Source organism: Carassius auratus, chromosome 32 (genome assembly GCF_003368295.1).
Source record: "Carassius auratus strain Wakin chromosome 32, ASM336829v1, whole genome shotgun sequence".
In the NCBI taxonomy this organism is placed as follows: domain Eukaryota; kingdom Metazoa; phylum Chordata; class Actinopteri; order Cypriniformes; family Cyprinidae; genus Carassius; species Carassius auratus.
Genome location: NC_039274.1, coordinates 27,427,467 through 27,571,645, shown reverse-complemented (window position 1 = coordinate 27,571,645; position 144,179 = coordinate 27,427,467). Strand labels below are relative to the sequence as shown.

The 144,179-nt window shown below is 35.7% G+C and overlaps 6 protein-coding genes, 1 long non-coding RNA gene and 1 pseudogene across 10 annotated transcripts; 4 read left to right on the top strand and 4 right to left on the bottom strand.

Moving 5' to 3' along the window:
- The window catches only part of LOC113052431 (aminopeptidase N-like), a 9,922-nt pseudogene extending 1,369 nt beyond the window's left edge, over positions 1 to 8,553 (top strand).
- Positions 8,554 to 9,774: 1,221 nt separating this feature from the next.
- Positions 9,775 to 23,003, top strand: LOC113051988 (aminopeptidase N-like). Its single transcript, XM_026216203.1, has 19 exons — positions 9,775 to 10,472; positions 11,885 to 12,027; positions 13,928 to 14,067; positions 14,230 to 14,356; positions 15,311 to 15,465; positions 15,561 to 15,674; positions 15,759 to 15,902; positions 15,980 to 16,045; positions 16,145 to 16,210; positions 16,296 to 16,471; positions 16,552 to 16,759; positions 16,941 to 16,996; positions 17,091 to 17,238; positions 17,399 to 17,490; positions 18,171 to 18,281; positions 19,394 to 19,561; positions 20,066 to 20,206; positions 20,288 to 20,369; positions 21,220 to 23,003. The coding sequence occupies exons 1-19, from the start codon at positions 9,868 to 9,870 to the stop codon at positions 21,370 to 21,372; spliced, it is 2,895 nt and encodes a 964-aa protein (XP_026071988.1). The 5' UTR covers positions 9,775 to 9,867; the 3' UTR covers positions 21,373 to 23,003.
- Positions 23,004 to 23,278: 275 nt separating this feature from the next.
- LOC113052533 (mesoderm posterior protein 2-like) lies at positions 23,279 to 24,662 on the bottom strand. The gene is made up of 2 exons (XM_026216943.1): positions 23,906 to 24,662; positions 23,279 to 23,401 (listed from the first exon to the last, which is right to left on the bottom strand). The coding sequence occupies exons 1-2, from the start codon at positions 24,518 to 24,520 to the stop codon at positions 23,315 to 23,317; spliced, it is 702 nt and encodes a 233-aa protein (XP_026072728.1). The 5' UTR covers positions 24,521 to 24,662; the 3' UTR covers positions 23,279 to 23,314.
- Positions 24,663 to 36,280: 11,618 nt separating this feature from the next.
- Positions 36,281 to 37,565, bottom strand: LOC113052531 (uncharacterized). Its single transcript, XR_003277056.1, has 3 exons — positions 37,302 to 37,565; positions 36,423 to 36,573; positions 36,281 to 36,311 (listed from the first exon to the last, which is right to left on the bottom strand). It is a non-coding gene; the product is annotated as an uncharacterized LOC113052531 (long non-coding RNA).
- A 4,894-nt stretch (positions 37,566 to 42,459) lies between these two features.
- Positions 42,460 to 45,563, top strand: LOC113052430 (E3 ubiquitin-protein ligase TRIM39-like). The gene is made up of 4 exons (XM_026216872.1): positions 42,460 to 42,502; positions 42,917 to 43,156; positions 44,220 to 44,246; positions 44,385 to 45,563. Exons 1-4 carry the CDS (start codon positions 42,460 to 42,462, stop codon positions 44,930 to 44,932), a joined length of 858 nt encoding a protein of 285 aa, XP_026072657.1. The 3' UTR covers positions 44,933 to 45,563.
- A 3,081-nt stretch (positions 45,564 to 48,644) lies between these two features.
- On the bottom strand, positions 48,645 to 50,197 carry LOC113052429 (mesoderm posterior protein 2-like). The gene is made up of 2 exons (XM_026216871.1): positions 49,491 to 50,197; positions 48,645 to 48,698 (listed from the first exon to the last, which is right to left on the bottom strand). Exons 1-2 carry the CDS (start codon positions 50,193 to 50,195, stop codon positions 48,645 to 48,647), a joined length of 759 nt encoding a protein of 252 aa, XP_026072656.1. The 5' UTR covers positions 50,196 to 50,197.
- A 4,584-nt stretch (positions 50,198 to 54,781) lies between these two features.
- LOC113051987 (synaptic vesicle glycoprotein 2B-like) lies at positions 54,782 to 67,668 on the bottom strand. Its single transcript, XM_026216202.1, has 14 exons — positions 67,566 to 67,668; positions 65,264 to 65,348; positions 64,681 to 65,162; positions 63,105 to 63,285; positions 62,651 to 62,802; positions 62,205 to 62,338; positions 61,710 to 61,799; positions 61,437 to 61,550; positions 61,147 to 61,235; positions 59,683 to 59,847; positions 58,973 to 59,106; positions 58,669 to 58,872; positions 58,433 to 58,592; positions 54,782 to 55,836 (listed from the first exon to the last, which is right to left on the bottom strand). Exons 3-14 carry the CDS (start codon positions 65,138 to 65,140, stop codon positions 55,653 to 55,655), a joined length of 2,067 nt encoding a protein of 688 aa, XP_026071987.1. The 5' UTR covers positions 65,141 to 65,162; positions 65,264 to 65,348; positions 67,566 to 67,668; the 3' UTR covers positions 54,782 to 55,652.
- Positions 67,669 to 72,249: 4,581 nt separating this feature from the next.
- LOC113051986 (A-kinase anchor protein 13-like) lies at positions 72,250 to 135,291 on the top strand. 4 transcript variants are annotated; one of them, XM_026216198.1, is made up of 38 exons: positions 72,250 to 72,399; positions 81,711 to 81,754; positions 85,064 to 85,220; positions 87,689 to 87,976; positions 89,755 to 89,938; positions 90,689 to 90,878; positions 92,018 to 93,761; positions 95,177 to 95,259; positions 104,361 to 104,424; positions 107,694 to 107,815; positions 110,178 to 110,461; positions 111,183 to 111,230; positions 112,057 to 112,116; positions 113,501 to 113,687; positions 113,818 to 113,920; positions 117,204 to 117,246; positions 117,342 to 117,450; positions 119,063 to 119,225; positions 120,331 to 120,398; positions 120,522 to 120,573; positions 120,679 to 120,823; positions 122,029 to 122,132; positions 122,568 to 122,714; positions 123,684 to 123,931; positions 125,187 to 125,312; positions 125,400 to 125,517; positions 126,808 to 127,059; positions 127,503 to 127,579; positions 128,116 to 128,297; positions 128,789 to 128,871; positions 129,437 to 129,613; positions 129,819 to 129,971; positions 130,117 to 130,178; positions 131,509 to 131,553; positions 131,840 to 131,887; positions 132,985 to 133,422; positions 134,572 to 134,866; positions 135,100 to 135,291. In XM_026216198.1, exons 2-38 carry the CDS (start codon positions 81,722 to 81,724, stop codon positions 135,156 to 135,158), a joined length of 6,741 nt encoding a protein of 2,246 aa, XP_026071983.1. In that variant the 5' UTR covers positions 72,250 to 72,399; positions 81,711 to 81,721; the 3' UTR covers positions 135,159 to 135,291. The 4 variants fall into 4 exon arrangements, with proteins under 4 accessions (XP_026071983.1, XP_026071982.1, XP_026071984.1 ...); XM_026216197.1 differs by having other exon boundaries at positions 131,837 to 131,887; XM_026216199.1 differs by lacking the exon at positions 112,057 to 112,116 and having other exon boundaries at positions 131,837 to 131,887.
- The last annotated feature ends 8,888 nt before the right edge of the window (positions 135,292 to 144,179 follow it).

The following is a 144,179-nucleotide window of genomic DNA, read 5'->3' as shown; positions in this document are numbered from 1 at the left end:
AAAATGTTTTGCCTTAAAAGTGTACGTGTGCTATATTTCTTTAAAAACAAATGCCACTTGGTTGGATATTTTAATGTGTAATGCAAATAAACAAAAAATAATTCTTTGATGTTCCTTTCAGTCTTAGAAAAAACTGTAGATCATTTAAATGTAGAAATATGACATCTCACTGACAAACAAAAAGTATTTCAATATAGTGATGAGAACAAAATATATCACTATAAATTATATGACAAATTTGACATTTGTTGAAATCAATTTATAGTTTAGAAGTTTATAGTTTATAGTTTAGTTTATATATATATATTCACTTACAATCATTGTATAAACATTAAATGTTCAATAAAAAAAATAAAAAAAATAATTTATACTCCTTCTCAGACCACAAGAGGGCCCCATAACTGTCCAACTGAGCTGTAACTACTTCCTGAGCCAGTTTTTAGTATATTAAAAAATGAAAAGAGTCTGCTTATTCCATGTATATCTAGAAATTCATCTAGAATTTCAGTTTTCTTTTATATATCATGAAAGTTATTGGGGACTGGATCTGTAAAGATCAAAAATCTAACATCCGTATGACTCCGTATGCATAGCCGTCTAAAGCCACACATTAGCTTTGTGTCACAAAAACGGTGCAAAGACACCACATTTGATCTGAAAGCTACTGCAGAGTGGACATTTTTCAGTGAATAAGGACTTTAATTTCAATTACAAAAAAAGCAGAAATTTCTCAATCAGTAAACCATGGAAGAAAGAAAGCTACCACAACATGACGGTGATGACTAATGGATTATTCCCTTAAAGTGCAAAGTTTGCATATTCATTCCCATGTCTTGTGTGGTTTTTGTGTCTGCGGGTTATGCATCACTCTGCAGCATCTGTCCTCCTGATGTTGGCATTTACTTCAGCTGAGTTTGTTTTCTGTGCAATTATTCCCTCAACTGTCATCATCTTCAAACCTAAACATGAACAAACTTTTGACAAACTCAAGTCATGTTGTAGCCTGCAGGGCCAATTTCAAGTCAAAACAGCATTTCTGTAACCCATAACTCAAACCCTGTCAAGATGTTATAAGATATGCCTCTTAAACATGCTTTTCAATTGCAGAATGGAATGCTGTGGACTGGAGGCCAGTGATAGACATGAGTTTAACGACATATTGATTTAGTCAATATATTGACTTCTAAACAGTTTTAATGACTATCTATTCTATGATTTGTCATGCCACAATACATGTAATAATGTATTTTATTATCTTAATTTAGGGACTCAGTTTTGTTAAATAGCCACAATTTAAATTATTAACTAGTAAACATTTTTGTAGCTCAAACAGTAAAGCAACACCAATGGGTTCAATTCACAAACTGACAAAATAGATCGAAAATCCTGTCATTATTTACTCAACCTCATGTTGTTGCACGCATTCTCTATGCATTTCTTATTTTTTTCTGCAGAACACATAACATTTTTTTTTAAAGAATTTTTGGTACCCAAACAGGTTTTATTCCCTTTGAGTGCCATTATATATATGTCCATATAATGAATGTTAATGAGTATCAAAACTAATTGTTTACCAACATTCTTCGAAATATCTTCTTTTGTGTTCCACAAAACAAAAAGTCATGTTTGGAACGACGTGAGGGTGAGTAAATAATGACATCCCTTTAAATGCAATATAAGTTGCTTTGAATTAATTCGAAAATGTAAATTAAAATTATTTTAAAATGAAATGTATTGCTATGATGCTAATGTTGAATTTTAATGTAAATGCTAAATTCATAAATGTAAATGTAAATAATTCTACTCAAAATCATATAATTACTTGGCAGCTAGCCTACATTTCATAAACAAATAGTTCTAATTATATATATATATATTTTTTTTTTTTTAGCTTTTCTGTTTTTTAACAGAAAATGTCATCATTGATGGAACGGCCATGACATGATATTTGGACCAACAAAGAGGATGTCAACGTATCTCATCACGTTTGTTGTCAGTGATTTTACGTACATCAATGCTAAAGACAAGAAGGTAGTTTTGGTAGCACCTCCACACCCATTTATAAATCTTAACTTAAGGAAGAGAAATATTTCATAGACATGAAGTTATTTCAAAACTTGTTTGTTTGGCTTGTCAAAGGTAAGAATATGGGCAAGAAAAAAAGCCATTGAAGACGGGCAAGGCGACTATATGCACTCAACATCACCCAGCCAAAACTGGAGTTCTCTGAGAAATATTAACAATAGCTATCCGCTTTCTTCAATTCAGGAGCCAAATAAAAAAAACTGGGGTCTTGTTGCTTACAGAGAGACCGCTCTTCTATAAGATCCACGGACATCTGCCAATGGCAACAAGCAGATGATTGTGACTGTGGTTTCTCACGAGTTGGCTCACATGGTGTGTCTAGGCCCAGTCAAGAGGACTCAGAGTACTTTTTGCTTCGCACAGTTTGCCATGCGATTTATGTCTTCCAGTGGTTTGGAAACCTTGTGACAGTGAAATGGTGGAATGATCTGTGGCTGAACGAAGGGTTCGCTTCATTCTTGGAGTATCTGGGCGCCGATTATGCTGAGCCCACCTGGAACATGGTAAGAACATCACTCAAGAACATTTTAGTGACCCCCCCTCCCCCTCTCCCGAAAGGAAGAAGAGGTCAACACACCCTCAGAAATTAGCGAAATGTTACAACACAATTTCCTACAGCAAGGTACAAAAAGGTACAAAAAATACAGGGAGCTGCGGTTCTTAAAATGCTCTCTGGATTCCTGACAGAGCCTGTGTTTGCCAAAGGACTCGGTGTAAGTTTTACTGTACTCTCATGTTTTTGAACAAGTATAAGAATTCATGCTACTTTCAAGTTGTATTTCACGACCAATTGTGTTGTTCTCTACCACTGAATCATCTGAAGCAGGAAGCTCAGTGCATTCCGATCTCGGGGAATATCTTCAAAAGGTTTAACTGCTTGAGATTTATCTGTGGTAAAGCTGGGCAGTTGCAAGTTATTAAGTTTGAATTGCATGACAAAAAAAATCGTAATTGCATGTTATAAAATCAGAATTGCAAGATATAAATTCGCAATTGTAAGAAAATTGTGTTATCCCTCAGAATTGGACTTTATAACTCACAAATGTGAGTTACATCTCGCAATTCTGACTTTTCTATCAGATTTGCATGATTAAAACTCGCAACTGCAAGAAAAAAACTCCAGAATTTCAAGATATAAACTTGCAATTGCAAGAAAAAATGTCGCGGAGAAACATACTTAACTTTTTTTCTTGCAGTGTCTTGCAATTCAGAATTGTGAGAAAAAAAGTCAGAACTGCGAGTTTATATCTTTCAATTCTGAATTTTTTTTTCCGCAATTGCAAGTTTATATCGCACGATAAAAATAAAGGTCAGAATTGCAAGATGTAAACTCACTATTGTGAGATTGTAAAAAAAAAAAAAAAAAAAATTATTCCATAAATCAGTAAAACATTCTGGAAAAAATCAAGATGTAATTTCTTTGCCATGTCGCCCAGCCCTATATGTGGTGTAGTACACGCTGTAAGACATGCTGGAGCTCTGTGTTTTGCTGGTTTTCACGTCTCAGCCAGGCAGTAGATCAAACTCCAGGCGTGAAATTGCCGTGATCAAACTCCAGGCGTGAAATTGCCGTGAAGTGTTCACGAGATCATGAACCACTTGATCCTACAGATGGTTTTCCCAGTAGTCACTACTGACACTCAAACAGGGAACGTCAGCCCAAAGCACTTTCTACTGGAACCAGAAGCAGTGGTGGATAGGAAATCTGAATTCAAGTATGTTGTCAAACATCATCATTGTGATTTAACATTTGAAAGCCCTTCTTATAAGTTATGAATGGTTTGTGCCCATCAAATGGATGAAGAAAGTTCAGGAGCTTCTACAGAAATCAGGTACGTTACAACATCTAAAGTCACTTTATACTTTAGATTTACCTCATGGTCTTGCAACAGGTCTTACTCACTCGCAGGTCACTTGTTTCTTTTAGTTATGGATCTCTGGACTCTGGCACAATAGTTATCAATAGTTATCACAAATCTTACTTGTTATTCCACAGGGAACGTTTTTCCCTCCCAGTCCGTCCCTTCCTGTTAGTGAGTGAATTGAGTTAGTGCTTTGCTATGAGTCTAAATTAGTGAATCAGAATCAAGGGGATTTTTAGAAGTGTGGATGTATCCAGTAATTAAAAACAATTGAACAGGACATAAAAAGTCATAGAAATTCACTGGTAAAAAAAAAATGTGAATAACTGTATTCATATATAACTGCATTTTTTCCAGAGCATCCATTATAAACATTACACTCGCTTTGAGAACAACTAAATATCTCATGCATGCGCAGGAATACATTCCATGGGAGGCAGCGCTTTTTTATTTTTTCCAGTTGTTCGATCGCAGTGAAGTTTATGGTGGAATGCAGGTTGCAGGTAAATCTCATTTTTATGATCAAACCTGAAGTAAAAAAAGATGCATTACATGCAGGCTAATCTTAAGAAACAAGTCAAACCACTTTTTGAATATTTAGGGACTATCAGCTCAAACTGGACAGCAGTTCCTTCTGACCACACTGTTCAATAAGGACACATTTTTTATATGTCACGTTTCCCAGACTCAATTTGATTTATTAGATAAAATTATATTTTAAAATAAGCCGTTTTCTTTTTATCCTTAGGTTCACACAGGTTACTAGCCTGCAGTACAGGCATGGAGGGATGCAGAGAACTAACCAGGGGTTACCTTATGAAAAATAAGTTTATCCAAGTGTGCTATTAGTATACTTGTAAAACTAAAAGTTTCAAGATTCAAGTGTGCTATTAGTATACTTCTTTTAAACTAAAAATAGGAAAGTATGCTTTTAGTTTACTTTGTATGTACTTCTCAGAAGTGGGCTTTATGTACACCTCATAAATATACTTAAAATTACATTTAAGTATACTTGACTTATATTTACAAAAAGTCGAAATATATTTGAGCTATACTCCTAGAATCTGTGTTTTCAGTATTATACAGTAGAGGGCGCTAGTACACATCTTCTGCACAGAATTTCCAAAAAAACACAAGTGAGGAAAAAAAAGAAACAACAGATACTAACACATGTAACACGACATCTGACATGTTATGACAACGTTATTGAATAAAATGCCTGATGAAGAGGTAATAATTAAGTCAAGCTTTGGGGTGTTGATCGACTCCATATACGTTTTGATTATCATTCTGAATCCAATTCATTGCCTTTTTTCAGCTTTTAATAAGTAAACTATCCATAAACCTGTAAGTTCACGTTTATTATAATTGCAGTACAAACTATAAACACAAAGGTATACTAGCTGTGTACTGAAAGTTTTACTACTGTTACACTTAAAAGTATACTTTTATATATTAGAAAGCGGGCCAATTTTGTCCCAAGGAGTATTGAAATAGTACACTTACAAGTATACTACTGGAACACTGATATTTGTATATCTGGTAAATAAAGTATATTTAAAAATATACTTGAACTTTACTTAAGTATACTTAATAAAATAAACTTGAAGTACTGTACTGTATATTACTTTTTGGTAAGGGTTGGTTAAAAAAAATGGATGCAATATCCTCCTAACAAAGTGTGAGTGCAAACCTCAGAGGACATTACCTCGTTTCCTTTGAGCATGATTGCATGTCATGTCCTAGAAGCAATTTAGACATCTTAGACCACCAGTTCTTCAAAGTGGTGTATTGTACAATATGTGTTGTGTTTTTGTGAAGTTTCAAGCGCTTGACATTCAAAATCAGTGGAGGAAATTAAACTTAGTTTTACACAGTAAACTAAAAATTTCATTATTACCTGATTTTAAAGAAAAGTTTATAATTTCAGAGTGTGCTAAGGTTCATCTCATCTCACAACTCTTTTACTTCCATAGTGTGATGCTGCATAATGAAACAAGATATTCAATGAGAAAACATGTGATTGGTGAGTGTAAAAAGTGAGTGTTACATACCAGAACGGAGGAAGGCGATTGGAAGAGAGGGGTTGAAAAGTGCAATTCATAACATCATCTTAAAGCAAAGTACTTTCATACTTATAGCAAATTATTACATTTTGATAAAAGTTTACAAAAGTAAACATTTTAATATAGTGCACCATTATTGTGAACAATTAGAATAAACACCTTTAATATTCTGATACACCTCTCTGATGCAAAATGAAAATATTACAAATTGAAAATATGCATTTTGCACATTGCATGTACTTTACAGTAGAAAAGTTTTGGTTTAGTAATATTTAAAAAAGAATAATCATTTATTCAGAAGCGATCCATTAAAAAGACCAAAAGTGACACTAAAAACACACATAAAAAGATTTATATTTCAAATAAACACTGTTCTTTCAAACTTTCTATTCATCAAAAAATGTATAAGTAAAATAAATAAATCATAAAAATAAATAAGAATCACTTCAAATAAGTGTGTTCCTTTTTAAACTTCCTATACATCAAAATATTCCATAAAAATAAATAAATAAGAATCATTTCAAATAAATGTTTATTTTTAAACTTTCTATGAATCCAAAAATTCAATGTTTTCAACATTGATAATAACAAGAAATGTTTCTTTTGCAGCAAAACATATTAGAATGATTTCTGAAGGATCATGTGACACTGAAGACTGCAGGGTTTGACATCACAGAAATAAATTATATTAAAAAAAGAAAAAATAAATACAATTTAATAGTAAATAGTACAATATTTCACACTTTTGGAGCTCAGGAAACATTTTTACTGTATTTTTGATCAAATAAATGAATAATGAAAGTCAACTGTGTTCAGGATTCATCCTAACCTGAGGCTGACGGTGTACTGTGACGCCATCGCTGCAGGCGGAGCAGAAGAGAGGAACTTCAGCTGACAGATGTTCCAGAAGGACACAGTCACAGCTGAAGCTCTCAATCTGAGATCGGCTGTGCCCTGGTTACTGAACAGGTAGCTCTGGGAAAGCATGAGGTGCAAACACGTATTGTCTGGAATGAAGGAATGTAAAAATGTCAGCTTTTGAATGACAAACACATTTTTGGGAGTTATACCTAATAAACCTGAACAGAACTTGTCACGTCATGTTCTGATATTTTTAAGCATCCTACAGCATCTGATTGTCACTGAATGTAATTTCCAGTTTTATAATATAATAACACAAATATTTTAACACTTTTTTTTTCAAATAGTAATACTGCTTAATATTCATATGTTTATTATGCAATATGCTTTTATATGTATTACAATAAAAGATTATGGAAAAAAAATGTTATGGACTTTTTAAAATTATACTTTTTAAGAGAATACATTTTTTACTTTAAGCCCCACTAAACAAATATCAAAATTCATTTTAATTCAGAAATTAGAAACATGTTTATTATATAAAACTCGGTGTACAAGTCATCTGTCGGAAATGCATTTCTAATAAGTCTGTGCACATGCATTTTAGTACTTTAGGAACTGTGAATTATAACTTAAACTGTTTCATGCTTTAAAAAGGTACCTGGAATATACTATGAACCTAGAAAAGATACGCAAACAGGACACCTCTTCTACCATTGGGTACATTGGCAGTAATATTATAGGCCAACCTTTGACGTGGGACTTTGTCAGGACAAACTGGGACTATTTCTTCAAACTGTAAGTATGCCAGACACCATAAAGAGAAATACTTTTAGAGATAATACTAGAGATAATACTTTTGGTATTATTCAGCAGGTACGGTACTGGACCATTCACTTTCTCCGGATTGATTCAAGACGTGCTCTGCACACCATTTGAACTCAGTCAGGTACATGACCTTTGACCTCAGAACCACTCTGCAAACTATTGCATGCACTGTGAGAGGCTTATGAGACATAACTTGACTTAAGTGTCATATCCTTGCTGTCTTTGTTCAGTCTAAACATTTTCAAAAGGACAACGCTGAGACCAGATTCGAATCAGGAACTCAAGCGTTGCAGCAGGCCAAGATTACATGAACAAGGAGGCGGTTCTGCAGTGGTTTCTCTCAGGATCAGCGTAAAACTCACATCTCTGTGAGTAATTCAGTCATTTTAACTGGAAGTTCAAAAACAATCATTCTGTCACCACTTACTCACCCTCAAGTCATTCAAATCCAGATGATTTTCTTACTTCTGATGCTTCTTCCAGCCTCATGTGAATTCATTATCCTGTAACCTGATAAATGGATGCTAACAGTATTTTGTCAGGTTGTTTTTACCCAAGGTGCATTCGTAACAAAAGGACAGCCCTCCTGGAGAAACCTGAGAAATGTATTACTCAAGGACACATCAGTGCTCTGATATTTACATAAAAGACTTTACTAAATACACTGACAGTGGATCCCTCAGCACTGAATAAACAGGGAACCCGTTTCAGAACTTGTGTATAATTAGTGGTCAAGCATCACTATTATTATCATTATCGCTCATATTCAGTGCTCATATTCAGTAATTTGCTCTTATTGAATGCATCCTGCAATTTTGATAATATGTAAAAGTATAAGCATACACAACCATTCAAATATTTGGGGTCAGTATTTTTAATTGAATGAGTGAATTTAATTGATCACAAGTTACAGTGAAGACATTTATACTGTAAATTCACATATCTACTGTTCTTCTGAACTTTCTATTCAGTGAAGAACCTTTAAAAAAAATGTCTCCACAAAAATATTAAGCAGGACGATTTCAACATTGATAATAATAAGAAATGTTACCTGAGCCGCTAAAAATTCAGCTTTTCCATCACTGGAATAAATAACATTTTAAAATATATTTGTTACGTTCATGAACTTTCTGTTCCCTTATTTGGTCACCTTCCTCCTTGTTTTGGTTAATTGATTATTCCCCACCTGTCTCTAGTCCCCTCATTACCTTCTGTGTGCTTAAATACACTGTCTGTTTAGTTCTTCTTCGTCCGTGATTGAATGTGCATCTGAATGTCAATGTATCTGTGAATGTCTATGTTAATGCTGAATGTAATATAGTATATTGTCTGTTAGTCTCCTTCGTCATCCAGTAAACTCCTCATTTTGATCACTATCCTCCTCTAGCACTTTGTCTTTCGTTTAGCACTACCTCACTTGTAACAATATTATAATAGAAAATAGCTTAAAAAAAAAAATTGCGATAGTATTTCACAATATTACTGTTTTTCCGATCAAATTAATGTAGCCTCCGTGAGCATAAGAGACTTTTTACTGACCACAAACGTTTCAATGGTTTTTAAGGCCATTTTTGATATTTCGAAATCATAATTTCGAGCTGTGTAGTTTGGTCAGCATATTTTTAGTGTGCATCTTCCTCTTTTCTGAAAGAGCTTATACAATTGCAATAAAGACACCTAACTTCAAAATATGTTAAAGGATGCTGCTTGACATCCGCTGAGTCTTTTTCCTTTGATAACCACTGTCTTAACCACATGAAAGCAAGGTGGCTGTTTCATAGCATTTAAAATATTAACTTGGAATGGGCATAAAGCGATTTCAAGACTCAAGAATAATGTACTGTAATTACTCTGAAACGATCACAAATAAGCCCTTTGACCAAGTTTAACTTGGCAAACAAAAAGTCTCATGCAAAGTCAAATTCAAAAGTAAAATCTAAAGACATACAGTATTTGCCATTGTTTTGTTGATTTGAAAATGAGAACTATGCAAACATTTAGGGCTTGAGTAACGGTTTTCTGCAGAAGTGGCACGGACACAACCACAGCATGATTCATCACAGTCACCACTATTTAATCACACGCACTTCATGACTGTCTGCACAGACTTGATCCTGTCCTGGCCCCATCATTAACTCCTGGGACTTCATTTCAACTCTGCGGTCATGGGGAAAGGCTTTTATATCAGTAGGCCTTTAGGGTTTGTGCTATTAGGGTTGGGCGTTGTGTCCGTCCTCACCATTTTTTCTTTGTCAGTGGTCTATACTAAAGAGAAACGGAGAAACGAAGTAAAGTCCACAAATGGGACCCAAGCGGTGACGACTGCAGCTCCCTACAGCACCCCAGCTCCATCGAACGAGCCCTGGGACAAGTACAGACTGCCTGACACTCTTCTTCCTAAATACTACAACGTGACGCTTTGGCCACGGTTGGTGCCGGACGAGCATGGAATGTACATTTTCAATGGGAAATCTGGAGTTGCATTCACATGCGTCAAGGAAACCAACCTGATCATTATTCATTCCAATAAGCTGAACTTGACCTTGACCTCGGAGAAGCACCATGCCACGCTGTCGGGTTTGGGAGGGACAAGCGCTCCGGGCATTCTGAAAACCTGGTTTCAAACACAAACACAGTTCATGGTGATCCAGCTGAAAGAAAAACTACAAGTTGGAAAATCGTATTGGCTCTACATGGAATTCCATGGAGAGCTGTCAGATGATCTAGAAGGATTTTACAAAAGCCAATACACAGAAAATGGTGTAAAAAAGTAAGACGTAACTTTTATTACTGCTGACATTAATTTAATAAGAAAGGGTTGAAAAGTAAATTCTTATAATACTAACTAATTAAATGAGAAACCATAATACAAACTTAATTCATTTTATGAATGTAAAATAATACATGATACCATTTATAATTAATTATGTATTATTTAAGTGGGTAGTTTACTAACACTTTATGTACAAAATAACTTAGCTTATTTATTGTTGTATTGTTTGTACTTATGTATAGGTATTTAGATCCTGCAAACAGTTAAAAAAACTGTATGTTTTTTCCCACAAATTTGAATAATCTTTTAGATTTAAGTTCTACTGTGGTGTACAAATGTTTTATGTATCTCAATACAAAACTGAATGTATATATATATATATATATATATATATATATATATATATATATATATATATATAAAGCTTTAAAAAGTTTTGTAAGAATTATAAAAACACACCATAAGAAACTTCTGTAACATTTTATAATTATTATTATAATTTTATTTTAATTCATTCATACGTTTGTTATAATTATTGAAGATTTGATATAAGCATCTGCTAAATGCAAAATGTAAATTAATTACTAGGCATTCTGGATGGTTCCCTTTGTTCCACTGAATTTTGAACAAAACATTTATGAAACAAAAAAACATTTAGCTAGGGGGAAGTCATGGCTCGAGTATCAGTTCCGGCAAGGATTGTAGGTGGGGACCAGAGCTTTCTTCACCATCAATACCACGACTGAGGTGATACCCTTGAGTAAGGCACTGAGCTCCCAACAGCTCCCCAGTCACTGCATTGGCTGCCCACTGTTGTGGGTGTGTGTTCACGGTGTATGTGTGCACTTGAATGGGTTAAATGTAGACCACAAATTTTGATTATGGGTCACCATGCTTGGCTACCCTGGCTACACGCCTTGGCCTGGCTACACGCCTGGCTACCCTTGGCTACACCTGGTCCGGGGGAAGTCGTGGCCTAATGGTTAGAGCATCAGACTCCCAATCGAAGAGTTGTGAGTTCTAGTCTTGGGCCGGACGGAATTGTGGGTGGGGGTAGTGTATTAACAGCTCTCTCTCCACCTTCAATACCACGACTTAGGTGCCCTTGAGCAAGGCATTGAACCCCCAACTGCTCCCCGGGTGCCGCAGCATAAATGGCTGCCCACTGCTCCGGGTGTGTGCTCACAGTGTGCTCATAGTGTGTGTGTGTGTGTGTTCACTGCACTGTGTGTGTTCACTGTTCACTGTGTGTCCATTTCGGATGGGTTAAATGCAGAGCACAAATTCTGAGTATGTGCCACCATACTTGGCTGAATGTCACTTCACTTCACTTCACTCACTTATAAAGACATTTGCAAGCTAAGCTAGAAAAATGGCATGTCTAACTGAGATAACTTTAATCATGGTAGAGTTGTTGCCACAACACAAATGCAGCCCACTGCTGCCCGGAACGCTTTCCCCTGCTTTGATGAGCCGTCAATGAAGGCCGTCTTCCATCTGACTCTCCTCCACCCTCCTGGAACTGTGGCCCTTGCTAATGGCATGGAGCTGGGTGAGTACTCACATTAATGATTGATGATATTTTATATCATTAACATATTTTTTTATAAGGATGATTTGCTTGTGTTAATTGAGAAAATAATTAAGCCATTTTTTAAATTGAAATAACTTGTATATAATAAATATAATTTAAATTATGAAATAACACATATGCTTCTGGATTACAGGGGATGCATAACTTTTATTTCAAACAAACATAAAACAAAATAGTATAGTGTTAAAAACAACTACATCTACATCGTGGTCTTAACAGTAAGACACATTACATCCCCTTGGAATTATAAGGTTCTATCTGCATTCCGAGTAGTTTTGAGATATTGAGCTTTAAAATTTTTGTGTTCCATTCCACTGTGTAGTTAGAACCTTATTGGTTTTTAAATAAAAAGTCCCATAATGTACACAAACATCAAAAAATCTATCACATAATGTAAATACGTTGGCACTGAATAAGAATATGTGAATAGATCAATTTTGATATTTTATAATTTTGACCTTATAATTCCAAGGGGACGATTAGCAATCTGAGATTCTGAGCTCAAAATCCTTTTTGAAGCTGAAGACATATAACCAGTCTGAAAGAATTTGAAGTTTAGAGCTTATTAGTTATGTCAGATTGATTGATTAAAGTTGTATAATGCTATCCTTGATTGTTTGATGGTTTCTAACTTGCTCTTTAATCAGTTAAGCCACTTTCACACTGCCAATCCTGCAAATACACGGGTAAAGTGTTCCGGAAATTGTTCCCGGGTCGCTAGATTTTGCACTTTCACACTGCCAGTGATGACCCGGGATATGTGCGTGCTTTCACACACAACCTGTAAGGATCCCGTAACGACATGTGACATCAGCGTGTGATGTGTAATGTACGAGTCGAAAATGTTAGGCACATTATACTTTCACTGAAGCAAGAAAACGATCTCAGCGTCAGCGCGAAAAATGAGGAACTAACTGATCTCTGCTTCATTACAGTTTGCACATATTTTTTCATTGCGAACGTTGATCATCCTTCTGAACAGCTGGTAAAAGAGTCATCACTTCGACACGGCTTTAGATCTGGCTTTTGTTCACACATCGCTCATCCCGGGTTGAACCCGGTGTTGTGCCCAATTTCGACCCCCTGCCAAATTATTACCCTCCTCGTTCAAATCGCTACCTGATTTTCTAATCCTAACCTCACCCCCAATCCTAACCCCTCCCCCAAACCTACTCCTAAACCTGCCAAGGGTGGTAATAATTTGTCAGGGGGTCAAAATTGGGCACAACACCGGCAATGTTACTAGGTCCCCGACCCAGGTTCAATGCCGGAATCAATCCCGGGACGTGTTTGCTTTCACACAGAAGGCGACCCGGCAATGTTCCGGCAATATGCCGGGTCCGACGTGCAGTGTGAAAGGGGCTTTACTGAGGCCATATTTTCACATCAGTATTTAAAAATACAAACAGTTATTTTCAATAAGTTTATTTTTTTTCTCCAAACTATTCAAAAGCCTGGGGTCAGTAGGATTTAAATGTGTTTTTTTTAGCATTATTATTATTTTTATTTAACAATATTGCATTAAATTGATCAAAAGTGACAGTAAAGACGTTTATAATGTTTCAAAAAATCAACAAAGAACCCATCATGGTTTCCAGTTTTCAACATTGATCATAAGAAGAAATGTTACTTGATCACCAAATCAGATATCAGATCATGATTTCTGAAGGATCATGTGACACCAAAGACTAGAATAATGCATGGCTGCTGAAAATTCTGCTTTTCCATCAGGATTAAATGGCAATACACACACACACACACATATAAATCTTATAGACCCCAACTTTTGACCCTATACTTCATGGATTTATCTGTGGACATATTTTAATTCGTCCCTCATCTTCTGATTTTCCCTTAGGCACTGAACGCATCACTATAGACAGTAAAGAAGTTTTACAGACCAGATTTGAGCCAACTCAGAAAATGTCAACATATCTGCTGGCCTTTATCGTCAGCGAATTTACCAAAATACAATCCCCACTAGAGGCCAATGTTTTGGTAGACATTCAAGACCAACTATCTCTCTTGCTCCCTTCTTTCCTTTTATACATGTATTTGAAATGCAGATATAAAATTAAAAATGGTTATTAAATATACTGATTTCTATTACATAATTTCCATTATTTTTAGCAACATGCATGAATTTATTTGTCTTTTTAGATCAGAATATGGGGACGTAGAGAAGCCATTGAAAGTGGTCATGGAGATTATGCCCTCAATGTGACATTCCCTATTTTGAAGTTTTTAGAAAAATATTACAACACCACATACCCTCTATCCAAATCAGGTGAGAGTTTCAAACTTTGGGTCTCAGTTGTCAGGGTTTTGGACTGTCACTTTGTTTTATGTTTTTGTTTCCTGTGTCTAGTGTCAGCACATGGCCTTGTTAAGTTATTTTCTCGGCCATGTGCTCCTTTTGCCCCTCCTCCTTGTTTCCTCTTTACCACACCCTCTTGTTAGCCTAGTTGGTCTAATTGTGCTCACCTGTCCCTCATGTGTTTTCCTCCCTAATTATAGTGCACCTTACACTTTTGTGTTTGCTGGATCGTGGGCATTCACACCCCCTCTGTCTCGGTCTGAATATTTGTCCATGTCTCCCTGTCTGGTTGGTCTTGTGCCCTTGTTTTGTCTAGTCCTTGTAATTTCATGTTCTTGTCTTGCTCCTTGTTTTAGTAATTTGTTTGTTCTTGCCTTTTGCTTTTATTTGTAATATTTAGTTTTTCTAGTCTTGATTCTTGGCTTTGTTTGTTTTATTCTGAGTTGGTTAAATTGGTAATTTCTTACTTTGTTACTTTAACCTTTTATTAGTTCACTGGTCTATATTTTTCCTTGTCTTGAGTTTAATTTGTGTTTTTGTGGAGCTTTGTCCTGTCTAGTCTTGTGTTCGAGTTCTTGACCTGTGCCCATGTGTCCTGTCCTGGTTCTACCTGCCTGGCATTTGGTCTGTCTCAGAGTCTGTGGTCAACAAGTTCCTGAGCTCTGCTCTATGGTGCCTTGTGCGGTCTTCTCTATTAGCCTGGTCTTGCTGCCCCCTCTGTTGCCAAAGTATTCTGAAGCCTTCCCAGTGGCATTCCCTAGCTGTTCCTGTTGTGGCATCTTGTGCACTTCACCACCCTCTTGTATCAGTCTTTTGTCAATAAACCCTTGTTATATCTCACTGCAATTTGGTCCTCTTTCCTAAATCATTGACATCAATCCATTAACACTAATAGCAGTCAGACTAATACTTTCTTCTCCATAGACCAAGTTGCATTGCCTGATTTTGCTGCTGGAGCAATGGAAAACTGGGGTCTGGTCACTTACAGAGAGCAATCGCTTTTCTATGATCCTAAAGTGTCCTCTAATGAAGATAAAGAATGGGTGGTCACTGTAATCGCACATGAACTTGCACACATGGTATGTAGAACATGTGTCTATGTTTTTTTTTTTTTCTAAAAATAGTGCTATTTAACTAAATCAAATTAATTTATATGAGTTAATATATTGACTAGTGGTTTGGAAACCTCGTGACCATGAGATGGTGGAACGACCTGTGGCTCAATGAAGGTTTTGCAAGTTATGTTTCCTATCTTGGAGCTGATTATGCTGAACCCACCTGGAATATTGTAAGTTTTTTAGATATATATATATATTTTGCCACCTGCCCTCTGTCAAGGCACACAAAATGAACTGTCTTTTCTCTCCTGAAGAAAGAGCTGATGGTGCAGCAACAGGTTCAGAGAGCGTTTGCCGTCGACTCTCTTGTTTCCTCCCACCCCCTTTCTTCACGAGAAGACGAAATCATCACACCTGATCAGATCAGTCAGCTATTTGATACCATCACGTATAGCAAGGTTGTGCTAAAGACAGCTTGAAATATCACTATTAAACAGTGTCATATTTCAGCATTAATTTAATGCTGTCGTTTCAGGGGGCTGCAGTCCTGAGAATGCTTTCTGAGTTTCTGACAGAGTCTGTCTTTGCTAAAGGACTTCATGTATGTCTGAAGGGTTTGGGGATTTAAAGTTTGAGGCATTATGATGTGTTCATTCGACTGGCTTTTTCACAGTCTAACCACCGTGTATGATTTCCACAGTACTATTTGCAAGAGTATGCATTCAGCAACACTGTGTACACAGATCTTTGGAAGAAACTGCAGGAAGTAAGTTGCAAAAATAATGCAATGGAATCAATAAATATTAGTGTGAGTCTGTTTGTGTTTACAACGACAATTTTTTTTTTTTTAGGTTGTAGATGCAGATTCGGGAATCCAGCTCCCAGACTCAGTCAATGAAATCATGAATCGCTGGATTCTTCAGATGGGTTTCCCTGTCGTAACTATTGACACTCGAACAGGAAGTATCTCTCAGCAGCACTTCCTGATACACCCAGAGGCAGTAGTGTACAAGCCATCTGACTACAAGTATGTTTACGCTGACAAATGTGCCAACAGAGTCCTGTCCTTTTAAAGTATACTGAGTGTATGTTCAAAAATGATTGCAGTTATGAATGGATTGTGCCAATCAAATGGATGAAGAATGGCCAAAACATGGGCCAGCACTGGCTGCGTAATAAAACAGCTTCATACGAACCCATGAAGACTGAAACAGACTGGTTATTGGCCAACCTGAATGTCACGGGATACTACAGGGTTAATTATGATCCCCAGAACTGGGAACGTCTCCTCAAACAACTGACTACAAATCATAAAGTAAGTCGCTCATTACCTTTCATTTCATTTTAAACATTGAGCATCAAAGAAGCATACCTGAATAAAATCCCCAAAATAATCAGTTTAAAGTAAGCATCACAAATGATCCATTTAGCATCCATATATATATATATATATAATAACATAGAATAACATTTGTTATTTCCCTGTTCTCACATAGATTATTCCAGTTCTTAATAGGGGCCAGATCATAGATGATGCATTTAATTTGGCGAGGTAAGCTCTTGCTGCAAATATATTTCATCAGTGGACAAAATGAACTGGCTGTAAATAATGACATTATTGGGAATCTGAATATGATTATTCGTAGGGCACAGATAATCAGCATAACCTTGGCTCTGAGAACAACCGAGTATCTGTACGAGGAGAAGGAGTACATACCGTGGGAATCTGCAATTAGCAATTTACAGTACTTTTTCCTCATGTTTGACCGAACAGAAGTCTATGGACCTTTGCAGGTATCTTTGTTTACTTATTACAAAATATAACATATCTGTATCACACACACATATATATATATATATATATATATATATATATATATATATATATATATATATATATATATATATATATATACAGTATATATCATTTATACATTTCTTTACAACACTGCAGAGTTACCTGCGGAGAAAGGTGCAGCCTCTTTTTGACCACTTCAAAGTTATCACATCAAACTGGACTCAGAAACCTCCAAGATACATGGACCAGTAAATACACCATCACTTTGTTCACAGTTTATTCTAAATATTAGTGACACCACAATGAGCCACCACAATCACTTACAACTTAAATTCTATGAAAAGCATGAAGCTGTTATGAAGAATTTTAAAGGGGTCACATCATGAGAAATCAAATTGTTCTTGATTTTTGGAAAAAGTTAAAGTAGGCTACTGTGAAAACTTTCTCCTCATTGCTTGTTCTGTATTGACGTCAGACAGGCCACAAGAAGAAATGACCACCCACATACACACTTTAACATTACCACAGTGAAGTACTGAGGAAATGATATGCTATTCACAAACACAAGACTAATTTGGTAAATATGAATCAAGTGTAGGTTAATCTGGCAGAGCTTGTGCTAACCACAGGTAATTTTCCATGCAAAGAGGATGTTTACTTAGAAGTGATATAGGCACAACCGCAAAAACAGCTCGTTTCAGAGACGGGGGTGAAATATGGTCATGAAAGACTAAATTATAACAGTTATAACCGTTATTACTAGAGAAAAAACTAAGTGGACCTCAAAGGGGAAAAAAGCATGATATGAACCCTTTAAAAGAGAAGTTACATAACACTTCTGTTTTTGCATAAAAAAATAGTCATATAAGGGATGTTCACTATAGGGGAAATTTAACTAAAATATTGTTTGTGTGACTTCTGTTTTTAGATACAACCAAGTAAATGCAATCTTAATGGCCTGCAAAACTGGAGTGAAAGGATGTTCAGAGCTCACTAGCATGTGGTACAGACAGTGGATGAAGAACCCTGACAGTAACCCGTATGAAAACCACTTCTCTCAGTCTGAAATCTGAATTCAGTTCATACCAGTTCAGATCAGCTCTTTCTTATTCTGCTGATTCACTTGAATCTAGTTCAGTTCAGTGATTCAGTTCCACTCTGAATTCAATTCATGCCAGTTCATCTCTTTCTAGGTCCATTCATGCCATTAATCTTAGTTTAGTTCAGCTAATCGGTTTCATTCAGTGCAATTCAAATCAGTATTCAGTTTAAGTCAGTTCAATTCACTTCTTTTGAATTATTTTCAATCTCTTTATGGGAGCCAAGTTCAATTAAAGGGCTATTTCACCCAAAAATGAAATGTGAATGGGGGTTGGATTAGAGATTACGATTTATAAAGTTTTAAGTATGGAAATTTTTCTTACACAAATGCATTGCTTCGCTTCAGAAGACCTTTATAGCTTCCCACAGATCCATGTCGAGAACATTTTATGATGTACTTTTTTTGTCTTCAAATTCTCAACCCTCATTCGCTGCCATCATTTTTCAAATATAATTCTGATTGTATTCATCTGATAGATGAAAGTCATCCACACCGATGGCTTGAGGGAAGTAAATCATTGGGTGAACTATCCCTTTAATTCCCCCTTTAGCTCTTGATTTTAGTTGAATTCAGTACATTTTCTTTTAATTCAAGTCAGAATTCATTTCAAGCCATTTCAGTGCAGTTTATTCTATATCTAGGAGTTCAGTTCAGTTCCACTCTGAATTTAGTTCAGTCCAGTCCATGCCACTGATTTTAGTTTAGTTCAGTTAATAAATTTGATTCAGTTTAAGTCACAATTCAGTTCTCACTTATTTCTAGTTCTTTTTAAATCTTTTTATGGGAGTTTAGTTCAATTCAGTTCCAGTAAAGATCTTTCTAAGTCTATTGATGTCACAGATTTTAGTTTAGTTCAGCAAGTCAAATTTAATTCAGTTCAATTCAGAATTCAGTTAAAACAATCTCAGGTCTTTCTAGTTCTGTTCATCCAGATATTGTTCAGTTTAATTCAAATCAGTTCACTTCAGATCTTTCTGGTTTGGTTCAGTTCCATTCAATATTTATTTATTTATTTATTTATTTATTTATTTATTTATTTCTCTCTTAAGAATTGCCCCAAATCTGAAGACCACTGTGTACTGCACTGCCATTGCCGCTGGTGGTGTTGAAGAGTGGGATTTCGGATGGCAGATGTTCAGGAACTGTACCATTGCTGCAGAGGCGAGGAAGCTGTTATTTGGTCTGTCATGCACTAGAGAGTCCTGGCTGTTAAACAGGTGAGTCCTATATACTGCATCTTACAACATAAACCACCAAAAAAAAAAAAAGGTAATGCTTTAAATTGATCAAACGTGACAGTAAAGACATTCCATTTAAAAAAATGGTTTTCTTTTTAACTTTCTATTAATCAGAGAATCATAAAAATTATAATTCGACAATAGTTAATGCTTTTTGAGCAGCAAATCAGCGTATGGGAATTATGGGAAGATGCTGGAAATTCAGCTTTGCATCATAGGAATAAATAACATTTTTAAGATATATTCAAACATAAAACAGTTCTTTTAAATTGCAATATTTGCAATGATTTCACTGTATTTTATGATCAAAGAAATGCAGCTTTTATGAGCATAAGAGGCTAGTTTTAAAATGTCTTACTGACCCAAACTTGTGAATGGTCGTGTATACCGTAAATGCTATATGATGGAAGTCTGTTTATTTTAATGTATTTATTTTAATGGTTTAATGTAATGAATACTCATTTAATTGCCTGTTTTCTGAAGGTACCTGGAATTCACAACAGACCCAAATCTGGTCAGGAAGCAGGACGTTACCTCCGCCATTGTGTATATTTCAGGCAATGTAATAGGGCAGCCGTTGGTTTGGGACTTTATCAGAGCCAACTGGAAACGTCTAACTGAAGAGTAAGCACTGTTTTTCCTTCTTTCTTTCTCAGTGTATATTTATAACCTCTACTGATATGTTTTATCATGTGATCTCCACAGTTATGATGATGGATTCTTCTTTTTTGGAAGACTTATCCAAGGCATCACGAAAAAGTTTTCTACAAAATTTGAACTGCAACAGGTTTGAGCCATTTGAATAAGAAGTTTTATTTGCAAATGCAAAACAAATATGATTACACTTCTGTTTAAATGTCTAGGGCCGGTATGATTTTTCAAATGTTTTTGAACGCCTCATCAAAATACAGTTTATTTTATTGATAAAATAGTAAAAAATAGTAATTGCGAAACTATTACAGTAGAAAATCATTATTTTCATTTGCAATACTATTTTAAATTTGTAATTTATTCATTTGATGGCAAGGCTCGAGTAATATTTATTATTATTATTATTATTATTATTATTATTATTATTACCAATGATAAAACAGTTGTGCTTAATATTTTTTTCTGGAACCCAAGAGACATTTTTATTCTATGCTGAATGGAAAGTTCAAAAGAACAGCACTTATTTGAAATATAAATCTTTTGTGACTTTTAAATGTTTTGACTGTCACTTTTGATCACTTGAGTGTATCTTTGCTTTTATTTCAAATTATTAACTTCTAAAAAATCTTACTGACCTCAGACTTTTAAAAAGTGTATGTGTATGTATGTAATATATATATATATATATATATATATATATATATATATATATATATATATATATAATATTAGTAGTGCTGTCAAATGATTAAAAATGATTAATCGTAAATAATCACATCCAAAACATTTGATTATATAATATATGCATGTGTATATTTATTATGTAGATACACATATATGTATATATTTAAGAAATATCTTATCTTATATCTTTAAAAAAAATTATGTTTGGTAGACATAAACCATAAATAGAAAATATGAAAATGTGTGACTCATCCCTTTTTTTTTTCTTTTTTTTTTTTTTTTTTTTTTTTTACAAATCACAGTTGCAGAGATTTAAAGAGGACATCGAAGCAAGCGGTTTTAGTTTTGGTATGCACGCAATAGAGCAGGCCATTGAACAGACAAAAGCCAACGTGAAATGGGTTTCTGAAAACAAAGCAAACGTGATGAACTGGCTGACTCAACAATCAGCCTAATCAATCACTCTCATTATCAATGTTTCTGGAGAATATTTTCATACTAACATGAGTATGCCATTTATTTATGTTTTGAAAACAAATACAGACATTTTCTCATCAAGTCCGTTTATCAGCCGTTCTGTGCCTTTAATTAGTAAATAAGAGTGATTAAATATTCTGCAGTATGTTATAACGGTTGTTTATAATTATGATGTCAATTTTCCTTCGCTTAAAAAATGTTTGTATGCATTTAAATATTTAGCAATAAACATCAAATATATTTTATATTCAAAATCATCAGTTTGATAGTGTATTGTCATTTATGATGATCATTTTTTCATTAATGATTTATTGGCAATTCTTCATAGAACAAGTAGTTTTGTTGGCTTTTTTCTTTTTATGAATGTCAACCTGAAATCAAAAGCTTGTCGTTTTAATTGTTTTTGAAAAACCTATGGAGGAAATGAATGGGAAAAATACTGTTCTGCTTATGAAAGATGAACTAACGGTATCCACAGTGGAATGAACCTTCAGTAATTGTAACGGCACATTACAGGACTTCTTGTTTCTAGAATATCTAGATGAACGTGGTCAGTTCTTCTGTGTTTCTATAACTAGATGAACATGGTCGGTTCCTCTGTGTCATTATGGCCTCAACAGAGGAAGTAGACAAGACAGGACAAATGGCAGGAAGGGAGGATGAGGAAGTGATTCATTATCATGGTGTCTGAAAGCAGCTGCAGAATCGTCACCTTCAGGAATCTTACGACTTTTACCACACAGAAACGGACATCGAAGAACAGCTGTCACTCACGTCACTAATGGTGCTATTAATATCTTTAATGCAGTCCCAGCTAGATTTGTATTATTATTGTGTATATATTGTGTATTTTTCACTGTATTGCTGGCACCATGGCTTAAACTTAAAGGAATACTTCACCCAAACTGTAAAATTAGCTGGAAATGGACCGACCCTGAGGCCATCCAAGATGTAGATGAGCTTGTTTCTTCATCGGAAGAGATTTAGAGAAATGTATCATGACATCACTTGATCATCAATGGATCCTCTCCAGTGAATGGGTGCCGTCAGAATGGAGGAAGGGTTATTATTGACTTGTATTTTAGCCAGAAATTATGGTTTAAAGTTAAAATGACTTGATTATGGATTTGTTTCTTACAAACACACAGCTTTTCACTTCTTTTGTTAATTTATGGACTAGAGTTCTGTTGATTACTGGTGGATATTTGTGTTGTTTTTATCAGCTGTTTGGACTCTCATTCTGACGGCACCCATTCACTGCAGAGGATCCATTAGTGAGCAAGTGATGTAATGCTAGATTCCTCTAAATCTGTTTCAATGAACAAAGAAACACATCTGGGATGATCCAATGGAATTTTCAGCAAATTATCATTTTGGGGTGAACTTTTCCAAGTACCTCGAGAGAATTTAAGGTATCAGGAAACAAGTCAGTTTATCTTTTTGGCTTGTAAGAGGCATCAGATCTTGCATTTCAGAAGAAGAGTCCCACAGAGCTTCATTTAAGGTCTAAGGGGCATTAAAGGAGCTCAGCTGTGAGAGTTAGTTTACTTTACTTCCCACATTAATGCTCCCTCTGCAGGGCTGTTTCCTTAAATGTGTGAATTACAGCGGGATGGAGTGACCGTCACAGCTGTCTCTCATTAGGATGCTGCTTAACTGGATCTGCTTTGTGTTGTACATTGTTTAAAGAGCATAATATTGAAATCATTTGTATGTAACAATAAAAAACAAATCACAAAAGTCATGAAAAAAGTGACGTTCATTTTCCAGAAAATTCATAAATATTAATATATTTTGAAACATAGAAAAATATAAATAGCTGTACAAATATTTACAAATATAAAGTCTTTCATTTTCATTATTGTACATTAAATGCAAATTAATATCTGCATTAAGATTGTGCATTTCAGACCATTTTGATCAGCACTGTCCATGGAATGAATTGTCCTGCTCGAGAAACCAAACATCTGGAGCTGGGATTAAAAGGAAATCACCTTCGACTGGAGTCTGGAAGAATAAAATACAGATCAAATTAAGAAAGAAAACAGGAGCATTTTTTATTACTCTATTAAATTGTTAAAATACAAAGAATTGAATTATAATTATTATTATTATGGAAACATATTTTATATATATAACACATCACAATAACCAGGTTTATTATAGTAAACTAAATCTAAAACTAAACCCATACTTTTTATTTTACTTAAAATAAATGTTAAAAATAATTATTTTTTTTTATAAATTAAAAGCCTGGTGCCTATAGGAAACTAAACAACTTGAATAAATAAATAAATAAATAATAATAAAAATAATAACTATATATATCCCCAAATCTAATAAACGTAAAAAAATAGAACAACACTATAATAGTATATCAGTTTTACACACAAAAAAACCCCTAAGTATAACATTTCCTATAAAGTCTGTATTTATTTTGTATTTAAATGTAATAATAAATATTATTATCTAAAATAGTATCTAAATACTGTTGAAGTACCATGTACACACCTGAGAGCAGGTCATAGATGGGAACTGCTGAGCTGGGAAACTTCTGAAAGGATCTGAAGGGGTCGCAGTGAAGCTGTCGAAGATGGTTGATGCAGCGTTGACCTCGGCCTGAGATCCACGATGTTCCTCGTCTTCACTGAGTTCCAGCTGAGCGGACAGGCAGGAGATGTACTGGATAGTGAGCCGCAGCGTCTCGATCTTGGTCAAGGTTTTTCTGACAGGAGCCACTGATGGAGGCAGGTACGTCCTGAGGTGATGAAGAGCTTTCGTCAGATCTCTCATCCTCAGCTTCTCACGTTCACTTGCCGTTTGCCGCTTCACTCCAGGGAATTTTGACCTTGGCCGTCCGGTTCTCTTGGGGGGCTGGACCTGGCTCTTCTCCTGGGTGGTGATGCTGTCATGAGGGAAGAGCTGCAGTATGTCCTGTCCCGCTCTGCTAGGGTCAGCCGGAGGGGAGAAGCCGCAGGAATCGAGGGAAGAGGTTGGAGACAGACTGCTGCAGGCGCTGTAGTATCCCGCATCTGATACAGCGTAGCTCTGATCCAGAAGGTTCTCGCAGTCAAACTTGGAAGCGCTGCTGTCTTGGAGCTGAAGAGAAGAGCTGGAGATATCCATGGCTGCAGATTTGGGGAATTCTCTGCTGAATGAGGCTGTGGTTTCTGGAGGAGCGCGCTCCTGCTGTATATATCCTCTGTGAGGTGTGAGTTGGCACCTCAGTGGATCCCAGTCAGTACTTGAGAGGAGAAGTGACACCAGAAGTAGGGGGTCTGTGGGAAAGAGCAGCTTCCCCTGCCTCAGATGTGAGGTGTGAGGGCCAGGAAAAGAGAACAAAACTGAAAATTGCAAACAGCAACAATGTTGATTTTTGAGTGTATTTATTGTAACGATTATAATTAAAATTGATTCAGATACATGTAAACAACAATAATTGTATGTGTAAAAAAGCATATAGGTGAGTACAGTACTATTAAATAGCACTATATATAAAATAGTGTACTAAATTAGAAGAGCATCTACTATTTTTATTTTTATTATTTATACAATGTTAACATAAATCTTGATGGCCATACACTACCAGTTTACAATATATTAAAATATAAAAGCTACTATAAAACAATACTTGAATTTTGTGATCCAATAAATGCTGCATTGGTGAGCATAAGAGATAATTTAAAAATATATATAACTGATCCCAAAATTCATAAAGGTAGTATGCATATACAGTAATACACACACACACACACACACACACACACACACTTGCAGTTTGCAAATTCAAAGACCAGCTACATGTAATATTTTTAAAATGATTAAAAAATATACATTTTTAATTTATCACAACAAAAGAATAAATGAACCTTAAAGAACATATAATTTTATAAACATATAATAATGACCAACTACAGCATTTTATTAACATAATTTCCATTAATCATCTATACATTTTTAACATAAATCTTGATGCACATGTTATTTTCCACCACTAGATACAAAGCTACACATCTACACAGTATTTCTGAGGAATGCAGTAACGGCTTCGCTGCACTCCGTCTGAAGCTGAACAACCATAAAGAACTTCATGTTTGTGTTTGTGTGTGTTTTCCTCATGACCTCAGACTATCAAGGTCAATGCTAATTTACTGCTGATGACATGTTTGATTCAGGTCTGAGATGTTTGCATCTCAGATTACAAATCCAAATCATCCCCTGACTTACAAATACAGTAGTCAACAGATAAGGCTCAGTTTTGTGGCTGCCATTAAAATATGTGAGGAGCGGAGCATGAAAAAACCAGATTCACATCACACCCGCTCCTTCATGTTAACACGATTAACACTATTTTGATTACATTAATAGCTAGACATGAAGCTTTGACCTGAAAGGAACACCTTCTTAGGGCTCCTGTAGTGATGAAGCAGATGATGGTGGTGGATGAGATCAGTGCCTGCAGTTCCCACAAACAGAAGAATCGCATTTGACTCCTGCATCAACAGAGACACACATATACATAGATATCAACACATATTATATGTTGTAATTTTAAGTCAAAATGTTAATTCTAACTAAGAAGATTGTGTAGTTTCCCAATCAAAGGTGCAAAGAATGAAAATGTTTACAGAGTTGGTTCAGAAAGTTCTGATGAACTTTATCATAAAAACACTATTTTTGACAGACATGCTGGTTTTCAGTTCTATTTGAATCCACACCCGACTGTAGATTGTAGATATGAAATTGAAATTTGGTAAACCGAACTAAACTACCAGAATGAGAGGCTGTCTTATGTAACTTAAAGGAATAGTTCATTCATTTGCTCAAAATTTACTCCCCCCTCCCTTAGGCCAAAGAAGATGTAGAAGAGTTTGATTATCCATCAGAAGAGATTGGAAAAATTTTGCATTATATCACTTGCTCACCAATGCATCCTGAATGGGTGCCGTCAGAATGAGAGTCCAAACAGCTGATAGAAACATCAAAATTATCCACACGTAATCAACACAACTCCAGTCCATCAGGAAAAGTTGCAAGTTTGTAAGAAACAAATCCATAATTATGAGGTTTTAACTTCAAACTTGCTTCCAGCTACAAAGTCCTCTATCCATCATATTGCTTTCTCCAGTGAAAAAGTAATTTAATCTGAATCAGGAAGATATATGCCCAAATCAAGTGAAACAGCAAGTGAAAAACAGTTTTAAAAAAATATGTCAGTGGACTTAGACGTGAGAGAACAACTGAAGAATTACTTTTTTACCGAAAGAAGCGTTATTATGAAGCATGTACTATGGATGGATATGGATTATGGATGAAGACTATTTTGGCCAGAAGCAAAGGGTTTGATGGATTTATTTTTATGTTTATTATCAGCAGTTTGGACTCTCATTCTGACGGCACCCATTCACAGCAAGAGGATCCATTGGTGAGCCAAATCCACATCTTTGATGGGTAAATTTTCAGCAAATTTTCATTTTTAGGTGAACTCCCACTTTAATTTGGGGGCTATCCTCTAACTTTGTTTAACATCCAAGGGATTATGAGCCGATTAACATGTGATTGTGACACATTCACACATTTTAATTGTGTATTTGCCTTCCAAGATGAAAGAGCCGAATGTGTGTATTTGACATTGGGATTTGCACATCAAATATCCCTCACGAGCTGGAAAATAAACTTTGTGGACTAATTCCACAACTTACTGTAAATCACACACAACTGTTCTATGCATACAAAATGCCTCTCGCTCACATTAGGACATGAGTATTGTGAGGGGGGTCTCAACGGCTACATTTGTGGCTAGACGTTGTGGTGTGAACAGGCTTTTCACAGTCAGTTGAACTTTATTAGCAGCAATAGGCTTCATCTGTCACAGACTGAATACACATTACATCTGATGGATCAGGGCTGGATGGGTTGGATGGAATACACTACAACATACCAAGTAAATTATCTGTGATCAAAGTAGTTTCCTTTCTGGTCATTGTTTTGGTTAAATTAGCAGGAAACGGCACATTTGCTTGGTTTTTCTGATGCAGCACAATTACATGATTCACTGAATCAGAACATAACTGACAACCTCTAGTGGCAATACACTGTAAACAGGCAAAAAGATGTGGAAACAGCTAATGAGGGTGAAATATTATCCATCAAGCAGTAAAGACTTTTGGTGTATTGCCATGATATTTTTACACACTGTTCAAAGGTTTAGGGTCTGTTAGAATTTGTTATGTTTTTTAAGAAGTCTCTAGCCGCATTTCCTCTGTCTGGCCAGTGTGAACCAGGGGTTAAAACGGGTCGGGGAGCGGGGCTCATAGCTCCGGACCAGTAGCACAGAGGCCAGAGCAGCGCAGGGTGTCCACAGTCAAGCCTTAAGCTCTGCTGCGCGTCACTAAAACGCGCCTTTACCACGCCTCTCAGGAACAACGGCACACAGCCTCATCTGAGAAGTTATCAGAAAACGAAGAAATAAGTCACTGGAACATGCGTGATCACAAAACGAACATGATAAAAGCGGCTGTTTGTTTGCATGCTTTGTTATATATTCAAATTCAAAAGCATCAATGTTTTACTATAGAATAAGTGATACATTGAGCATAATTAATTAATTTATCAGGACTCAAAATTAATAACACAGAAATAAACGTATTTCTATTTTATTTATTTTTAACTCTTATGAAAATAGCCTGCTTATTTAGGCGAGTCTTTCTGTTTATTTGTAGCTACAGTGACCTATACGTCACATTTAGAATGAATGATAATATCTCTATTTTTATAAAAGCTCCCGAACATAAAACATTATTATATTTTTATGACAGGCAACGTGGAGCTAAACTCTCAGGACGAGACTTGTGACAGATCATATATGTTACTAAATAAATACACAATTGTGATAGAGAATAAGAAGCTGACGTCTGATTTCTCAAAGTGGTTGCATTTACTATTTACTATGGTAATGTTAATTTTTAGCGTGCATGTCTTTTACATCGCATATAAATATTTCTGAATTGGTTAGTGATTATAATCCACATCGGATCAAGTTATTTCAAACACTTGCTGCTAACTAAGAGTGAGTTATGAGCTCAACTTATTTTAAAACGTCTTTAATGCTGGTGTTGAAGCTTTTATCTTTCTGAAATGATCCGCGGTGCTGAAGCTCTCCAGACGCGGAGAAACTCCGCCTTTGTTCATAACCCCTCCTCTAGCCCCAGCTGGCCTGCTTTGGCCCAAGGTTTTTCGTCGGGCCAAAAAACCTTGGCCGTTGGCCCCGAGGAAGCCCCGAAGAGGCACGATTAAGCCCCGGAAGTGACAGTGGAAACATGACTGGCCCTTGCACGCACTAGCACGCTCGGTTTAAGCTCGACAGTGAAAACGCGGCTTCTGATGCTCACCAAGGCTGCATTTATTTGATCATATAGCATAAATACAGCATCACTTATAAATATTATCACAATTGAAATGAATTGTTTTCTATTTAATATATTTCAAATGTAACTTATTCGACAAAGCTGTATTTTCAGCATCATTACTCCAGTCTTCAGTGTCACATGATCCTTCAGATATCATTATGCTGATTTGGTGCTCTTCACTCTTAAAAGAGATTGAACCTTTAGAGTTCAGAAAATAACCTTTAAGTGCAAAAATGAACTTCTAGCTATCAAAAAGGTTCATAGTTGAACTTAAGATTCTATAGACGGTTTCAACGGCAACAACGTAAACGAACGTTACTGTGCATGTGCACTTTTGTGGACCTAACTTAACTTCCGGTAGATTTCCAAATAGAATCAATGACAACAGCCAAGTCCCTCTAGAGTAGATATTTATTGATAACAAACAAAATATTTTTGCTGCGTGGATCAGGCGGACTTAATGAAAATGCAAATTCATTCTTTGCCTTTATTTTGTCTGCAGATTTAACTATTCTGCGAATATCATGGTTACTAAAACACCTCAAGACCTTTCCTCAGATGTTTTATTTCAAGATGTTTGTAAAGATTTTAGCCTGCTGGTTACCAGAGCACTCATGTATTGATTATTTTCACCAACAGAGGGCACTGCGAGCTACACTGATTGCATGGTCTTGTGCTGCTCAAAAAGAGGACGGAAGCCCCCCAGGGTGGAGCAGAAGACCACCACAGCTGTGTGGTCGGGATGGAAGCCCCCCAGGGCGGAGCAGAAGACCACAAGAACCGTGTGGTTGAAACCGAAGCCCACCATGGCGGCGCCGAAGACCATCACAGTGGGATCGGACTGGCAGGAGAGCAAGTCTGGTTGGGCAAGTCTGAAACAAAGAACATGAACAAGTTAAGGGTAGCCTCCGTGGCCACGACAGGATCAGTCGGGCGCTCAAAGACTTCGACTGAGACGTGACGAGGCTCTGGAAGTTCCGCAGAGGTGAGAAAAGACTCTGGTAGATCCGCCGAGACGTGACAAGGCTCTGGAAGTTCCACAGAGACGTGGAGAGACTCTGGTAATCCAGCCGAGATGAGGAGAGGCTCCAGTAGTTCAGCAGAGACATGGAGAGGCTCTGGTAGTCCCATGGTGTTTAAAATTAATTCTAGAAGATCAATGCTGACTTGACTCTGCTCCTCAAGATCATTGGTGGCCTGACTCTGCTCATTAAGATCATTGGTGACTTGCATTTGTTCATGAAGATCATTGGTGATTTGGATTGGTTCATGAAGATTAATGGTGACTTGCCTTTGTTCATGAAGATCAATGGTGACTTGAATTCTCCCATGAAGAACCCCGGTGACTTGACTTGGTCCTTGAAGATCACCAGTGACTTGACTCTGTCCTTGAAGATCACCAGTGACTTGACTCTGTCCCTGAAGATCACCAGTGACTTGACTCTGGAAGGTCCACGGTGACTAGCCCTGACTCTGGAAGGTCCACGGTGACTAGCCCTGACTCTGGAAGGTCCACGGTGACTAGCCCTGACTCTGGAAGGTCAACGGTGACTAACCCTGACTCTGGAGGGTCCACGGGCACCTGACTTGACTCGACTCTGGAAGGTCGACCGGAACCTGACTCGACTCTGGAGGGTCAACCCGGAACCTGACTCGATTCTGGAGGGTCAACCCGGAACCTGACTCGATTCTGGAGGGTCAACCGGAACCTGACTCGACTCTGGAGGGTCAACGGGAACCTGACTCAACTCTGGAAGGTCAGCTGTGGCTGACATCCTGTGCAGAGGCGCTGGGCAAGCAGCCATCTTGTGCCATAACTCTGGACCGGCGGCCATCTTAGGCCGTGGCTCTGGACCGGTGGCCATCTTGGGCATTGGCGCTGGGCTAGCGGCCATCTTGTGCTTTGGCGCTGGGCTAGTGGCCATCCTATGATGTGGTGCTGGGCTGGCGGCCATCTTGCATCGTGGCGCTAGGCTGATGACCACCTTGTGCTGAGGTGCTTGGCTGGTGGCCATCTTGTGCCATGGCGCTGGGCTGGCGGCCATCTTGGGCTGTGGCGCTGGCTCAGCAGACGTGATATGAACAGTCTCTGGATCAGCAGACGTGACATGAACACTCCTGGGAATCTCTAGGATCTTGCTCAGCATGGAGAAATAATCCAAGAATGTCTCAGTGGCCATCTTGAGCAGTGGCGCTGGGCTGGCGTCCATCTTGCCTCGTGGCGCTGGGCTTGCGGCCATCATGGGCAGTGGTGCTGGCTCGGCTGATGTGCGCTTCTTCTCCCTTCTCCGTCCGCCATGGTGAGACGGTGGCTCTGATCCGTCCCACATGAGCCCCGGGTCGAAGGGGGGCCATGGTGGAGAGCGATGCTGAGCCTCCTCTCGACCACTCCCTCCTCAGCAACCTCCCCTGGTCCCGCGAAACCTGACCAGGTGGGTTCCCTCAAAATGATCACTTCTCACCCGCTTGGTGGCTGGGGAAGAAGCATCAAACGACATACCACTGGACCTCGCTGTGACGGAGTCCTTCTGTCACAACCGGGATACAAGAAAACACGGGGAGAGATCCAAATGCGAGTATGTCTTTTATTAGGGGTAATCCAAAACGTAAACAGTCCATGCAGGGATCAAAACCAAAGAAGCAATCCCACATAAACAGACACAAACACAAGAGTAGTGATGTGACATTTGAACCGAGGCGTCGGAGCTTGTGTCGAGAAAAAAGGGGCGTGCCAGATGAAGCTGCGATTCGAGGCTTGTGTTGTTAACATGGAAATCACGTGACTGATGACAAACGAGGCCTCGGTTTGTGTGGGCACGTCATCTGTTCGGTCTGAGTGTCGGTTCCGGATAAAGGGGGTTTGAAACTCACGCCACCTTGTGGGTGTTGTCAGGAGTAGATGAATCAGTTGTAGTAGAGTCAGCGAATCAGAGTTAGAGTTAGATAGTTGTGTCGTCATCGTTAATGTGTCATATATGTGTTAGGGATGTATATTATTAGATTATATCATGTTATATTAGTTATAGTATATTGTTATTATTAAAGTTGTTATATTATAGTATTTTTATATTAGTTAGATAAGAATTTTTGGATTTTTTTTTTTTTTTTTTTTTGATTTGGACTGGACTACTTTTTGATTTGGATTGTCTTTTTGGATTTGTTTTCTTTTTGTGACCTCTTCCTTTTTCCTTGTAATGGAGCCAGCAAGAAAGAGGAAATCCTCCCCTTTCTGGTAGTTTTTTTAAATGGTTGGTCACAATAAGGTATGTGTATTATTATTGTTTTACTGTCTTGATCTAATAATAATACTCACTATAAGGCTGTATTATATTTCATGTCTATTTGTTTATGTTTCTAGGTGAAATGCTTGCTGTGCCTAAAGGAGCTGACATACAGCAATAACACCTCCTCCATGCTCAGGCATTATCGAGCACTGCACCAGCATGCACAGACTAACAATCAAATCAATATTTATCCAAAGTGAATCTCACAAGATCTGAGGATCCACTAGTATATTGGGCTCAACATAAACATCTGTATCCTCATTTATACCAGCTGGCACTGACATTTTTATGTTCCCCTGTATTCTCTTTTCCATGCGAAAGGATCTTTTCCAAGGCTGGAGAGGTTCTGTCCAAAAGGAGGGATCGTCTAAGCTAGCACAGAAAAAATTCTGTTCCTCAATAAAAAGAATGTATGATATCCTTCCTTCACCCACCCAGTGTTGCAGTTTGTTCCTTTAAATCCATAGTCCCATAAGCACAACACTGCACTAAAACTAGTAACAGTTTAATGCACAAAACACACCAGAAACAATTCTTAACCTTTCCCACCCCACACTTTTCTGTTGCAATTTGTGTTATTACACTCCCTCCACCCTAAGAACTACAGTACACTCAACACAGTCTCACTTTTGTTGTTCCTACTGTCACTATCCAAACAATTTATGAATAATGAATGAACTGTTTGTGACAGTTGTCTCTGCACAAGTAAATTCAGACAGAGAGAGAAACATATTTTATTTGATACCCAGGCAATGGACAAATGTCTGCTCAGGTCATTGATTCAGTATTTTTTATAGGTCTGCTATTTCTTTGCACAGTAGCTAGGTGTCACTAGTGAGCAATAATGAATGAAGCTTCGAGTAATGAACCTTTTAGTGAAGCAATGGGCTGCGAGGTTTCAGTGGTTCAGGAAGCCTCATTTTGCCATCACTACACAAGAGCAAGAACAACACTAGACGTTGACGGGATAACTCTACAAGGACCCCATGCCACATACTAAGACAGACAGGTTATAAATACACAGGGAGATGACAAACGCTAATGGGGAATTGACTGAGTGCAATTATTAATGATTAGTGACAGCTGAGTGCAATGCGAAGACAGAGATAATGGGGAATGGGGTTCAGGAAGTGACAGACACCGTGGGGAAGGAGGACATCTAGTGGTTACCCAGGGAACACAAACCAGACACTGTGAAAATATTGCTTGTTTGTAGCAAAAAAAAAAACCAAAAACCTTTAGACCAGATATTTTTTCTTTGATAGGACAAAGCAAACAAGATCAAAAACAATTCAAGGTCTGTTTGATTAAATGCGCATATACATGGTAGTTTCCATGCAGTAAGTTTATCATTTTAGAAAATGATGAGGGTAAAACTTGTAGCAAAAAAAAAAAAAAAAAAAAAAAAAACCTTTAGACCAGATATTTTTTCTTTGATAGGACAAAGCAAACAAGATCAAAAACAATTCAAGGTCTGTTTGATTAAATGCGCATATACATGGTAATCTCGCGAGGGCCAGTCGCGGATAGGTGTAGAGCGCTGACTAGCCAATAGGAACGAAGGAAATTGCTGGGAGGCGGGACGAGTAAAATACACAGAATTAGAGGTTCGAATCCTGTCTCGGCCACAAATACTATAAAATGAGTTTGTATTCGTTTTTTCATCTAGATACACTTTAATTACGATTAACATATAATAAACGAACTGTAAACAGATAAAGTAAATCTTGTAATAATTGTTCTTTTGTAGGATGTACAAAATGTGCAACAATCGTAATAAACATGTACATTATAATAGGGAATACTTATTTTTAATATAGAAAAAAAAATGAATAATTGAAAATAACATTTTGATAATGTTTCAGGCCTTTATTTTTAAAGAGACATCTATTTATATTTGTATAACTGTGTACAGAAAACCCATATATATTAAATAAAACAAAAACTCACAAAAAAGTAAGTTTTTCATTTTATTTATAATAGAGTAATATACTTAAAATTGAAAAAAAAAATTAACCAAAATATATAATAGTTAAATAAATATACATAAAATAATCATAGATTATTAAACAACACCAACAAATAAAGATGTCGAGAACAGAAAAACAATAAAAATATGTTTTACATTAAATAATTATGTATGTTTAATAGTAACAGTTATAACATTCAGTGTTTACATATCTGAGCAAGTCAATAAAATGTAATATCAATAAAAAAAAGAAAATCAACAACATGTATACATGTTTTAATCAATAAAAAAAAAAAAACACACACAGTTCAATACAGTTCAAACAAGGCCAAATGCTTATAGTATTTTAATTAACAAATTGAAATACACTAACTATTTAAATGTATAGATTCAACAACAACAACAATAATAAAATCTAAAGTTGTGGAGAACACAGAAAAAAATATAACACTACCAGTTAAATGTTTTTGAACAGTAAGATTTTTAATTCTCACCAAGCCTGCCTTTATTTCATCCAAAATACAGTAAAAGCAATTATATTGTTGAAATATTTTTACTAGTTAAAATAACTGGTTTCTATTTGAATATATAGTAAAATGTATTTTATTTCTGTGATGTGCAGCTGTATTTTCAACATCATTACTCCAGTCTTCAGTGTCACATAATCTTCAGAAATCAGAATAATATGATTTACTGCTCAAGAAAAAAATCCCCCAGGGATTCTTTAAATAGAAAGATCTGCATTTATTTGAAATAAAAAGCTTTCTTAACAATATAGATTATACCATTCTTTTGGGTGGAAAGAAATGACAGAAATGAATGCCTTTTTTTTAGCAAGGATGATTTAAATTGATTAAAAGTGATGATCAAGATGAAAAATGTTGATGAAGAAAATGTAAAAAAAAAAATACATATATACACATATATATAGTATGATTTGAGTACATTTGAGCAGTAAACCATCATATTATTCTGATTTCTGAAGATCATGTGACACTGAAGACTGGGGGAATGATGCTGACCATTCAGCTGCACATCATAGAAATAAAATACAGTATATATTCAAATATATAGACTTCCTGATAATGTTCGGGATTCAGACCCACTGTCTCTGTTTAAATCTAGATTAAAAACACATCTCTTTCGCCAAGCATTCAAATAATGTATCTCTTAAATTGCGAGTGCATTATTATTCTTTATCTTGGGTTAAACTAATTAATTTTACTTTGTTGGATCAGCAGCTATGCTAATGATGTCTCTATTTGTTTCTATGTTTTGCCACGAGATTTACACAAGCTCCAGTCTGGATCCAGAAGACCTGAGAAGAGATGATGCTGACCCTCAGAGGACCTCAGATGATGCTAACCCTGAATCAACAAACAGAACTAACAATTATTGCTACAAGTGTGACTGCATCATATAATAATTATTAATTATTCATAATATTAGTAATGTTCATAGTCTGGCTGACTACGTACGACTACTTGTATTAATTTTTCTAAAAATCCTGTCAAACATGCACAAACTGACAGTCACCACTTATAAGCTACTACTAAATATTGTAAAAATATAATTTTCTGTAAAGTTGCTTTGTAACGATTGGTATTGTAAAAATTGCTATACAAATAAACTTGAATTGAATTGAAATAGAAAGCAGCTGATTTAAAATAGTAAGAATATTTAAAATGCTACTGTTTTTGCTGTACTTTGGATAAAATAAAGGCGTGCTTGGTGAGCAGAAGACACTCCTCAAAAAACATTACAAATCTTACTGCTGAAAAAACATTTGACTGGTAGAGTATTTTAAATAAAATATTTATTTACAGAGTTTAATAATAGCCGTAACTTACATTGTAAACTAACATGTTTACAAAACTGAGCAAGATAAAATAACAATACAGAGTCAATACAATTAATTAACACACTAAAGTACAGTGTAAACAAGGCCAGTACTTTTGATGTTTTATTTAACAAATGGAAATCAATTAAATAATTTAAAATTGTAGATTAAACAACAACAGCTACAATAATATTAATAATAATGCAATTTAAAGTTGTGGAAAACACAGAAGAAGAAAAAAAAAGCCTTCGACCTGTTTAAGAAGATCCTTGCTCCTACGTTGCGTTGCCAAGAGATGTTCACGGGCAATTCTCAACAGATCTGTCCATCTATGGTCCAACACGAAGACCAGCCGTTCTGAGGGGTCCAGTGTGAGCTGAACGAGGGATGCTGTTATGGCCGATGGTGTGGTGTTCTACAGAAGATTAACAGGATTACTTTATTAAAATATAATGTCTTGGTGTTGTGTGCACATATGAGAGAGACAGTTTACACACATAAGTGCCTGTATGAATTATTTATTTACCTGCATCTGGAAGAAACCCTTCTGACCTTTGATCCTCCGCTGTCAAAGTGTCTGGTGTGATGTTTTGGTGGACTGAGAGTGAGACCGTCTTTAGGGTGACCTACTCTGTGGAGGAGGGTGTCTTGACAGAGCACGCATCATCTAAACATTCCTGAAATATAGATTCCAATTAAATATATCAAATGTATTTTATAATTCATAATATATATATATATATATATATATATATATACCATTGTACTATTATATTTATATGGATATATATGCAACAGTAGAATTGCATTTTATTTGTACAATTTTAAATGTTTTTTTTTTTTACATTTGAATATATTTTCTAATCATTGTAATTTATTCCTGTTATAAAAAGCTGAATTTTCAGAATTATTACTCCAGTCTCTGAAAATAATGTGCTTTTATCATTGTAGAGACAATGATAATATCAACATTGATTACAATAAGAAATGTTTTGTGAGCAAATAATCAATGATTTCTGGATCATATGACACACTGAAGAGTATAAATGATGCATCACAGAAATAAAGTTAATTTAACATAGGAAATAGTTATTTTAAGTTGTACCACACAGTAAATGTTGACATATATACATATACATATACATATATACATACATATATATATACATACACACACACACACACACACACACACACACACACACACACATATATATATATATATATATATATATATATATATTTTTTATTTTTTTTTGCACTAAAGTCTTGAAAATCACATAACATTCAAAACAGTTGCTATAATTAATCACATAAATATGATTATATGATAATATAATAAGTAATTTATTATACGTTTTGTTTTAGTTTAGTTTTTTAAAAAGAAACACAGAATTCACTTTACCTGCTTGCTGGGAGTTTGGCAGCGTATGTTGTTCAAACAAAACAATTTCGTGAAGAAATCTCCGATCGTAAAACGCGTCTCCTCTCCTTCAGAGCGAATGATTGACAGATGAGTATCCGCTGTTTGAATTCCGCGCCACGGAAGAGGCGAAACAGCGCCGGGAAATCTACGTGTGGCCACAAATATATCGCATCCGTAGTGTTAAGCACTACCATAGAGAATGAATGGGAAAAGTTAAGAGAAGTTAAGCTTAACTATTTTCGGCTCCCGCGCGGGTAAAAAAAAAATTCTCTATTTTCAGGTATGCAAATTGAGTGGGCAGGCGTGGCCTAGTGGTTAGAGAGTTTGACTCCTTACCCCAGGGTTGTGGGTTTGAATCTTGGGCTGGCCTTGGTGTCCTTGAGCAAGGCATTGAACCCCCAACTGCATAAATGGCTGCCCACTGCTGTGTGTGTGTGAGACACTGAAAATCACTGACATTTGGACCCCAGTGATTTTCATCATATCTTATTTTGTGTTCCGCATAAGAAAAAAATGTATACTGGTTTGGAACAACATCAGGGAGAGTAAATGATGACAAAATATCCCTTTAATGGGGCCATAGACTTTTGATTACAATTTGTCATATTTATAATTATATTTTTCTCACTGATGTCAACTTATAATATAAGGGATTCTTGCATAGTTTAGTTTTTCATGACCACTTGCCACCCTCTCTATTATATTCTGTATATTATTAATATAGTTTACACTGCCCCAACTTTCTTTTCAAAGTCTCTATTACATTGTGACAGGTAAAAAAAAAGTCAAAGATTTATTATCGACTCATTTTCGGAATCTTAATTTAAATATATATATGTATATGTATATGTATATGTGTATATATATATATATATATGCGGAGTCTCTTTAAGAAATAATGATGGAAGTGGAGGAGGTCTGTGAAGTAGATGATGTGAACACAGCTCTATACTTCAACTTCAACACTGAATATGCTTCAAAGTTGAGAAACACCCTGACATTTACTGAAAATGTTTAATGTATCATACTGCCAAAACCAATATTCCACTCACAATGGCCAATTATTATTAGTTTTTTTTATTAAATTAATGTATATGTATATAAATGCATGATATTTATTGTTGTTTATGTGTGTGTTTGTTAGTTTGTTTGTAATACATTTTTATGGATGATTGTTGCTTATTTATTTGTGTTTGTTGGTTTGTTTGTAATACATATTTATGTATTAAACAGTTTATGGACAATCATGGTGTTTTGTCTTTATAGTGAAATTGGATTTGTAATAATAATAATAATAATAATAATAACAACAATATATTTCTATAGAAACATCTATATAATTTTCTATAACATCTATAACATACGATATATATTTTTTAAAACTTTCATTTTTTATCAGTTTAATTTTTTTTTTTTGCATAATAAAAGTATTAACTTTTAATAACAATGTATATATATCCATGGAAACCCAACACATGGATATAAAAAGTGTAAATATGGGAGGAGCTCTGACATCACTGTAGTTCAGTGAAAGAAAAAGTGAAACTAACTTGATGAACAATAATATTGACCCTTAAACTTTCAACGTCTTTAAACATAAGAATATTTACTGAGGCATTCAAAGACCCTTTGGACACATTTGATACCAGGTAAGTGACAGAGATTGTTTTGAGTGGGTTTCTAATGCAAGGGATATGTTAAGGTTAATGTCAAACTGTAGTAATTGGAACAGAACCAGATTGAATCATGTAAAACACTAAATCAGTTATCACAATTGTTAGCATTTCGTTGGATTGGTTGCAATTGCAAAGCAAAGTTTGGTGTCATTTTGTCGCATGACATAAAGTCTAAAGAAACAGGAAAAGAATGGCCAGCAGACTGACTGATCTTTTTCTTATCAATATAAAAATGCTTATTTAGATCACTTTAACATAATAATGTTAGAGACCGTACAGGTCACATTTACTAACAATGCAAAAAAAATCACTCTTTACACACAGTGAAACATTGGCGATGAAGATCTAGGCGTGACTATGGTGCCCCTAAGAGAACTTATTCGGTTTACTTAGTTTTGTCGTGGCCACAAAATAATAACTCGTGGGAACGTGATAATATGTCGTGGCCACGAGATCATTTTGTTGAGGAAATTACATCCTTATGTCGTGGCCACGAGATCATTTTGTTGAGGAAATTACATCCTTACGTCGTGGCCACGAGATCATTTTGTTGAGGAAATTACATCCTTACGTCGTGGCCACGAGATCATTTTGTTGAGGAAATGACATCCTTATGTCGTGGCCACGAGATCATTTTGTTGAGGAAATGACATCCTTACGTCGTGGCCACGAGATCATTTTGTTGAGGAAATTACATCCTTACGTCGTGGCCACGAGATCATTTTGTTGAGGAAATGACATCCTTATGTCGTGGCCACGAGATCATTTTGTTGAGGAAATGAGATCCTTACGTCGTGGCCACGAGATCATTTTGTTGAGGAAATGACATCCTTACGTCGTGGCCACGAGATCATTTTGTTGAGGAAATGACCAGTGTTGGGTATAGTTACTTTGGAAAGTAGTTAGTTAGGTTACAACGTTACCATCAATTAAAAGTAATCAGTTATGATACAGCGTTACCTATTCATAAAAGTAACGCGTTAAAGTACTCATGCGTTACCAAAAATTAAAAGCCGTTTGCAGCAGCTCACACATGACAGACACAGCCCCCGGCCCCTTTAAATGCACCTAGGAGTCGTGACTCCCGACAATGAATAACGTCAGTCATCCGACTAAATTAACACTGCAGGATAACAATAACAGGAAAGACAGTCAGCAATCGGCTATTCCACATGGCGTTTTATTTATTTATTATCACAGAACATATTATTAATCAAAATTCGCACCTACCCAGCCTGGGCTACTGTATATTATGAGCACCACAAGATAACTCCTGATTTTTCTTTAACTTTAAATAATGCAGTTATCAAAGTACAAGTATGCTTACTTGTAAACACAACCTTAAACAGGCTTGCAGATTTAAATCCATTTAGAAATGATGAACAACCAGCCAGATAACGATCTAACAGAAATTAACAGCTGCCTGTCAAACAAAAATGATAACAAACCGAATTAAATCCTTCATTGCCACACTGGCGAATGACAAATCGCTTAATAGCCGAACTAATTATTATTAAAGTGTCACTCACAGTCACAAGCCTAAATTCGCTTTAACACAGTCCTCTTATATTTACTCTTCAAAGTAGTGATTAAAACGTAGCGTTAAATTTGAGGTAAAATTTTTGGCGGTCGACAGAAGCTTTTCACCAAAGCAGATTGTGCATTTTACCGTTATGTTCTTTTCTTTTTCGTTGACAAATTGAAAATAATGTGCGTACTTCCATAAACCAAACTCTGTCCTCTCTGCCATCTTGCCGGGAGTTCGAAAAAAAAAAGCCCCCCACACACACAGGGTCAGGCGCAGGGCACAGACGTATCACAGCCATTGACTTTACGATCACAGAGCTTCGGCTCCGCTGATACTGTACATCCGCAGGTGGCACAGTAGACCTAGGACTACTGTCTGACAAAAAGCAGGCTGCAGTCGGGATTTTCCTTTCCTTAAAATAACGGATTACTTTTTTTTTTTTAAATAACGAAGTTACTGATTACTTACGCACGAAACTAACGCGTTAAGTTACAAATTTCAGGAAAAAAGTAATTAGAGTACTCTAACGCGTTACTTTGTAACGCGTTACCCACAACACTGGAAATGACATCCTTATGTCGTGGCCACGAGATCATTTTGTTGAGGAAATTACATCCTTACGTCGTGGCCACGAGATCGTTTTGTTGAGGAAATTACATCCTTATGTTGTGGCCACGAGATCATTTTGTTGAGGAAATGACATCCTTACGTCGTGGCCCCGAGATCATTTTGTTGAGGAAATGACATCCTTACGTCGTGGCCCCGAGATCATTTTGTTGAGGAAATGACATCCTTACGTCGTGGCCCCGAGATCATTTTGTTGAGGAAATTACATCCTTACGTCGTGGCCACGAGATCATTTTGTTGAGGAAATGACATCCTTACGTCGTGGCCCCGAGATCATTTTGTTGAGGAAATGACATCCTTACGTCGTGGCCCCGAGATCATTTTGTTGAGGAAATGACATCCTTACGTCGTGGCCACGAGATCATTTTGTTGAGGAAATGACATCCTTATGTCGTGGCCACGAGATCGTTTTGTTGAGGAAATTACATCCTTACGTCGTGGTCACGAGATCGTTTTGTTGAGGAAATTACATCCTTATGTTGTGGCCACGAGATCATTTTGTTGAGGAAATGACATCCTTACGTCGTGGCCACGAGATCGTTTTGTTGAGGAAATGACATCCTCATGTCGTGGCCACGAGATCGTTTTGTTGAGGAAATGACATCCTTACGTCGTGGCCACGAGATCATTTTGTTGAGGAAATGACATCCTTATGTCGTGGCCACAAGATCATTTTTTTTGAGGTAATGACATCCTTATGTCGTGGCCTCGAGATGCTATGTTGAGGGAACAACATCCATTTCTCATGGCCCACGACTTCTTATGTTGAGGGAACGACATGTGTTTCTCTTGGCCACGAGTTTAATGCATAAACAAACCTGCGTGACCATAGCAACCCGGGATAATCAGAGATGGATTAATTAATATTTTATTTTGAATTAAGTAATTATTATATTAACCATATGCTTTGGCTACCGGGCTGTATTACATGCGATAGTCAGCTTTCAAATGAAGTTTATCATATATAAATATTACATAAAGTGCATAATAAAATATACAAACTTTTTTTTAACAATCCTACAGTCTTGTAAGTTCATTAACTGATAGTATTGCCCATGTAATATGTGTACATTATTATTATTATTAGCCTATTATTATTGGTTATATTTTTCTATTTAGTTTATATTCATTTTTTTTTTTGCTTCAATTTCGATCTCTTTACTTAACATTCTGAATACTTTTGAAAATAATAGCGTACTGTAAATGCTCAACATTAACATAAAATGTCATAATGCATTAAATGTAAATGCATACATTGTATATGTATAAATAATATAATAATTTCTTAATTCAAAATAAAATATTAATGATTCCATCTCTGATTATCCCGGGTTGCTATGGTCACGCAGGTTTGTTTACGCATTAAACTCATGGCCACAAGAAAAACATGTCGTTCCCTCAACATAAGAAGTCGTGGCCATGAGAAATGGATGTTGTTCCCTCAACATCATCTGGAGGCCACGACATGAGGATGTCATTACCTCAACAAAATGATCTCGTGGCCACAACATAATATGATGTTCCCACGAGTTAATATGACGTCCCCACAAATTAATATCTCATGGCCATGACAAAAACTAAGTAAAACGAACAAGTCACCTTACTGGCACTGTAGATTACAGACACCTAACTGATTATCGAGGTGCTGTTTGCTTGCAACCCTGCGCAGGAACTTACATTTTAGAAAACTATAATGATAAACATAAATTCAGTCAAGTGTCCTAACTTGAGTGTAGGTGATATATCATAATTTCTCTTTCCAGATACGGCGTCCTCCGGTGCTCTTCTGGCTGAGGAGCTTCAGTGCTCTATATGTCTGGATGTGTTCACTGATCCAGTCAGCACTTCATGTGGACATAACTTCTGTAAGAGCTGCCTGAATCAGTGCTGGAACAGCAGTCAGGAGTGCAAGTGTCCATACTGTAAAGAAGTGTTCAATCAAAGACCTGATCTCAAGATTAATATGACACTACGAATGGTTGTCAATTATTTTAAAATGAAAGGTAGGTAGGCTACTGCAGAGCAGTGGTGCCATTCTGTCAAAGTTTAGTAATTTAAGAACTTAAAACATTTTCTTAAAACATACTGGAATGTTGTTTGCAATCATAAGGTGTTTTTTTTGTTTTTTAACTAAAGTCAAGAAAAAACATGATGCAACACAAATATGACATACACAGATGCATAGACTAAAAAAGCTAAAAATTGTGTATACAAATTATGTAAAGCAAAAGAATCTACAATTTGAAAGTCTTGTTTCTATGGCACATCCACATGACTTTATTTCAATATACTGGGATATATTTTTCAGCTGAAACATACTATTGAATAGTGGGTGGGGTTTTATTTTCAAGTGAAGTTTGTCTTTCAGCAAGCACAGTTTCTGAACTACCTGAAACGGCTGAGATATCTTCTGTAAACATACATGTCACAATATCCCTCATTCGACTAAATAATTCCCACCCAAGGCATACTCGTGGTTATGGCAAGGGGTGAGACATTTCTGAAACCCACTTGAAACAATTGACCAATCTAATTAAAGCATGTTGCGCTTTTTGAAAGAAGGAGAGACTGGAACTATGTAATGCGTCTCAGACAGATGGAGAAGAGAGAGAATACAACAGTATAAAACAATTTGTCAGCATGAATACCTAGTAGACTCAAAAACAAAAAGAAGGCTTAAAAAGAGCATCTAGTAGTAGAAGAACTTTATTGTCCCCGTGGGGCAATTGGATTTGCGGCGCAGTCTCAAGGCACTACATGACAACATATAACAAAAACAATGCGATGCATTACAAAACACTAAAATACATACATACAAATAAATATTTATAAATCTAATCCAGTGGATGAGCACACATAAAATATGTATTATAACTTATAATATGTTTAATATACAATATGTAATAAATCCCTAAAGCTTGCCTGTAATTACTTTCTCTCTCTCTCTCTCTCTCTCTCTATATATATATATATATATAGATAGATAGATAGATAGATAGTTATATCTATATCTATATCTATATAGATAGTTATATATAATGTAATTATTGTCATTTGTCTCTACAGAGCTGAGGAGGAGGCAGCGGTATGCAGGTACAGTGTGCTGTTTGCACTACACTGGTTTACCTGGTTTACAATTATATCCTCACAGCTTCATTGCTTCTGTACAAATTAATTATCATCATTGTCACAAATTGTTTCTGTTGTGATTCTTATTCTCTGTTTTCTCAGTGGATGTGACTCTGGATCCTGATACAGCTAATCCTGAACTCATCCTGTCTGATGATAGAAAACAAGTGAGGCATGGAGACATTAGGCAGAAACTCCCAGACAATCCAAAGAGATTTGATTACTATGTTAGTGTCCTGGGAAAGGAGGGGTTCTCCTCAGGGAGATTTTATTTTGAGGTGCAGGTGAGGGGAAAGACTGCATGGGCTTTAGGGGTGGCCAGAGAATCTACTAAGAGGAAGGGAGACATTATACTGAATCCCAGCAATGGATTTTGGACAGTGTGGCTGTTTCATTGGAATGAATATGCAGCTTGCTCCTGTCCCCCTGTCCCTCTGCCTCTCAGAGTGAAACCTCAGCGGGTCGGTGTGTTTGTGGATTATGAGGAGGGTCTGGTCTCCTTCTATGATGCAGAGTCCAGATCTCATATTTACTCATTCACTTGTCAGTCTTTCACTGGGAAACTCTATCCATATTTTAGCCCATCCTTTGGCTATAATGGGACAAACCTAACTCCACTGATCATCACACCTGTCAGTTGCGATAAATGAATAAACACTTAAAATTAAAATAATGCTTTTTGTAACAACATCTGGAAATATTAAATCAAGAATCGGAAAAACTGGTTTGTATGAAAAAACTTGAAATAACGCAAAATTGAGAAAAGTCATTGACGTCCATCATTGTTTATTCCATATTCAATACAAATACGACTTTGTTTTATTATTTGATATATTCTGTTGAATCAAAAATCATAGCAAAGTAAAATGGCATGGACAAAAATGATGGGACCTTTAACCCAATAATTAGTTGAACAACCAATAAAGGCAAATACTGCAATGGAGTGATAACAGGTAGTTTGTGCTGCACTTAATGAGCAAATAGTTCAATAGGTTTCAGATCAAAGCTCGTAGAAGACCATTCACAATAGTCCAATGTTTTGTTCATAGTAATTCTTGGGTGCTTTTAGCTTTGTGTTTTGGGTCATTATCTTGTTGAAGGAGCCATGACCTGTGACTGAGACAGAGCTTTCTGACATTGGGACACTTTTTTTTGACTTGATGTGACTTCCCATAAAGCTCCAGTTTTGTCTGATCCATCCAAATGACATTCTCACAGAAGCATTGTGACTTGTCTATATGCATTTTAGCTAATTCCGGTCTGGTTTCTTTCATTTTTCTCATAATCCACTGCTTGAAAAAAAAAAAAAAAAAAAAAAAATTCATGTATAAATAAATAAAATATAATAGATATGTATGTATGTATGTATGTCAACTTCTTATTTTCACAAGTATTTAAGGCAAGTAAGGCAAGAACGACATGAGGGTGAGTAATTAATGACAGATTTTCATTTTTGTGTTATCTACTGTATTCATCTTACTTTGACAGGTTTAATATTTATGAATCGGTAGTACATTTTGAAGCATTAAAAAACAAATGAGAATGAAAAAATATGATTCTCATCCTCTAAGGAGCAGCACATACACATAACTGTACACAAAGCCAGATTGGATTTGTCTAAAATGCATATTGACAAGTTACAATGCTTTTGAGAGAATGTCCTTTGGACGAATGAGAAGAAAGTAAAGCTTTTTGGCAAGTCACATGAGGTCTAAATGAAACTTACTATGAAACATGAAGGATTGGTTTTGTTTCAGGGCTGTTTTGTTCCAAATTATTATAGAGTTTTCAGAAGTGGCCTTGATGTGAATCTTATTGAACATCTCAGCAATGGGCAGTTAGCAGCTATTTAATTTAATGTAATTTAATGTAATTTCACACATTGCCCTATCTCGCTCATATGGTATTAATTTTATTTGCACATGTCTTAAAAAGTCTTAAACTTGATTAAAACAATTCTGCAGATACCCTGTTATATTATTGATCCATTTGGAATTACTGTTTTTTGAATAAGCAGTTTTTTTACTGTTGTGTTGAAAATGTTCTGTAGGCCACTAATCAAAAACAGGACCTCTGTACATTTGACAGAAAAATAAAAATAAAAATTATATATATATACAGGGTTCTAAATTAACTTTTTTGATCACCAGCCAATGTGGCTGGTAACTTTCTAAAGTTACCAGCCAATCAGAATTTCCACTAGCCATTTTTTTCCCCGGTAAAAATAACAAATTATGAGTGCCACTGAATGCATTTGATCATTTTATTAACATTGTTGGCATGAAAAACTTCCGTTTATAAACCGTACTCACGAATTCATAAACTGTTACCTTGGTTTAACAAATCGTGCCCACGAATTTCCAATCCGTGCGCTCAGTTTTTGTAAACCGTACCCTCGGTTTTTGAATCCGTACCCACAAATTCATAATCCGTGCGCACACTTTCGCAATCCGTTCCCACGGATCTGTAAACCGTACTCACGGATTCATGCAGCAAGCTCCTGTTAACATACAGTTTTATTGACTATTATTATGTGGAATAGGTTTAATAATAATAAAGGAATAATCTTATAATAGCAACGGATTATTGTTGTACAATAAACCTGGCATTGTGACTAACTCTGGAGTAATTTTTTCCTCTGTTGTAAATTGTTTTGGATAAAAGATTCTTATGCATAACCTGTATAATAATATATAATAATATATAAGTTATTTTTATCATTTTAATTTGTAGGCTAAATAAATGATTACAAGAAAATAATTCATGAATTGCTTTATTTTTAAATAAACTTTGACAGTTTTGTAAATGCTTGTCTACAATTCTTTCTTAACATGCATGAAGACTTATTTTTCTGATTTTATTATACTAAGCTCCATCCACCCCACCTGCCGGAGTTAGATGCATGTTTCACTGTTAATGTTATTAATAAATAATGAGGCCGAAAATAACATTGCATTCAGTTAGAGAGAAAAGGAATGAAAACATAACCGGCATATTATTTGTTTTGTATTGCTTTTTACCCTTATTTTCTTTTTCTTTTTAGCGTTTTTTTTTTTTTTTTTTTCATAAAATACAGGCGGCTGTGTCTTATCCTATTGGTGATTAATGTAATAATCACTATTAAAATAAACAGGAAAAAGAAGACTATTTGTGAATGCTGATCGTGGACTCATTGGATACTATGAAAAATAATGTTTAATAAACAGAAATGAATCTGCCGGTGGGGGCGGAGCTACAAATGCGTGTCAGTTTACAAATACAAATCCGAGGGAACGGATTGTGAAAGTGTGCGCACGGATTATGAATTCGTGGGTACAGATTCAAAAACCGAGGGTACGGTTTACAAAATCAAGGATTGGGAATTCGTGGGCACGGTTTCTTAATCCGTGGGTACAATTTGTTAAACCGAGGGAACAGTTTATGAATTTGTGAGTACGGTTTATAAACTGAGGCGAAGGATTGCAAAACCGTCGTCACGGATTGATTTTTTTTTTCTCCTACAGGTGACGTGCGGGGCTCTCCGTAATATCCTCATCCCCTTCCTCGTTCCTCTTTTTGCCCCCAGAAATCTGTCCCAACCACCGCCACATTTAGTTTAATCTAATTTTTTTTCTTTAATAGCTAACTCCCTCCTCTTTCAGTCTATGCTCCCTGCTCTGGCTCCATTCGTTCTTTTTCCATGTTTTTTCGCGCTGGTTTCACTGCAAACTGCGTGCAGACAATGAGCATATGAAACGTCATCACGTAGCATTACAGCACAGTGTTCATGGGAAATGTAGGAAGTGCTGCCAGGGGGATAAATGACCGAGAACAGAGCCTCATGTCATGCATCACCAGCCAAACTGGCTAGTAAGTTTTAATTAACACCCGCCAAAATTTTAACCCGCATTTGGCGGGTTGGCGGGTGTTAATTTAGAACCCTGTATATATATATATATATATATATATATATATATATATATATATATATATATATATATATATATATATATATATATATAGATATAGATATAGATATATATAGATATAGATATAGATATAGATATAGATATATATATATATATATATATATATATATATATATATATATATATATAGATATAAATATAACCCAATCAACATATGAAACATCAGTGTAGCAATTCTAAATAACAAAATATAAACCTTTGAATAATACGTTTTATTATAAATACATATCAAATATAGTTTTGTATTTACACAAGACATACATGGATAACATATATAACTTACACTATAAGACTAACAGTATTAACTCTGGTTCACATTTATTGATTTCACAAGATAGGAAGCCGAACAGCCACGTTCATTTACTGTAAACAGTACAGATGTCATATTCTGCTGTCAGCTCCAGTAAGCTCGAGGAACAAGATGATGGCCAAAGTTTCTGCCATAAACCTAAAGTACAGGATAGAGAATTGGTTAGGGTACAGTATATCTAAATAAATTAAATTTATTTACAGCTGTTAAACGCATGGCACTGATGGTGGAGAAAAAATCCCTTGCGTTCAATGCTCAAAACAAATATGTAAAAAGGTTATTTGAATTCAGATATTATTTTGCAATTAATAAATATATTTCAAATATATCTGATAAACATTCTATATGTAGATAGTTACATGGATATATAAAAATGTAAAACTCATTTTATTTCAATTTCAAGCTATTTATTCTTTTATTAATTTTTCTATATTTAAATGTATTTATTTATGGGTTATTTAAAGTGTTGAAAAAGTGAAAATAGTCACTAGTCACACTTGCAGTATCTAAAAATACGAACTTACACCAATGATCTTCAACCTGGTGTTTTGCGACATCTAGTGGCGCTGCTGCAAAGGGGTCTGACAATTATTGATTTATTTTTGACTTTGATTGTTTTACTGCTTCTGCACTATTCATATATATATATATATATATATATATATATATATATATATATATATATATATATATATATATATATATATATATTATATATATATATATATAATTATAATTATATTTTATATTTATTAAATATTATTTAATTTAATATGAAATATTATTTATTTAATATTAAAATAAAATACAATATATATTATAAATTATATTTAAATAAAAAATTACACACACACACACACACACACACACACACACATATATATATATATATATATAGTTATTTTATCATTCATAAAAAAAATTATTTACCTGGTATGTCTGTGTTGTTTGAGCACACTGTTGTGACTGGAGGAAGCCGTCTATATTTGCAGAGAAGATTTGCTCTGTTGAATGCTGCTGTGAGGAACCGTCATACTGATCCATGCTGATCTCATCAGATTGCCCTGTATGAGCAGAGAAACCTTCATACTGTCCTTCATAATGCCCATAACCCTGTCCTTGCGCCACAACCCAGTCTCCAGCCATAGTCCTGTACTGAAAATAACCAACGATCTCTGGAGAATATGCGCAGCTGCTGGAGTTCACGTTCCTCCTTTGGTTCAGCTCTTCTTCACTGAGACCCAGCTGAGCAGACAGAAACGAGATGTAGCGTATGGTGAGCCGTAGCGTCTCGATCTTGGTCAGCGTTTGGCCTACGGGAGCTATAGACGGCGGCAGGTAGGTCCTGAGGTGGTGGAGAGCTTTGGTCAGATCCCTCATCCTCAACTTCTCCTTCTCACTTGCGTTCTGCCGTTGCTCGCTCGGGTTCTTCAGCCTTAATCTGCGTTTCCTCTTGACGAAGCTTGCAGGTTTGACTGATTTTGAGCATGCAGGCTGGGCCTGGTGGGACGGAGAGAAGCCCCGCTCCATGGATGCATTCGGCGAAACGGTGTCTGGAGAGGAAACACTGTAAAACTCTGACTCTGAGCTTGAGCAGCTCCACTGGTTCTGCTGGCTGTGGCTTGAGCTTTCCATACTGTGAATCTGAGGGTGAATGAAGGGATGGAGGGCTGGAGGTTTATATGTTGGACTCAGAGGTGCGAGGTGACACCTCTGCAGGCTTGTGGTAGCCATCGCTGTTTCTCAGACCCCAGGACTCGGCCTGGATCTGTCTGGGAAAGACTCCGAGAGGCCACAGGAGCAGAGGTGTGAATTTTGACTCCTCTTCAAAACAACAAACTAGTGCAGCAACTCTCCCAGGAAACTCATCTCGTGCAACCCACCAAACAATGTGGTTTCTGTTTAATCAATTTTAATTTATCTAAGAAACTTACTTCTGATGATTCACAAAAAAAAAGGAAATAAATACTTTCATTCGGGAAGGAAGCATAAATAAATCAGAAGTGACAGTAAAGATATTTATAATGTTACAAAAGATGAAGTGAAGTGAAGTGACATTCAGCCAAGTATGGTGACCCATACTCAGAATTTGTGCTCTGCATTTAACCCATCCGAAATGCACACAAACAGAGCAGTGAACACACACACACACTGTGAGCACACACCCGGAGCAGTGGGCAGCCATTTATGCTGCGGCGCCCGGGGAGCAGTTGGGGGTTCGATGCCTTGCTCAAGGGCACCTAAGTAATGGTATTGAAGGTGGAGAGAGAGCTGTTCATGCACTCCCCCCACCCACAATTCCGTCCGGCCCGAGACTAGAACCCACAACCCTTCGATTGGGAGTCCAACCCTCTAACCATTAGGCCACGACTTCCCATAAGATATGTATTTAAAAACAAATGCTGTTCCGAACTTTCGATTCAACAAAGAAAAAATGCATCACGTTTTCCACAAAAATATTAAGCTGTTTTCAACTTTAATAATAATAAAAAAAAAGTTTCTCGAGCAGCAAATCAGCGTATTAGAATAATTTCTCACGGATCAAGAGACAACACCGAAGACTGGATTGATGATGAAAAAAATTTAACTTTTCATCACAGGAATAAATTACATTTTATTGAAATAAAAAACTGTTATTTAAACTTGTAAAAATAAGCTTTATTGTTTTACTGTATTTTTATTCAAATGAATGCCGTCTTGGTAAACATAAGAAACTTCTTTGAACTATCTTGACCCTAAATCTTATAATGAATATCAAATAAGCATGCTTGAATAGTACTTTTATGTCATTTAGTTTTAGGTTAAACTACAAACTAATGTAAAACAGTTGAGCTTGATCATTTGATGATTCCCACTATCAGTGGTATATATATATGATACAGTCCCAGTCCTCAGCTCAATAATTCAAAACTGCTGCTAGTTGTCTGTATGGAGTTGTATTTCAAAGAGCTAAACAGCATAATTGACCTTAATGATGTTTAATGATGCTTAAGAAACTCCATTAGCAGACTGCACTTGAGGTGTGACATTCACACACACTGGTGAGCAGGTTTGCAGTTTAGTGGTCGACTGTGGTCACTGTGGTCAGTGAAGTGGGAATTTAGAGATTCAAAGTGATAATGAGGACGAATTATATCTGATTGATTGAACAATGCATAGTTAAAATAAATTATACAGTATTGTTCAAAATAATAGCAGTACAATGTGACTAACCAGAATAATCAAGGTTTTTCGTATATTTTTTTATTGCTACATGGCAAACAAGTTACCAGTAGGTTCAGTAGATTCTCAGAAAACAAATGAGACCCAGCATTCATGATATGCACGCTCTTAAGGCTGTGCAATTGGGCAATTAGTTGAAAGGGGTGTGTTCAAAAAAATAGCAGTGTGGCATTCAATCACTGAGGTCATCAATTTTGTGAAGAAACAGGTGTGAATCAGGTGGCCCCTATTTAAGGATGAAGCCAACACTTGTTGAACATGCATTTGAAAGCTGGGGAAAATGGGTCGTTCAAGACATTGTTCAGAAGAACAGCGTACTTTGATTAAAAAGTTGATTAGAGAGGGGAAAACCTATAAAGAGGTGCAAAAAATGATAGGCTGTTCAGCTAAAATGATCTCCAATGCCTTAAAATGGAGAGCAAAACCAGAGAGACGTGGAAGAAAATGGAAGACAACCATCAAAATGGATAGAAGAATAACCAGAATGGCAAAGGCTCAGCCAATGATCACCTCCAGGATGATCAAAGACAGTCTGGAGTTACCTGTAAGTACTGTGACAGTTAGAAGACGTCTGTGTGAAGCTAATCTATTTTCAAGAATCCCCCGCAAAGTCCCTCTGTTAAAAAAAAGGCATGTGCAGAAGAGGTTACAATTTGCCAAAGAACACATCAACTGGCCTAAAGAGAAATGGAGGAACATTTTGTGGACTGATGAGAGTAAAATTGTTCTTTTTGGGTCCAAGGGCCACAGGCAGTTTGTGAGACGACCCCCAAACTCTGAATTCAAGCCACAGTACACAGTGAAGACAGTGAAGCATGGAGGTGCAAGCATCATGATATGGGCATGTTTCTCCTACTATGGTGTTGGGCCTATTTATCGCATACCAGGGATCATGGATCAGTTTGCATAAAATACTTGAGGAGGTCATGTTGCCCTATGCTGAAGAGGACATGCCCTTGAAATGGTTGTTTCAACAAGACAATGACCCAAAACACACTAGTAAACGGGCAAAGTCTTGGTTCCAAACCAACAAAATTAATGTTATGGAGTGGCCAGCCCAATCTCCAGACCTTAATCCAATTGAGAACTTGTGGGGTGATATCAAAAATGCTGTTTCTGAAGCAAAACCAAGAAATGTGAATGAATTGTGGAATGTTGTTAAAGAATCATGGAGTGGAATAACAGCTGAGAGGTGCCACAAGTTGGTTGACTCCATGCCACACAGATGTCAAGCAGTTTTAAAAAACTGTGGTCATACAACTAAATATTAGTTTAGTGATTCACAGGATTGCTAAATCCCAGAAAGAAAAAAATGTTTGTACAAAATAGTTTTGAGTTTGTACAGTCAAAGGTAGACACTGCTATTTTTTTGAACACACCCCTTTCAACTAATTGCCCAATTGCACAGCCTTAAGAGCGTGCATATCATGAATGCTGGGTCTTGTTTGTTTTCTGACAATCTACTGAACCTACTGGTAACTTGTTTGCCACGTAGCAATAAAAAATATACTAAAAACCTTGATTATTCTGGTTAGTCACATTCTACTGCTATTATTTTGAACAATACTGTATTTACATAGATGATCTAATTTTATCAGATGGAAAAATATTAATATATAGGACTAATTATATTAAATGTAACCTGAAAATATGGAGATGGAAAGACTTTTTTTATGTTTAAGTGACCGGCTGTTAAGAAACTTCTTATGCATTCCACAACCTATCAGTTTAAAGGGGTCATATGATGCAATTATTATTTTTTTCTTTCTCTTTGGAGGGTTACAAGCTCTTTGGTGCATGAAGAAGATCTGTAAAGTTGCAAAAAACTAAAGTCTCAAATCCAAGCATAATGAAGATTTGTATAATGCTTCCCAGATGTTCACGCAAAGAAAGAAGGCCTAACTTTTATTCTCATTGTAGTATTGTTGTTGCCTCCGCCGCCATGTCGTAAAGACCCTGTGTGTTTCACTGTGAAAGTGAAACTACTTTGTTTGGCCTTCCAAAAGAGGATGATATCCTCTTTGCCAGGCCTGGAGCTGATCCGTACTGGTCCGTACTGAGGAAACACATCAACTTTGCACTCCACTTACTTTAGGTGTGTGACAATGACATCACGTTGTCTTTACGCAACTGTGTATAAACACAAGCACGCCGGAACATTAAACCAGTTCCACAAAAAAAGCTTATCCATATCTGATAACCGGTGTTTCTTACAATAAAGTGATTTCCAATCATGTTATTGTGTCAGTACCACAGAGGCTTTCGAAGAATAAAAATTAGCATTTGTGTGTAGGCCTATCAATAGTTTAGACTAGTGTGCGCTCACAGTTTTAATCTAACCAGGTAACCATGAACATTTTCATTCACGATTCATTTCTTGAGAATGGATTCTCCGAGCTCGGTGACCTCCAGGCTGCCCTCTCTGTTTTCTGTGGTGTGAGAGTGAACGAGCAGCGTGCTAGATTTGGCACCTCCGTACTGCCGTAGAATGAGTGAAGCTGGCACCTGTGTGTGTCTTTCCATCAAACTCCCACAGAAACACTAGTAAAATATCTCTTCCTCATGCTTGTATTTGCAGTGGATACATACATGAATGCATTTGTACATTTGGTAAATTGCATGCTAACTGCTTTGACTTTAGCTACTGCACTTAGTTACTTTTTAACTTGGTATATTAGATTTTTGTTTCACACCTTTGCACAAGTGAGCGAGCATAACAAGAGGTGTGACTGATTCACACGTGAGCCCTGGCCTTGTTTTTACAAGCGCCTTTCCATGTGCACATACTCCGAGAAGCATGGGAACTAAATCTAAAACCAAAAATACTGTGGTTTTCTCATTTTCTTTCCCACTTTCATTATACTGTGCTGAGAAATCACTGAAAATCAAAAGTAAAATTATGTTTTAGATTTTATTTTTATACCATCACAAACCAGAACAAACAATAAATCGATCCTTGTTTAAATTGTTGAACATAAAATATAAAAAGAATATATTTTAGATTTGACATAAAGCTAGCAAGACTTACTGTGGATGCCTTTTTGTAGAGTTTAATCAGTGTTGACCTCTTAAAACAAAATACATTTGAATAACCTTTTCTGCAGTCGAAAGTGGAAAAAAGAAAGACGTAAAACAATTATTTTAGAACCATTCCTTCATAATTACTACTCACATGTTTAAAACAAAAAACAAAAAACAAAAAAAAAATCTAAATCACATAATCTACATATTTCCCTCACAGGAAATGAGCATTATACACACTGCACATAAGTCAAATTAAAAAAATGTCTATCTTCATACAAACAACGTCATTCTGATGTAGTATGATCATTTTCGAATTAAAAGGCATTAAAAACAATATTTGAAAAGACGCGAATCCACTAAGTTAAAACTAAGTAAAAATATAATTATCTAATGTGAAATAAATATACAGTATACCACAGCATTAACAAATACAACACAACAAAAACTAGCAGATGACCAAAATCTGGTGAGCAAATTGCGTTGGTGATAAAGATTTCTGTTGCAAAAAAGCAAAAACAGCTTAATTTTTACATATTAAAATTACTATTTGTTCCAATATAAAAAGGGGGTTTGATATTAGCACTCACCTCTAAATAATTTTGTGTGATTATAGCAAATATAGTTCCACGTTTGGATTCCTTATTCAAAATATAGCCACTGTGAACACTTTAAACAAACATATGCTCTACAACTCTACTTTAAAGTAATACTAGGTTACAGTGGTCCTAACATATCAGCTTGACGTGACTCAGCTCTCTCTTTTGCTGGAAGTGTTCATCTGTCCAGCATGCGGTCATCCAGTGTCCAGCTGGACCCAACGCTGAGGCCTTGAGGAGTTTGGCTTTTTCACTGAAGAATGACCTCTCGTGTCTCAGGCAACTTAAACGCTAGCAGTCCTCCGCACACCAGCGCTGAGAAGGACAGGATGATGGGGACGATCTTGGTGATGCCGATAAACTTGCCGAAGATGAAAGTGCTAATGATAGCTGCCAGTTTACATGTGCCATTCAGCACACCGAAAGCTGTGGCTCTGAGGACACAAACCATGGAGGAGTTAAACACACTTCATTGCTTTATTCAGAGTCAGCATCATGTTTCATTTGATGTACAGTTAATGAGGTTAGGAGGGATAGCGGTTCATGTTGTTTAATACGGTGCACTGTTGTCTTGCCCTGATTGTTCATATCATAGTGAAAAAATGTATTTTACAAATTTACAGACAAAAACATTGTACAAAGTAGGTGTGTAAATTTGCAAACTTAAAGACCTTACAAAATGTTCAGATAGACTACTTGACACTTCAAAAAAATGATAAACAAGAGAATTAAAGAAGAAACTAAATAATAATAAACAACAAGAGGTAAATAGATTAACAAAACACTCTAACAGCCTCAATTTCATAAATAAGGTATATAAATATGGTAATATATATACACGCATATACACAGTGTATATAAATATAAGTATAAATACACAGCAAAGTATTCAGACCCCCTTACATTTGTCACTCTGTTATATTGCAGCCATTTGCTAAAATCATTTAAGTTAATTTTTTTTTCTCATTAATGTACACACAGCACCCCATATTGACAGAAAAACACAGAATTGTTGACATTTTTGCAGATTTATTACAAAAGAAATACTTAAATATAACATGGTCTTAAGTATTCAGACCCTTTGCTCAGTATTTAGTAGAAGTACCTTTTGATCTAATACAGCCATGAGTATTGTTGGGAAAGATGCAAGAAGTTTTTCACCCCTGGATTTGGGGATCCTCTGCCATTCCTCCAGCATTTTGGACAGCATTTCCAGGTCTCTCCAGAGATGCTCACTGGGTTTAAGTCAGGGCTCTGTCTGGGCCATTCAAGAACAGTCACAGAGTTGTTGTGAAGCCACTCCTTCGTTATTTTAGCTGTGTGCTTAGGGTCATTGTCTTGTTGGAAGGTGAACCTTCGGTACAGTCTGAAGTCCTGAGCACTCTGGAGAAGGTTTTTGTCCAGGATATCCCTGTACTTGGCCGCATTCATCTTTCCCTCGATTGCAACCAGTATGATGCTTCACTGTTGGGACTGTACTGGACAGGTGATGAGCAGTGCCTGGTTTTCTCCACATACCGCTTAGATTTAAGGCCAAAAAGTTCTATCTTGAGCTCATCAGACCAGAGAATATTATTTCTCACCACCTTGAAGTCCTTCAGGTGTTTTTTAGCAAACTCCACGGGGGTTTTCATGTGTCTTGCACTGAGGAGAGGCTTCTGTCGGGCCGCTCTGCAATAAAGCCCCGACTGGTGGAGAGCTGCAGTGATGGCTGACTTTCTACAACTTTCTCCCATCTCCCGACTGTATCTCTGGAGCTCAGTCACAGTGATCTTTGGGTTCTTCTTTACCTCTCTCACCATGGCTCTTCTCCCCCGATAGCTCAGTTCGGCTTGACGGCAAGCTCTAGGAAGGGTTCTGGTCGTCCCAAACATCTTCCATTTAAGGATTATGGAGGCCACTGTGCTCTTAGGAACCTTAAACAGAAATTGTTTTGTAACCTTGGCCAGATCTGTGCCTTGCCTCAATTCTGTCTCTGAGCTCTTCAGGCAGTTCCTTTGACCTCATGATTCTCATCTGCTTTAACATGAACTGTGAGCTGTAAGGTCTTATACAGACAGGTGTGTGGCTTTCCTAATCAAGTCCAGTCAGTATAATCAAACACAGCTGGACTCAAATGAAGGTGTAGAACCATCTCAAGGATGATCAGAAGAAATGGACGATTTATATATATATGAGAGCGTCACAGCAAAGGGTCTGAATACTTAGGACCATGTGATATTTCAGTTTTTCTTTTTTGATAAATCTGTAAAAATGTCAACAATTCTGTGTTTTTCTGTCAATATGGGGTGCTGTGTGTACAATAATGAGGAAAAAAATGAACTTAAATGATTTTAGCAAATGGCTGCAATATAACAAAGAGTAAAACATTTAAGGGGGTCTGAACACTTTCTGTACACACTGTAAATTATGCTTTACATGTTGACCACAGTATCATAAGTAAAGAATTTGAATTATTGAAATCCATAATGGATTTATTCTACTGTTTACAAACCATTTAAGATTCAGATTAGTATGATTTTTAAATAAGGAAATTACTACTTTAATTCAGCAAGGACGTACTAATTTGATCAAAATTGACAGTAAAGAGCTTTATAATTATAAATATTTCCAATAAATGCTGTTCTTTTCAAATTTTTATTAAGCAGGATTCTGAAAAAAAAGTGTAAATTTTCATAAAAAATATCAACCAGAATTTTACTTACAATATTAATGTAAATAAGACTTTTTTTTCTTTTTTTTTGAGATCCAAAACATCAAGCATCATGTGACACTGAAGACTGACATTTCGGCCTTGCATCACAGGAATAAAATAATTTATTACATATATTTAAATATAATTTTTTTTTATTTTTACCTGTAATAATATTGCACAATATTAATACAGCCTTGGTGAACATAAGAGGCTTCATTCAAAATATAAAAAAACATATTTTAGTGTAATTCAACAAGTGCTTTCAAATGTTTTCTCATCTGTCTTGTATGAATTTGAAACATTAGAAATGTCTTTTGGAGACAGATCTTTTGTACCTTTTGGAGGCTGGATAGAGCTCCACTGTGATGACCTCAATGCCGTTCCAAGCTGCGGCACTGGCTGCGAAGAAGAGGCAGTGGAACAGGACGACCGCCCACTGACTGAAGCACAGGAGCACGAAGAACGTGCAGCCAGCGGAGCATAACATGGATCCCCCTGCAAACACACACACACAAGTCATTTAGATACTATAAACCCATTGGAATCCATAACAGTCTTGTGTAACACTCACCTATAATCTTAAGTCGTCCTACTTTATCCATTAATAGGCCTGCTATGATGTTGCCCGGTAATACAGACAAGCTGCCCAGGAAGCTGACTAGATAGATCACGACGTCATTTTCCTCTTGGAAATTTAGATGGCAGCCTTTTTTGGGGTGCAGAAATGTCGTATTTTCCAGCTTACAGTTAATGAACTTGGAATCTTCCCACAGGTCTTCGAGAAACGTGACAAAAACACAGTAAAATAACAGAAGCCCCAAATAATCATTGGAATATCTAAAGGACTCGAGGTTAATTTATAACACATTCAATACCAGTGTTGTAGAAGACCGTGTTTTTAAGAGTGCAGTTCTCAAAGAAGGTGTCTGTTGATCTGATGTCCTCAAAATAACAGTTCTCGAAGAGTGATTCCTCAAACTTCACGTTTCGTATTTCTATGTTGATAAACCTGTACAAAAAAAAATAAAAAATAAATTACAATTCGCAAACGTTACCACTTAAAAGTTTGGACAGACTAAAAGTCGAGATGTGACAGTTAAGATATTTATAATAATTCAAAAGATTTCTATTCATCAAAGAATCCAGAATAAAACATGTGTAACTGTTTTCAACATCGATAATAATAAAAATGTGTCCTGAGCAGCAAATCAGCATATTAGAGTGATTTCTAAAAGATCATGTGACTCTGAAGACTGGAGGAAGGATGCTGAAAATACAGCTTTGATCACAGGAATAAATTACATTTTAAAATATATTCACATAGAAAACTGTTATTTTAAATTGTAATAATAATTCACAATATTATTGTTTTTACTGGATTTTTGATCAGATAAATGCAGCCTCGGTGAGCATAAAATATCTTTTTCGAAATTATTATTATTTTTTAATCCTACCCAACCCCAAACTTTGTACCTGCAATCGTCCTTCATTTTTATAAAACATCATATATATCAAGACAGAGAGACGGTTGGGTTAAGATAAAAATCTGTCACGTGTACTACTGTAAATGAATAAATAAATGTACCTGTCATGGATATACTCCCCCTCCTTGTGGACCTGATTTTGCAGAGTGAAGTTGAAATGAAAGCGTTCCACTTTCTCACGATGAAAGATCTTGACATTGGACTCGAACTCCTCAAACTGGAGGAGCTTGATCTGGTCAGGAAACCACACTCCCAGGCCGTAAAAGCTGTGTGGAGGGAGACTGATTTATACTGTAGGTTGTTTACTGCTGAAGGAGTCATTTCATCCTACAGACAGATCGTTATTTACATGCTCCAGACATGATGGCGACTAAAGATACTTCATTAGGCAGCCTGACATGCAACTTTCACTAAGAAGGCAATCACAGAAGTGCAGGCAAAATAATCTTTAAAGATGACAGATGAAACAAGAAGAGAAATGTTGATTATAAATATACTCAAAATGCATTATACACAGAAAAATACCTTTAAATAATAATAATTAAAATTATATTATAAAATTATATTTGTTTTTTAATTAGTGCGTGCCATATATTTAATAGGCATAAATACATAGATAACAATTTTATCATACACAACAATTTGGGTAACTTTTTTAAAAAAATTTAAGAAATGGATACTTTTATTCCACCAGGATGGATTAAATGTATAAAAAGAGACAGTAAAGAGGTTTATAATGTTACAAAATATTTCTGTTTCAAATAAATGCTCTTCTTTTGATCTTAATTCATCAAAACAAATCACTTGATGCAACAAAATGAAACACTTTCACGCTTCCTTAAGTAGCCAAATACTTTTCAACTTATAACTAAAGAGCCATTTATATATATACAGTGTACACACACACACACACACACAGACACACACACACACACACACAAACATATACTGTATACACATATATGTTTGAATAACAAAAATAAAATCAGCCTTGGTGAGCATAAAAAAACTTTCAAGAACATAAAACAGTTTGACTGACCCTAAATGTTTGAATATTAGTGTATTAAGTCGTGGCCTAATGGTTAGAGGGTTGGACTCCCAATCGAAGGGTTGTGAGTTCTAGTCTATGGGCTGGACGGAATTGTGGGTGGGGGTAGTGCATGAACAGTTCTCTCTCCACCTTCAATACCAAGACTTAGGTGCCCTTGAGCAAGGCATCGAACCCCCAACTGCTCCCCGGGCGCCGCAGCATAAATGGCTGCCCACTGTTCCGGGTGTGTGTTCACAGTGTGTGTGTGTTCACTGCTCTGTGTGTGTGCATTTCGGATGGGTTAAATGCAGAGCACAAATTCTGAGTATGGGTCACCATACTTGGCTGAATGTCACTTCACTTATTAATATGTTTTTAAATATTGTTTGAAATAATTACAACTTATTATATTAGCATTGCATTTGTGTATTTAAGCATTTCTATATTTACATTTGTTTGCATATTTAAGTTTTTTAATTTAACTATTATTTTTTATTCTTTCTGCTATGAAGCTTCTCTATCAAGAGCTGCTCACCTGAAGGCCATGGTAAACCACACAATGGCAATGAACAAACCATGGATTCTGAGATCAGGTGCGGCGAGTGACAGCATGTTCTTCATGACCTTTTGGAAAACAAAGGAAACATTCACTGCATTTGCTTTAGCAAAAAAAAAAACATCTTAAGATCCAATGTTTTTATTGCATGTTTCTATGCTTTTATCATCTGCCAGACAAAAACTGTATTTCTGAACTCAAGGAAAGGTAATAGTACACCTCTCCTCCTCAACAAGCCTTACACTTTTAGCCATCATTCAGGTGCATACCTGTTTAACCAGAGTCATATGTCTGACCATGAATCTCTGGAAGGCAGTGCCAGTTTCACTCTGAATCTCTATGAACTCGTCATCCTGTGTCTGAGGAGTTTTGATCTGTGAAACCTGAAAGAGAGAGGGATTTATTTCCTAAGTCAGAGCATGTAAGTGGATTTATTTATAGTTATAAAAATCAAGCCTTTACTCAGTAAACTCATTACAGACATGGATATGAGCTGTTTTACCAGGGTCAGCTCTGTAATAGTTTAAAGTAAACATCTTTACTTGAAACACTCTCTCTGGCTCTCCCTTCGCTCTCCAGTTAGTGTCATGAACCTGCTTCAGGATCATCCAGGCCTCATCGTGTCGTGCGCTCTGAAAAAATAAAATAAAGTACAATCAATAAATATTTAACAGGGTGCACACCAATTATTATTTGAACTCATTTTTACACAATAGGACTTTACAAAACAACAGATAATTTACAGAAATTAATTCTTCACTATACATTCTATTTCATTGACATGTTATTTGCATTTTACTGTTTTAGACAACGATGAAGATGTGATATTGAAAATGTTTCGTCTTTGCACACTTTTTATTGTACACTGGGCACTTTTGTATTATTATGGCATCTGAATAAAGACGTTTGAAAATATTTTATATATATATATATATATATATATATATATATTTTTTTTTTTATTCATGTATGTATGTAAAAAAAAAGTGCTAAAATCCTGTATGCCTAGTAAACTATCATGCACTCCATCATGTTACCTCCAGGAGGAAACGGGGACTTTCTGGCATGAACACCAGTCCAGCGAGAGCAGCCACAGAGGGAAGGAAACAAACCAGCACAAACACCCTCCAGCTGTGGAACTGGAACTCTGTCCCCATACTGAAACCCCAGCCTGAGATGAAAAACAACCCAAACCGTTACAAACTTCAGGCGAAACATCACAACATGAAATCTTGACATGTGGTTTTGGTAGGTCCAGCTACTTCCAGACAGCATCTGATATTGTTATAGATTTACACACTATTGCTTTCTGTTACAAAGTCCTACACTGGGACTTAACATTCATAAAAGGCTCATTCAAATGGAATATATCAGTTCTTTGCACACTGCAATTATTGTTTCAAGCGTGCTTTCAAAATTGCATTAAAAAATTGCATTAACTGCCATTATTATAAATGAATTATTATGATTTCTAATGGATGACCATAATGTGGGATGATTCCCCATGCGGTGAAGGAAGCATACAGTCCTCCAAGCATCCAGAACAAACACAGCCAGCTGAGATGTTCTCCTCTCTTATCCATCTGCAGGAACTCAGCGAAGTACGTGTACACGACAGGGACTGAGCCGCCGATCCTGCAGGAGATCACCAGAGACTGTGTCTTAATATCATATAATGGACCGATCAGATTCAATTTATCCATAAAGCCAGTATAGTGAGTGAATCCGTCTTAGCTGTACTCTACAGCAATTTAATTCTAATTAACATTAACATTAATTTTAAATGAATGCAAAAAGTTTATGTACGCTACCACGGTAAAGTATGGGGTCATTAAGACTTATTTTTTTTAAAACATTAAAAAGGGTTATCGACCCCAGACTTTTGAACGGAAGTGCATATCCATAAATGAATCCCTGCTGATTTTGGAGAGTCTCACCCGATTCCTGAGCAGAGTCTGAAGAAGATGAAGATCCCGTAGCCCTGTGCAAAACAGGACAGGAAGGAGAAGATACAGTTGATGGCCAGAGCGTAGAGCAAACACTGTCGTCTGCCCAGTTTATCAGCCAGACCGCCCCACAGGACAGCTCCGATCATCATCCCCACATACACTATTAAACCTGAACACACAGAGCCACACAGTCAGCTACTGAGGAACAATAACACAGGACATCCCGGCAAAATGAATACTCCAACTACTTTGGAAATCAAATGTTAAAAACGAAAGTTAGTAGCATTTTTGTCTTTTTTTTTTCCTTTCATTTTTAAGTCAAATGGGTTTGGAATAAAGGATGAATAAATGATGACAGAATTTTAATTTTGTGTGAAAAATCCTATTAGTTTGGACTAACTTGCGATCTTTATCACAATCAGTATTTAACAAAGCGTCAGAATAATACACGCTGTCTCTGAATTTATCAGTGGTCTGCTACTCTCTCTCTCTCTCTCTCTCACACACACACACACACACTGTCTCAAACAGCTAATTAGAGATTGGGATTAGTGATTATCAGGCACGTGGCAGGGATTATGAACCTCCCTGTGGATTACACATCAGACAGCAGACAACTTTCATCCCTGATTGAAACTCTTCCTGCTCAGCACAGGTCAAATGAGAATGTTTCTTTGATCGCGTGCCGTAGGCTTTCACCGACACCAAAAAAACAGGACAGGGAGATATACTGCAGGGTGCACATGGGATCTGATGTCTGCTTGAAAATAAAGAAAATATTCTAATTCTGATTAGCAATATTTGGTCAGAAATCAGAATGTAGTCTCAAACAATAATTATATTCTAACATTTAAAAGTTTATCAAAAAATATAGTAAAAGCAGTAATATTATGAATAATCAAAATTGTTTTCTATGTAAACATATTTTAAAATGTAATTTATTCCTGAGATGGCAAAGCTGATTTTTCATTCTAGCATGCTGATTTGGTGTTTCAGAAATATTTCTTCTTATTATTAAATGTTAAAAAACAGTTGTGCTGCTTAGTATTTTTTTTTCAGGATTTTTTGATCAATAGAAAGTTTCGAAGAACAGCATTTATTTGAAATCGTTTTGATAACATTATAAAAGACTTTACTGCCACGTTTGATCAATTTAATGCATCCTAACTGAATAAAAGTATTAATTTCATTTAAAAAAGTTCCAAACTTATAAACAGCATATATATATTTTTATTCTTCTTTTTTTGTAATGTAATTGTATTATTTATGTAATAATAATAACAATAATATTGATAATAATAGAGGGAAAAATAATTATATTAATTACTATTATTTATATAAATGTAATATTTATACACACATATATGGGACACTAGAAGTACCGCAGTGTAGATATTCTTCAAAAGTATGTGAGAGCAGGAGCATTTAGATTTGCTATCATTTTCCCAGCCCAAAAATATTTACTGCACATTTAGCTTTTAGTTCAGAAAACATTGCGTTGAACATTTTTTGATTTTGTCTGATCAGAAACGAAGCTGATTCTGATCCCCACTCCTTCACTCACCCAGCATGCCCTTGTCAGCATTCGACAGGCACATGTCCTTCTCAGCACTGGGCAGGGCGAGACTCACTACGAAGCACTCCACCCCATCAGCCATCAGGGCCAGACCCAGCACCGTGAAGAGGGTCCACTGGAAGCGGCCGTGGCCGCAGTCTTCCATGATGGACTCGTATTGCTCAGGCAATGTTTCCTCCTCCACATCAGTTGCCATCCTGGCCTTCATGCGGGCCTCCCTTCGGGCGGCTCTCCGTGCCTCCTTGATCTCGTCCGGATGAGGGATGCCTTGGTACTCGCCCTCGTACATCTGCTCATCTTCATCATGCCCCTCGGTGACATCACTAGCAGCATCTTCCTCCTCCTGAGGAGGGTAGTCTGTCTGATAGGGGTAAGTGTACTCTCCTCCTCCATATGTGGGATATGTTTCTCCCTGCTGGTTTATATTGTTTTGGTAAGGGTCATCCATTTTGGCCTGAATTTGTTATTTTCTTGAAGACAAAAATAGCTAAATTAGCATAATCCTCAGAAATCTATGAGCCTTTGATGACAGTTCCAAATCCAAAACAATGTCTTAAAATATAAATTGCACCTGAAACCTTAAGTTAAGGACTCAGTATTTATGGCAAATGAGTTAGTTCCCTTTAGTTGGCTCTACACAAGGCCACATGCTGAACCTGAAAGGAAAAGAACATTAGTTAGAAAAAGAAAAGGTTTTGGGGAAAAAATAAGCTCATAAACGTGACTCAGGGTTGATTATAGCCTACATTTAATGTTACATGAATGAAAATCTGACTGAGACATAATGTGCCGTCCATTCAATGGGCTGCTAGGTTTTTTTTGGGAGACTTGCAAAACTTGTTTACACACAAACTTGTAGGGTAATTACTTTTTACAATCTTTTTTGTGTGTGTGTTTTAATAAAAATAAAAAAAATAAAACATTCACTAGGTTTTTTATTCATTTGGGGATATAAGTGCACTAGCCCCGCTGTTTGATTCATTAGTAAGAACCAACTCATTAGTCATTCGTATGTGAATCTCGCTATTTTCATTGGTCATGAAGGAGTGAACTCGTTCAAAGTATACAATTTATTTTACAATGTGGAAGTAAGCAGTTTTCTGTGAATGTGAGAGACTTCTTTGGTGTGATTTGGCTTTATTTTTATTTTTTTAAATTGCAACTCTAAAAAAGAGGGTGTTTTATTTTTTATGAGTATACTGTTGATTTCAAAATTTGGTATATGTTCTCATTATATATGGGAAAGTCTTTATCCACAAATGCAAATTTACATTGAAAAAAAAACACTTAAAAATAATGTAATTTAACCTCCAGGTTCTAACTAATGAAAACAATTTTAAAAGCATCGAGGCTCAAGTGCTGCCAATAACTTCTGAAATGTTTACAAACAATAGTTACATTTAGCATAAGACAATACAATACAAGACAATAATCCCACACTCTCATTGGTCAAGACTGGACCTCATACTAAACCCCCTTCTTATCCAGTCCAAGGTATTTGATCTGACCACACCAGAGACAAACACATCCAGCTCATTGCTACCTGAAATCAAAGCACTTGATATTGAACAGTTTTGTGCACATGATAAATACATTTCAAGAAAAAACAAAATGTGTCTGCTTTTATGACAAAGTACACTCTCAAGTGTGTCTTTTTAGCAATGGATCAAGACATTAACAATATGAAAAATGTCTAAGTAATATAAAAACAGCTTTTCTTGTGGCATATTTTCTCCCGCTTTCCTATGACTGAATCCAGCTCAAAAACAGATGAATTTTATTCATTCCCAGAAGGCCAGATTAAATTGTGACGAACATATCTCTTGATCAAATAATCAGATGTTTTAAGTATAATATAAGAGCAAAACAGATCCATACATTTTACTGGTTTGCAGAGAAATGCTTTCTTCAACACTTAAGAAAAACAACCCATTCCCAATTGTTCTTTGCCCAAACATTAAAAGCAGTAGAAAAGTGATTACTGAGAGGATACATCTACATTCCCCAAGTATCCATTGTGATCTGACAGCCCCAGATGGGCATTACGTAACTTTAGACATGTACTGTGACAAAATAAGCTAAAGCGAGCCTAGCGAATGCACGCAGTTAGCTCTATGGGATTAGATCATGATATTCTTCCATTTACAATGATCTGAATGCCATCTGCATTTAAAACTAGTGTGAACATACATGTCCTGGCACAATATCAGATATATATCGAATACACATTCAAATTTCATATCATTTAAATGTTATGCATTTAGCAGACGATTTAACCAACGCAACTTACAGAGCATTCATGCTACACATAAAAAAATATATATAAAAAATTGTCAGTATGTTTTAAATTTCATTTAACATATTAACCAATATAAATCATACTACATGTTGACAATTAATTAATAATAATAATGATTCATTGTTTACATTTAAAATTGCATTTAAAACATTAACCAACATTTCTATATCAAACATCTGAAAGCTAAACTGAAGTCTTTATACAATCTTCCCAACTAAGTTCATTTGTGACATACTCTTGCTATAGAGTTTCAATGGCTATTTCATTTTAGAGCTATTGTCATTTTATAATTATAATGGCATTGGAGGACAGGAAGCAAAAAATGTCAATGGCTAAAAGTCAATAAACCATCTAAAAGGCAATGTGTCATGAAGCTTTGCATCAGCTTTATAGATTTGCAAAATACTAACATGCAACAGTCACTTTCAAACTGGAATTCTAATTAATTTTACCGTTGTGATCTGTAATTTGTAGGACTACTGACATTTAAAGTTGCATGCATTATTTAAAAGCAAAAGGCTTTGAAAGAAGTTTTAAAATAGCTTAAAATCTAAATGAAATGAAATGAACTTACCAGAATTAGTATTCCTTTATGTTTAATGGCATTCAACATAAATCCAAAGGAAAAATCCTGGCAGAGTTTCATAAGGCAAGCCCTAAATGTCACCTTAACAGGAGGCTGGTGGGCAGACCAGAGGATTATGGGTCGACCTCATGATCAGCACCTCCGGCTCATCCAGATGGATTCTCCCTAAACTTGATGCTGCCAGACCAAATGGTAGAATCCAGTTTAAAGAACACATGCTGGTCCATAGCAGATGCTATAGCATGCTTTGGGGTGAACAATACAAGTAAAATCATGTATGCTAAACAATTTACCTCACATGCTTATGCAATTGATGCTTTAAGTAATCATTGAGAAGTTATTGAATGAGAAAATATCATGTTTTGACTTATTTATTCAGATACAGCACTATTGCCTTTGAATGGCCAAATGTATAATTTAGCTTTCCTAGCCCCAACAGTACAAGCAAACATTTTCCAAACTCTTATTAACGTGTTCTTTCAGGAAACAGACGATTGCTGACATCACTTCCTTCTCAGATTGACATCAGTGACATATTATGGGCTAATTAGCTGAAGTAAAAAGTCCTTTTCCGCGCAGGTTTGCACGGCCTGCTCCGGGACAGTAGCCTATTATAGAGGGTAGAAGTCTTGCCTGCAGTAAAGCTGCCTAATCCCACAGCCAGTAATTCTGCCGCAAAGAGGATTAGCTCCACCCCAACAGAACCACTGGCTATTTTTAGGTCACATATTCCCTGTGATTTCTCTGCTTGCCCTGCCTCTTTACTTTCCCCTCCCACCAATTCATCTAAACTTCATCTACAGTAAGACCAGCTTTACCTCCACAAACCCTTGGTTTTACACTGTTGTTCTCAAACCTTGTCAGTGGCAGACCACTTAATACTCCACATTTAATGTCCTGTTGTCACCAATTAATCCATCATTTTGCTGGACTGATTTTATGTCCAAAACTTTAAATTACTAACATTTTTAAATCAAGTGTATTAAGGGCTCCACTAATAATCCCTATTATTCCAATGTACTGTAATTCTTATTAATTTAATGATATATTATTTCATTTTTGAATCACAGGTATTTAAGGTTGCACTAATCCCTTGTTGATCGAATTATTATTATGATTACTAATACCATTGTTAATATATATATATATATAAAAAAAGAAGAAAAATCTAACATTTTGCCAGAGTATATTTACCAGGGATCAGCTGACTGTAAATTAAAATGTAAGCAAGTAGGGGAAAATATCTTCTATTGGATGACAGTGTTTGACTGTTTGTGTTGGTGTCATACTCGGTCAGTCGTCTTCTGTCTATCTTGTATTCCAGAGGTCAGAGGTCACGAACGGTGGAACGTAGGTGGGAAGGAAAGACGGTAGAGCGTCACAACCACAGTGACCCAATCAAAACCGTCAGAGCTGATTGGAGCGTGACCGCAGTTCCAGTCACCAGACTGAAAGACTTGAGAAATAAGGCTCAAGGCTCATATATCCTCAAATTTAGTCCACAGGGAAAGAGAAAGTCGCCATCTAGCGTTTCTTTGGAGAAAGACAATAGCAACGAAGTAATGGAATATAATTGCTTACTATTTATTACATATTTTGCAGTTTGCAGCATGTCAATTTTAATACATATATAAAAATACACACACACACACACACGTTTGTTTTTGTGAAAAGTCGGGACATCCCATAGGCGTAATGGTTTTTATAATGTAGAGACTGTATATTCTATCGCCCTTCACCAACCCTACACCAACCCTAACCCTCACAGGAAACTTTGTGCATTTTCACTTTCTCAAAAAAACTCAGTCTGTATGATTTATAAGCGTTTTGAAAAATGGGGACATGGGTTATATCCTCATAAGTCACCCTCTCCTTGTAATACCTGTGTCATATCCATGTCATTATATTATACAAAGTTGTGTCCTGATATGTCACAAAAACATGCCCCCACACACACACACACACACACATTTTTTCTGAAGGATCATGTGACACTGAAGAGCCGATTACTGATGCTGAAAAATCATTTAGCCATCATTAAAATAAATAACATTTAAAAAATCTATTCAAATAGAAAATAGTTATTTTAAATTGTAATAATATTTCACAAAATCACCTCTTTTACTATATTTTTGATCAAAGAAATCAAAATCATGAAAAATCTTTCCTACCAGAATGGCTGTGAATTTCACACCTTTAAACATCGTCAGAAACATTGAAGCATTATTTTCAAAACACAGGAATACCACACAATATTGATATTGAGCAAAATTCTATAAATAAATTCAATACATATAAAATTAAAACTAAATGAGCATTATACACCATTCTATTCAGAGATAGATTTATCAAACAAAAACAAATATATTAAAATAAGTTAAATATACTTACAATATCGTTAATTATATCAGTAATGAGTGAAGGAGACAAAATGCTTTTCTACAGCTTACATTATAAAGCCTTTTAATTATTTATAACCCTAAAAGTCTTTTTAAATCTTCAGTAGTAGCAATACAGGTCATATTTGAATGCATAATGAAGGGGAAGACACAACAACATTGTTGACAAACCATAAAACATCTCCAAATCTGCATGAATCAACTTTGACAGAATTGGCCCGAGTCTGACAGCCCACCCTGTCACTTTCCTCCTCCAGCATGTCCTTCAACATACAAAACAGCTTTTGTGATGGGACAAAGGCAGCAATGTTCTTCATTGTTTCAAGCTTGTTTCCCATCTCTCTTCATTGGTGGCAGACTGGGAGCGACGGACTGCAGAAGGGATATTGAAATTCACCTCACGTTTCCCCCTACTCTGCATATCTCTGCCTATGTGTGTGAGTGCAGCTCAGTGTGACACACACACAGAAGAGGCTTTTCTTTCACTGTTTCCTTATTTATCATTAACCTCAGAACTCTGCTGGGGGGAGAGGGCTCTCTGAACACACTGGGGACAGGCCATCGAAGATCTGAAATGAACTTCCATCCACAATGCACACAAGCTGTGCCTCACTATATATATGCAAACATTATGTTTAGGAAATATTATTTGTTTTTAAAGGGTTAATAGTGTTAGACGTAAACACTTTTCTACTCTTTCACACTACACTTTTCATCTAGACTCTAATGGTTCTAGGGCAAGATATCTTGGATATGTTTTGATAAACTTTTTAAGGGCACCAAATATTGTGCGGACCTCATTGATATATTTGGTTGTATGAAAATGTAATGTGGCTACTGGATGAGAAACAAATATTAAATATTATGTTTTCAACTTAGTAATTTTTTTTTAAATAAATATAAAACATTTCGCTTGTTAATTTACTAAAATTGTTCAACTATTCTTTTAAAAATATTAGCTTTGAAAGTTTTTAAAAGTTTCTATATATATATATATATATATATATATATATATATATATACACACACACACACACACACACACACACACACACACACACACACACACACACACATATATATATATATATATATATATATATATTAATATAAAAAAATTAGCAATTCATCTACTGAGTTCTGACTAGTCTTTAAAAAGGGGAATTAAATAACTACATAGGGCTAAATGTAAAGAAATATTATGATAAATGTATTTTATTAATATCTTTAACGCAAACTTTGACAGCCCTAAACATACATATTATACAATAAATAGCCTAAATAAATATATACATACACTTTTCACGGACCCCTTATTGCCTTCAAGGGGGTCCCAAGTTTGAACACCCCTGTGCTGGGCAAATTTATTCATATTGACAGAATGAATATAAAATTAGAAGCATATTCATTTTAACATTATTTGATTTGTTGCTAATTGACCTCAAGCTGCTAATATAATTGGTTTCACTTCTAGATATCACTAAGAGTTTTTGAAATGCAGTCTATTTACTTATCGCCAGGGGGCGGCACAATGAACTATAAAACACCTGCTGCTGATGACAAATCTGATTGAAAATATTCAACTTGTTTCAACATCCTCAAATAAAAAAAAAAATAATAAAAAAAGCAAAGAAAAGAAAAGAAAAGAAAGAAAGGTACATTAGAAGTGCATAAGGGAAAATAATCAATAAAACGCTCTTAATTTACCAGTATTAGAAACCAAACTCGTGAACCGTCTCTGGCAGAGAACATAGTAGAGACGCACATGATGTTTCCTCTGAGTTAAATCAGAAGGGCGTGGCTTAGACGGCATGAAGCTAGACTGTGATTGGGCAAGGTCTAGATAATAATTGTTACTTTTTAACTATTTACTGTGTACTTTAAATTCACAGTAAAGCAACTTTTCTTAGTGTCATTGTTAATAGTAATTTATTATTCAAAACGCCGATATCGCAGCCCTTGTCACATGATACCTGATTATTTTCTCACCGCTGATCAAAATGGACCAATCACAGTCGTTTGTGATTAAAGAATGATGCATTTTGTGTGATAATTTTATAGATACTACTGAAGCGGATTTCTCTTTGATTGCCATATTCTGTTCCTTATATATAATAAATACAAATGATTATGCTTTTCGGTGTACAAACGTCTGCCTTAAGGAAAAAAATGACCTTAGATTTCAATGTATTTCAATGGTGGATTATGATTTCTGGGCCACCCTTGGAAGACGCAAAAACACTGATAGGGAAGTTTTCTGATTATCAGCTCAGCGTTTGCCTCTCACTGGTTAAAGATCACGGTTAATATGTTTCCTCAAAGAGTATCATGAAAAGTGGATTTCATCCGACTTGTTTCCAGTTTATTTGCATCCGCATGCGTCCTAAAGGCAAACTACGGAGGTAGACGTGTGTAGTTAAGAGGTAAGTTAAGTGGTTTATTTCATGCATTCTAGGAGAAATATAGAGGCGTGTGAATGCTTGACAGCTTTTGTTTAGTTATACTTTCTGGAAATACCCGGCGTGTATTATCACGGACGTGGTTTTAAAAGGGCAAACATCAAAACAAGTTTAATGTTTAGAAATGTTTACTTATCGGTTATAAAGAAATAAAATTTTACTGTCGATTCATCTTGTTAAATAGTCAGCAGGTGTACAGACTGTACCAATTCGCCTAATGACAAGTGTTTATTCAAAATATATTCAGAAAACTGAATTTATATCTTTAGCATCTAAAATTGTGATATTTTTTTTAGCCTAAATCAAAAAAAAAAAAAAAAAAAAAAAAAAAAGCCTTCAATGCAATAATAATCAAAAAAGTTTTGAGCTGTAAATGTACATTATATTTATTCATAATTAAAGGGTTGAAAAATTTTTTTTTTCTTTTGTGTTTTATTCTCACTTTCATATTTAGACTGAAAAATAATGCAGTTTAACACAGCTACATCTGAAACATAGGCATTTACCTTTTAGATAGAAGTTTCTTTGTTGATTTATTTATTTATTAGTCTGGTGTATTGTGGTAGCATATGAAAATGCATTGCTTTAATTGAAGCGTAACATTTTTCATTCAAGTCAGTTCACCAATGCAGAGACGTTCTCTTGAAACTTATGGTAGTTTCTCAGTCTCTGGTGGAATGACCCATTTATCATATCTATTGATTAGTCATGTTTGTTGTTTTTAGTGTTTCTTGGCAGAGTTTCCTCCTCCAGTTTTCACAATGTGACATCAGTAAGGCAATACAGGTAAATGTTGACCTATAAACAAGGGACACGTTCCCTGAGGAAGTAAAGCAGCAGGAGCAAACAGCAATAACTGCAGGTTTTGAGAGCATCAGGTAGGAGAACATTAACCAGACAGGCATCAGGCAGCACAGCAAGCAGCAATGGCCTCTGTTACTCAAGTGCTCTTGGAAACAGACACCTGAGCCACAGCCTCCTCATCCTCCCCCACCCATGACATCACACAGCTCTTATCTGCTGCCAAACACAAAGCTGCATTTATCTCGCAGTAATCGGCGCTGTGACCTAACCTGCCATGCACTGGACATGCATGAAGATTTAGCTGTGCTTTTCTGTATGTTTGATACACGTAATATGTTGAAAAAATGCTTCTATGAGCTCTGATGGACTCAGCTTGGAGCTCTTAAGATCTGAGGTAAGATGTCATACGAGGAGTTTGCTAAAATGTGAGGAGAAATGCATATGAAATATCCTTTCATTTCTTTTTTTCATTAGTTGAAATGTTTTCTAATTTGTTACGCAGACCTGCTAACCTGTATGCTTTTTGCGTAGCGAGTACGCATTTTAACATCAAAGTACGCTGGTACGATTTGTCCCTTTAAAATACGCAAAAGCCTGGTGACACCTCTGTGCACACACAGTATTCAAATCAAGCAACAGCAAAAGAAGAAGAGTTCGACCAATCAGAGTGCTGGGTTAATTCCCTGAATAGCAAGGAGGGACAAATTGACAAATGCATAAGGCCTTTCATTAAAAAGAGGCAACAAATCAATAGCAACGAAATCCTGCTCAATCCCTCCTCCATTCCCGCCTTCTGATTTCTTAATTGAGCACAATAAAGTAGTCATTACTTTTTTTGGCAATTTATTTTTTTTTTTTATAATTTCTGTGTTTTATTTTTCCTCTGAACTGGCACTGTTAGTGTGTCCCCGTGAGTCTATGTGCTGAGATGAGGAAACTCCTCCCCGCTTAACGTGCATTTGAAAACAACACTCGTCGTAATGACTATGACTTGTAATGAGAAGCTGCTGTCCAACAAAAGAAAACATCATAACATTACATGTGTTTATAGTGCTAAATAATGGCCATTCCATAAAAAAAAAATAATAATACTTCTCTCAAAAGAATTGTGAAGTAGACCTATGATAATTCATATTTTTCTACAGTGTACAATACTGTACTGGAGTTTTAATTAAAGTGAACTGAAGATTTTTTTTTATAACATTTTAAATCGCAAATCTCCAGAATGCTGACTATTTATATAGCAACTGGATTTCTATTGTCAGCTGCAGTGACGCAATAACTTTAGCGATTGGCTCTTTAATCAGAAGGCAGGGCTTCCATCGATAGAGCGGCCATATTGAGTGTTGCATTTTTGCCCATTTCGAGTAACATGTCTTGGGTTTTCTTTAGTCTTTAACTTTGCTGTGGCTTTGGAGCATGCATTATATGGAGCAGAGCAGACTCTTAATTGTAGCATCCGTTGTCCAACTGAACTAAATGATTTTTATTTCTTTAAAAAGCAAAAATATAGTGGGGGCAAAACCACGGTGGACAAGTAATGCATTTGGTGTACCGCCAAACACCAGGTAGTACCGTTACCATAGACCACTGCAACAGGCCTGAAAGAGTCTTTTTGGGACAGTCGTGGGCTAATGGATAGAGAGTCGGTGTGTGTCCACTACTGTGTGTGTGTGTGCACTTGGATGGGTTAAATGTAGAGCACAAATTCCAAATATGGGGCACCATATTTGGCCACACGTCACTTCACTTTCACTTTCAGGAAGTAGAAAAAAAAACTAACATTTGTTTCAATAACTTTTAAATGGTAGTTTTTGAGGAATCAAAGTTCTGCTTGTCTTGGCAGGTAGATATCTGATTAAACAGATGGTTTTCAATGGGTATGTTTAAAAAAAAATGCTGTGGTTTTCCAGTCGTTACACTTATCTCATGGTCTTGGACAGAATTGCAGCCCTCATGGTTTGAAGTTTTAATCATCGTTGCTATGGCAGTTCAAACAAACCGAGTAGTTACACATCTGTCACGTGTATGCTCTGTTTTAGGTTAGTTTTTTGTGTCTCCGTTACCCTGACTAGTTAGTTGTTAGTAGTTGTTCCTTTGTCTGCTGTTGATGTTTATTTGTTTGGATTTGTGTTTGGTTGTGCCCATTCTCTTCCGTGGATTATTAAAAGAAATCTTTTGATTATACTTTGTCATGTGCTTTGTTTTGCACACCAGACCGTGACAGCATCAAGCTCCACCTCCACACCTTTCAGTTGTGATCCTTCCCCAATACACACGCGCACACACACACAAACACTCACTTACTCAAGCATTACTAATGTGGCTCTCTGGAGAACTACGTAGACTACAAACAGTTACGATTTCATTGCAGCTTTTGAACTGCAGTAGATCAGGAACCACTTCAAAACGTGCATTGATCAGAAGGTGTGGTCTTTTCTGGTCAGAGTAATAAAAGAAGCTTTATGTCTCAAATGACATTTAATAGCACTCAGTTTCCACACCAAGAAGGAAAATTTATAATTTTGCATTCATGACTGAGGTTTGTTGTTGGCATAATTTTGAGGCAAAGTCTTGAGACTCATGTCACTGAGAACTACTTCATTACTATTTCAGAAGTTTATCTGATGTCTCCCTTTTGATGCAGGGAGAAACTGAAATTCCTGTTGGTTATACTTTTTCCAGTAAAGCTATGTGTTTAAACCAAACATTTTTATACTGGCAGATTATTTATTTTTAATTTTTTCTCAGTAGTCACGAGCAGGTTTTAGTAAGGGACACCAGTATCAGATGTCACTATTGAGTGTTGAGGTTCCATGTGTTTGAAACAAAAACAGTGGTGTTCACCTGATGCAGTACAATTTTCTATATAGTGCGATCAGGTTTTTGCTCACACAATTGGCAATCAACCCTCTGAACTTGGTAATATGGTGTATGTTTCGGTACTTCCTCTGAATGATTGTGAATACATTAATTATTCAGTTTTGTTTTCAGCTAAATTAAAACTTTAAAATTTACGTAGTTAAAAAATAATCTAAATTGTATTGTTTAATTATTTGAATTTATAAAAAAAACATTTCTGTTGTCCACAAACTTACCAGATCAGACTTGTGGCCCATTTTTGGGTTGCAATCCACCAGGTGAGAACATCATATCATATAAAAAAAAAACCTATAATCATTTTCATATTCATCTAAATATCCAGCTAGAATTCGAATGGACATCTATATTGTGGTCTTCTGTATGAAATGACTCCTAGTGTGTGCATAATAACTCTGCTTTGTTTAAAAAAAAGACAGGCTTATTCAATATGGAAATACATTTAATGTAGAGGGGTTTGTTGTCACACAGGGGGAAAAAAAATATTAAAAAGCAAAACGAAAGCAGGTGCTTCTTCAGCAGCATTGTCCACTAGTTAAATTTCACACCTGAGGAACTACTGCAGTCCTGATTATTTCTACACCAGCAAGGCCAGTACCTGAGCATGTTCTTGTCTGTTTTAAACATTGACTGTATAGTATTTTGCCACACAAAAGTCGCACTATGCTGATTACTATCAGAGATTTACTCTAACTCAGAGGCTTAATAATCGTTTTGGGCCTCCATTCAGAGTTTTGACCCATGATAATTATTTCATAATTCAGATAAGCTGCCCCGATTGTTAGATCAGATCAAATTATTATAATTTTTCATTTTGCAGATGCATGGAATTCAAAAAGACATTAATTGCAGAGTCCTCATGGATCATGTGATGGAATGCTACAATTGAGGGTGAAACATGCTAATAGGTTTTTCAGTAATTCTCTAGAGCTCAAGCTCAAGATTTAACTTCAATTTTCAAAAGAATATTATTACAATTTTAAATTAGGTTTTTCTGTTCATATTTTAAAAAGTAAATTATTCCTGTGATGCAAAGCTGAATTTTCAGCATCTGAATTCAGCTTTCAAAAATACATCATCCCTGCAGGTGGTATAAAATATACCTACCTATATATACTATGTATATGTTTCCAGTTCTAACTCAGTCTGTTCATATAACTGTTTCTAAATGCCTGTGTTGATAAAACTCAGTTTCTCATCTTCAGGTCTGCTGTCAGATTTCCTTCCGTCCTCATGAAGTCATTATTGTTTATTACTATGAATAAGCAGGTGTCAGAGAAAGAGGTTTCCATAACCAATTCAGCTGGGAGGAAATTTATATTTGATCTTTGCTATTGTCACATCAGCAAAGTATTTCAATGCCTTTGTGTGATGAAACAACTTCCCCTTTTAAGTTGTTGCTGGCATTACTTTTTGTGCAATAGAACATTATGAAAGGAACCCAGAAGAGCCACACCTCAAGGTGGGAAGCCATGTTTCTCCTTTGATGTAGTTATACTTCCATGTATTTGAAGTATAAGCTTATATATCATCTTACAGCACAGGTGTATTGTAATGAAATCTTAGACAGCTTAAAGGCACTTTCACTGGTCATTATTGCATTCAGGTTCAGCCAGGTGTTTCGGTCCTTCACAGAAGAAATCATCATCTGTCATTTACTAATAATTGCATAAATTATTCATATTCATACGCATTGAAGGTCTTCTCACAAAAAAATTATGCCTTACTCTCAAAACATTCATACACATGTATTTGTTCTTGAACTAGTTCTAATGTTAATAAATTGAGTATTGAGAGACTGTGTAACAATGCAGAGTTACTAATTTGCATGAAATCATACAGGTGCTGGTCATATAATTAGAATATCATCAAAAAGTTGATTTATTTCACTAATTCCATTCAAAAAGTGAAACTTGTATGTTATATTAATTCATTACACACAGACTGATATATTTCAAATTATTGTTTCTTTTAATTTTGATGATTAGAACAGACAAATATGGAAAATCCCAAATTCAGTATCTCCGAAAATTAGAATATTGTGAAAAGGTTCAATATTAAAGACGGCTAGTGCCACACTCTAATCAGCTAATTATCTCAAAACACCTACAAAGGCCTTTAAATGGTCTCTCAGTCCAGTTCTGTAGGCTACACAATCATGGGGAAGACTGCGGACTTGAGAGTTGTCCAAAAGACGACAATTGAAACCTTGCACAAGGAGGGCAAGACCCAAAAGGCCATTGCAAAAGAGACTGGCTGTTCACAGAGCTCTGTGTCCAAACACATTCATAGAGAGGCGAAGGGAAGGAAAAGATGTGGTAGAAAAAAGTGTACAAGCAATAGGGATAACCGCACCCTGGAGAGGATTGTGAAACAAAACCCATAAAAAAATGTGGGGGAGATTCACAAAGAGTGGACTGCAGCTGGAGTCAGTGCTTCAAGAACCACTACGCACAGACATATACAAGACATGGTTTCAGCTCTCGCATTCCTGGTGTCAAGCCACTCTTGAACAACAGACAGCGTCAGAAGCGTCTTGGACTGGACTGCTGCTGAGTGGCGCTTTAAACTAAATACATTGCGTTAAAGCAACTGAACAACATTCATTAGGAAAACATTGTCTCAATAATGCAAAATGATAGTTAAAGGCAGTTCATCTTTGAATTCAGTGATGTCATCTCTGTTCAGTTTAAATAGTGTCTGTGCATTTATTTGCAATCAAGTCAACGATATCGCTGTAGATGAAGTGATCCCAACTAAGCAAGCCAGAGGCGACAGCGGCAAGGAACCGAAACTCCATCGGTGACAGAATGGAGAAAAAAACCTTGGGAAAAACTAGGCTCAGTCGGGGGGCCAGTTCTCCTCTGACCAGACGAAACCAGTAGTTCAATTCCAGGCTGCAGCAAAGTCAGATTGTGCAGAAGAATCATCTGTTTCCTGTGGTCTTGTCCTGGTGCTCCTCTGAGACAAGGTCTTTACAGGGGATCTGTATCTGGGGCTCTAGTTGTCCTGGTCTCCGCTGTCTTTCAGGGGTGTAGAGGTCCTTTCTAGGTGCTGATCCACCATCTGGTCTGGATACGTACTGGATCTGGGCGACTGCAGTGACCCTCTGATCTGGATACAGACTGGATCTGGTGGCCACGGTGACCTCGGAATAAGAGAGAAACAGACAAATATTAGCATAGATGCCATTCTTCTAATGATGTAGCAAGTACATCGGGTGTTATGGGAAGTGTCCCGGTTCCGGTTTACCTAATTAATGCAGCCTAAAAATCCTTTAACAGATTTGGATATTAGAAGCATATTAGTGTGTTATGTGTGAGCCAGGTTAAAGAGATGGGTCTTTAATCTAGATTTATACTGCAAGAGTGTGTCTGCCTCCCGAACAATGTTAGGTAGGTTATTCCAGAGTTTAGGCGCCAAATAGGAAAAGGATCTGCCTCCTGCAGTTGATTTTGATATTCTAGGTATTATCAAATTGCCTGCGTTTTGAGAATGCAGCGGACGTCGAGCTCATTCAAATACTGAGGTGCTAAACTCTTGCTGCTGCATTTTGAACTAGCTGTAGTTTGTTTACTAAGCGTGCAGAACAACCACCCAATAAAGCATTACAATAATCTAACCTTGAGGTCATAAATGCATGGATTAACATTTCTGCATTTGACATTGAGAGGTCCAGTGTAAAGTTTTCTGAGTCAGTGATGGTTTGGGGTGCCATGTCATCTGCTGGTGTTGGTCCACTGTGTTTTCTGAGGTCCTAGGTCATTGCAGCCGTATACAAGGAAGTTTTAGAGCACTTCATGCTTCCTGCTGCTGACCAACTTTGAGATGCAGATTTCATTTTCCAACAGTACTTGGCACCAGCACACAGTGCCAAAGCTACCAGTACCTGGTTTAAGGACCATGGTATCCCTGTTCTTAATTGGCCAGCAAACTCAGCTGACCTTAACCCCATAGAAAATCTTTGGGGTATTGCGAAGAGGAAGATGCAATATGCCAGACCCAAGAATGCAGAAAAGCTGAAGGCCACTATCAGAGCATCCTGGGCTCTCATAACACCTGAGCAGTGCCACAGACAGATCGAGTCCATGCCACGCTGCATTGCTGCAGTAATTCAAGCAAAAGGAGCCCCAACTAAGTATAGAGTGCTGTATATGCTCATTACATTTTACATTACATTTTTTCATTTAGCTGATGCTTTTATCCAAAGCAACTTACAATTTCTATATATGTCAGAGGTCGCATGCCTCTGGAGCAACTAGGGGTTAAGTGTCTTGATCAGGGGCACATTGGTGTCTCACAGTGGATTTGAACCCGAGTCTCTCACACCAAAGGCATGTGTCTTATTCAATGCGTCAACACCACCCCTATGCTCATACTTTTCATGTTCATATTTTGCTCTTAAGTAATATTCTAATTTTCACATTTCTAATTTTCTGAGATACTGAATTTGGGATTTTCTTTAGTTGTCAGTTATAATCATCAAAATTAAAAGAAATAAACATTTGAAATATAGTGTGTGTAATGAATGAATATAATATACAAGTTTCACTTTTTGAATGGAATTAGTGAAATAAATCAACTTTTTGATGATATTTTAATTATATGACCAGCACCTGTATATACAATTTTTTATACTTATATATAGGCTAACTACTAATAAACCAATTGTACGTTAGTAATATGCATGCAAGTTAATGCCGAGAATTGGTCTTTAAAATAAAGTGTTAAAAGCAGCTATAGAGAGAAAAGAAGTCACATGGAAATGTGTGAATGTGTGTTTTCTGTAAACAAAACTTCACTCCCAAGTAAAACTGAAAACACTATTTTGCCTCCCACATAAATGCTGATATGTTTTCTTCTTGAAAGCAAGATGATGCTAAAAACAAAGTAATTTGCATTGCAAAACCAGATATAAAAGGTAAAATTTGTAGGTTGTGTGAGGAGGGAAGGTAGAGCAACCTGAGTACAAGAGAAGAGGATTAGGATGGGTATTATTAGAGCTGTCTGTTTATCCTTTCACCTTTCACCTTAAATATAGCAGCGCTGTTTTAACCAATGAAAGAGTGGCTGGCTGATGGATTGCATGTCAGATTGGTTGTTTAAGAATTTTTGTTCTATGAGGGTAAACAGCATAAAAACATCCCCCTCATTTCGTTCCCCTTGAGGCCGCGTCAGTTGCACCCCTCCAAGAATGGCCCTGCCTGTCTCTTTCTTTTGATTATTGCTTTGAAATATGACCAGGACATCATCTTGACATGTTTCTTGAGATCGCTTTTCTGGTAATTACAGGCCTGTGAGTCAGCATTGTATTTTAGCATGTCTTGCACTCACCGAGACTGAAGGTGTGAGTCACACTTGTGAATATCTTTTAGGCCTGAAGTGCCATTTATCAAACAGCTGTTATATTGTCAGTAGAGGTACTAATTTGAATTCATTCCACATTTGTTCAGGGTATTTTCATGCTCAAACTTATTTTAAATCATAAACCTCTTTTTATAATTAGGCTGCAAACGGCATCAGTATTCTGGTTGATTTGATGATGTACGGCTTTGTTTGCACTGATGTCATACTGCTTTTTTTCTTTTCAGTGTCCAGAGTCATGAAACTTAGTCCTTGTCAAGCCCCATTATATGTAAGTATACTTCATGCTTAGTTTGCATTCCTCTTTATTTGCTCAGTTAAATCTATTTCAGATGGAGATGCAGTTTTGTTTCATGCAAACACAATTAGACATTAGCATGTGTGTGAGGAATTTCAAACGAGGCTAAGTGTTAGGTAGCTGCAATTTCAGCAAATGTGATCATACTAGAAAGTTTAATTGTTGTCCATTGACTGCGCCAGTGGATGACCAATCAACCAGGTCAATATATAGGCCGATATTTGGGATTTTTAGGGGATCAAGTCTGTAGCGCATAAACCTGATTGTTATTGTTAGAATGGCCAAGGATCAGCATTCTCTAAGTAAAACTGATCGGGCAGAGCAAAATTTAAGCTGTAGAGACTTGAAACTTGGAGGGATAGTAGAGCTCACACATCTACAATGTCACCAAGGCTCTCTCATATATTCTCACATACACTAGATCTTCATCTCATATATAAACGATTAGGGATTATTGTGATTTTTAAACATATTTCCGATACATTCTCGATATACATTACAAGTATTTTCCATACATTGATTTATTTGTGGCATTTGACTTTGTTGAATAAACATTAAAACTGCACGTTTCAAAATCAAAACACGTCGCGGGTGTTTTATATGAATGTATATCTGAAGGTATCCGTCTATCTTCAGAAAAGTTTGGCATTTTCATTTAATCTGATATAGAATCCGCCATAAGCAGAGCTGCTTTGATTACAGGCGTTACTGGAGAAACAAACCGCTAGTTCTTCCGCTTGTGTATTTTAATCAAAAACTGGTCAGTTTTTGATTAAAATACACAAAAGCCAGTTTGGCCTATTAAATACCAAATGAACATTTTGTCTATGCATACTTTCCTTCTTTCTTGTTTGTTGCTTAAAGAGAAAAAAATTGGTATCGGAATCGGCCAGTTTGCTTGTAAAAACAAAAACGGATAACAATATTTTTACCATTTAAAATATTTTTTTATTTTCAAATGTAGTTTATTCCTGAGATCAAAGCTGAAGTTTCAGCATCATTACTCCAGTCTCTAGTGTCACATAATCCAGAAATCATTCCAATATACTGATTTGCTGATTACCAATATTTAAAAGAGTTGAGTACATTTTATTCAGGATTCTTTGAATATAAAGATCCAAAGATTAGCATTTATCTGAAATATAAAGCTTTTGTAAAATTATACACTAATCCATTCAAAAGCTTTGAGTCCATATGATTTCTTTTTTTCTTTCTTTTTTTATTTTTTAAAGAAATTATATAATTTTTTATTTAGCAAGGATGCTCAAAATTTGATTGATCAAAAGTAACGATAAAGACATTTATAATGTTACAATTTCCATTTCAGATAAATGCTGTTCTTCTTAACTTTCTAATCATCAAAGAAACCGGAAAAAAATATTCTCCGCTGTTTTCAACATAATAAAATAATTATTTCTGAAGGATTGTGTGACTGGAGTTATGATGCAAAAAATATAGCTTTGAAATCACATAAATAAATTAAATTTTAAATCATTTGTAAATATAAAACAGTTATTTTTTTTTTTTTTGATAAAATAAATACAGGCTTGGTGAGCAGAAGATAATTAAAAAATATATTTTGTTCAAAAACTTTTCACTGGTAGTGTATATAGTTTGTTAAAGATATTAATATTAATTAGGTGAGTCTGAGATGATTATTTGACAGTGATTTCACATTTATTTTTTGTATAAAGCCTAAATAAAAAAAAAGCTGAACATAAACTTATTTTCGCTGCTTTTTTTCTAAAATATTATATAAATTTAAATGAGGTTTCATAGACTTGGCAAATACATTTTTGATAAGTTTGTATGCACAGCACAGACATCTGTTGTGGGCATTCTTGGTTTTTACTAGGCTTTAAAAAAAATTAATATTGATATCAGAATTATATCGTAACGACCAAAATTAATTAAATTAAAATAAATATATCGTGATATAAATTTTGGCCATATCGTCCAGCCCTACTCAATTCAATATATGTTTCCTGAAAACAAGACTTCTCTTACTTTTCTTCTCAAAATTTCTATTGATATGGTTATTGTGTTTTTCTTTTGAATTCCTTGCTTGATCATGCTGAGTCAGGATGTTCAAGATGCTCAAACAAATACAGCAAACAGATCAACTAACACATGTCTGTCTTATAGTTGTCTGTGCTCAAGAAGCTGAATTAGAAAGAAAAGTATTTCACCACATACATTATCTGCAATAATATAATCAGATCCTATTCCAAAAAAAAGTCTATCTTCACCAGTCTACTCAAAGTCTGCTATCCTTTCAGTCGTCTTCAACACAGATCTTGAAGCATCAATCAAATTCTCATTCAGGATAGCAGTGACCCCTGATTGAATGCTTCCTAGGGAATACGGCTAATCTAGACCCGAAGGGGAATATGACTGTATGGATGTATGAGTGGTATAATGTTTCTATCACAAGAAGCTCATCCAACGTACGAAGTACAGTCAACAAAGAGAAGGGATTTTCCCTCCACTGCTTTGAAATCTGATGAGGGTTCAAAGAGACTTATCTTTGTGTTAACATCTGTAATCAACTGCTGGAATGATATTAGATTATCCAAAGGGCTGGGATAAATGGATACAATGGTGATAAGTGATAGAGGATGGATTAGGTCGGTTTTGAGCACAGAAGTATGTGTGACACTCCTTTTTGTGTCTATATCCCCAAAGACGTCTTTCCTCTCCTGAAATAATTTAGATAACTTAGATTTCCTAAATTCTGCAATGGTGGTTCCATCGGCCTCTGAGCGGGTTGTTTGAATATGAATTATATTGTTGTAGTTTTTTCCCCCCCTGTGTGTTCATTCGTGAAAGTGTGACAGCAGGAGAGAAGCTTCTCATCTAGAACATCATGGGCGTGTGCTGTTAAATTCACATTGCTATCTGTGCTAATCTGTGCAGACCGACACGAGTGTGATATCCTGTTGTAACCACAACTTCAGTTTTGGCTCTTTTGAGTTCAAGGGTTAAACATGTATGAAAGGTTCCATTTAGAAGCAAGGATAGTAAGTTTTTGCAAACCATTCACATTCATCTAGTGCTTGCGTCTAATAAATAATGTAGAACTGTATTCTTTGTGTTTTCAAATGGTAGTTTAGTGATCAAGTTTGCTGAAAGTGCAGAATATGAACACATCATTTAATCAAAAGGTTTTGGGACAGGTGGAGGCTTGGATCATTTTGAGATTTTGTTTGTGATTTTGCCCTAAAATCCTTATTCATAAACACATAACTTGGTGTTTGATGCTTCTCTCTTTTCCTGTATCAGGGCGAGTGTGTTCTAACAGTTCAGCTGTGTGATGAGGCGCTCGGTGAAGGAGAACAGGGGGAGGTGCAGTTCTTCCTGTTGTTCACTGGCTCTGCTCAGAGACATCTTACCAGCACACTGAAGGTCAACCATGCCACCCTTCAGGCTGTGTGTCCAGGTGAGCATAAAATTGGGCCTTTAGATCTGTGATGTTATAGCTAACTACATCCCAACTGTGACCTCTCAGCCTTTTTTCTGCTGGAAAAAAAGTTTTTTGTTACACACATCTCCCAAAACTGGGTTTATGTCATTCCAAACCCGTTAAATCTTCGTTCGTCTTCGGGAGAATTTGAGATGTTTAGGATTAAAACCTAGAGGTTTGAGAGTTGAGACTGTCCCATAGGCTGCCATGTAAGTTACATTGTCAAGGTCCAGAAAAATATGAAAAGCATCGTCAGAATAGTTCATCTGCCATTAGTGGTTCAACCGTAACGTTATGAAGTGAAGAAAACAAAAATAACGACTTCATTCGTTATTTTTGCATTCTTCGCTTACAAACAGTAGTCTTGTCGCTTCATAACGTCACGGTTGAACCACTGATGGCAGGTGGACTATTCTGATGATGCTTTTAATACTTTTCTGTATTAAACAGTTTTGTTGCGGAATGTCCCTTTTAAACATTTACTAAAAGCGATGTCATGCTTAATTGTTTACCTGCATGTCATGTGACATTGAGCAACATCAGAGAGCCGTTAACATGCTAATGTGTTGTTAAGTTAAAATTATCAGGACATGAAATATTGTAGGTCAAATAGGTTAAGCTGGCAAAAAAAAAAAAAGTTTGTTGTAAAATTGTGATTTGGTGCTCTTGGTAGTAAATAGCACTACAAAGATTAAAAATAAACTGCATGTAAAAATAAGAAATGAAAGAAATTTGCATTCTCCATAGTTTACTAATTTTGCTCATGCACATATACATAATCTGTGTTTTAAGATGTATTTTCTAGTCAAAAATAGTGTTATATGAATCAACCCTCATGTAAGTCCTCACTGCGGACAGATAAAGGTGGCAGCACTTGGTCCTGTCAACACACATGTGTGCTTGGTGATCCTATTAACGACTCGGGTGGATTGAGTCACACTGAACACGGTGTAGCTCAGTCCCATAGAGAGAGTTCAGTGGAGAAACTGATTGTGGTATATTTTTTAGGTATATCTATACAGCATTGGTCTTTTCTTATCTCATCGTTTGAATGATATGTGTGTTTATTTAGGGCTGTTTGGTCACTGAAGCGAACCTGTTCTCTATGGAGATGTTCGGTCAGCTTGAATGAATGGCGATGCTTGTTTCAGTCATTATGTTCAGTGTCAGATGCCTCAGCAGTCAGTGAAGGGGATGATCCGCTGATGGAGGGAGATTACAGGGAGAGGCTGTGTTTGCTTCTTGTTTGTATATAGAGTTAGCATTGAAGTCAATGGGAAAATTGACCTTCTATTTAAATATACTAGGAAAATTTGTTGCAGTTTTTCTTACTCTCGGGCCATCCAAGATGTGGAAGAGTTTGTTTCTTCATCAGAAATGTAGCATTATATCACTTGCTCACCAAAGGATCCTCTGCAGTGAATGGGTCCTGTCAGAGAGTCCAAATAGCTAAAAAAAAAAAACATCACCGTAATTCACACTACTCCATCAATTGGAGTATGAAAAGCTGTTTGGCCAAAATACATGTTCATAATCCATAATAATACTTCCCTGAAAAAGTAAAAAAAATCCACTAAAATATTTGTTTAGAGCCATTTTGACTGTTCTTGCTTATTTTGCAGCAGTATGAGGACTCATATTTTATCCAGCAGCAATGTTAAAAAATGCCTTAATGAGGGATTTGTTTCTTATAAACATTCAGTTTTTTCACAAGATGATAACTGATGAACTGGAGGGGATTTTTGTGATGTTTTTATCAGCTGTTTATACTATAATTCTGACGGCACCCATTCACTGCAGAGGATCCACTGGTGAGCAGGTGATGTAACGATACATACAATTATCCAAATCTTTCAAGACGAAGAAACAAATTCATCAACATCTTGGATGTCAGTGATTATTATAACAACAACAGCAACAAAAATGTAAATGTAATAATTTTCAGTACCGGGTCAGGGACAAATTATAGTAAACCAGTAACATTAAAGCATCACTTTCTGGATAAAATTTGGGGTCCTACTCTGTATTATTTCTTATTTAAGATTAAGATGATCTGAAATATGTAACATTATGGAGTAATGATGTTTCTAAAACCGGTGTCCTGTTCTTGCATGACTGTTATAAAGTGTGTTATTGGGACATTGCAGAATTTTTTTTTCTTTTTTTCCTGGAAATAGAAATTACATAATTTTTTTTTGACTTTTTACAGTTTTGTTCACGTGGCTGATGGGTTAAAAAGTCATGTGCATTACAAAAGCAGTAAATTTGAATGCTATTTGTGTAACTAACTATAGAGAGTTGTACTATGCACATAACATAATGCTTTTACAGTAAATATAAGTTTGTCCTTTTTTTCCCTGGAGGTTGACCTATTTCATTTGATTTCAACATTATTTATTGTACTGGATGTGTTTGACTGTCATGAACCTTTCCTCTCTGTACAGCTCATAACTGCTGTGAGCGGGTGCTGGTCACCCTGTGCTCAATGGGACCAGATGGTACCATTCATACTCTGGCTACCGAGCGCATGCACTTCGTACAGGACCTGGCCTTCGACATGGCCCAGTTCCTGGTGAGCACGGTGGGGCAGACAAACCTACTAGAAGAGGCTCTGCTACTGGACGAGCATCAGATCCCACTGCAGGAGTGTGAAAAGCTGGACCAGAATCTGTCCCTGGCCCTCAAACATATCACGCTGCCCCCTGGCTGGAGCCTCTTGAGCAATAACAAACGTGAGTGCGGCTTGGTGGTGGCTAGTGCTTAGATCTGGGCTGGTAATCAAAAGGTTCAAGTAATCGTCCGTTACACCATGTGTGACTGTAATTGTCTTCTATATTTGTTCTTTAAGGCAAGACATCCCAGGTGAAAACTTCCCCAGTTAATTATTATCTGTTAAGAATTGCAAACTTGTTTTTGGAAAAAAGTTTTCTGTTTAACTATGGAAATTATCTAATTAAATATAAACGAATTTACATACATTTCTATAACAGAAATCTGAGCATTGGATAAAGCCACGTTCAATATTCTTGCTTCATTTTGTTTTATTAGAGTCAAAGGTTTTTACAGAGAGGGTTTTAGACTAAATGTTCTAATAATGTTTTAATTTAATTAGTTGTGACTATTAATCACAAGAACTTAAACCAGCATAATTTTGTAGCTTAAATGATCATGACAAGGAAAAGTGCATGTTGAGGTCTGATGGCTGTTTATTTCATATAAAATGGAAAAATGGCAACTCTTTACATCTGTTCCGGTTTTGAATGTGGTCCATTTGATTTCAGAAGTTAAGTACATCTACTTTAATGTTTTATTTTAAAGTTTTCTGTTTGGCTTAATGGTTGAGATGTTTCAGATCTGTTTACATCATCCAATAGGACTTTGTCATATATTTATTATCAAACTGGAGGATTGTCTCAGCAGAAGTTAAGATGCGTTGATCCTTTAGGGGGCGTTATAGCATTAGTAGATCATCAAGATCACACTTGATTGATTGATTTCTAACGTTCCATAATGTTATTTTATTCCATAAAATAAATCAAATAAAAAATAAAATTTACAGCCAAATTTAATTTAAAATGTTATCTTTTAGAAATTAAAAATACAAACTGCACAATTTTGGAGGGTTAATAATACTTTTGTGGAAATCTCTTTTCAATTTTTTTTCATTCTTTTTTTTTTGTATATCATTACAAATTTAGAAGAGAATGTACTTGATTTTATTCTACAGCACATATCTGCAGCCAAATAAACGTCCCTAAATGAGGTCACGTGACCGTTGACGGGTCAGTTACAATGTGATGTTAATTACAGGTGGCAAATCTGTTTAATAAATTGACATAATTTTTGGCTTTGTTCTTCTCTGCTGAATCACAGTACTATGTCCTTGTCCTAACAAACTTTTGTAATGGATTATTATGCTTGAAAATTGTGCTTGTGCTCTTTTATTTAATTTTTTTTTTAAACAAATAGCACATGATATTTTGTTATGCAATGCAAAAACATTCTTCATATAGAAATATACTGTATATGCACTACCATTCAAAACTGTCGGGTCAGTAAAGATTTTATTTAAAAAAGAAATTAATACTTTTATGAAGGATGCATTAAAATGATTAATAATGACAGTAAAGATATTTATAATGTTACAAAAGATTTCCATTTTAAATAAACGCTCTTCTTAACTTTCTGTTCATCAAAGAATCCTGAAAAATGTAGCAGTTTCCACAAAAATATTAAGCAGGACATATGTCTAAAATATATCAAAAAAGTCATTTTTAAATTGTAATAATATTTCAAGATATTCCTGTTTCTTACTGTATTGTTGATCAAATAAATCTAGCTAATAGGAGGATAAATACTTAAAAAAAACATGATAAACATAGTTTCTATGATTCATGTCCTAGACTATTTTCTATTTGCAATTAAATAAAATGCTAGTACTTGTAAATTAGGCCAAAAGACTAGGCCAGACAGACATTGGTTTACATCCCTCTGTTTTACTCCCTTTCAGGACGGGAACCTCAAGAGACCCTCCTTCACTTTGCAGCCCGCCGCGGGCTCCTCAGAGTGGCCAGTTTTCTCCTCAAGCAGCCAGGGGCCCGAGAGGCCCTCAACCTGTGTAACAAACAGGGCGCCACACCGGTGGTCATCGCCCAGAGTCGAGGATATGCAGCTCTGGTGGAGCTCTTCAGCCTGTGAGTGATGCACTTACTGTGCATACACAGCATCGTATTTAAACAAACACAGCATAAATCTGTCATGATGGAGAGGCAGGAAGTCAGTTGTCACTCTATGGGCCACCAGTCTGCTTTTAAATATAGATCATTATCTTTGCATTAGGTTAAATAGTCCAAAACACAAGTAAACCGTTTATGAAGCTTAACATGTTTTTTTTTTTTCTGCTATGGTTTGTTGACAATAAAGCTGTCTGATACTTACAGTTTTTTAAGTTCACCAACTATTGTAATTTTTAAAGATTTTTTAAGCTTTTTTATTCCCACACAAGAAACATCAGAGAAATAGGAAGTTTCCATTAGCTCTCCGTGGAATCTCATTGTTGAGACATTTAAATGTTCTGATCGCTTATTGTTCTTTCATCTGCTGCGTGCTGCTTCAGAAAACAGTGACAGTTGCTTTCCTGTTACAAAAATCACTCCACCCCACATTAGTCAACACTCTAGGCCCAGATTTGATCCATTACCTCTTATTATTAATGCTCTCGAGCTGACGGACGAATAGAAAATATGCATGGAGCTGCATAATTACTCCATTTGTATATTTCGATCATTCCCCACTGCCTCTTGAGCAAATAAATCAAAGCCGTACATCCATAAGAACTGTAATTATGTAGAGTGTCTTGATGACAGCAGGGTGTTATTTTGTTGAAAGTTGAAATGGAACAGTTTGAGCATATCCTGTTCATGTGATGGCTTGTTTTGATTTAGGGAGGATTTGGATACAGATGTTAAGACGCTCAGACAGGACTCCTCCTCGAGCAGTTGTGTGGTACAGCACCACCCCTCTCTGAACACCTACACCCTGTCTTTGGGCACCGAGCCGGGCGGCACACCACCCAACATACAGGCCGACATCCTGGAACTGCACAGACTGATGCTTTGCCATTTTCAAGGGAAGGTGAGTCAGGACAGTTTGCGGAGATGTGTTGGTGAAACTCCCTTTTCTAGATGTTCAACTTGGTCTGTTTCTGTCTGTCTGTTTGGTTTTGTACTTTTTTTTTTTTTTTTTGAGTGTGATTTAGTTATTCAGCACGACAAGGACAGCATGTGTTAATGAGAATAATAATAATAATAATAATAATATAACTTTAGTTTCAACCATGTGGTTGAATCTGTAATATCAATTCATTTAAAATGATATATAATTTGCTAAAAAGTTGAGATGACAGAATAGAAAGTGGTTATTCTTTTCAACATTCATATATTTTAAAGAAAATAAAACAACAACAGCAAAAATATAAATATGCATTATACATTTCATTTCAATAAATGTGACACTTAAGTAGAATTCATTTTCTTTGGTTTTTTATGGTTTTATAATTATACCTGTAACCTATTAATATGTAATGTTGATGACAAGCTAATTTTCAACATGCAAATAAGCTGTAATTGGGATGAGAAATAATGTTTTTATTTTCCAGTTTATTCAGTAATCCGTTATCTGTGGCACACGATACTTTAGAAATAATTTGACTATCCTGATTTGCCGCTTAAGAAACATTTCTTATTAATTCTACTTGATAATATTAAATAGTATATAATATAATATGTACTATTTAATATATATATATATTATAATATGTTTTTGCTTAATATTTTAGTAGAAGCCATAAAGCTGTTTTGTCATCATTCTTGGATGATTAAAGAAATTCATACTCTTGTAACTTTATAAATGTCTTTTACTGTCACTTTTGATAAATTTAATGTGGCCTTGCTGAATAAAAGTATTAGTTCCTTTAAAATATACTACTGAGTTTTGAACTGTAGTTTATGTGATACTATAATATATTGTAATAAGTTATTTTATATATTTAACATAATAAGTGTTGCAAGTCGCTTTGGATATCAGAAATGTCTTCTAATTGAATACATACTATTATGCGGTCTACAAAAGTGAAGAAATATCCCTCAGATTGCAACCTCCACCATAACTTTTCTCCAACAGCTGTAGATCTGCAATTCATTGCAGTTGCATAACTGTAGAATTAGAGAATTGCATGAAGGAGAGAAAACCCTAAGCTGTTGTTCTGTGTTCAGGGAGGAGTTGCCTTTCAGCAGAGCTCAGACTCTCCGATCATTGCCCAAGAATGTGATGACGACCTGGAGACCAGGGATTGCTGTTGTGAAGAGGCACCTCATGACTCCCTTGATACAAGAGAACGAGAGTTCACTTCTTTTAACACAGAAGAAAACAAAGGACGTAATGACCGGCTGGATCCCTCACAAAACAGGGAGGGTGACGGAGCTCCCTCGCTCAGCTGTGAAACTGCCCCGGCTCTCCTACACAATGGAAATAGCGAAGATCACCGGGCGTGTGCTTGTGAAAACAGTGAGAATGATTGCAGAGAGCAAGAGGAGCGTTCAACTGCTGGTGTAGTTAGTACCGGTGACGTTGGAGATAGTTGTGATGGTTTGCAGAGTGGTTCTGAGGGCATAGTCAACAGAACCTCTTCCTGCGGAGAACAGAAAGAGGAAGCTGATAAGGCAGATGACTTAATCTGTGAAGCACTGGGGGAAAATCAGGAAAAAGGACACAACTCTGTAGAGGAGAACGTTTCGGAGGAGAAAGAGCTATCTGAACGTAGCCCCACCGTTGAGGAAGGAGATATGGGAATCACTCAGTCTTTGGACACGCCAGAAAGCTCAGATGTTGGATCTTCTTCTCTAGGCACTGAGACTGATGCTGAGGAAGAGGATGGATGCGGAGATCTCACAGAATCAGAGGAGGTGCGAGAAGAAAGCAAGGAAGCACCGGATGTGAATCCTGATGGAGATACACCTCTAGATAGCTCACACCAAATTTTGGTGGAAAATGAAATGCATGCTTGTCGAAGCGTTTGTGAAACAACTGGTGACCTAGGAACCCTTAAACTGGTGGGAGACAATTGTGAGAAGATCTCGTGTGGTGTGGAAGGTAGACGAGATCTTGAACCTCCAGGAACCTTTGATGAAGAAGAAGAAGAAGAGGCTGATGAGGAGTTTCAGGAGAGTCTAGAAATGCCGTACATGGAAACAGATGGAGACCAACAGAACAAAGAACTTAGTGATACACCCTCAAGGATTTCAGTTGCTGAAGATGAGAGCGTTTTACACCTGCGTGAATTAATTCAAGAGCTGCTGCCTGTAGAACAACCAATTCTTTCAACTGAAGACGTAGTGGTGGAAGGAAGTGAACTTAGTTCTTCCAGCGTCTTACAAACTGAGCTCAATCCAGAACCTGGATCCTCCGCAGCAACTAGTGAGGACACCTTAGAACCTGGAGATCTAGAGGTTCCTTTAGGTTCTGGCTGCGAGGTGACGGAGAACGTTCAAGGGAACCAGAACAACAAACCCGTTTGTGAATTTCTTGATTCAGCTATTCCTACAGATATGGAGAAAGTGAGTCTCCGAGATGACTCTTCTCAGGATCCCAGACAGGATATGACCTCAAACAATGAGGTCATGCAGGACACAGCAGAAATAGACCTTTTAGAAGAGGATGCGGGTGTTGTTTTTGTAAACACAGACGAATCTGGAGATCAGTGTGTCTTTAAGTCAAATGAGTTTAAAATCAATGAGGAAAGCCTGGCAGTCAATGCAGAAGATCTGTTTGGTGCTTCAGTCCTCAGTGACCATGTAGATGGTGCCATACATGTCCCAAATGCTCTGGATGAGGATGGTATTGTAGTTCCTTCTGTATGTCCTGAACAAGCCCAAGCAAACTTAGATCCTGTGTCTCAAGAAACAGAAGCTGCAGTGCAGGAGGCTGTGCAGCAAATGGGTGAAGAAGACCTACTGAAAGGTGAGCGGAACAGTAGAACTTTAAAATATCGATGATGTACCATGCTTTCTGGAAAAAAAAACAAAAATTGCATTTTTAAAGTACCCCTATTATGCAATTTTTAAGGCTTCTAATGTTCTTTTGGGCATCTCCTACAGTAGGTTTACATGCATGCAAGGTCAAAAAATACTTTAGTTTTCTCAAAATATGCATTTAATATAACCTCTATTTTTAACAATTCTCAAATGATTCGTTCGAAGTGTTCTAAGATTCTGTTTCTCTAAACCCCTCCTTTCCGTGAGCCTACTGTGCTCTGATTGGCCAGATGGCCCAGTCTGTTGTGATTGGTCTACCATGTACAGCGCGTGTCGGAAATGATACATCCACGGGATCACAGGATTTTATTCTGCAATAATGTGAAATGCCAGTAAACAAACATTGTAAACACTGTTGATATGTATTTTAATTTCAGTCACTCAACAACAAAATCTTGAAAAATGCATAGACAATTATAAATTATAGTGGTATTCCTTATAAACATTTATTACAAAGGCCAAGGCTATACAACTTTATTTAGAGAGATGAAGTGATAAACGTGGGCTCATGCACCTCTGTCATCAGACACAAATCTAAAATATGTGCATTTTTGTGCATGTTTTGTATGCTTGATGTAAATTGCATAGGTCACTTTGGAATAAAAGTTGCAATATGCATTATTATGCAGTATGCAGTATTTATTGTAGCTCCTACAGTTTTAGTGGTTCAAAAACATTTTTTTTAGTATGAATCCATCAGAAACCAAGATTCCTGTTTAATTTCATCACTGATGAAACAATACAGTTTGATTGTCTCTTGTGACAGTCTCTTCAATGATCAACCAAAATTAAGTAATTCTATTTTTCTGATCCAACATAATGATTAAAAGCAGCCTGTGCATCTCTGACACACACACACACATACACACACACACACGCCTGAGCGAACAGGGTGTATATCATCGTGATTTATGTACATAACAAAATGTAACTTAGCAACAGGTGATGTCATTATGGGATGTCCAGGAAAGTGAAGTTCCAAGACGAGGTCAGCGTCCATTTCCTGAACTGAACTTTCTCCGTTCTCACAGTGACCGAAAAAGTACATTGGTACACCCATGTTTTTAAAAGAGTACTGTTATCGTTGCTGAGTTACGCAACTAAACTAAAATAGCCAGATTTACTATTTCCAGAAATATGCCTGTTTGGTTGATGCTTTTGCAGTGCAGGACATGTTTTTAGTTCATTTATCATGACTCGTATATTCCATTCTTGAGTGTACTACAAATGATGTTATTAAAATAATATATTTTTTCTTCTTTAATTTCACGAACAAATTTATACTGTTTTTTGAACATTAAGATCTCACTGATTTTATGAATTTGAAATGTTCTGTCACAGTGTCGGATGCACGTTTGGAAGATCAGATGGACTTTCAAAGGACAATGTGGCCGGATATCATGGACAAAAATGATGCACTAGTGGTAAGTACTAAACATATAGTGTTTATAGACTTTATATTTAATTTACTACACTTGACTTACGAAAAGAATACGCTGTGGGTGTGTGTTGTGACATTAATGACATCCCATAATAGTTAGCAACTATTAATTTTATTATTATTATTTTTTTTAAATACTGTTTTTGTTACTACCTTGTTTTAATGTATGTTAATAGATGATTTTTACTATTAGGTTTCACTGTTTTTCAGAATCACAAGCCATTTTTGTTTAAAAGAGTTATTTAGTTGTCCCAACAGGACATTTAAATTGATTTCAAACCTTTGTTTTTAAACAGAAATAGCTTCGTGCTTTTTTGCCAGTATCTCTGTCAGTGATATCCTAACATTCATCAGTATTTACAGTTGCTTAGAAGTAAATAATTTTGAACACCGAGCTCCAAATGGGGGCGATATTTCCCTGAAACAACATAAGTTAACGTCCTGTTACTCAGCAGCATTTCGTTCGGGTCCCTATGGTGTCGGGCACATGTATAAGCAATAACAGATGTGGTCCTCCCTTTTATCTTTAGGCCTGCTAGTTATGAAAAGATCTGAGAATTATTATAAACATCTGAATATCCCGAAGTAATATCTTTGGATATGTGGAGCCAGTGCTACAATACAGAACAGAAATACACTACCGTTCAAAAGTCTGATCATATTGTTTTTTTCTTTTCCTATATTATTCATCAATAGTGCATTACATTTATCAAAAGTGATGGTTAAAGACATTTATAATGTTAAAAGATTTGTATAAATAAATAAAAAATCACAAAATTAAATACATACACACAAATTTTGAGCAGCACAACTGTTTTCAACCCTGAATATAATAGGAATTGTTTCCGGAGCAGCAAATCATTATGTGACACTGAAGTAATGATGCTGAAAATTCAGCTTTGCATCACAGGAAGAAATTTCAATTTCAAATATATCAAAATAGAAAATGTCTATTTTAAATTGTAATAATATTTCACAATATTACTGATTTAACTGTATTTCTTTGATCAAATGAAATGAATGCAGCCTTGGTGAACATTAGAGACTTTTGTTGACTTTTGTAGAAACACACTTTTGAATGGTACTCTATATGCAGCCATATGCTCTGGTTTCAGTTTTGTTGGTTTACTCTAAAGTGCTTGCACACACAATGTGATTGTGCTGTTGTTATTCAAGGTAATAAAAAGTTGCTTGTGTGTCTGGGTTCACAGAAACACTAGATGTGGTAGCGTTGAGGCGTGAAGTCCAGAAGCAACGTGGATTTGTTTATTTTGTAAAAGTTCAAATCGAAGCACTAGAGATAGCTGATAGAGATGCATACATGTGAAGCAATTGACGAAACGCAGTTAATTGACTTTTTGGGAGGCACGGTGTATCAGGTTACAAAATGATTATTCACAGCACAGTGTTTTGAGCTGTAGTTTGGCAAGATCAGCCATTCTCCTGTTGGACATTGACAGTTTAATGGCGTGACATCTGGGCCAGCTGTTCATCCACAGGCTTCTTTACATCCGTTTGGTGGAATGGGGGGCTGGGATTACCCTTTTATGTGAACCACAAGTGCTGAAGGCCTTTTACTGCAAATTATAACCAGCCCCATCCTGGCAACACACGAAGCCACGATTTTTATTAGTAGTTTTTTTGCTTATTTGACCTCTGGACATCATGAGCAGATGGAAGAAATCACTAGTCAGTGTTGCTCAGCCTCGTTTCCTATGTTTGTGATTGTGCTCCGGACAAGCTAAGATGCTCTAATTAGAAATTGGTTATTTACGCAATGGCACTACGTTTAACAGGAATATAATAATAATAATAAAATAGCGTAAGTTAGCCGTTGCTGTGTGAGAGTTAACGTACCCGTGTTAAACTGAAATAAGCCAACTAATATGACAGAATTCCTCAAATCCATTTCTAATATTTATTAGATATTAGCATTGCTGTTGCTTTCCCTCCCAAATGATGTCACTTCCTGGAGGATGATGTAATCAAGGACCTGGCTTTGTGAATTCAGGGATGTTACACAACACTAAGAGCATGGGAATATGGATATTAAAGACATAGAAGAAAAACCTTTAAACAATGTGGGTTTTTTCAACTTTTTTAATATACAGTACTAATATAGTATTTAATTATATTTTAGATTTTTTTTCATATATATTTTCTGTTTTCATTGCAATTTTAATTTAAATATGAGTAATTTTTATTTTTATTAGTTATTGTTTTTTATTTCTATTTAGTTTTTATTCATAGTTTTTTTTAAGCTAATTTAGTGCCTCATCTTAAACTAAATGAGAATCAAAAATGTTTTTATCTTTTTTTTCCTCATATTTCATTTCAATGTAAACAAAATATTTTTTTTTTTTTTTTTTTTTTTTTTTTTGCTTTTAGTTTTAGTTAGTTTTAATGTTAACTATAAATAGATAAAAATAAAAAATAAACTCTCAGGAAACCTTTTTTTTTTTTTTTTTTGATCGGAGGAAGAAAAAACAAAAACAGGAAACCATGGAAATTTTCTTTAGACAGTTTTTCATCTTAGTAGGTGCAGCATGACACATTTTCTGCTGATACCAAAGTAAAGAAATGATTTAAAATTCATGTGCACTTAAACCTCAACCAAATAATATAATTTGCATATTAAAGGTACTTCATTGCAGGAATGACCCGTGTGCAGGAAAAGAGTCAATGGGGTGGGATGGGGTGGCAGGCGCAACGAAAGAGGAAAAGAGACTGTTTGCATATGCGAGTGTGTGTGTGTGTGTGAGAGAGAGAGAGAGAGAGGGGAGTGGAGGATGAGCGAGGGAAAGGGGCCGGTCCTCACACAGATGTGAAAGATTAGGAGCGTCTCACTTTTCCAAACGCTTGAGCCGTGGAGATTGTGCCTGTCAGGACCTCATGTGGGAAATAAGCTTTGTTCAGTGTCACGGTTTCTTCTTACGTGTGTTGGAAAGATGTACGAGCGATACAAGCGGAGATATAGTTTTTGTGCCAAAGGAGAGAGAACTGTGGATGTAGTTTTAATCAAGGTAAGAAGATCTGTAAGAAGAAATGTTGACATTCGATGCTGCAGCATCGTGACTATATATGCTTTAAATTGTAGGTTTTAAACTAGTCTCACGGCACAAAGCGTGTACAGAAATGGATTTTTGTCTAATTACTAAATCATTATAAAATGATTGATTGCTTCCATTTTCCTCATTTGTAAGACGCTTTGGATAAAAGTGCTGCTAAATGACTAAATGAGATCTCTGACATTTTACTACAGACATTGCCATCAATCGCAGTTTGAGACATTAATAAATATATACAGCAATCTCACATGGGTCTCCTCAGGAGTTTCAGAACAGATCACAACTGATATCTAATTTATGATCTTTCCTATATACTCAAGTATGACTCTGTACTTATTATAATTGATTTTCAGAAAGTATTGCTAACTTATATGATTTTCCAAGCTAATGTTCATAGAAAGCGTCTGTTCCTGTAGGCCATGTCTGTGCATTTGCAGTCAGCTGTTATTTCTGAACTCTCTCATGTCTTATTTGTTGATTCATAGTTCTTTTGTTGGCTTGACATTCTGCCATTAACACATCATGCCAGACCGAACACTTGTTTTCAGCTGTTTAATGTGGTTCAACAGACACACACACTGAAGCGTTGATCTGCCAGTTTGATCAAACAATGAAGACGTGTGGCTTGATCGGTCTTAACAGTCATTAGCACAGATGTCACTTCTTTCCAAACCTTAAATCCCCAAGCTCTCAGTAAACTATTGAACTATTTGTTTAGTGGCTCTCACATGGCAGTCCATGACTCAATTTCCTCTTTTGAATTTGAATGCCTGTGGTCATAGAGTCACGGAGTCATTTGATTCAGTACAGTTGATTCAGTGAATTTGAAGCCAATATAAATAGAGTTCATAGGTTTATTGTAAATGATTCATCATTGCACATTATTCCAAAGAAGTACAGTACTTGACTTTGTAAAAAATAATTTTTCAGGTGATCGATCCCTCTTGTTTTTCAACCTTTTATCAGTCAACTTATTAAAATTTAAAAAAAAAGTTGTTTTTCAATCAAATTTCATACACTACATTTCAAAAGTGTGGGGTTGGTAAAATGTATTTAATGATTTTGAAAAGTCTCTAATCAAGGCTGGATTTATTTGATAAAAAATACAGGTATATCATGAAATAAAATAAATATTGTTAAATATTATTACAATTTAAATAACGGTTTTCTATTTTACTTTTAAATCGAATTTATTCCTCTAATGCAAAGCTGTATTTTCAGCATCATTCCTCCAGTCTTCAGTGTCACATGATCCTTCAGAAATCATTTTAATATGCTGATTTGCTACTCAAGAAACATTTCTTATTCTTATAAAAGAAAAAAAAAAAACAGTTTTGCAGCTTAATATTTTTGTAAAAACTGATAATTTTTTTCGAGATTCTATGTTAAAAAGAAATTTCAAAAGAACAGCATTTATTTAAAATAGTATTTGTGTTGCTTTTGATCAATTTAATGCATCCTTAATTCAAATAAAATCATTCTGACCCCTAACTATAGCACTATAGTGTATTTCAAAAGTAAAATGTTTTGCAAGTGATCCTAGTGCATTTCTCTAGCCTTCCGTGCTTAATGACTCCTAAAGACTGGATGGCTGTTGGATTGGAGAAATGCCTCTGGGAAAGCTCAGATACAATGTTTTGACTGTAAATGGAGTTTGTGCATGAGTGTGTGCGTGTGTTTGCGCTTACATGTTGAGGTCAGGAACTGCGTGAGTGGAAGGGGCAGCTCAGTTTGGTGACCGTCTGGGAGCCGCTTCTCAAATCCTAACGGTTTCCTTTGGCTCTCAGCCTGGAGAGAATGATGGAGACGGGCCGTCGGCCAAGTGACTTCATAGCGCTGTACCGCAGCTAAAAAATCACCATCTTTACAATCAGCACAAACTAGAGATTTTGAAGCTTTGCACAGTTTGAAGACGCAGGTTTTGGAAACACAAATGGTGTTGTAGGAACAGAAATTAGATTCAAAATGTCCCACTAACTGATTAACGTGGTCTTATCATGCCATACATTTTATCCTTAAGCAGTTGCTTTTGTATTACAGCTTTTTTTTTTTTTTTTATTCCCGCTGCATGCATCGAGAGCCAGCACATGGTCTGTGCTTTTTCAAACCAGATGTGTTTTTATTGGGTAGACTTCTGAATGCTCTGAGCTTGACAGAGTCTGCTGGCATGGCCTTTTTGGTTTCTCCCCTAGCGCCACAAATATGCAGTGAGAACGGCAGCGGTGCCAGATTCTGGAATGGGACACTGGGCCATGTTTGGCTCTAAACAGACTTCAGGGTTTGGGCCTGTGTAATGGATAGCGGTTTGAAGCATCTTTAGAGCATCACAATATATAGTGGTTGACATGTAAGCATGCAGTTTTTTTAGACAGATAGATAGATGGATGGACGGTTGGATGGATTATGGTTTGATTCAAGCACATTTGTTGTTATTCAGTGATTTTGCTAATTGCATTTTGAACTGAGTAAACTAAAATTAACGAGTACTTGATGAATAAACTCCCAGAACCCTAGGGTTAGGAGTCAAACTCTTTAACCACTAGGCCATGACTTCCCCCTTTAAAAGTGTAAATGCCTCTTATATCAATCTTGTTTATATATTTAAATGTCTGTCTCTTTTGCATACAGTACGTATAGCTCAGTGGCAGTTAGAGATGCAAATGTTTATTTTATATTCAAGCTGGTTTGGTTTTTAGTCCCCTTAAGCTGATTCATGGAGTTGCTTTTTGAAACAAAAGAAAGTCTCTGTTACTGTACATACTGAATGCGATTGATAGGTTAAATATGCCATATTTCAGTTATTTGTTTCTGGAGCAGAACTGAACCCTTTTGCCCTATCAGTTTGTGGTCTCCTGCTCAGTCAAACTTTTACATTGACTCAGTATTAATATATTATGGATAAAGTTATTTTTTTAATACTTTAAAATGCAACCGAACACTCTTAACTCGAACACTGTTGAACAAGGATGTATTAAATTGCGCAAAAGTGGCAAGACTTTTACACTTTTACAAGAAATTCTTAAAATAAATTGTGTTCTTGTGAACTTTACATTCATTAAACAATGAAAAAAATGTTTCCTGGTTAACGAATAATAATAAGCAAGTGCAAATCGTCATATTAGAATGATTTCTGAAAGATCATTTGACATTGAATACTGAAGTGAAAATTCAGAAATAAATTACATTATAAAGTATACTGAAATAGAAAACCGTTATGTTAAATTGTAAATAAATTTCACAGTATTAAGCCTCGTACACACCGGAATGATTATCGCACGCTTATCGCCGGTGTTTTTCGACGCGTCTTTTGTGTTTTGTGAAGATCACATTAAATTGTGCAAATTCACTCCCTGACATTAGATGGCACAGAAAAACCACGGGACACATCAAGTCCTATTTGATCTGCAATCCCTCTCCATAACAACTCCCTTTTATTGATTTTTGTAGTCGCTGTTGCGTTATTCGTAAAACCCTTTGTGTTCAGACACCAATGAGACCAGCAGCTCAACATTCATCTTGCCAAGATGCATCTTCTTGGTCTACTTACTTCCTCTTCTTTGTTAGGTATTAAGTGTGCTCGGCAAGACCGCTTTGTGCTTGAGCGCCACCAAGTTGTGTTTTACTGTAACTTCAGCAGCTCTAGGCACGTGAACAAAAGTGCCAATCTCATTGGTCAGCCAGTTTTTAACAGGGCACGTCAAACCAATAAATGAGCCTGAGGCGTTTTTGGCACCTTGTGTTTTTTTGCACCCTTTGTTTAGTCAAGAGGAGAAATGGACCATTTTCTAAGCATAAGAGACTTCTTTCAAAACCATTAAAAAATTCTACCAGACACAAATGGATTGTAATTGTTTTGTGCATAATTTACTATTAATATATTTCCTAAAATCATCTCGCACATGTGATCTCTATACGTGCCGTCTCTGACTCCCTGGACAAATGGATCTGATTTTAGTGTGAACAATGCCTAAGAAGGGATTCATTCATCCAATGAAAACATCTCGCACACTTTATAATTAAATAAACCCTCAACCTATTCGCTCACGGTCTGGCAGCTATAAGTCTCGTTTAGAGTTCTGCCGCTTATGCCTAAACAATACAGCTCTTTTCATTTGTAATCTTTTTCATCTTTTGTTGGCGTTTCAGCCGCAGTGGATGTGTGATATCATCAGTCACTCTGATGGGAACTGCTGTACGGAAAACCCAAAGAGTGTGTGTTTGTGCTCTCTGGCCTGTCTGTAGGCAGGGCTTGTGTTTGGGACAGTGTTCTCCACACGCAGTGCCTTCCCAGAGGCACACAGTGGTTAGTCAGAGCCCTGGCATGAACGTGCTCATCAGTGGAGCGTTGTGCATTGTAAACTGCTTTAAAACTGTGCATGGCCACTTGGTTTTTGAGGGTGTGAACATAATTAGTCCCTGCTCTTGGGTCAAATCAGAAGCCATTTTTTCTCATTCTTGACGTTTTTCTCCTGTATTCCCTCCCTCTAGGGATCTTTCTCTACTCCCTCTAGGGATCTTTCTTTTCTCCACCTTGCATCACCTGGACGACCCTGTAGCTGGGTTATAACAAAGGCAAAAGAGCTTTTCAGTGTGCTTTCCAGCCGAGTGAATAACCGTCAGCGGTGCAGGTCGCTGTAATACAGGCTTTCTGTTGTGGGTGCTTTGTACAGGTTGCTGTTCGTAACATGAGATCTGTGTAAACATTTCCAATATACTGTATTTATTCATATTTTAGTGCCTCAGATCAAAAGCTGACATAGAGAAGGGAAGCAGGCATGAAATTTATTGGGCCTCTTTAGTATAATACAGACTGAAACTGGACTAAAAAAGGTAAGTATGGTATACTAGATACACAAGAACTTTTTTATTTTTAGCACCAAGCCATATGTGACCTGTGTTAGGACTGCTTTGTCTGCTGGTTTGTTTAAAACAAAATAAGAATTGCAAAATACACTCCCTGCTTTTTTTCCCCAGCATCATTACTCCAGTCTTTAGTGTCACACGATCTTTCAGAAATCATTATTTTTATATATATATATATATATATAATATTTCTTATTTTTATCAGTGTTGGAAAAAGGGAATGTCTTTACGGTCTCTTCAATATACTAATACATTTAATGTGTCTTTGCAGAATTAGTTATATATATATATATATATATTCAAAACCATATTTGGTGGAGGAACTGTTTATTTTTCTTCATAATTGTTATTTTAAAATTACACAATAGGGATTTTTTTTTTCTGTTGGCCACCATTTTTTAATGTGTTTTTATATTTGCTAAAAAATAATATTTATATTTTTAATTAAATGTTTTTTTTTACCACAATTTCCTCTTTCCAAAAAAAAAAAAAAAAAAAAAAAAATATTTGCTATAATGTATAACTCCATGTATTCATTTATTTACATAGAAATAAAATATTTCATAGGTAATAATTAAACTTATCTATGGATTAAGGGAGTGAAATCACTGTAGCGCACAGCCTCTCATGGCTAATTGCTTTATTTTACAACATATTCAAACTTAGCTTATCTTATTTGAGCTTTATCTGTTTTATAAGCTGGGTTTTGTAATTGCAGCCATTGTTTCTTCTATGCATTGGATTGAATCCAGCCAGCAGTAGTTTGTTTGGATGTCTGGCTTGTGGGGAGCATCTCAGCATTGTATCCTGATTGCTGAAGCCGCTGTGGTCCCTCAGGGCCGGTGCGAGGTGGTGTGTGGTCTATGATGAGTGAGATGCAGCTGTTATGGGGTCCACAAACCACAGACTGAGCTCTAACCTCATATATGCTGCAGACTCTGAGCGTATGTGAGCAAAGCTGCTGCGTCTGTGGCCTAGGCATTCACTAGAAACCCACGGTTTCATTGACCTTTTCAGCAGTGAAAGAAAATGAAAAAACTCATCAAATTTGAATGCAGTCTGATGTTTATATTTGCTTTGAATATGTTAAACAACTTTTTTCCAGCTAGACAGTCACATGAGTAAGACCATATCTTCCTCTTTCTGTCCCCAGATCCACAGAGACAAAGACGCACTGTGTTCCAGTGTTTCCCAGAAGAGACACAACTTATCCACAGGTAAGATCACACTTCCACGACCTGATATCATGTTGATGGTTATGTCATTTAATGCTTATATTTATCTAGTTGAAGCTTATCCATTTCAGCAGCCATTATTTCAGTCTTCGGTGTCACATGATCCTTCAGAAATCATTCTAATATGCTGATTTGCTGCTCAATTATTAATAATTACTCATTATTATTAATGTAAAAAAAATGCATTCCTTTTTAAATCCTACCCCAGACTTTTCAGTGGTAGTGTAGCAAGGTGTCCACACAATTATTAAGCAGCTCAACCGTTTTCAACTTTGATGATAATAAGAAATGTTCTTGAAATTCTTGAGCAGCAAATCAGCATATTAAAAGGTTTTCTGAAAGATCATGTGACGTAGGTGTAATGGGAAGCTCAGCTTTGCCACAGCAGGAATAAATTATATTTTAAAATATATACATTCAAATAGAAAATGGTTATTTTAAAATATAATAATATTTGTTATATTACTGCTTTTAATGTATTTTCACTATATATTATACGTTTTTGAATGGTAGTGTGTGTTTAATTCAGTACTAAAAAGTTTTCATAACACTTTACAACTATAATTTATTAACATAAGTTAAACTAGTTAACAAACAAACATTGAAAAATACTTCTAATTGTAGTTACATAAAATCAATAATAGTGCCTGATAATATTTAATGTATCTGAACTGACATGAAGTAAAAATAAACAGTATTTGTTATATGTAAACAGATTAATAACCAGTGCAGTAAATAAATTGATAATTTTTAGTAAATTTTAGTTAATGCTAAAAATTTGATAGCAAACTATGGTCTGAAACAGTTAATTAAAATCTAATTATATCAATCTGCTTTTATGTATTTGTGTGCTTTTTTGTGCATATGTTGTAGGTTTGGAAACATGTTAACGTAATTTTCTCTCTGATTCATTTGTGAGTCACGTCGCTCATGCACTTCATGTGATGAGCAGTGTTTTGTGTGGCATGTGTGCCTGCTTATGAGGTTCCTCGACACATAGGATGCTGTCTGTATAGGCTGTAATGTTAGCCACAGTTTCTTTTATAAAAACATTTCCACCCTCTCTTTGACCCTTAGAATTAAACGGGCTGTTTTGATGTTTGTACCTTTAAGACTTCTATACAATATGTAAATGACAATATGTAAATTACTTCAGTTATGATTGGCTTGCTTTCCAGGAAGGCGTAAACTTTGCATTGTAAAAACACGAGAGTGTGTCTACACAGACTGAACCATTTAATTTCAGAAGAGAAAGGAAAAACTTGTTTTCTTGTAGTGAGGTTCTTAAGGAAGTATGATGAATTGTGTGGTGCGCAAGGAACAGAAGATAGTAATGGCAAGTGCTCGTATAGAGGAGCATGAAGGCATTGTTGATCTTTACATGAAACCTTTCTGAAGACTGTTCACCTTTAATACACCAACAGTTTCTGGTATAAAAAAGAGAGATGCATTCAAATGCATGAATGCATTCAAGCCGCAAACATGAGAGAAAAAGAGAGATTTCCTGTTTAATGAAAAGTGTATTTGTACTATAGGTTTTTTTTTTCACCAATTGTGAACATAAGTGGCATAACTTGCTTTTTTCAGTTAGACTACCCTGAATGGATTGTCTTAAACACACAACTTTTATCCCTTATCACTGATCACTGATGCGTGTTTGTAAATGCAGGAAGTGGGTTGAGATTTATTAATCACTTCCTTGCAATCATCAAACATTTTTAAACATTTAACAATGTAGCAATATAGGTGCATGGTTTCAGGTTTGTCACAGTGCTGTGTTTTAAAACCATGCAAAAAATATTTTTTTTAAATACATATATTTTTATTTACATTTTTTTCATTAACATGCTAAACATATTGTTCCATTATATTTGTATTTAATTATTCAATTAATTTTTATTGCTTAATTTTTTCTTTTTTATTTACTATTCATTTTTAACCTTTTTATTATGCAGCAAAATGTTTTAATTTCATTGCATTGCATTGCATTTCTTTGTGGTGCGTTGCATTGCATTGGAATTTCCAGGAACTGTAACAGGAGAAATTCCATTTTGAACATCACATTCTAGTTGCATGGTTGCAGTTTCATCAAATTACAATGTTTTTAAAACCAGCTGAAAAATATGACTATTTTAAACTTAATTTACTTTTTTTTTTTTTTTTTACGTGCCAAGATATTGTTCTTTTTATTTTTTGCTCCTCTGTTTTTAATAACATGCAAAAAAAGTATTTTACATTTACATGAACATTTATGCATTTAACAGACACTTTTATCCATAGCAACTTTGTTATGTACAGTAAGTTCCTGTGGCTAAGTGGTAGAGAATTGCGTTAGCAACGCAAAAGGTTGTGGGTTTGATTCCCAGGGAACACATGTTAGGTAAAAAATGTTTGCCTGAATGCACTATAAATCGCTATGGATAAAAGCGTCTGCTAAATGCATAAATGTTAATTTTTAATTTTAACTTACATTGCATTGAGGCATTTAGCATTAAAAAATTATGAGAAATCATATCAAAAACATACTACAAATAACCAAATTTAACTTGGATTATATATAGATACGAAACACAGAATCTTTCTCAGGTGCCTGTCATGACCTGTGTGTTTATGTTGTCAGTTGTTTATCTGCAGCTGAGGTAATGACGCTTGCTTTTACTTTAGCATTGAGAGCAGACGCGTAGAGAAAGGGCAACTGTAGCGGTCCCAGCGAGTCCCCTCCTTCACATCCCAAAACATGGAGCCACCTGTGTGGTGTGCGACAGCTGATGAAGCTCACACCCTCATGACAGATCTGATCCCAGCCTTCACACTCACTCTCTTTAACACACTTTAACGCAGTGAGTGTGTTGCACTTTAAAAGACTAGAAGAAAGCGAGAGAGGGAGGGAAACAGGCGGTATTTTTCTAGGTTATGGAATCTGTTGAGGTTTATCATGATGGTTTTGTCTCCCTCGTGAAATGGTTTTGTTACCCACGCGGCGGTATGGTACTGAGAGACGCTTCAGATGCTTCTATCAAGATAGTCAGACTTTGCTGTCGTGAACACATGTGCTGTTGTACAAAGATCTGTTCTGAAGAGGACATCACATGTTTTGTTTAAGAGGACATTGGGCTTCAGTAAGAGAACTTCTTTGGAGACTTTTATGATAGACTTTATCTGGATAAACAAGCTATTTTAGCACGCTGCTTTTTATAGTAAATGCTATAAATTTGTCTGTCATCATGTGAAACTGTGTGTGTTTGTTGCAGAAAGTTCGCAGTATCCAGAGTTTTACACTTGCAACTCGGAAACAGTCACGTTTCGGGACTCAGGAAGCGATACAGATGGATTTCTCAGTCCTGACACTGGAGAGGAAAACATCTTCAGAAAGGTGAGCAAAATCATTACATTTTTGGAAGAAATGTGCGTTGTTTGTTATATGGTTGCTTACTGCTTAAGTCTTTGGTATTTTTGTCCATATATATGGCTTGATTGTCTCTCTCAGTGTTTATTTTATTATATTTTATTTTATTTTTCCAGCGGGCAAAATAATTGGACTGCTTATTTTGAAAGTGAATAGAGCACAACTAGCTGCACACATGTGAGGTTTCATTCGTGTCTGCACAAGTGTGCAAGATGACTCATGTATAAAAGTTTAATACCGAGGTTTAACAGCTTTGAAAAGTCCCTAACTTGAAACATGAGGAACAGTAAAAGCGATTGCTTATCACAGGGGATTTAAAATATTTTCATGCCATGGACCTCCAGATGTGATGATCCCCTTGATTTAAAGTGAGTTACAAATTTTAATGCAATATAAAGAGATATGTATACTATAAAATATTTCAATTTAATTTTAATTTACTTTAATTTAATTTAATTTTATTATTTTTTTTCTCTGAACATTTCTCTGGCCCATCTTGCACCGACTAAAAGCCCTGCTTTTACAAAAAAACACTAATAACCACTTAATGCGGAAAACAAATTCAGAAGTATGATACATATCCGGTGATGAATGCAGAATTGGTAATTTTGTGTGTTCATGTGAGCACTAGGGTTTTTGTTAATTTTGAGGACACCTAAATGTTAAAACCCTCTAGAGGTTTTTTTTTTTTTTTTTTTTTTTTTTTATAACTAGGTCACGTGTCTATAAGTTCTCCAGTACCCTTTTTTAAACCTCTTGCACACTCGCACACACACTTACAAACCACCCCCTCTGCTTCCTCACACACACGCTCAATAGAAGCTATTTCAGGGGTGCATGAATAGAGGGCTTTCATCCCCCCTGAACACAGACGAAAAACCTCAATGTGTGTCAGAAGCTCAAATCCTCTTCACCTTGTCTCTCCAGCGCTCGGTGCAATAGACTCATCAAAACCTCACACCAAGGCGGCTCACAACTGCTTTAAGTTTAGGTGTGTGAGAACATAGGATACGGTTTGTGTGTGTCATAAGATGCCTGGATGGATGAAAATAAGGAGTCTGTGAGTGTGTGTTGGTGTGTAGACGTCTTGGTCGGTCTAGCAGACTCATTTCACCCTGGTGATGATTCAGTGACATACTTTTTTCACTTTAAAGTGACAGACAGCAGTCTGAGAGATGCACACAAGTTTGAGGCAAACAAACGCTTACAGTTTAGGTATACTTCAGACGTGAATCAGTTTTATAGAATACATTTGAGGAAATAAATAAAAAGCTATATAAAGGAGAAAAAATGCTAATAATACGATGATATTATTGCTCTGTTCAATTTTGAAATGTTCTCAATGCAAACTTCAAAATTTAGTCTTCAATATTACATTTCATATAGAATTCAAAAGTGAATCAAAAATAGGTCATGAGGTCAGGATTAGTTTTGTTATTGTTACCTAAAACTAAAAAAGATAAAATATAATTTTTAGATTAAAAAAAACTACATTTAATGAAAATTAGAAATGTTACCTTTGCAACTAACTGAAATACTAAAATTACTATCACTAAAACTTAATTAAAAATAATTTAAAGCTAAATAGAAATACACACCGACACACACACTATATATTAGATGATAAAACAAAATATAATTTAATAATAAAAATTTTAAGAAAAACTTTAAAAAAGTATATACTAAAATATCTAAAATTGAGATAAAAATAAATGAAAGGTAAATAGAAAGAAGATCCAGGGAGGGGAAATATATATACATCTTTATTCCATGTAACAAAAACAAAGCAAAAATTTTAGATTGAAAACTTAAAACAAACTTTTACAAATATTAGAGATGTTGCCTAGGAAACTGACAAGTTGACAAAATCTGAAATTAACTGAATAAAAAAAATTGATTAAAGCTAAATAGAAATATATAAAACGAGAGGGCGCTCTATAGACTACAGGGGAACTGAGCAGCATAGAGCGCCCTCTCGTGGCGGTAGACGGTAATGTTTTCTCTTGGTTAATTTCTCTTGGTTCATGTCAAATTAATTTTGATAAATAAGTCGCATCTGATTATAAGTCGCAGGACCAGCCAAACTATGAAAAAAAAAAGTGAGACTTATAGTCCGGAAAATATGGTACTTAGTTAAATACTCTCAGTAGGATTTTTGGCAGAACAAATGCTTGAGCTTTTTAAGTTTTTTTTTTTTAATTATTATTTTTTTGTTTACGAGACATAGCCAGGTTTTATAGCACAGTAGTGCTTTGTTGTGCTGAATAATTTCATCTGTCTTAACAAAGTCTGTTAGTTAATTTGTGTCTGATTGGTGTTTATTGCTCAGGGGCACGAGGCTGTAGGTGGAGGCGACAGCACGAGCGAGGTGTCTGTCTCATGCTCCTCCACGGACGACACGGCCAGCGTGGGACATCCCAGCTCCTCGGCCGAAAGCTCTGAGGAGGTGCGGCAAGGAGGAGAGGCAGAAGAGGAGGCCAAAGACAGGCTGACGGAGGTGCCACTGCCTGCCTCTCTCTGCCGGTCCACCGTACGCTCCCTCTCTCCATTACGCAGACACAGCTGGGGTCCTGGGAAGAACCAGGGAGGGGAAGAAGAAATGAACCAGCGCAGGTACACGAGGAGATGTTGATGATGCTAAAGCTTGTTCTTAGGAACATTTATTATTTTTCAGCTCTGTGAAAACGGAGTACGTCAGTACGTCAATTAAAATAAAATATTATTTAAAAGATAAATATCATGTTTTTTTAATGGTTTATTTAAACATCATAATATTATCTGTTGTATTGGTTTTAATTTATAATGATATAATAAAAATTCTACAGTAGTTAAGAAATAAGACACATAAAATGTAATGTGCTTAATTGTCATAATGTTGCAATGCAAGACGAATCTTAACGATCCTAATATACAAACAGACCACAACTGAAAAGTTTACATATTTACATAACTCTATATTTGGTTTTCAGAGTCACATGAGCCTTAAGAAATCATTCTGATATGCTGATTTTGTGCTTAAGAAATATTTTCACTTATAATACATTTTAACGCATTGAATTAACTCCCGCTCAGAACGCACTGAATGCTAATGCATTAGCACTTTAAACATGACATGCTGTGAGAATGACATCGCTCACACTTCTCATCATGTGACACCCTTTTCTCACCTCGCTCTTCCCTTTGCTCTTCATTTGCATTCTCTCATTTTTGAGAAGTAATTTCATACTTTACTAGTTTTACTTTTACCTCTCAGAGACTCTTATCATACAGATCTTTGAAGTCAAAGTAGGTTAATCTTTCATATTTTCATGTCATCTCATCTTTTCATTTCCAGTTCTGTACGAAGTACAGGAGAGAGAAAGCCTGTGTTTTACAGAAGAAGGTATCATATTTTCGTTTATAATCTTTATTTCAAGATCTTCATTAGTATCTGAAATCAATATAAATTCCCATTTCCATGCATCACAGTAATGAATATTTGACAATGAAACCCAATTTTTTTTATGTTTTTGAAATAAAAAAAACTGTTCATTTTCTCCATACTCCCCCCCCCCCCCCCCCCCCCCCAGTTAATAAACCCAGTATGTATGCATGTATTTGTTTGTTTGTTTAAATCACTTGTATATTTTATAATTCATTTATCATTTTTTTATTTGTTTATAATTTATTCATTTTTATGTATTAAATATTTGTTTTTTACATTTTATTTTCTGTTAAATATATTTGATATATTATCTATATATCTATCTATCTATTAAAATTATTTAGCTATATTATTCATTATATTTATTCATTTTTATTGTTTATTTACTAATTCATATATATATATATATATATGTATGTATATATATGTATGTATGTTTGTGTGTGTGTGTGTGCGCGTTCATTTATATTAAATAGATTTTATATTATAATTTCCATGCTGGCATTGCATAAATTGCAATACTGGCGATGGAAATTAAACCCATACATTTTTTTTAATATATGTTTTGCCCCCCATCTGTCCCCCCTCCCCCCAAAATAAGAAGATTTTATGGAGAAAATGAATAGTATTTTAACTTCTGGAACCCTACTGTTGTGATCTATAGGAGCGTAATAATCAACCCAGTATCTTTCATCAAACTGTTAACTGAACAAATCTTCATTTTTCCGCTCTACTACTCCTCTAACTGGTTTGTGCCCTCTGACGCCCCCTATATTTTGTCCAGTCTGAGCTGGTGCCCCAGTGAACCCTGTCGAGAGCTGGAAGAAATTAGAGAGCTCATCAGGTACTGCAAGTGTACGACTGCGTTGTGTGCAAGCTTCCTGTAAATCCAACCGAAGAGCCAACCCCTCTGACTTGCACAAAGAGCTTTTGCATCAACATTTGCATTACCTGTTTGTCAGAGCAAAGTGAAACGTTTGTTTAGGCCTTATTCTGTGCTGCTTCAGTCAGCCTCTGCGAAGCTTAGAGAAATGATGGCTTTTGAAAGTTAGACGTGTTCCTTCAGAGATACATAGGAGGGGCTTTTTGCGGTGTAGTTTTTGTTGTAGCTTCTTTTGTTGTTACGTGATGACTAATATTGTTGTACTCGAAACTGCTCTGAATGTCAGGTAAGCGGATGTTTGTAACAAACCTGCTTCAGATTGTGGCACCGAAATGTTAAATAAATATTGAATATGCCTGATTTAACTTGACTACAATAGTTTACACCAATTAAAGCTATGTTTAAGTGTCAGATCAGTAAGACGTAATCATCATTTTCACTTTCAGTGTAGTTTGTTTTTTGTTCATTTTCTTACTATTCCATTTATCCATTTTGAGGTTTAAAATAATTGTTATCTCGATACAGCTGGAAATATTCTAGCCACCTGTATGTTCACATATATATTTAGCATCCTAAAACACTTCTCAGTTTGCCTTGGTTTGCTATTGTGCTACTCTGTGTGCAGCTTTGAGCTTTTTTTGAGCTTTGAGTCTTGGTGTCTCATACTAACAGCAGCCATTCTGTTGAAATTCACTATTTTGGTGTGCTAGATTGAACAGAAATAGCTTAAATCTGTGAACTTTTCATAGTCTGAAAACCACCCACTACATTTCAATAATGCACTTTTTGAAGATGTCCAAATGGGTTCTTTAAATTAACTTCTTAAAGCATAAGAGTCATTATAATGTAAAATAAATAAGTTCTGATTCATTTTTGGATGCTACTTTGGTGCGTTTAGTGTAAAATCAACATGCACTTTGCATATTTTGCATCTTGTTTGCTGGTAGTATACAAAAAAAAAGACGTGTATGCCTTTTTGGGTGAAAAAGAAATCATGTAAACAAAATATTTATTTTGATGTGATATACAAATCTGTGAGGGACAGATGTGATGATCAACAGGTACAAAACAGTATTTTCCGCACACGCTCAGCTTTGCTTTCTTTTGTATCACTTTAAATAAGGCGACTCTCAAAGTCTTTCTTTCTTTCTTTTATTTTTATTTTATTTTACATATTTATAATTATTTTTTATAATTATTTTTTTTTAACTGTTATTATGTATTATATTCTATTTTAAATTGTTTTTACTTTTTTAAATTCTATTCATGCATTTTTTTTAATCATTTTTTTTTTCTTTTTTCTTTCTTAGTCTAACTTGGTTCTTTATGGTGTGTTCTGTTGCAGTTATAGTTTGGAGGGTCTAGCAGCAGGGATTGAGGATGGCAAACGTTGGATACCGCAGTCCGGAGGTCCATCCACACATCAGCGAGGGGTTCAGAGGCAGGAAAGTGAGGAGAGGGGCTCACTGATGTCTCTCACAGAAGAAGGTCCTGAGTCTGATTTGGGAGAATGCAGCATACCAGCTGGTCAGGTGAGCTATCTAAAAACCATCTTCTCCAAATCAGGACATTTAGGTTTATTTGACGCCAGCATGAAACAACCTGAGCTACTTGTTTTACTTCTGTAACTTTATCACTGAGCATCTGAGTTTTTGATTTCAGAAATCAAGGAAGTATCATCAGTTCAGACACAGTGGTCCATCTGTGACCCTCCCCCTCAAAAAATCAGTCTCTATGCTTTCCATCAGCCAACGGGACATAGATGGTAAGTAAAGCTGCTTTATTTCCATTTCTTTTCTCAGTTTCTGGCTTTTAGAGATTGAGCTATAGTTAGAAACATCTTTTGGTGTCAGATTGTTCTACTTAATTCCTTGTTTCAGAGGTTGTACACAAACAGGTGGTATCAATATAACATCATTTGTTTTCCTCATCTGGTTTGTGTTAGTTGTCCTCCACCCCTTTCTCAAGCCCTTAAATCATCTGGTTTAATAAGTACTTGCTCTGACTTTTCCATCCCCAATGCGGCCGCCCAACGATAGGAAGAATTCGACGAAAGAGGCAGATCTCATTTAAATTCAAGCTTTCACCACTCCTCCCCAAATCTAAAAGTGTCTTTGCTGTCACCTCTTCATCTAGTGATGAGGAGGACATCATAAGTAAGTTACAGTAAGAACTGGATAATAGCATCTTCAGTGTAGTGACCTCCAGCATCTCATCCCTAGACGATGTCCTGTGATTCACAGCAGATGTAGAGATAGATGAAATATGTTAGTCACACTCGAAACCTGTCCCTCTAATAAATAAATAAATAAATAAATAAATAAATAAATAAATAAATATATATATATATATATATATATATATATATATATATATATATATATATATATATATATATATATATATATATATATATATATATATATATACACACTCAGTTAATAAATTAAAAGTATGATCCTCCATATAAAAGAGTGCTATCATACAGGTGCATCTCAATAAATTAGAATGTTGTGGGAAAATGTATTTATTTCAGAAATTCTACTCAAATTGTGAAACTTGTGTATTAAATTTGGTGCACACAGACTGAAGTAGTTTAAATCTTTTGGTTCTTATAATAGTGATGATTTTTGCTCACATTTAATGAAAACCCACCAATTCACTTTCTCAACAAATTAGAATATTGTGACATGCCATATGTCCAGAGAGACAATCATTGACACCTTTCACAAGGAGGGTAAGCCACAAATCATTGCCAAAGAAGCTGGCGGTTCACAGAGTGCTGTATCCAAGCATATTAACAGAAAGTTGACTGGAAGGAAAAAGTGTGGAACAAAAAGATGCACAACCAACCGAGAGAACCGCAGCCTTATGAGGATTGTCAAGAAAAATCGATTCAAGAATTTGAGTGAACTTCACAAGGAATGGACTGAGGCTGGGGTCAAGGCATACAGACGTGTCAAGGAATTTGGCTACAGTTGTCGTATTCCTCTTGTTAAGCCACTCCTGAACCACAAACAAAATCAGAGGCTTCTCAACTGGGCAAAGGAGAAGAAGAACTAGACTGTTGCTCAGTGGTCCAAAGTCCTTTTTCCAGATGAGAGCAAGTTTTGTATTTCATTTGGAAACCAAGGTCCTAGAGTCTGAAGGAAGGGTGAAGAAGATCATAGCCCAGGTTGCTTGAAGTCCAGTGTTAAGTTCCCACAGTCTGTGATAATTTGGGGTGCAGTCTCATCTGTTGGTATTGGTCCACTGTGTTTTTTGGAAACCAAAGTCACTGCACCAATTTACCAAGAAATTTTGGAGCACTTTGTTTCCTTCTGCTGACCAGCTTTTTGAAAATGCTGATTTAATTTTCCAGCAGGATTTGGCAACTGCCCACACTGCCAAAAGCACTAAAGGTTGGTTAAATGACCATGGTGTTGGTGTGCTCACCAGACCTGAAACCCAGAGAGCATCTATGAGGTATTGTCAAGAGGAAAATGAGAAACAAGAGACCTAACAATGAAGATGAGCTGAAGGCCACTGTCAAAGAAACCTGGGCTTCCAGACCACCTCAGCAGTGCCACAAACTGATCACCTCCATGCCACGCTGAATCGAGGCAGTAATTAAAGCAAAAGGAGCCCCTGCCAACTATTGAGAACATGTACAGTAAATTAACATACTTTCCAGAAGGCCAACAATTCAATTGAAATGTTTTTTTTTTTTATTGGTCTTATGAAGTATTCTAATTTGTTGAGAGAGTGAATTGGTGGGTTTTTGTTAAATATTAGCCAAATTCATCACAATTAAAAGTACCAAAGACTTAAACTACTTCAGTCTGTGTGCACTGAATTTAATACACTAGATTCACAATTTGAGTTGAATTACTGAAATAAATCAAATTTTCCCTGACATTCTAATTTACTGAGATGCACCTGTACTGTATGTAGTCATACACTAAAAATATGTGATCAAAACTAATTTTCAGTATTGACCAAAATAATTGAAGCTAAAATCATTGACCAAAACTATTAGCATTACTTTAATGATATATTTTGATTGTATCGCCATTTATTTCAATACACTACAACTAGTTAACAGTATGAACGCACTTCTCCGTGACCAAAAATGAAGCTAGAGTAGCAATATATACAATTTGTTCAGCTGAAATGTAGAGAGGCAGCTTGGTGACAAAAACTTTCCTACGACTGGCTTAATTTATCACCTAATGAGAACATAACACCCTGGAAAACATTGCCTACTTACACAAATTTAATTACCAACATTTTATTCTCAGTTTCAGTTTTCATTAAAACGTTAATGTTGGTTTTGAAAAAAGAAAATATGCTGACTATATAAACTAGGCAATATTGCGTAACTTTGTACTTTTTCAAAAATAGCTGTTTCAGGTATGCAGATCATGTCTTTTCATGAGGTGGCAAAAAAAAAAAAAAAAATCAGGCAAAGTAAAAGTATCATCAATAGTGTATATCAATATTGTGAAAATATTGAGAGATACATTTAGCTATATCACCCAGCTCTAATGGCACTTGCTTTTGGAGTTTGAGAGCTAAGGTTCACTAAAAATAAAAATTCAATTTAATCAACTTATATTATATATTATATATATATAATTTTATTTTATTTTTGTGAATTAACCATTTAATATAGTGTTGTTTTTGCCATTCAAGTGGATTGGACATGGTCATATTCTGAACTAGCCCTATCTTACTACCCCTGCCTTTATATTTACAATCATATTTAGATATTATTGTGAGAAATTCCCCAGCATTTTTTATTGATTACCCAAAAAAGTGTGTGTGTGTGTGTGTGTGTGTGTGTGTGTGTATAAATAGAAATAAATAAATAAATATATATATATAAAATATAGAGTAGCATGTTTATTGCACCATTTCCTTTTAATCTGGTTGAATTGCTTGACCTAGCACTAACTCTTACTGCAAAAAGATGATTTTGCATGTGTACGTAAATCAGGCTCTATCACTGGGCACGAAGGCTGTTTGTTGTTGGCGAAGCTAATTTGAATCCATCATTGTACTTATAGGCATGACGTCATTCACCAGTGCCACCAGCTCAATGGGATACAGGTCGGACACCCATGACTATTTTGGCTCACTTCATTTAGGCATTTGTGGAAACAGAGTATTGTATTCATTTATATCTTGATTTTTTTATTTTTTAGCATCACAGAGGAGGAACCTGGTCCTTTAAGAGGAGATTTTGAAAAAAATACCACCAAAGTGAGCCGGACGTTCAGCTACTTGAAGAACAAAATGTACAAGAAGGCCAGAGTATGTCAACTTTTGTTGTCAAGTTTTTTCAGTTTACTTCCTTTATACCAGTAATGTAGATTAGATCATCTTTTTCATTCATACTGATGATTGGATGCAAAGTCAGTCAACGTAAGACAGGAATTTACCATGGTACTAAAATGAATGAAGAAGTAAATGGTGTCAGGTTCTTTCTGAGCATTAGAGGAAATAAGACAGGAAGAGAAGGCACGGTAATGTTTCATTCTTTAATGTTAGCTCAGCATTTTAGCATTTTAAAGGGCCAGTACCTTATTTACAAACTGCAGAGACATAATGGGAAGAGGCACAGATTTTTTTATTTTTAGGCTACTTTGCATATATCATTTCAGAATTGACATCCTATTAATACTCTAAACTTCCCAAAAGTCAAGATATTTTTGGCCTAGTTTCACGTTTACACATTTTGTGCTTTGTAAAATAAAGCATTCAAATCAATTTAATACTTTACACATTGAATTTATACCCTGAAAGGCTTTCGTCTATCGGCTAGAAATGTTTTCATAAGGGTGTTTTTACACCAAAACGTACAGATTTCATCAGCACGTTGCCGTTCTTAGACCAGCAATGACCGTGTAATAAAAAAGGAAGTAAGAGTCACAGCACCTCCCAGCTCGGGTTGAGTCACTTCCTCCCGAATCTGAGGTGATGCTGAACTTGTTGTCTCGGTAGAGAGTCTTGCAAAGGCTCTGCCTCCTACAGTAATGTTATATAGAAAGTTTTGCGAGGTGCAGGGCCGCTATCAGAAGATAAGGACCTTGAAGGGAGAAGAGGTAAGCCAAATCTCAATCGCTGCTTTTGACGAGAGCGATGATTTGTCCCGTTGACTTTTTGTTGTGTATCTTCTGTTCACACTTCTAGATGTTCACGTTTTCTGAACTCCTTAGTTGCCTAACAGTGACACGCTCACTGTTTATTTGTCACAGCGATGGTCTTTTTAGTGCATTTCATCCACACCTGACACATTATTGACGGTTGTTTAAAAAAAGATACATATTTATAACCGTGTGCAATTTAAATGAATATTTAAAGTTTAGAATAAACCAGATGGTATGTTACTTTTGCTTTTTATTGCCAAAAATGGTTGTTTCTATACAGTTGCTTAACTGGAGGCCTGTTTTAATAAGCAGGAAGCTGAACTTTGTTACAGGAGAACTTGACAACAATTTAGAGGATGTTTATGCACAACTGTCTGAATCACAATGAAAATGCACTCAGTTTGAAATGACATCGCACCTTTTTTTCTTTTTTCTTTTTTTAATATATTACACAAATTAGCAGCTGTGGATAATAGGGTTTCCAACTAAAGGTCCTTCTCTTGTTTAGCATACTTATCAGCTCTGATCTGGGGTGCTCATCCTTTAAAATGTTGTCCTGTAAAGTTTAGTAATGGCAAACAAGCACCTTGTTTAAGAACGTGACGACAGGTTGGTGCAGTAAATTACTTTGCAGAAATGCTATTAAAGAAAACGATGAGCAGTTTGAGTTGATGGGTTTAAACTAAAGTAGCTATGATGGGCATTACGGTGCCTGGCATATTTAAGCACCGAGTCTGTCGCCTATTGTAATATTTCTTATTCCTTTTCTGGCACAGGAAAAAGAAAAGGAAAAGAATCGGGAGAAAGTCCGAGAGGCCAAAGAGAGAGAGAAGAAATCAGTGAATGGACACGTGTTCAGCACGTCAAACTTGCTGCATCCAGCTTTGTGCCAGCAATGCAACAAAACCCTCAACACTAAAGATACTGTCAGCTGCACAAGTAAGAAGCCATTCGGCATTGCACCTCTGGTATTAACCGCCGTTTGAGTTATTTACTCCCTTAAACTAGATTTCACATGCAAAGACATTGTGTAGTATAATCGTTTATTACCTTTATTTGTACAGTGCTTATTTTGGGTACAGACAAAGCAGTGATAAATAGGAAAAATAGCAGAATCATGTGTAGTATGTGCAGGACACATATAATATCTTTTGATTATCAGTATGAATACAGAATAGAAATGCTAAGGGGGTTTAAAGATGTCTGAACTGATGTGTCATGTATTTCAAAAGACTCGTTGCTTAAAAATAGGAAGCAGTTTTTGGTAACATTGTTCACTTCCTCATGGAGCTGCTGAAGAGAAAAACGTATTCATGTAGGGGGAAGTCTTTGTTGTATTGTTTTATTCCTTTCCCTCCTCTTTGTTTGTTTGATGCTTTTTTACATTTAGGTGTATAAATGTCCCGTAAGTTTCTCGATGAATTTATTTAAGCATCTGTCCATAGCCTTCTAGACCAACCAATACTGTAGATCTATATAAAAATAACACAATAAATAAATAAAAATGATATAACATACAGTAATGGCAATTATTTAAAAAAAAAATTATGCTAAGAAGAAATAATAAACAAAGAAAATATGCTGTTTAATTAATTCCGATCACACATAATTAGTTCTCTCATGGGGTTTGAAAGTGTTGTTGTGTTTACTAATGCTGTATTTTCTGCAGGAAGCATCTGAAGATCATTGTGGTTAGATTCTTGCTCTTAGAGAGAGAAGTGTGTTTCTAGAGCTTGTTGTCATGTTCGTGGGCTTTAATTTGTGTGCTTGGTGGAGTTTCCTTACTGGAAGGAATTCCTAAGCATAAGCCCAACTGTCTTTACCACTTCGACCATGAGCCAGATTAGCAAAATAGCAAACATAGACCTCCAGCTACATCAGTCCCTTGTGTTTGGTTATGGACATGAAGTCTCTGCAAAGAGAAAAAGCTGTGTTTATGCTTGGGTAGCAAACTGAAATATTATACTGCAACGCTGTAATATAGCATCTTTATCAAAGAAGTGAGTACTTTCCTAATGTGTTCTTTTGACGTGTGTTTATGCAGATTGCAATGTGAGAGTTCACAAGAGTTGTAGAGAAAACATCCCAGTTTGTCCCAAAAGCAGAATGCAGGTATAATATGTTTTTGTTTTTTATTCTAAAATGTACCATATTCTTTCAGTTACATGTCAAGAAAGGTGTTTGCCTTGTCTTCTGTTTAAAATATCTTCCTTTTTTCTGTTTCGTAAACAACAGTTTGCTGTACCAGAGTCCACCAATATGCCTGCCGTCACTCTACGAACAAAATGTGGGTTTGTTGTTTTTGTTTCTCTTTGTATAGTCTTATTTTTTTTATGGCAGCTGATCTTAATGTTGCATGTGAGTTATTATTTTTGTGTGTGTGTGTGTGTAGCGTCCACAATGCGGGATCGTCCCTGGTCTGCTATCTTTTCTCCAGAGGAGCATTCGGTGATTGCCCCGTCCAGACGAGCCACCAGTATTATGCCCTTCCACGGCAGCAACCTCTCGAAAAGCATGTCCATCAACAACATTGCAATGTTAGTTCCTAAACACATATACCAACAAGTATTCTATGTTTTAACTGAGAATGAAATTACTGTATATGTTTGTAATAGTTATCTCAAACTACAACTATGAAAAATCATTCTGTCTGAAATAAACCTAGTTAAATATAGATTAATATTTTACATTTTTTTTTTTACATTTTTTACATTAATATGATTTACATTTATGTACTTAGCAGACGCTTTTATCCAAACTGACTTACAGTGCATTCAGGCTATATTTTTCCCCCTGGGTATTGAACCCATGACCTTTTGCTCTGCTAACACAATGCTCTACCACTGAGCCAAACTTAAGTAAAACTAAACTAAAATTACTCAAACTAAACGGAAATAAAAATAAGGTAAAGCTGAATCAAAATATTTCCAAAATAAATAAATATAAATGCTAATTCAAAATCTAAATAAATACTTTAATAGTAATATAATGATACTAAATTAACACTGCACAGAATATGCTGCTTCCTGCCAACTATTATGAAAAGATGGCTATGAAAATGTACAGTATAATAAATTAAAATTACCTCAGTGTGGGGATCAATTTTGGCTATGAACCAGTTTCTTAGTAGTATACATATTACTGGCATATTGTCGGTTTATTAGAAGTAATAAAGCACATGTTCTGCATTAGCATATTCTACATCTCATATTCCTAGCCAATACCTAATCTTAACAACTACCTTCCTAGCTATTAATAAGAAACTAGGAGTTTATTGAGGAAAAAACATAGTTTATAGTTATTTAATAGTGAGAATTGGTCCCCAAACTGAAGTGTGACCATTACCTCATGTTGCATGTTTACAGATAACTGGTATCTTCTCAGCAGTATGTACAAATATTGCATTTTTGGATCTACTTTTGAGTTGAAACTTAAATAAAATTAGCCACTAAGTAGAAATACTCTTAAAAAAAAAACACAAAATCAGATCAAATGAAGCTTCTTCCTTTGTGGGCTCTACCCCAGTATTCTACACATTTGGACAAATGTTATACTGTAGGTTATATGGGTGTTCAGTGCATATAGACAACATGGGTGCTGCATTCTTAGCAGAAGAAGTGTGGTACAGTAGCATGCCATTCCCAACATACAAATGAACAGAATCTTCAGTGAATCTGTCTTTAGGGCACTTGACCTTACTGACCTTCTGTCATAACCACACCACCTCATCCTCTTCCTGTAGGTTTGACGATATGCCTCTAAGAGGCATGCGGTATCTGTCTCAATCCACAGACTCTCTCCACAAACCCCACAAGGTTACAGCGTCCACTGAGTCTTTAGATGAAGGTAAGCAGACATATTTCCCCCGGTATAATACCAGGTACAATTTCTTGCCCTCTCAAAAGCTTCAAAGAGCTTTCAAGCTGAGATCTTTTAGGGGAGAGTGAATAAGTTATTAATTGTCAGAGCTGTGGCTTCATGGTCTTTTATCCTTTTCTTTTCCACTCAGTTATTTCCTGTCATTCCTCACTTTCACTATTAATGAAATTGTTTTTTGACCATGCATTCCTACTACCGTCCATTTATTTTATGTATATTTTACAGTACCCTAAGATTGTGTGCAGTGGAATTTTAAGAAATAAATATTTAACCTCTTACTGCTCCTGACGCCAAAGCGTAGAATAACAAAAAACACTCTGATGTGCCACGCCATGCGAACCAAACCAAAAACTGAGATATTTATTGAACCGTGAGCTAACTGTATTGTTGCATCTCTAATAGGAACTGAGATGGTTGACAGCCGGCTGATGGGAGAGTTTGAAGCAGATGTTAAAGAACTGGAGGCCGATTCCTGGAGCCTTACTGTAGATAAGAAATATCTGAAGCAACTCAAGAAGGACGTCATTAAGAGACAAGATGTCATCTATGGTAGAATTTAATGCAATTTCCATTTCTTTATAAGCATTTGCTGTTCTGTGAGTTTTTATTCACTTACTCTGACTAAATTATGGTAATGCAAAATGCTAAAGAGGGTTATTATACTTAACTAAAACCACAAAAAAAATGTAAACTTATTTTATTGCAGCACATTCATTTAGTTTAACTTTATGTACTAAAATAACTTAAACTTTTGAAGAAATGATAACCAATAAAAAAACAAAAAATTACGAACACTTTAAATTTAAAGAAAAAGGTCAATACAAAAATCTAAATAATAAACTATAATAGTTTATCAGTGATACCAAAGTAACACTGTTGCAATTGTATTTTTTTTTTTTTTTTTTTTTTTTTTTACATGTGGAAGTTTTGACCTAAATGTTTATTCATGTTTACTTCCGTTTTGTCAGATAAACGCTATTTTAAAGGTTGCATGGACCACAATCTAAATGTAAAAAAGTTAAAGTTAAATTGATTTGAGGAAAGGTCTGTGAAAATAATACAATATAACTTCACTAATGTACAACATTAACATTAACACTCACTAACTTCAGTATGATAGCTTGTTGAACTTTGATCCACAAGTATAGATTATAATTCTTTTGTACTTAATCTTATTTTATTATGTTTGCTGAAAGCACAGCCAATTTTTATTGTCAAGTAGATTTTTCTAACTTTTCCATAAGTTTATTACTTGAAGTCCTAAAGCTGTTTGCTAATAGTTGCTCTTAGTTTCTCTGATCAACAATAGGTAAAAAGTAACAACTAACTTAAGTTAATTCAAAGTGGATGTTTACAGTTGAAGAGAATAGTTCAGAAGTAGTTGACAACTTACACATGGGAATCTCTTCGTTTTCAAGGAGTCTACATCTCCATTGATTGCTCTGAAAGCAAGAAGCGTGCAAACTGCTGCACTCGCAGATGTCTGGATCTAAACATCCTGTTCCTTTATCAATCCAGAGCTGGTCCAGACGGAGATGCATCACCTGCGGACGTTACGGATCATGTCTGATGTGTACTGTAAGGGCCTGCAGAGAGATCTCCAGCTGGAGGTCCAGGCGGTGGAGAAGATGTTCCCCATGCTGGACGAGCTCCTGGAACTCCATTCATTCTTCTTCAGCGCTCTGCTGGAGAAGAAGAAGGAAGCAAAGCTGGAAGCAACGGACGGATTCATAATCAACAGGATAGGAGATGTGCTGGTCAACCAGGTATGGGTGTTTGAGTGTGTGTGTGTGCTCTTGTTTTTGTGACACATCAGGGCACAACTCTGTATAATGACATGGGTATGACACAGGTATTCCAAGGAGAGGGTGACTTATGAGGACATAACCCATGTCCCCATTTTTCAAAACGCTTATAAATCATACAGAATGAGTTTTTTTGAGAAAGTAAAAATGCACAAAGTTTCCTGTGAGGGTTAGGTGTAGGGTTGGGGTAGGGCCATAGAATATACCGTTTTTACAGTATAAAAACCATTACGCCTATGGGATGTCCCCACTTTTCACAAAAACATACGTGTGTGTGTGTGTGTGTATATATAAATAAATGCATTTCTGTGTTTGAATTTTAGGACTTTCTTGTTAATTTGTGTACTGTTGCCATTTAAATGTAAAACTTGGAGTCTGTAACAAAACCAGTTTTGAAGCATGCACCTCACTGTACTATAGTATATCATACTATTTTGTTGTGATAATGTATGATATACTGTACTCTTCTGTTTGGAACTGTTATGCTATACTATATATATATATATATATATATATATATATATAGTGAACAGTATAAAAATGTAAATGTCTATAATTTAATATTTAACTTGGTGCTTTAATGGTAAAAGAATTTCAATATTTATATCCTACAGTGATATGTTCATTGCACTTCGGTTTGCTTACTAATCCCCTCTGAAAACTCATAAAATTGAGTTGAAATTGCAGATGTTATTAGGGAAATTTGAATGTATGAAAACAAAAACAAAATTATTTCTTTATTATTTTACAGCATCTCTACAAAGATTATTAATTGCAGAATTAATTACGTCCTAAAAATGGAAAGAAAATAATAAATGTCAAGAATATAATAAATAATCAATATGTATTGTTTAGACTATGTATTTATTTGTATTTTTTAACAGATTAAATATTTTATTTGCTTACCTGCATGTCATGTGACCTTTAACCAACATCAAAGAACTGTGATTATGCAAATGTGTCGTTAAATTATTTAAATGTTAACTTAAAGTCTGAGGGTAAATATTTTAGATTAAAGTGGTTTGGCTGACAAAAACCTTTGCAAATCGCTATTATACTACATTTGTGAGTAGTAATGTTGCCTTGTATTGTAACTTATTAGCATATAAAGACGTCTTGTTGAGTACGACGTGCAGATGTCAGCTTGATATAGACCGCAGATTCATTGTTCATATCCAAGCTCCTGTGTTGATTTATGCCACATGATATGCTTCAGTTCTCAGACTCCAATGCAGAAGGCATGAAGAAAATCTATGGCAAATTTTGCAGTCGACACAGTGAAGCAGTGAACTTCTACAAGGAGCTGCATGCCAGAGACCGACGCTTCCAGGCGTTCATCAGGGTAAATGCTGCACTTTATTATGTTGGTCATTCTTCCCATTAAATGCACAGAGATACCTAACAGTCCTCAATGTGCTCTTGTTTCTAGAAAAAAATGAGCAGCAGTGTTGTCCGGCGTATGGGCATCCCAGAGTGCATATTACTGGTGACTCAGAGGATAACAAAGTACCCGGTGCTTTTACAGCGAATCCTGCTGCACACCAAAGGTGAGATTTACTCTGATTGGATTCAGTCATCAGCTGTCAGGGGTTCGAGCATCTTATGAAGGCCACCACAAAATGAATTTTATTTATTTATTTATTTTATATAAGAAATCGATCAATCAGTTCTTAGTAGTAGTGTTTGGGCTAAATGGTTATTATAGCAGAAAATGCATGTTTTGTGGGAGTTCTAATTCACTTGTGACCCATGTGATCCAGTCCCATTCCACCCCCATTCCCAATAGTTGTTCAATAAAAAAAAAAAATATATAAAAAAAAAGATTACACTACCATTCAAAAGCTTAGGGTAGGCAGGATTTTTTTTATTTATTTTTTTATTTTTAAAGAAAATAGTTTAATTCAGCAAAGATGCACATTACAGACATTTATAATATTACAAAAGATTTCAGATTCAAATAAATGCTATTTTTTTGGGCGTTTTTTTTTCTGAAATATTTCTCAAGCACTAGTTCAGCATATTATACTGATTTCTGATGGATCATGTGACACTGAAGACTGGAGGAATGATGCTGAAAAATACAACTTTGCATCACAGGAATAAATTACATTTTAAAATAAATATTTATAATCGCGTTTTACAAAAAATCATAAGAGTGCACAAATCCACTCATGTAGAAATTTCTATAGTATTTTAATTCTATTATTTTATTTTTTACTACCAAATCACAAGATTAAACTAAAAAATTTCCATCAAAGGTACATAAAGTACAAAACATTGCTCACGTCCATATAAATAGTTTTGCTTTGTTATTTGTTCTTCTAAATATAAAACTGTTAATTTTTTATATAAGAATAGAAAACAATTATTTAAAATTGTAATAATCATTCACAATAGTGTCAATAAAAAACTGTACTGTATTTGATAGATTGAGTCATCACTGCCTGCTTTCGAAGGTCCTGAACTTCTCAGATCTTTACAAATACACCGAGATGATGATATAACAAAACATGACACGAATGAGACAAACAGATCCTGTAAAATTGGACCTGAGCGACTCAGCGTGTAAACTTTCCACATTCACCGCAAATCACTTCCAACTGTTGCACAGCCGTCTGAAAGGCTTTTTGGTCACGTTCCCGACAAAGAGGTTTTAAAGTGAATAAGAGTGTCAAGTATAGCAAATATCCTTTTCAGGGGCAATTTGAGAAGGAGCTTATAGCTCTCAAGAGGATTTGATTGAGACTATAAAGAAACAAAATAGCCTGGTTTATTGTTTATAGGAATTTCTTACAACTCAATTTCATCTGAACCTGAGCGTATGTGTGCTTGTGCAGAGAACGAGAAGGATTTTGAGGACTTGACGCAGGCGCTACAGCTGGTGAAAGACATCATCGCTTCAGTGGACAGTAAAGTGAATGAGCATGAGAAGAAGAAAAGGTTGAAAGAAATCCACGGCCGTACAGACAGCAAGTCCATCACGCGCATGAAGAACGGTCAGATGTTCGCCCGAGAGGATCTGCAGCGCAGTCGCAAGCTTCTCCATGATGGTCCTCTCCAGCTGAAAAACGCTGCCGGACGACTGAAGGGTAAAACTCTCTTACCCTAAATCTTCTTCAGCAGTAGATAGAAGAGAAAACTCTCCACCTCTCACAGCTTTTATAAACGAGGGATTCTTCCGTTTCGAAAAAAATCTACATCTTTAAGATCCCATGTGCTGAAATCTGTTCAGGGCTTTGGTAATGATGTGTGAGTGTAATGACATTTTTCATTTTGAAGGAAAAGGTAATTAAACCATTTAGCTAGCCAGTAATTAATGGGAAGTTAACATTGAATTATTATTTCATATATATATATATTTACCAACTAAGTTATAAGTTTACATTAAATTATTTATCAAAGGTACATACAATATTGCATATTTCCACAAATATTATTATAGAATTTGTTGTTCTTTTAAATATAAAAATGTAATATTGTAGAATTTAATGTTTACTGTAACAGCTGTTTTTTGTTTTGTTTTTATCTTAAGATGTCCATGCACTCCTTCTTTCGGATGTCTTTGTGTTCCTCCAAGAAAAAGACCAGAAATATGTTTTTGCGTCTCTGGTAAGTGATTTGATATCAGTTTTTTATATTTAATGTCACACGCTGAAGCTGTAACTTTTGATTTAAAAAATGCATGAGTATATGTTGAAATTATGTTGAAATCTTCCTGACCTAAGATTAATAAATGTTGTAGAAATAGTTCATTCTTAGTTAACTATATTTAATAAAAGTGTCCTTATACCTTATAATAAAGTGTTAAGATTTCTTTTAATAATGCGCTTCTATTATAATTATTCATGGCATTCTTTGTTCATGATGCTTTATTTTAAAACCCCCAGAATATAATAGGAAAAGCTAGCCTCCTTATCAAAGCAAAGAATTAGATTAAATAAAATTTCCGTAACACAAATGTGACATTAATTTTAATACTTGGGTTTAGAGTTTTTTTTTTCAGGTTAGCAAACACAAGGGTTAACTGAATACACATTTTACACTACAGTGTTGTTGAAGTTTGGTTCAATCAGCTGATTTACCGTCTCTCTGATCTCTCTTCCTCTCTCTGCTTCACTCCGCCCTCTTCCTCTTCTCATCAACAGGACCAGCGAGCCACTGTTATCTCCCTGCAGAAGCTGATCGTGCGAGAGGTGGCCCACGAGGAGCGAGGTCTCTTCCTCATCACCGCCGGCATCGCAAACCCCGAAATGGTGGAGGTTCACGCCAGTTCCCGAGAGGAACGTAACACCTGGATGCAGCTGATTCAGGATGCCATGAACTCAATGTGAGTAGCAGATATTCGCATACTTCCCTCTGCATCGTGGCTTAAAAACAAGGTGCATTTATTTGAGGAGCAAAATTGCTAATTATTAATTTTTTTGCTTCAAGGTAATAATTATTTCTTGTGCCAAGCATAAATCTAACAATGCATCAACAAACTAATTTTCTAATTTAAAGCATGAGCATCCTTAAATTAGGATATATTCAGTGAAACAGTGAAACAGTCTTTTTTTTTCTTATTCAGTCATCTTGATCATCGCCATTTATGGATATTTTACAGAAAGACAAAAAGAAAATATTTTTTGCTATGGTTATGGCTTTAAAATGAGTTCTCTTAAAAAAATTAAAGATTAAATATTTTAATTATATCAAAATTACTAATTTTGAATGTTTTATTATTAAATTAAAAAAATAGCAAGGGTAGTTGGATGGTATTGTTCAGAAATTACCAGTATATATTAAAGGCTCTCTTTTTTTTTGTGTGTGTGTTCACAGACAAAAGGATGATGATGAGGGGATCCCGAGTGAAACTGAGGAAGACGGGAAGCTACTCGAAACAAAAACAAAAGAAATGAGAGGTCAGCAGCTTTCCTTTCTCTCTGTTACTTTAGCTCATTTTTCAGTTTATAATGTTTTTCCCCAAATTATTCAAAGTAATATATTTCTTATATAGAGAATAAATAAATAATCACAACTGATTTGTTTAGGAGTGTGTGTGTGTGTGTGTGTATAGAACATTAACAATTTTATGAAAGTACAAGCATTTAAGCCACATTAAATAGTAACTCAAGATTTGAGTCTGATTTGTAAGCCTTTTTGACCATTTGATTAAAATGAACTGATTCAAAAGAGTCATTTGCTTGTGAATCACTTTGTACTGTTTGTGGCATGCAGTCAGCAAGGACAATGCAAGTTAATTAGTTTAATAAATTCTTAAGCCTAAAATTAGAAATAAAAGCAATCTTTTGACATGGTGTTGTTCTTCATCACGAATAGTAGTGCAGGAAATATATGTATGTGTGTGTGTGTGTGTGTGTGTGTGTATATATATATATATATATATATATATATATATATATATATATATATATATATATATATATATATATATATGCAAATAACACAAACTCCTGTGTGTCTTAGACATGCTCCAGAGGAAGGATGAACAGATTGTTTCACTCCTGCTGGAGAAGATGAAGCTTTTCCGTGAAATGTGCGGTTCGTCCGACGACACCGCTTCGGCGGTTAAAATGCTCTTCAGGGCCAACAACGAGGACGTGCCCAAGGGGGAACCCATCATGATGGACGCTCTCAGAGAGGGTAAGAAATGCCACCAGCGTCTTCAGATGCTCCTCACCTGTTGTCTGAAAGCTGATGTGTTGTTTATGAGTCATTTGTGTCTGGTGGCAGCTGTGGCAACATCTCATTTCCAGTTGTAATGTTCTTCCAGGACTAGTAACTCACTTAATGTAATGCGGTTAGTGACGTGCGTGTGTGTGTGTGTGTGTGTGTGTGTGTGTGGCAGTGGAGATGTTGCAGGCGCTAGTGAACAGCAGTCTGGGAGGGGTGGTGGGACAGCAGCTGGCCTGCGCTCCGGGGAACATGGGACCCGTGTGTCTGCCACGCAGAGCCGAGACCTTCGGAGGGTTTGACAGCCACCAGATAAACATCTGCAAACGTGAGACATTTAATCTACTCATTATGATTACTCTGATGCTTCAGATCCTGCAGTGCAGCTGATGGTTGCAATGTAATAAATCTGTATATAAAGCACAGTTACGGAGTCGATTCTGCTCACAGTCATTGTGTTTGTGTGTCTGTAGATGGCGACAAAGAGGAAGCTGAAGATCTTCGGAGGACAGGATCTGACAGTGTTCTGAAGAAGGTAGGAAGTCTAGCAGTATTAGCTTTGGTCCAACATTATATTATCTTATATGTTCATAAATCTGAATGTATAAATATAAAGCCTGAATTTTTAGTTACAATGTGAGTTGTTGTTTCAATATATATTGAAATATACAGAAGTCAATCTTGAGTATATCATTCTAAATCTGAATAATTTAAAATGAAAACTACAATAAATTACTTCTACTATATTAATAATTCAATATATGTATATATATGCATGTATAAAATATATGCAAAAGATTGGGGTCTGTATGATATGTTGTTGTTTGAAAGAAATTAAAGCATTTCTTCAGCAAGTGACAGTAAGGACATTTTAAAGTTGAAAAGCATTTCTATAATAATTAAATAGTATTAAACTGTTTTACTATGATAAATATTGGTAACACTTTAGTTTAGGGAACGATTCTCACTATTAACTAGTTTGCTTATTAGCATGCTGATGACTAGCATATTGGCTGTTTATTAATAGTTATAAAGCACATATTCTGCATGAACATATTCTGCATCTCTATTCCTACCCAGTACCTAATCTTAACTAACTATTAATAAGCAGTAACTAGGAGTTATTGATGCAAAAGTCAGAATGCAAAAGATAATAGCGAATAAATCTGAATATTGAAGTCCGAACAGCATCACGCAAATCATATACATCTAAATCAGTTGTCAGAACAATCTTAAAAGCATGACACATTCAATTTAATAAAAATAATTTAATATATATATATTTTTTTTCTTTAGTTGATGCAACTGGAAGCTTTTTCCTGGTCTTAAATTCAGTATTTTATACAGTCTTCCACATTTTTTCTTACACTACAACCACTTTTTTACATTTTTTGACTAAAAATAGTGTGATTATTTTTCAAAAATATTAATTTCTAATGATTGCTGTGCTTCTGCTCTAAATTAATGTCACATAATAACTATAAACTCCCGTTTTTTTGTGTTGTTTTTTTTTCAGCGTGGGTATATATTTATTAAAATATTTTAAAACAACATGAAAACCCCTATCAATAAACAGCCTCAACCAGAACCATACTCCCCCCTAGTGTCATTTAGTGTTTACTACACACGCATGTGCTGTCAGGTTTTGTAGCTAATGGGAGTCATTAGTGGAGCGAGGGCTCAGTGGAGGGTGGAAAATGAATAAGCGTGCATTAGGAGCGCCCAGCATCGGCTGACTCTGTAATGTGTGTAATGAGCAGCGTGAGCTGGGCTCAGGCCTGCGCTCGCTCTGTCTGGTGCTGGGCTGATTAAACACTCTCAGCTGGGCTCAGTAAAGCTGCAGTCTCTGCTTGTCTGCTCCACAGGGAGGAAACGCCAACCTGCTGCTCCTGCAGAAGAGAAACAGCGAGGTAAGACAGAAGAGCATGCTTCTTTTAGAGTTCAGGGTGTTATCCTTCAGCTCATCTTGGGGCTGTGGATGACGTTTTTAGCTTGCAGAACTGGCAAAGAATCAAAGTGTACTTGGATAACATATAGATATGATAACAACTGTATTGTATTGGTTAAGTCTCCGATATAATTAGTTATAAATATGTTAACAATCAGCATACACATTTTGAGGTTTTTTTGCATGCTGTTTTGAGATCGAGACAAATGACAATGTCTTTCTTGATGGCTTGTGTTTCCTGACAGCAGATCCTGACTGGTGTCACTCACCTGCATGACCTCCTGACCTCACTTCAGGTGTGTATCTCACAGCCGATATTATATATGCTGATGTGACAAATAAGAAATCATTTTGAAAATCTGAATATAAAAGAATACATCTGAACTGTCATCTTACAATACAAAAATACTGTAAAAAAAAAAAAAATACAAATGTAAAAATACTGTAAAACTGTAATCGTGAAATATTATACTTTTATTAATTTTTTTACTATTTTAATATATTGTAAGTTATTACTGTGACGCAGAGCTGTATTTTCAGCATCATTACTCCAGTCTTCAGAGTCACATGATCCATCATTTTAATATGCTGATTTGCTCAAGAAACATTTCTTATTAATAATGTTGATATCATTATTTTTTATAAGTTCAAAAGAACCCCATTTAATTGAAATACCTTTTCTGTCACTTTTGATCTTTCGATATATTTCTTTCAAAAAATATTAATATATATATATATATATATATATATATATATATATATATATATATTAATATTAATATTTTTATTATATATATATATATATATATATATATATATATATATATATATATGTGTAATAAAAAGTATTAATATATATATATATATATATATATATATATATATATATATATATATATATATATATATTATATATATATTTTTTTTTATTATTATATATATATATATATATATTTTTATATATATATATATTTTTTTTTTATTTATATATATATATATATATATATATATATATATATATATATATATATATATATATATATATATATATATATATATAAATACACGTGTGTGTGTTTCTGTGTAAATATATATTTTAACACAGGTCTGGTCAAAAGTTTACATACACTTTGAAGTATCTGCAAGATGTTAATTATTTTAGTAAAATAAGAAGGATCATACAAAATACATGTTATTTTTTATTTAGATCTGACCTGAACAAGATATTTCACATAAAAGAGGTTTATATGTAATCCAAAAGAGATGATATTTGTTGAATATAAACAAATGGCCCTGTTCAAAAGTTACGTATGCTTGATTCTTAATACTGTGGTGTCACCTGAAGACAGCCGTGTCTTGTTCTAAATGGTTACTTTATGGATTTTGTTTCCAGGCCGTGGTGCTGCAGCAGGACACTTTTATCGAGGACCAGCGTCAGGCCCTAAACGAGCGCACCCCGTCCCGGTCCTCCTCTCGCCCCCCCTCGCTGGTGGAGCAGGAGAAACAGCGCAGCTTGGAGCGTCAGCGTCAGGAGGCCGTCACCCTACAGCACCAGCAGGCCGTCCACGCCGAAGAGAAGCGGCGCAAGGTTAAGGAGTGGGATGTGAAGGAGCAGGAGCTGACGGACCACGAGCTGCTGCTGCAGGTGAAGGAGGAGGAGATGCGCAGGAGGAACAAAGAGCTGGACGAGGTGCGGCAGGAGCTGCAGGGGAGGAAGGAGGACTATCAGAGGGATCTAGAGAGACTGAGGGACGCTCAGAGGAGGCTGGAGAGAGAGAAGGAGCAGCTGCAGAAGGAGATGGAGAGAGTGGAGCACCTCCGTGAGGTGGAGGTGAGACATTCAAGCTACAGTAATATACAATATTAATTCACTCAGAATAGAGATCCGAAGGCTGTCATCTTTCTTCAAGCAGTATTTAATTGAAAATTTGAGGGCATCCAAAAACTGGTTTGGAAATGGTTTAAAAGACTTAGTTCTTAAAATTTGACTGCATATGACTGAATAAAATGGAAAGAATTAAGAAACGTCTAATTTAAAAAATGAACCATCGACAGACGTTTGGCTATTGGCACAGTGTCTTGTTCACATTTTATTGTGAGATAAAAACATGCATGCTATAAAGTACTAAAAATTAGGGATGCAGAATACAGTACATTGGTATCATATCAGTTATCAGCCAATGTTAGAGTTTTTTTTATGGATGTTGAATGTAATCATTAGAACATTTCAAAATAAATAATGAATAATTTTCATAATGTACATTTTGGTCCTGACTAATAAACACGCACTCTCTCCCCTCAGGTAAATATACAAAAAAAAAATATATATATATATATATAATATATAATGCTTTGAAAAGTCTCTTATGCTTAGCAGGGACACATTTATTTGATCAAAACGCATTAAAAACTGTAATATTGTTAATTTTTTTTTATTATTATTATTAAAAATATATTATTATTTAAAATAACTGTTTTCTGTTTTTATATATTAAAAAATCCTGTGATGACAAAGCTAAATTTTCAGCATCATTAGTTTTTTTTTTTCAGTTTTTTTGTTAAATAGAAACTAACAGCATTAATTTGAAATTATTTTTTTTTTTTTGGGGGGGGGGGGGGGGATAAGTCTTAACTGTCACTTTAGATCAGTTTATTGTCTCCTTGCTGATTAACAGAATTGTTTTCCAAAAAATAAAAAAAATAATTACTTACTGAACCCAAACATGTATAATATTATTTTACATTTATCTAGTCAATAATTCATTACATTATAGTTACATACATAGTTATTATTGGCTTATCACTATCTGACAGAATTTTTGTATTCCATATATCCATTCTTCAAATAATAGCTTTGAAAATTTATATTAATATATAATATAATTAATGATAAGTTCCAAACTTACAGAAGGTGAATTTGTTTCGCACTTTAACATGATTTTTGTTGTTGTTTTGTTTTTTGTTCTCTTTTCTTCCCCAGGCTCGACTTCAGCGCACCCCCTCCAGCACGTCAGAGGACTCCCTGAAGCTCCAGAGCAGCAGCTCCATCGAGCGGGAGATCTGGGAGGGAGACTTATCGTCCAGCCCCAGGAAGAACTCTCTGTCCAGGATAGACTCCAAACAGAAGGGCCGCAGCCTCTTCTCCCTGGGCAGCAAAACTCAGAGCCTAGAAGGCCAAAACCAGATGCCCACACGACTGCTGCAGCTGGCTTCATCCAAAGAGAAGAAGGACAAGAAGAAGAAGAAGAGCAAGAGCCAGCCTCCTCAGGACGCAGGTAAACACTGTGAACCTACACACACTCATTCAGTATCAGGATAATGATAAAGAATTGATTCAATGCCTGCAAACCACAACCGCTGTATCTGTTCTGCACATACTGTATAAATGCTGGCTTTCTGAGTGTTATGCATTAATCTCAGTTATTTGTTACGTTGGTTGAGAAAGATTTCTATTGTGGTTCAGTGTAGATGAATCTTCTCCTCAAATATTGCTCTGTTGTGTCTTCAGCATCACATCTGCTGCCCCTGACAGAGCCTTCAATGGACGGAGAGATCTTCTTCTGCTGATTTACCCATCATCCCTTCTGTCTTCTATCAAATCATGTAGGAAGTCACCCAAAGTGCCCTCTTCATCTTTCTACAATCTAAAAATTCTCACAAAACATGTCCAGGTCACATTACACCGCAAAATCAACAGAAATGAGTCAAATCAGTCCTATTTTAGGATTGTTTTTATTTTCTGTGGCATTATTTTAATAACAGTCTAGCCCCTAAATTCTCATTACCGTAATGTATAAATAGTGGTAAAATATTATTTCAATTGTAAAGTATTTATATACTACGGTAAATGTTTTTGTACTGCTTTAAATAGTGTTTTATTACAGCTGTAATAAAGTTTGTTCTATCACAGTAATGAGAATCACCATTTAGAATAATAATTATTATTATTCCAAAAAAAAAAAAAAAAACTCATGCAAAAATGTTTATGGGAATCTCATGTGTGTATATACAGTATATGTGTATGTGTTTATATATATATATATATATATATATATATATATATATATATATATATATATATATATATATATATATATATATATATATATATATATATATATATAATATGATTAATTCAGACAGCATATATATGCTACACATTAATTTCTTAGATTTGCACTTGCTGTCACAGGTTTATCAGACAATTCCCATCTTTGGATACGTTGTTAAAATGTACATTGTATATTAATTTCAATTATTGCACTCATTTGCAAATGAATTGTGCCACCAACACATTTGAAATTGTGAGGAGAGAGGGAAGAGAGAGAGGTGGGGAGAGAGGTGGTTTTCCATTTCCCCCATGTTTTTCTATTTTACCTTCTCCGAGGAGTCCCGTCTTTGAAATGCCACAGAGCACTTTAACACCATTCACATGTTACCCTTGCCCCGAAAGTGACAATCAATTTTTCATCAGCATTCCAAAGATAAAGACCTAAGGACAGTTTTTGGGGGCCATTGTTTGAGATTCTCTAATTCTTCTGCGTTGAATACTTCATGACTTTAGCAGCACGGATGAGCTGTAAATACTGGATGAACTTTAGACCCCTGAGGGATATTTAAAGCAACCTGCTGGACAGGTAAAAGACATAAACATCCACGAAAGATAGGGTACCTCACCTATACAAATCCTCCCTTGTGGATCAAAGCACCATATCATATGAATATCAGTAATAATACATTTGAGAGTGTCCACTTATTTCATCATGCATGAATATTCACATTACAGTCCTACAGGATTTTGTTCTGTTGGCCTGATTTTGTTAGGAGCTATGTATTGGTCCATGAGAATTTATTTTTTAAGCAGTGCATGCTCTTAAAGCCCCGTTTGCGTAGGTTTGCACTGCAGTCTTCACCTGCGCTGACTTGAATTCACCATGAGGGGGCAGCAGAGAAGCGTTTTATAATTGAAGGCTCCTCTGTGGATTTACATAACCTCTCAGTGATGATGTCAGAGGAGACACAGTGACGCAGTGCAGGAGTTATTATTTCTTCACATGCACAAAAGGAATCATTGGTTTGTCATTTCATGTGCCTATGATTTTTAGAAACGTCACTTTTGTCCGAACAGGGAAAACTCAATCCAGGTGATAAAGTGCTGTCACGTCTCTGTTGCTCAGCCTTAAAGAAATGATGGTGTGCTCTAAAATATAATCCAGCATTCTCTCAGGAGTATAGGTTTGTTTATTCATCTGTGTTTTGAAAGTAAGGTATCATTTGTACATTGAGGTACATGTTTTCTCGCTATAAAAAAGAACTAATGTTATGTAAATATTTTAGAGTTTAATGTTTAAATGTAAAATTCTGAAAATGTTTAATTTGTGATTAATTTTGTAAGATGTGTTTTGTGAGACATAAGGTTTATTTATCATTCATCCCATTGTCTTGAAGCAGAAGACAATATTTCCTCACATTAAAATCTATTGCAATTTTTTTTTATTTAATTTTGTGGCTTGTAGTGTGTGTGTGTGTGTGTGTGTGTGTGTGTGTGTGTGTGTGTGTGTGTGTGTGATCTGTCCACTGAAGGGCAGGTTATTGTGTTTCATTCAAATTCACTGGACCAAACAGATCAAGGTTACCTTTTGATTTTAAAAAGATTAAAGCATTTATTTAAGAAATTGCCAATGTATGAAGAATATGCAGAACCTTTGATCTCCATGCAGTCTGCACTATGACTCCTCCACTAACCTCTCATTGATGGACTGAGATTAGAGGTGGGTCATTTCTAATTATCATGCCCCTCTTCATCATCATCACATGTCTTAATATACTGGAAAACATTAAACTAGATTTCAAAAAAATTGTATCCGTTTTACAATGGAGAAGACACTGGGGTGAATTTAGGCTTGAGCAGATGTTTCATGTTTGCCAACTTCTGCCCAATTTATTGAGACAACTCAAGGTGTTTCTTAATGTCTGCTAAGATATCATGGGGGAATTTTAATACAAATATAAAAAGGCACACAAGCGAAAACGCTGGAATTTGTTTCAAATATAGTAATATTAAGCAATATTAATGTTTTTATTTACTCCAGAGATTTAATGTCATTGTAATGAAACCGCTATCTTTTTGCAGATTAAATGATTTTTAACACTGGCAGAATAAAAACATGAGATCTAAATTCAGGCCAAAATTGTTTGCATATGCTGTACACCTTAAAGGTACAGTTTGTAGGACCTGCCACTAGAGGGCGCACTACCAAAACAATAACAATCAAAGAGCGTGGAATGATGGGATTTGTTGTCTTCTACCCAACTGCTGTGCTGACGGCCATCAATCAGACGGAAAGATAAATCATGGATTTAACGTGAGTTCAACAATTTTCGCGAGTAGATTACATACAAAGCAAATGCAAAGATGTGATCAGATTATGGATCAGACGCGTCGTCACGCGGGTCTAGAGACGCGATGCCACGCGTTTGGCATGTATACCCCATAACACTAATCTTGTTGATCGTTATAATAGCATACGTTTTCTGTAAAGATACAAATCAAAACAACTCACCTGTCGAGTAAAACACAAGCGAGATCGGCGTCTCTTTCTAGTTGAAGTTTGTCACGAAGCTACTTCTGCATTTGTCCACGACACTGTTGTCATGTGGTTTCTACGTCAGTAAAGGCGGGAACAAAGGGGAACTAACATCACTGACAGGCGACTGCACTGCCCCTTGTCACTGTTCAGAATGGGAATTTTCTCAAGTTTAACAAGTAGTTGAAAACATTAGAGATAATGTTAGTAATCAGCTGGGAAAAAAAAATATAACACTAGCCTAGAGGTTTTGGGGTATTTTACTGCAAATATCCTATAAATTGTACCTTTAACAGTTCCATAATGGCATAATCACCCAGGAAGTGAGATCATTTTGGAGGGAAAACCACGGTACAAACAAACATCAGTTAGTATAGCAGTGAGTTTCTTTAGTTCTGTGGTAAGAGTTGGTTTGTTTCAGTCTAAACAGTTTGATACTGTTCGATAAGTCATTGCAATATCAGTATTTCAGAAGATATTAAAATCAGGCATCCGCATGTTGGTTAACTTTTAGCAGTGGTTCATTTTAGCTAGTAATGAACAGAGTTTTCTGAATCATTTGAACCAATTGCTTTGTAAAACTACCAAAATCTTTCTAATAACATGATTTCACTCAGACACAACAATCACCAAAATCCAATGTACCTACAGGCCAGTTTGGAAAATTGTAGTAAAGTAAATCCCCTTCACCAGATAATTAAACAGTGATGCTGTCCTTGATTTCAAGTAGACGTTCAAAAATGTCTTTAAGATGTTTCTGATTTAGAGAGTTTTCTGTTTCAGTTTTCCAGCTCTATTTCTAACCTGTTAATTTTTAATGTCTTTTTTTTTCACTGACCAGAGCATATTTCTAGAAATATGTATCCTTTAGAGAAATACTTAAATACATGACAGCACGTGCACATTCAAGCATATTTTTAAGGTGTTGCATAACAGGATTGAGCCCGGCCTGTGATTAGCAATGACATTCATATGTTTAATGCATTGATGGTGTGTAAATGCTCTGTCCTGTGTTTCCTTGTTAGCTCCATTGCAGTGATGTGGGATGCCAGCTGTCGGTTGCAGTGCTGAGAAACCTGTTGCTAAGGTAACAATCCATGTAGATTGCTGGGAAGAGAGTGAGTGCACGATGCAGGGATCACTGAATGTCATCAAGATTTATTGAATGAGTGATTTTTAGATGTTTGCTACAACCCGCTAAGAGTTAGGTTAAAGGCAACGAGCAGTTTCTGTATTTTTACAACTGGCTCAGTCATGTGTGAATTTCTGCTAGATTGCTTCAGTTCTGTGTGAGGAATTCTGCTGGATTGTGTTATTAGAAAATGTGAAAAATAGCCCAGTAAATAATAGACCACTACAGTTCTGTGTTAATGAGGTGTGACCTGAAGCTCAAGTCAACAGAAATGACATTTGTAAACCATATTGCCTTTGTGTTGTGATGTAGGGGTTAGGGAAACATAGCGTATCTGTGGAAAAAATATATAAAAAGATTCAAAGTGCAATGACAATAAGTAGAGAGAGCATCTTTGTTCTCAGAAGTGAACTTGTTTGAATGTTATGTCACTGATGGAGATCATATCTCCTAATTGTTTATCAGTCATCATGAAAGCTGGACCAGTAACAGATCAAATAATACACATCTATAATTGCATTTCAGCATGTGAAAGGCTTTTGGCTTTGACTTTTGCTTTTGCCCAGCGGAACCAAAAGTGGAAACAACTTCAGGATGTGGAGAAACAATATTTATCATCAATACACTGATAATGCCATAATGTGATTAAAGGCATGTCTGCCTAAAAGCTTTCTGATGTCACTTAAAGTTTTTTAAAAAAGTAAAAAAAAAAAAAAGTTTGTCATTGCTGACTTTCGGAGGAAATGGCTTCATAACTTGTGTATTGTTGACTCTACATATTAGTCTGGTATATTAAATATTTATATTTTAACAAGCATAAAAAAGACAGTTTTGAGGTCAGTAATGTATTTTTTGATCCATAAACAATTAAACAATTTAAACAAAACCAGTCAGTTTAGCTTCAGTACATCAGATTTGTGTCATTTACTAAATATTACATTTGTAATTTTACTGTTGTTCCACTCACATACTACCTGCCGAATGCATAAAAATAAATAATTTCAGTAAATATAAATTGTGTTTTGCAAAGCACCACAGCGTTTACACTTTCCAGGTAAAAACACACACACACACACACACACACACACACACACACACACACACACACACATATATATATATATATATATATAATGTTTTTTTTTTTTTTATCTGTAACTTATGAATAAAACCAAAAGTCAGCTAGTCTAAAGTCTGTAGCTATAGTACATTAGTACAAAAAAAATAAATAAAATAATATCTTAACTACAAATGAATACATTAATATAAGTATTGTAATTTTACTGTTCTGTAAATAAACTTTTAATAATAATAATATAAATACAAATATTAGATTTTTTTTATTTTATTTTTGTAATATTAATAATAATAATAATTATTATTATTATATTACAATTATCCTAATAAATGGGGGAGGGGCTAGGCTAGACAATTAAAAAAAAAAAAGTATGAACATTAATCATACTTTTTATATTGCTAATTGAAAACGGTAATACTGCTATAACAGCCCTGTTGCCTCAAACCTAATTGCCATTTGTAATCGAAAAAAGGACATCTATTCCCCCGTCAAAACTTTTCAGAATATTAAAATGAAATGACTTTAGTTAAGCAGTTATTTTATAAGCTATTTAAACCGTGTTGAATGAAACTCTCAATAGAGCGGCAGTGTATTGTATTGAGTGTGTTCTGATACTATTTCAGTCAATCCATGTTTTAGCTCTGTGAAATCATTTCCTCCACCGCCAGTGAAATGACTCATTTACTAACTCTCTCATTACTACCAAACTCAATTTCTCTACTTCCCACAGGCAACAGAAAGCTTTCACTTTTCTTCCCATTAAATCAGGGAAAACTGGTCATTTCTATTAGCTAAAAAGATGTATTATATGTCGATATTTGTTTGGAGCGGAATTGTCCTGCGTCACACGGTGAAATGATTCCCTCTGAGAAACACTCGATCATGCTTTGACTTGTGTGCAGTGTGAGGAGCTGAATATTCCTCGTCTGATCAGTGTCTAGCATTCATCACAATACTGCTCTGACTGGATAGCAAAACTCTCCTCAGATGAGATATTTATTTATGTATTAAAAATCAGTTCTTGGATTACAGATAGCCGGAGGTTACCAAAAGCAACTGGTAACATCCTGATCTGAGCACTGTGTTTGGAATTAGTGATTTTATTTGTAAATAAATATATTCGTTAAACAAAATAAAGCTGAAATAAATAATTAATAAATAAATATTTATCATTGGTAAATAACTAAAATAAAATAAGTTTATTGCTATAGTAATATTTTTATTTGTTTATTGTTTAATAAAAAAAAAAAATTTAGAGCACCCTAGCAACCCGAACCTAAAGACACATATCTTCAAATCCAAATGTCATAAGAGGCATCAGAGTTGCTTTATATATAGCCTTTCGAGTATCTGCACTAGCAGCTGCCAAACCACTCCCTAGCAACCAAACTTGGTACCCTAGCAACCGTTTAGCAACACCTATATCTTTGCATCAGTTTGCATTAGAACATCGTATAAACATATGAGTTGGCTCATTTGACTCAGGCTAGCAAACAGGACTTCCAACATTATAAACATGCTAGCACTGAATAGCTACATGCTAAAAATGCTAAAAATCCTAATGAATTGTTAAAAGATCATAAAAAATTAAAAAAAACCTACCCCCAGTGCTGAGATTTTCCACAGCAAGCACCACTCACATTTTTTCAGAAATGCACATAAAGAATGTACAAAAAATATATATAAATGGGGGAAAAAATTGAAAAAGTGCAAATTCCAAACTAAAATTAAAACTGAAAACTAATAATAAAAATAAATAAATACTGTAATAGCCTATAAATAATACTAACATAAATCTAATATTTTACCTTGGATTAGATCAAAATAAACAAAAAAAAATAATTAAAAAAATGTATTAAATGTTTGATGTACTTGACTGTGTTATGGACAGAGTACAAAACACAACTGATGTGAATCTGATTGCATCTGATGTGAAACACGTAAGCTGATGTTTTCATAAATGCAATTTCACAGTATGAACTTTCTGTTGAGGTGCATATACAAACTTAGTCTTGACTAACATCATCAGTGGACTTCAGGGGATCAAATGCAACATATGGCCGCTTCAGCCATTCAGTAAGTGGAGCTTTTCACACACTCGCTGTTTTTATGGTTCCTCATCTACATTCCCCTCAGCTGAGCAGCAGTCAATAGATTTGTCAGCATTAATAATTCCCGGGGACTCATTTCTCTGACTCATTTGTAATGTCTGGCTGGTGACTGCAGTGAATCAATCATGGAACAAAGATCCCTGTTGCCCAGGCAACTTCTCCGACATCTGTCATATTCTTTGCATTTTTCTGATGCCATGAGGTACTCTTGACTTCAGCTGCTCTTTGAAGCATCTGAATCACAGCTAGTGTGACAATATTAAATGAATAAATCAAATGAATGCAATTAATGAGACATACAATATTTCATTAAGCAACCAATGCTAAAACTAGTAACTTATGGATTATGGTTTTCATATTTAAAGCACATGCCTGCAGTGCAAACATGTACTTTTTGACCCAATAGTTTAATTCAACAAACCTAGCAGAGTTCATAAATATTGTCAAAAATAATGTTCATGTATAAAAAGAAAGTGCTTTCATGAACGTATGTTCTGCTTATAGTCATTTTACAACTACAAACAGCATTTGAAGGATATGAGCAATTATTTCACATCTGTACAGGACTGAATGTCTGAAAATCACTTCCACTGGACCTCAAAACAATCTTAAGACTGGACATTTTAAATTATAAACCGCTTGCCGTTTGAAAACCTCAGTAGCAGTTGGAGATACAAAGGTTTTTAAGTGAAATGTTAAAATGCAACTCTGAATAGTCACAAGTAATCTATTTATTATTATTATTTGGCTTATTGAATGAGTGTAACAGCAAAGCAAATCTGAGGTCGAGGGTCAGGCCTTGTCATTTGTAATATTTGTAATACTGTACATCTATTATCAGTGTTAACAAATTGGTAATAGAGAAATCCATTTAGCTAATTATTCCAATTTCAGTGAAACAAACCATCCCAGTGTTTCTCTAATATTTGACCATGTCAATGGAATAAAAACAACATTAAATAAACCGCAAAACCTTCCGCTGAACTGTACATTTTGTATGGGAAGCAGTTAGCAGGAATAGACAGCTCTCTTTCACAAAAGACAGATGCGAATATATTATATTATATTGAATAATGATTGTTAGGATTGCATTTGTTGCAAAATTATGTCATCACCATAGTTATATATTTATACATTTGTATATTTATTTAATCGTATATTTGAGTGATAATCTCTTTATGGATTGTTGCAAAAAAAAAGAAGAAAAAAAAGAATCAACAGTAATATTAAGTAGCTGTTTTCAACATTGAAACATTGATAATAAAAAAAACAGAAAAAAACAGATCATTAGTTTATATATATATATAATATTCACATAGCTAGAAATTATATCATGTTCTTGTTAATGCTTACTAATGAACTAACCAAACATTACCTAATGATTAACATATGATTATTTAAAGGGGGGGTGAAATGCTATTTCATGCATACTGAGTTTTTTACACTGTTAAAGAGTTGGATTCCCATGCTAAACATTGACAAAGTTTCAAAAATTAAGTTGTACGTTTGAAGGAGTATTTCTGTTCCAAAAATACTCCTTCCGGTTTGTCACAAGTTTCGGAAAGTTTTTTTCGAGTATGGCTCTGTGTGACGTTAGATGGAGCGGAATTTCCTTTATATGGGTCCTAAGGGCACTTCTGCCGGAAGAGCACGCGCTCCCGTATAGCAGAGCAGAGAGAG

Coding starts and splice junctions, on each gene's coding strand:
- LOC113051988 (XM_026216203.1), top strand. CDS start 9,868: ATGGGGAAAGGCTTTTATATCAGTAGGCCTTTAGGGTTTGTGCTATTA. Junction 16,472..16,551: donor TACAAGCCATCTGACTACAA/GTATGTTTACGC, acceptor AAATGATTGCAG/TTATGAATGGATTGTGCCAA. Junction 16,760..16,940: donor AACTGACTACAAATCATAAA/GTAAGTCGCTCA, acceptor GTTCTCACATAG/ATTATTCCAGTTCTTAATAG.
- LOC113052533 (XM_026216943.1), bottom strand. CDS start 24,520: ATGGATATCTCCAGCTCTTCTCTTCAGCTCCAAGACAGCAGCGCTTCC. Junction 23,402..23,905: donor CATCTATGACCTGCTCTCAG/GTGTGTACATGG, acceptor TTATTCTTCCAG/ACTCCAGTCGAAGGTGATTT.
- LOC113052430 (XM_026216872.1), top strand. CDS start 42,460: ATGATTCCATCTCTGATTATCCCGGGTTGCTATGGTCACGCAG. Junction 42,503..42,916: donor GGGTTGCTATGGTCACGCAG/GTTTGTTTACGC, acceptor TTCTCTTTCCAG/ATACGGCGTCCTCCGGTGCT. Junction 43,157..44,219: donor CAATTATTTTAAAATGAAAG/GTAGGTAGGCTA, acceptor TTGTCTCTACAG/AGCTGAGGAGGAGGCAGCGG.
- LOC113052429 (XM_026216871.1), bottom strand. CDS start 50,195: ATGGAAAGCTCAAGCCACAGCCAGCAGAACCAGTGGAGCTGCTCAAGC. Junction 48,699..49,490: donor AAACAACACAGACATACCAG/GTAAATAATTTT, acceptor CCTGTACTTTAG/GTTTATGGCAGAAACTTTGG.
- LOC113051987 (XM_026216202.1), bottom strand. CDS start 65,140: ATGGATGACCCTTACCAAAACAATATAAACCAGCAGGGAGAAACATAT. Junction 63,286..64,680: donor TGCTGACAAGGGCATGCTGG/GTGAGTGAAGGA, acceptor CTGTGTGTTCAG/GTTTAATAGTGTATGTGGGG. Junction 62,339..62,650: donor GGGAATCATCCCACATTATG/GTCATCCATTAG, acceptor TTTTCATCTCAG/GCTGGGGTTTCAGTATGGGG.
- LOC113051986 (XM_026216197.1), top strand. CDS start 81,722: ATGAAACTTAGTCCTTGTCAAGCCCCATTATAT. Junction 104,425..107,693: donor GAGACACAACTTATCCACAG/GTAAGATCACAC, acceptor TGTTTGTTGCAG/AAAGTTCGCAGTATCCAGAG. Junction 131,888..132,984: donor ACCTCCTGACCTCACTTCAG/GTGTGTATCTCA, acceptor TTTTGTTTCCAG/GCCGTGGTGCTGCAGCAGGA.